This window comes from Columba livia, chromosome 7, assembly GCF_036013475.1.
Source record: "Columba livia isolate bColLiv1 breed racing homer chromosome 7, bColLiv1.pat.W.v2, whole genome shotgun sequence".
NCBI classification, from domain to species: Eukaryota; Metazoa; Chordata; class Aves; order Columbiformes; family Columbidae; genus Columba; species Columba livia.
The window spans coordinates 556,118-696,239 of record NC_088608.1 but is presented as its reverse complement, the minus strand read 5'-3'; the positions used below and the strand labels follow the sequence as shown (position 1 = coordinate 696,239).

Below are 140,122 nucleotides of genomic sequence, written 5' to 3'. Positions count from 1 at the left end.
CTACCACCGCCTTTCTCAGCTTTTCCTTTCTAAGTTGTGGTTTACCGGAGAGGAATCGGTGCCGAAATAGGCAGGAGAGGACGGGGTGGAGCGCTGCCCTCGCACAAGGCAGCTTTCTGCCCCGGTGCTGGGCACGTGTGGAGCTGGTTACCGCACATTGTCACCGCGGGTCCCCGGGTAGCCCGAGCGGCCCAGCCCGGGCAGGAGGCAGAGGACGAGCCCCCCCGGCACCCCGCGAACAGCCGGGACCCCGGCCTGCCGGGCTCCCCGCTCCTCAGCAGAAGGCACAAAAAAAGGAATTGAGATTTGCAGATCTGATAATGAGCCAGTTAATGACATAAATGATACCTCAAGAACCTCACTAAACCATCCAGGTCCTACAATTTAATCTGTAATAAATACTCCTGCATCATTGCGAGATGGCTGCTCATAATGGCAAATGAAATATGCTGGTATGATAGGTACAATAAATCTGGATTTTCCTATGGTTCCCTCAGGCTAGAACAATATGTAACCAGAGTGCGCACTGTCAGGATGAGCAGATCTCAAAGCCATCATAAAATCTAAATGGGGACTAATTAGGAGGCCCTTCCCTTCTAGAGTTACTATTTCTATTGACATTTTCCATGCATGAGCCCCTCCATAACATCATAAGTCACCAAGATAAGAACTCCCTAGATTATAGGGAAAAAGCTTTAATGGAGAAGTTGAACTCAAAGGCGATGCATAAATTTTCCTTCTGATACCCCGGCAAGTCTGTGTTCAGTACTTTCTTTACAAACTTTCCATGCAGCCCCGTCCCTGCTCCCGCCCTCGCTGGGGACACGGTGGGGGGGACCTCCCACCTGCGGGGACCCCGAATGCCTGAGCCCGGCTCCCGGGGGGACCCCGATCCCTGCACCCTTGACGCCTGTTGCAGGGCGCTGGGGAGGCCAAAGGTACCTATGGAGTCCAGGGGTGTTCTCCGTGTCCCCTTCGGTCACACCACGAATGCTTCGGGGACAAGCCGGGTTTCCGCAGAGCTGTCCGGGCATGGCTGGTGTCCGCAGGGACCTGCGGGCTGGTGCAGGGGGCATCTCCTGAGGTTTTTCCCTCTGCCCAAGCACACAGGGATGCAACAGTGACGGGTGCTCCAAGGTCATCAACCCCACGGTGGGGTGACGGATGTGCTTGGGGCACAGACAGCTCCAGTCCCCTCTGTCCCCTGTCACCATGAGCAGAGCCGTGCTCCTATCACCTACACGGGGACCTAAGAACACCTGGGCTCCTCCTCGCCTGAGCACAGAAAGCAAGATTTATTGGCTGTTTACAGCAGACTTTACATTCCATTTTCCCTTGTCACATCCACACAAAGTAATTGCCCTTGTGTGTACGTGCATGTCCCTGTTTGCCGAGGGTGCGGAGCCACTGCTGCCTCGCCTGAGGCATCGCCCGGGCCCAGCCGCGCCGTGTGGGAATCGTCCCAGCACCGCCATGCCGCGGGACAGCCCTGAGCCCCTATTAGTGACACGTACGGGGTCCCAGCAGGGTCTGCAGCCGCGGTGCCAGGCCAGGGGTGGGCTGTGGGGCAGCCCCACGGGCTGGAGTGCTGCAGAAAGATGGAGCAGGCTGCCCAGGCTGTGCGGTCACGGTCCTGTAGGGGTTGAACAGACACTGAGAGGAGGTTCTTAGGGACATGGGTTAGCGATGGACTCGGCAGTGTTGGGTTAGTGGTTGGACTTGATTATCTTAAAGGTCTTTTCCAACCAGAACAATTCTATGATACTATGAAGAGCCCAGGCAACCTGAACCGCCCATGACACCCAGGCGAGGACACCCCCATGCACGGGCATCCCCAACCCTGCCCTTGGAAACATTAACACCAACCCTCATTTTGCCTTCTGTTTATTAATTTAAAGTAACATAACGTGGCCTCCTGGCCGTTTTGCTCTCCTGGTTTAGAGGTGGTGCCAAGAGAAGCGCAGGGGCTCGCAGGGCTCCATGCAGGCAACCGGCCCCCACACCCATGAATTGTCTGGGACTCCCAACAGCCCTGGTGTCCGTGACACCTCCACAGCTTCTGCGGTGTTGTGTCATGGATTAAAGTGGCCTCACTGAGCCCAGCTCAGGGCTGTCTGATTACGTCCCTATGAATCAGCCATGCACGATGCTAGAATTTCACAAGATTTTTCAAAGGGTTGGATTTAGAACTCTTCTTGGGCTTTGCAGATTTTTGACTCTATATCAGTCAGGCTTTTGATCTCTTTGTTTTACTTATTTTTTCTTTTTTAAGGGGTTTTGTTGCTGCTGCTACTTTTTTAAACGGGAAGCCCAGTTCTCAGCCGGTGAGGCACCTACAGCCACCAGAGCTGTGTACAATTATGGGTGTAGTTCGGCAGTGGCGCTATTGGCCGTACAATTGGGACAAAACTGCAGATGTGGGTTGGGGCAGCTCTGAACACCATGAGGGGGCCTGGGGCAGTGGGACCCTGGCACAGTCCTAGGACCACTGGGGGGTCCCGGGCTCCTGCCCTGCCACCTGCTCGGCATCTGTAAGACAACACGTTTTTGCCATTCGTGAACCAGAGCTGTGATTCTCTTTTCAAGATTGTCCATTTCTGCAAGTGGGGGAAAAAGATCAGAGGACGTGATATATGCCAAACACGTAATCAATGGCTTACTCTTCTGTATTCTTCAAAAATACATTAAAACCAATTTTTATGAGCTTTTACAAACATTTTCCCCCTTGCATACAAAAAACAAGAGAAAAGTACACTGAGAAAAAATTGTAGCGAGGTAACTTGCATGGTATAGAATACATAATGGCTCCTACCTTTGATGACATTTATCTTTACTCATGAGGGAAGACCTAATAACATGAATTATCAGGTCCCTCCTCACTCATGAAGAATAATGTCATGGAGGACCCACGCCATCAGCCGTCGGAGGTGTTGGGGATTAATCCTGCTGCTGTTGGAGCTGGTGGATCATTTGCCTTTCCGTGGGTTTTGCGATATAAGGCGAGTTTGCGGGGGGGAAACGCAATTCTGCAGGAGCTGCGACCTGATCGAAATCCCGGAGTTTCCACACGTGATTATCTTTGATCTTCAAATGCACATTATATTTTTGAAAATTACTGACATAGGTAAACAAGCATTTTCTCGAAAACAGCACTCCTGCAGGATGAGCCTAAATACCCTTTCCTCAACTTCGTGTTTACACAGAGTTATACAGGGGAAATGAGCCTTCAGAGAATTATTAGAGGGCAAACGAGAAGCAGCCAAGTTTATGAAAAACTAGCACAAAAATGACTGAGAGGATAGAGATCTATATCCTAAGTCAACTCCAGTTCCATTTCATTTTTTCCAAAGGAAAGGCACTGGCAGGTGCCATTTCCTCTGTGTTTTCTGGCAGGATCCGGGTGAGGGGAGCGCTGCCCCGTTCCCCACCGGTAACCCCTCTCCCATGGCACCGGGCAGCCTGAGCACCCCCTGCCAGACACGGCGAGCGATGCTGCAGGTTTATCTTGCACTCCTCACCCGAGCGCTTTGAGGATGCTGCAAGAGCTGCATGGGTAATTGCAGAAGAGATTTCTGCGGCAGAGCTATTTTTCCAAAGATGTACTCAGATACTTTGTAATGTCAGTGTATCGACAGTGTATAAATGTATAAATATCAAAGACAAACACCCACTAGCTTTCCACAGAAAGGATGGGAATTCAGGGAGACGGAAAATAAATATATTTAGGATTTAATGCAACACAAATTCTTGGTCAAATAGCCGTTGGGTTTAAATGGATCTGGAAACCATTCACTTGCAGATACACGGACGAGGAGCAGAACTTTGCTCCCACACGCTCAACAGAACCCCTGGTACTGCAGCGGGGCTGCTCAGGCCTTTTATTTGAAATATGTCAGCCATTGGTTCCTACTACACAAATGAGATGGGTGGGTTTGTCCAGTGCAGGGAACTAATTCGACACACAGCAAAAAACCCCCAGAGAAATTCATGAGCAATTCCTCCCTCCATCAATGTCCCTCTGCTTTGTGTGTGGTTGCTCCGAGGCAGGTGAAGGGACCTTGTCCCCATGGGATGCTCCATGGGTGTCATGTCCCAGCTCCAGGCTGCCCCGAGCTTTGCACCCAAGAGCCCCGCCTGCAAGGTGAAAACCCCAAACCTCTGAGAACAGCAGCAGCGCAAACACGCTGGTGCAGCTTTGTTGCAGCTGCTGAACGCACACGGTGTTTGCAGAGAAGCCCCGTGATTCCCGAGGGCACGTGCCCAATTTCCCAGAGCATCCCCTGGCTTGCCCTGCGCTCCTCCCGCCTGCATCCCGTCGGACATTGCTAAGGAAGAATGATTTATCAGCAGATATAAATCAAAATGACCGTTTAGCAGCGCTGATTAGCTGGAGATGAGTACTTCTGGAAACACAGCCGCATCTAAACATGACACATCTGTCTCTGCTATCATGGCATACCATGTCTCGTTTAGCCACTGCACCCGCTTGTATATGCCCTTTAGTCCCTCCAAAGATCTAGAAATTGGGAGGAAAAGAATTTTATCTCATATTAAGGATAATTCTATTTCATACGCAGCACATCTATAGTCCAGCCGGCGTCACTGGGGATCGCATTGTTCTTTCCCGCAGCCACAGACGATCCATCATCGTGGTGCCCAGGGCGTGTGCCGCGGGGCTGCGGGGGCATCGCCGGCCTCTGTGGTTTTACCGTGGCAGCCACGGCATCCTCTCCATCCTTCCTGAAAGTAGATAAATCAAGGAACCCATGGCACAATGACACTGAAAAGGGGGAAAGCGCGAATTGTTAAGCCATGGAGCAAAACCAGAGAGATCATTGCTTTGAAAGCATCGCTGCTTTTGCGTGCCCACCATGGAGCTGCCACCCAGCTCTGGGGTTCTGAGGTGTTCGCCCCCCCCTTGCCTGGGGTTCTGCAGCACTGGAGCTGCAGCCGCTGGACCCCGGAGCACCAGGACCTGTGTGTGCATGGGGAGACAAGCCCACCCAGGTGCGGGGGGCGAGCAGCAGGCAGCCCCCGGGAGCCCCGGTAACACACCGCACAATTGCAAACAAGTGGGGAAATCGGTGTTGCTTAGCAATTTGCTGCAGCGCCGAGGACTGGAGAACGGGCAAGAGCTTTGTCAGGAGCTACAACATTATTATTATTACTATTTAAAGAGCATCCCAGATGTGCGTGGCACTTTACAGACAAAAATAATTGATGGTCCTTGCCCACTGAAGCTGAAATAGCACAAACCCAGCCCCAGACAACAATGAGTAGGGCTGCGGAAAGCCAGAGAGCGGCGGCAGCAAAAGAGCAGGGGCTGCACCCATCGCCATATCTGCTCTGGCACTTGACGTGCACCGGTTGCAGTTGCAGCAAGTTTTATTCTCTGGTTGTCACTGAACGCCCGATGGCAAGGACAGAATACCGGTGTAAATTATTTCACGTCTGTCTCTCCAGAGCTGAAGATGGTGCCCAGGGAGGAGTCATGGCCATGCCAGACGCCTCAACAGCGTTCTCGGAAAAGCGTGCACTCAGAAGCATGCATGGAAAAGCATGCATGGAAGAGCATGCACAGAAACGTGTGCATAGAAAAAGAGTGCATGGAAAAGCATATACATAAAGCATGCACAGAAAAGCATGCATGGAAAAGCATGCTTAGAAAAGGGTGTATGGAGAAGTGTGCACAGAAAGTCATGCAAGGAAAAGCGTGCACATAAAAGCGTGCATAGAAAAAGCATGCACAAAGAAGCATGCATGGAAAAGCATGCATAGGAAAGGGTGCACAGAGAAGCGTGCACAGAGAAGTATGCACATAAAAGTGTGCATGGAAAAGCATGCACAGAATAGCATGCATGGAAAAGCATGCATAGAAAAGGGTGCGTGGAGAAGTGTGCACAGAAAGTCAGGCACAGAAAAGCGTGCACATAAAATGTGCATCGAAAAGCATGCACAGATAGTGTGCACAGAAAAGCGTGCATGGAAAAGTGTGTACAGAAAACCTTTGCTGACTGTGCGTGTGCCTCTTTGCAACAGATGGATTGTTTGCATTCTCACATAGACTAGAAGTATTTTGACAGTGGTTCAGTACTTACAGTACAAAAATGGCCTTGAATATTAACGACGTGCTGCATTTTTAAATCCAGCCCATTGAAGGCAAACCAGGCACCGCTGCCTCGTCGCTGCCAGGGTGGGATCTGCAGTCCCAAGTCAGTGGCAAGGTGCCCACAGCCTTCACCAAGGGCTTGCGTGGCCTTTGCCAAGTGTCCTGGAGCCCCGAGGACCGTGACAAGTGGTGTTAACGATGTCAAGGGCTGCAGGTGGCTCAGCAAACCCAACCCCGTCACCCCCTCACAGCCAGAGCTACGTGAGCCCCCAACACGGCTGGACACACAGAGCCAACGTCCTTGAGTATTCCAAGTTTGTGTCCTGGCTTCACAACTGGTTAAGGTGACACAATTTGCACACTGGTTCTTCTCTACAAAAGGCGTAAACACACTCACTGTGGCATTAGAGCGTACTTGGTCATAACGCACTATACTGCTCTGCATAGCTCTGGGATTGGGACCCAAAAATCAAACGCAAGCCTAAGCCAGAGCACATGTAAGGCAGGAGAAAGCTTCCTCTGGCTGTTAATGGCTTCTGGATCGGGTCCCAGGTCATTCTGGTGCTGTTTGGTGAAATTACTTAGATTTATGTCTGGCTATTTAATATCAGCCTGGGAAAAAAAAAAGAAGACCTGCTCCAGCTCAGCTCTGTTTGACTGCGGCTGCTCCCGCCCAGAGATTCTAATGTTTTATCTTGTTCATTTTTTTCCCCTTTGCACTGATATTTTTTTCTAATTTGGTGATCTCAGCAAGATGTTTGGGATGCACTTGACAGAGCATAATATATCACCTGTCGAGAGATCCCGGCTGTTAAAAAGCGGGGAAGCGAGGGGTGTAAGTGCAGAGCAAACAGCTGTGCGGGGCAGGGGAGCGCTGCGTGCCGCGGGGCGGGCCGGCGGCGCCCCTGGCAGGGGCCGGTAGCCGGGGCTGCCCGCTGCTCCGGTGCTCTATGGCGGATTGTTTTAATACCAAAGTGACACCAAAGGGGGGTCAAGTAAATAAATATGCATGCCTCACCAGTTCAAAATAATAAAATTCCAATGTGTGCAAGCCTGCTTGTTGAACATATGTTTGCGGCACGGCTAAGCCATCTGGCTCAATGTCAAGCATTTACACCAACTGCAGTCTTACACTACCTGACAGCAGAAAAGCTTTATTCCCTTGGTGTTTGGGCACAAATGGAGAAATATTATTGAAATGATTATCTGCATCAAGACTCAGATTTGGTTTGACATTTAGCTGGCTCTGTTTAATCCAAAGGGTTGTCTGAATGAATAAAGAGAAGGGTTCCTCCAGAAGATGCTGCGAGCAGCCAGGGAAAGCCAAATGATTAATGAGACTGAAAGGCTGGGTGGACCCTGCCCACCTCCACCCAGACCTCGGTGCCAGGAACCGCATAGGAAATTAGGCTGAGGCTTTTGCAGCTCGGCAGGAGGATGCTGCCTCCAGTTTTGGACCTTAAGGAAACAAAGGAAATCACTAGGTTGCTTCCAGATGAGAAGGAAGCTCTGTGTCCTGATTAAAACCCATCTCTGAAAAGCCGCAGGTCATCACCGCACCTGGGCTGGAGCAAGATGCGGTTTGGATCCGCATCCTGTCCTGGCACCAGAGACGAGGTGGCTGGGGGGCTGGGGCTGCACCCCCGGCACAGCACCCCGGACACGGGGCAGCAGCAGCTCCATCCCAAGGAAAATGCCCGTTCTTCTCTCAGCAAAGTCTTGTGTAGTGCAACGTGGAACCGCGGTGACGGCTGGAGACAGTTAATAAGAAAAGAGTGGGACCAGGGTTGGTTTGAACTCGCAGGGCTGTTGAAGGCTCAGTCTGACAAAGACAAATTTATTTGCGAAATCAGACATGCTATATTTTAAAATACAATAGGATGGAACTGCTGGGCACAAAGCTGTGATCAGCGTTATGGTCTAGCAAATCGTTCTCTTTGGGAATGCTAAAGCGCAACCTCCTTCCCTCTTCGCACAGGAGACCGGGCTGTGCTGGGTTTTCTCCTTTTTCTTTATATCTCCACTTCTGATTGTTGATTTGGATTTAAAATTAATTTAGTGATTTGAGTTTAATAAGAATGTTAGACATGATTTCCTTCTCACTCTTACTTTTAATTAACTTTTTAATTGAGATTTAAATGAATTCTAATGAACAGAATTGGTAGCCTAATTGATTTGTTGCAGCAGCATAGTAAGGGATGAGGATGCTGGCAGCATTTTGATGTATTACTCCATGATGTCAAACAGTTTACAGGTTAATTTTTTGGCAGAGGTTACTTAATGTCAGCAGAAAACAATAATTTACTTTTGATTTATTAATAAACAGTTCCTCTAAGTATACGGGCCACGATGTTTAAACAAACACGTGTTTATGTGCAGCCGCCTTTGCCACCTATTAAAGTCTCGTTAGGAACTTGTCCTGGTTTGTACAGGAATGAGCAGGTTTTGCCCAGATATCCCAGAGACCCCCAGGCCAGGGACACCCATGTCCCCAACACCTTGTGTCCCACACACGGTTTGGCAAGCGCCTGGTTTCTGAGCAGAGAACTCTTTCATGGTTTTCCCAAAAAATCCATAATAAATGTATTTCTGTAAATACATGAGAAATATGCTCTTTTTTCACGTCGGGAATGCCCAGTGGAGCCACGTCCTGCGGAGCTGGATGTGAGCGGTAACTCCCGGCTGCATGAATTGCAGTTTGTCCCCGCGATGCTCCGGACACCCCAACCACACAGCTCTGAGAGCACGGCCAGCACGGGATTTATCGCCAGGTCACAGATTCTGCAGCTTCGAGAGTAAACTGGCTGCTAAGAAGTGCTAACTTGCTAAAATATAAACTAATTTTAGTCTCTGGATATTAAAATATAATCCATCTTCCTCCTCCGTAGGAAAGCTGTGGCTGGCGCGAGGGGACGCAGGGGATAACGCGGGCATGGGCCCCCAGCGGGGACACACTGCGTGGTTGGTCCTGCCCGTGGCACACCAGCAGCACAAAGCACCTGCCCCTGCCCCAAGGCCCTGGGCTTCTGCCGTGCTCTGTAAATCAGCGCAAAGCTGTGGAGACGTGACTGCGGCTGGAGGGGAACAGGATGGGTGGGAAAGGAGAACAGGGACAGTGCGGGGAAATAGGATGGAAGAGAGAAATATTACTGCACCCTGCCTGCTCCCTGCCTGCATCCTGCCTGTATCCTACCTGCTCCCTGCCTGCATCCTACCGGCTTCCTGCCTGCATCCTGCCTGCATCCTACCTGCTCCCTGCCTGCATCCTGCCTGCTCCCTGTCTGCATCCTACTGGCTTCCTACCTGCATCCTGCCTGCTCCCTGTCTGCATCCTGCCTGCATCCTACCTGCTCCCTGCCTGCATCCTACCGGCTTCCTGCCTGCATCCTGCCTGCATCCTGCCTGCTCCCTGCCTGCATCCTGCCTGCATCCTACCAGCTTCCTGCCTGCATCCTACCAGCTTCCTGTCTGCTCCCTGCCTGCATCCTGCCCACATCCTGCCTGCACCCTACCGGCTCCCTGCCTGCTCCCTGCCTGCACCCTGTCTGCATTCTGCCTGCATCCTGCCTGCTCCCTGCCTGCAGCACCGCTCCTGCCTGCACCCTGCAGACATGCGGGTCAGGGGTGCAGCAGGCCGGGGATTCAGGGGCTGCAGCACCAAGTGGTTCAGATACAGCGGCTTTTCAAACATCAAACAATGAAATTAATCGTTTGCTTCCATATGCTCCATTTAGAGTATTTTGTACATCACAAACTTGAGATTAAAGAGAAAGCCTTTCTCAAATGCAACTTAATTTTGGTTTTCAACTTCTTAAGCTTCTGTTAACACCTTTTCTGCAATCAGTACAGTATCTTTCAAGTTAATTAGTTCTGGAAAAGAATTACTGGTGTAATTCGTGATGAGACCTCCCTCCCTTTCATTCACCAGGCAGAGCAGCATCTGATGTAGATAACAAGGACCACTGGAGGCTCCTCTAGTGAAGAGGGGTGGTTAGAGATGAGCTCAGATAGCATCTTCAAACCATTTATCCCCCTTCAGCTCTCTAAGTGGGGAGAGCTGAGGTTTGAGCTGGCATGAAGCGCGTATTTCCATAACCTTGGGAGAGCTTCCTCCTGAATCATTTGGATTCCTACACACCGCCCATCCCACACAGGGCCGCACCTCGTGCAGCGGGTGGTGCCCATTTCCCCCGCGCTCGTGGGTCCCCAGGGCTGGTTGGCCTCGGCCAGCCGTCTCTTCTCATGGTCGGCTCAGCCGCCACGGCAATCTCATGGTGTCTGCCTGCTCGGCTCCAGCAGCAATGCCTGGAGCCGTGCCCAGCGGTGTGCGTGGCGCTGCCCACCCGGTCCGAGGCGCCTCTGCCCCGCGAGGGAGGCGGCGCTGCCCCAGCTCCGCACCGCCTGCTCCTGTCCCGCTCCTAATGCACTCAGAAAACCACAATAAGTTCCCACTACCTCATGAGCCATCAGGAGCTCCTAACTGCAGAGTTTCCAGCTGGAACCGCAGGTCAGCACAGTTCTGCCTCACCACTGTCCAGGGGCACCAGGCAAAGCAAGCGGCGTGTGTGTGATGAACGGTGCTGCACGAGGCTCTGTGGAGCCTTCTCCAGAGCTGAGCTGAACTTGGGGCTCTACACAGACCTGAACGGGGCTTAAATGTTCAAAGTGAATGATGCATCTCATTGCTTTGCTGGAGCAGGCTGGATGTTAGCGGAGCTCCCACACCACCGCCTCGAGCCGTGTCCCAGTGGCCGAGGAGCTGCCCTTGGGTGAGTGACAGCCACAAACGGTCTGATCAAATCCTCCTGTGTTTATGTACGTCGGTGTATTTTAACAAACAGGAACCATCCACGCTGAACTTTCACAACATCTCTGTGACTCACTGTCAAGTTCAATAACATCAGAGATCAATTGGTAGCGCATACATTTACCTTCCAAGAAGCCCAAAAGCTGACACGTTCAGATGACTGGGATCCTCCTCTGGAACATCTACCAGAGCACAGGACCGACAGGGGAAATGTCCTGCGCTTCCTGACCCAACAAAAGCCCCGAGACAAAAGGGGTTGTTGGCAGGAGCTGCTAAAGCCGCTGCGGCCGGGCAGGGCAGCAGTAACTTGACGCTGTTGGCTTCCAACACTAATACTTTGCATTAAAATTGAGTAATTCAATCAAAATGGAAAATATTTATGTAAAATATTTCCACTGAAGCCTGTTCCCCCCCACCCCATAAACCCCAAGTATATTCCCCTTCTGCAGAGTTTGTATTTATAAGTGTGAATACTATCAGCTTCGCTGCTTGGAATGGGAGGAGGTTTATTCATAATTTGCAATGGCCATAGTTGACAATGGGAAAAGCCTGGGATATTTGGCAAGATACATTATTTAGCTGGTTCTGACTTAGTTAAACTGTTATGCTCAATCAGCAAATAAGCTGGGAGAAACTTTGCAACAACTGAAAAAATAAGATTGAGTGCAAACTGGCTACAAGCTGTTTTAATGGAAATAAAAGTTCTGTTAACTCATAATTAAAAGTAACAATCTAATATTGCCTTACACTACTATCCAACTTCCTAATCATTCCTTAAATGCTGCTGACAATGAAAAATGGACCGTATTGATCAGAGTGTGACTCAGTTTTCAGGCAGTTGAGAATTCAACCCCAATTCTTGGTACTTTCTTAACCTGCAAGGGTCAGGGCTCTATTGAGGTTCATGGTACAGGATCAAAGCCAAGCAAGTGATGAGGAAAAGGGGGAAAATCCTCCACAATCCCGCTGCCGCTGAGGCCGCGGTGTTTGCTGGCCCTGTGCTCGCAGCAGCCTCGTGGCCCCGCACTCACAGCAGCCTCGTGGCCCCGTGTCCACAGCAGCCTCGTGGCCCTGTGTCCACAGCAGCCTAATGGCCCCGTGTCCACAGCAGCCTCGTGGCCCCGTGTCCACAGCAGCCCCGTGGCCCCGTGTCCACAGCAGCCCCGTGGCCCCGCACTCACAGCAGCCCCGTGGCCCCTCACTCACAGCAGCCCCGTGGCCCCGCACTCACAGCAGCCTCGTGGCCCCATGCTCCGGACGGCATCTCTCCATCCTGCTCACCCCAGCCCACAGCAGCTCTGCCTCTGTACACCCCACACATGTTTTTTTAATGGAAGCTACCTGATCTGTTTTTGTTGTCTATTCCTCTACTTTTACCAAGCTGCCAGCTCGGCATGGCATTTGATCATTAGAGAGGCGTTATTTAATTTATTTTTTACGTACTGCAGTTAATTACACCGTCTCTGATTATGCTGATAATTTTTGCTCCTCCTCAGCCCACTAATCAACAACTACTCGCAGGTCTTGTGGCAACACCGACGCGCAGGACACGACGACTTGATTTGTTCTTGGTGTGAACCGATTCAGACTGCTCAGCGTCCTGTTCGGGATGTTTCGAGGGTTTTTTCTTACCTGACTTTGCCGAGGCGAAAGAGCTGCTATAGGAACTTGAAAAGTCCTGGGAAAAGTGAGGCTGGGACACGAGCAGCGTCAAAAACACTATACCTAGGGGCCTATTTTTTCATTTAGCAACACAGAAATGAGTATTTGACTGCAAAATGACACCAGCTCGCCATAGTGATACCAGTTTACTCACCAGGAGGGTTTCCCCATGTACTCATGGCTCTTTATTTTTCCTTCTTTTCAAGGATGCTCTGGGTAACTATTTCTGTGATATCATGTGCCGAGGTCTTTCAAATTTCTGCTTTGCATTAAAGACAAAGAATTCTTCACAATTAATGTGCTTTGAGGGTTTCCTGTCACAGGAACGTAATTAACTCTTTGCTGGCCTAACTAATTTCTGCATTTTAAAAAGTAGTCTGATAATGACAAAAGTGGAGCACTCAATCCACAGGATAGCCATTAACTGCACTCAGTTATTGTGCAGTCTCTATTCAGACCACAATTACTGTCAGAGAATTGCACTGGAAGCTACCTCTTGTACGCAAACAAGAATACCATTCATTAAAGGCCACTTTCAATAAAATACAATCTATATTTTTAATGAATATTTGAGAAAGAAAATACAGTCCTGGATTCAGAAACATGCAATACAGTTATTATTCTTTTAATAACAGACTTTCTCAGGTACAGCCACTGACAGATGTTGGAGAGGCAGCAGAAATGAGATGGCCGGTGTAAGAGCTTTGACTCAAGAAATGAAAAGCAGAGCTCATGGTAAACTAAGTCCATGTTAAATAAGGCTTTCCTGGAACCACCTACAGCAGACACAGCTTCCCCAGCGGCTTTTATTGATGTCCATGGGCTAGTACACTCGCCTTAAACCTTTCATGCCCGGTTAAATATGGGAACACGGGACCCCCGGTGCCCCCCCGCGGGGTGAACCCTCGCACCCGCACAGCGCTGCCCGTGTCCAGCCCCACCGCCCCGCTCCGTCTCTGGGGCACAGTGTGGCAAAGGAACCTTCCATCTCCGCTCTTAGAGAAGTAAAAACTTGGTTTATAAAAATCCGTATTTTCCCTGTGAACCATGGACATTGCCTCAAGGCGGAACGGCCAGAGTTTCAGCAGCAGAGCGTGTGCGACGCTTCGCACAGAGCTGTGTCCGTGGGTTCCGCAGGACACGGGCTCCCGGCCGTGCGGCACAGCCGGTGGCTCCTCGGCCCGTTGCCGCCCCCGCTGCCCAGCTGAGGGGCCGGGAACGCTCCCGGGCCGGGGACTCCTGCTGCGGGCAGCCGAGACGGTGCTGAGAACGGCCCGGCGGGGGCCCGGCAGCGAAACCTACGGGCAGCGGGGCCGCTGCGCCCGGCGGAACCCGCTCCGGGGCGACGGGACCCGGGAGCGGCGGGACGGAGCGGAAACGGGGCGGGTACACGGGGCGGCCGCCGCCCGCCCGGCTTTGCGGGGGCTGCGGGGGGTGCGGGGGAGCCGGCGCGGCCGCCCGCCACTTCTGCACGGCAACATTGCCCTCTTTCGGCGGAGCGGCGGGGAGCGGGCGGCGGGGAGCGGGCGGCGGGGAGCGGGCGGCGGGGAGCGGGCGGCGGGGAGCGGGCGGCGGGGAGCGGGCGGCGGGGAGCGGGCGGCGGGGAGCGGGCAATGCCCCCCGGCAGCGCGGCCCCTCTCCCCCAGGTGCGCGGTGCTGCCCTGAGCCGCCCCGCCTGCCCGGGCCTGGGCACCCGCGGGGCCGGGGGAGCCGCCGGCAGCACCCGAAGCAGCGGCTGCTGTGCCACCGGCTCCTCGGCTGCTTCCCGGGCTGCGGGCGCGCTCCATGGCCCGGGGGGCTTCTCTCCGGTGACCCTGCCCACGGGAAGAGACGCGGCCCTGACACCAAGATGTGGCCCCAGGCTTCGGGTCCCGGCCGTGGGGCGCAGCTGAAGGGGGTCACCGCAGCGGGTCTCCCCAGGGTGCTGGGCAGCTTTCCGGCAGGGTGAGCCAACACCATTCCCGTAACATCCCACGGCCCCGGGAGGCGCAGCACGTCCAGGCGCCATTTGTGTCCGTAACCCTATAGAAATTCATGTGGTTACAGGTTTCTTCAAAGACTGAGTTTGAGAAAAGGCTTCAGGAAAACGCCTAATTCATCATGACATTTACTGCACAGTCAGGCTCAGCTCTCTCAGTGCTGAGGTTTTCTGTTCACGCACAAGACAATTCAAAGGAGATCCAAATTTTAAGGAAAACATTGATTTTATAGGGAAGGAGAAGAGAACCTTTAGCTGAGAAGTCAAAGTATTTTGCACAAGTATTCAGCAACAATGTTGCCTTTCTACACCTTTGTGGTTTAGAGGTAGCTGGAAATTAGCAGTCCCTCAATATTATTTGCTATATCTTCTTAAATGTGTAGAAACAGGTAAGCAATGCGAAATTGCCACATAATAAAATACTGACTTTAATATCAGAGGTTAAATATGTTGCAATAGGATACCTGCTCTTCCTTAACCCCATCTATTATTTTTAAACATCAGAAGTATTTTGTGCAATGTCTCCTGTGCTCTTTCAGTGCCCAACTGCCATTCTGAATTCAGTGACAATTACCATCGACTCTTTCAGGTTTGTCAAAATACCATCTCCTCCCATATCAGCGATCCAGGAGTGCCACAGGGCTCTCTCCAGCCGGGGCTGAGGGGAGATCCAGGCACAGGCTTCAAAAGGAGCAGTGAGGGGTCCCCAGCATCGCTCTGCACATCTACTGACACAGAGCAGACTCCTTTCTTCTCTTTGTGCACGTCAGGCTTCTGGCCAGAAGACTTTGGAAAAAAAGGTGAGGCAAGCAAGGTAAAATATACAGAGTGTGTATGTGGATGAGGGATGGAGCCTGTCAGCGCAAAATGAAGCTCGACAGCTGTACACTGATTTTTTAAGGCCCCTGGCTTGTGTGGGGTGAAGCACTGGGCAAAACGGGGACCTGTGGCAGGGCGCACAACTCAGGCGCTAGTCTGGAGGGGTATGAAGAGCTGTGATAGGATCTCTTTTAGAAAATGACGCTGCTGTAAGTGCACTCAGGTGTTAGCAGGACCAAAGGGTTGCTCCTCTTCTCATCCTGGGGTCCTCCTCTTCTATGTGCAGCTTCCACAGCCAGGTTCCAGTGTGTGCCAGGCGCCACTGGCTGGTTTCACGCGCAGAAACCCACTTTGGGTATTTCAGCGGGCTGCCACAGCAGTTGTACCAGCATGAACTCGGTGTTTATGTGACCTTCCTGACAACTGTCTTCTCTTCAACATCATTTTCACTGGATTCTCCTTGGATCCAAAGGAATTTCTCACCATTACCTGGGATTTTTATCCTTTCGGATAAAACTATGAATTGATTTAGTCCTTTTTTCACCAAGCGTTTCCTCCCAGGATAACCAGCACTTGAAGGTGGCCCTGCCCGAGCGGCTGGTTTCGGGGGGCTCTGGGTGTTCCCCGTGGGGTCCGGCCCCCGCAGAGCCCCCAGGCTTCCCCAGGCAGCAGTGGCAGAGGGAACTCCAGCTCTGTCCTGCCCGGCCCTCTGCCCGGTGGGGCTTGGTTGAGCCCGGAGCCTGCTGGCCTTGTCCAAGCTGAAAAGTAATTAAAGCCGAATATGTGAAAAAACCTCCTTAACGATGAGGTGAGATTGCATGGCGGTGTTTCTACTGCACAGCTAAGGTTGGCTAAATTACGAAAGAAGTTGGTAACAGGTCCTGTGTGGCAGTTTATAGACCTGAATATGCAGAATGGCCAAAGAGGGAAATTTCCAAGACCGCAGAGAAATGACTCCCCGGGGAGGTAAAGAGTAACGTGGTGGGAGGGGGCCCTGAGGGATGGAGTAGCTTTCTCTACTACAGCACTCATTCCCAAAATGACTTTTGTTTCTCCAAACCAAAACTATATTTAGTTAAGATTTTACAAATGAAAATCTTAATAATCATGAAAAAGAGAAATAAAAATATCATTGGTGGTGTTAAATACTAACATGGCTATTTAACTTAATGGCATCGCTCATGCCGATAAATCCAAAGGTATCCCTCCCCCTTTCTCCCTAGTGGGATAAACACAGTTTGTCACATTGAGAGAATATTCCATAGTGCAAGAACAATCAGAACATATTGTTGGATCCAATTTTCTATCATTTACTTTTTGATGTCAAACAAAAGTAAAGCTCAGTACACAATTTAGTCATGGGTGGAAGGAGAATTAGCCATATAATGCAAACTACTTTTGGAGGTAAAAGTTGAGGGAAATGTGGCTTGCATTAATTCACATTGTTCGCTGCCCTTACTGATGCAATGAAAGGATTTTGATTTTCATTATTATGTACTTTGCATGTTGCTTGTATTAAATCAATGGGCTACTTACCTCCTTGTTTTTCCTGCAGCTGATCTAAAAGGCTTTTTGAAAGAAAACTGAACTGGCGCAGACGAAGACTGATTCTTCATCCATCTGACATGTCACGCCAACAAATGGGGTTTTGTGCACTCTGTCAGTGTCTTAATCAGAGCGTCACGCCAGCCCGCAGCACCTCCCCAGCTCCAGACCTCTCCCAGCACTTAATCCTTCAACTTGTGTACCTTGTACAGACATTCCGATGAGGGCCGATAATACCAGAGATTTACATGTTTCTGTCATCGCCTGGATTTGTCACACATCGCAGCCGGTGGCCTCGCGCCCCGGGCCAGGGGAGGGGAGGGAGCGCTTGGGTTTGCTCTGGCGGGGTGTCCCGTGGGCTGCTGTGCGGGGACAAATGGGCTCAGCTGGTGAACAGGGCAGGGAGGGACGCGTGGCTCGGGGACATATGTGCCACTGCCGAAACCCTGTAGCCCAGGGGGCCCCCGGCCATTGGGTTCTCAGGTTCACTCCACCTGGGCAGCAGCACCCCGATGTGCCTCCCAACCCAGGGAGGTTGGGGAAACACGTGAAACTAACCCAGAGCTGGAGAAAATGCACCTTAGGGACAACCCTCGGACATCCCTGGGGTGTCTCCAGGGTGACACTCGGTGACCCCGCTCCTCAGCCCAGCTCTGCACCGGGGTGAGCACCACGTCCCCCTCTGCCACAGCAGGTGGGTGACCAGGATCACCCAGGTCCACCAGGAGGCCAGACCCACCCTCAGCCTTGGTGCAGACCAGCCCTCAGCCACGCTCCTGACACCTTTTCTTCCTTCAGGAACAAACCCTTCCAGCCACAAACTGACAGCCCTGCACCCCACCCTGTCCCCAGGAGAAGGGCTGAGCTTTGCTCCTACACAGGAACTTAAAACCAGGTGCTAATTCACATCAGCCATTGAATTGCCCACAGCTGCAGGAACTGCACCACCAGGTGTTCTTTATTACAGCCTGATTTCACTTCTGCCAAGTGAGGGCGTTGGTCTCTCCTCCCCAGTAACGAGATAAAACAGCCCCAAGTTGCACCAGGGGAGGTCAAATCTTGGGAACAATTTCTTCCCCAAAGGGCTGTGGGGCATTGGAACAAGCTGCCCAGGGCAGTGCTGGAGTCACCATCCCTGGAGGGCTGGACAGATGGACAGGAGGTTCTCAGGACACGGGGCAGGGCTGTGGAACGGTTGGACTTGGTGATTCTGAGGGGCTTTTCCAACCAAAGCGATTCTATGATTCTAAGCCCACAGCTAAGGGCACACAGTGATGTTTCCATCCCAGAGCTGCCCTGATGGCTGCTGGGTTGGTGACATCTGCAGCAGAGGGTGTCACAGTGGTGCTGCGGCCTCTGTTGTCCTCAGCTGCCATGCGGCAGAGTTCTGCCAAGTGCCTGTCGGTGTCATTCAACAGCACCAGCAAAAGGGCTAACAGAACGGATCGTGAACGTGCTGTAGTTCTGGCATTCTTCAAAGCAGTAAAGCATCAACCCCTCGCAGCAGAGATTTTTTTAAACCGGAATCTGGTCTTTGCACACCCCTGCAATAGCTGCCTGCTCCTGCTTGCCGTCCCTGTGCTCCCTGGCACCAGGGCCATCGGGGAACGTGATTGTCCTGGCTGCAGGCTCACAGGTTGCAAGCCCATTCAGGCATTGTAGGGCTGCACATTAGCTGATACCCTCTCTGTATGCAAACACTGTTGAGAAAATGGAATTGTAACTCTTGTTGATATTAATTTCTACTGTAAAAATGAAACGGCCACTGCACATCCTACCAACGCGGGCTGGACGCCACCGCGAGCCCGCAGCCCGGTGACAGCTGCCGCTGCTGAACACACGTCCAGCTGATGCTCCCGACTGTCTGAGCGGGTCCTGCTGCCCCTCGCGCCGTGCTGTGCTCCCTCTGGAACGGCCAGGTTGGTAAGACCCGCTTCCTCCTGCTGGGAAGTTAAACCATGGAAATAATTAGTAGTCACCTATGGTAGCAACCTGCAAATACTTTAAAGGCTTTGGGGTTTGGTATTAAGGGGAAAGGAAGGGAAATGGAAAATAATGGGATAAGGAAAAGCAGAACATGGGCTGGGACAAGTGATCTCAGCCGCTGGTGCTGGGACGGGACCCAAAGCCGCACACGGCGCTGTGCTGGCTCCTCGTGCTGGGGGTCCCCGCTGGCCAAGGGGCTGCAGCTCGCTGGGTTGTGCTGGCGCTGCTGGGGAAACTGTACAATGAAAACAGAAATTGTGACCAGAGAGTGCTGCTTTTTTTTTGGCCAAAAGGCAGTGAAGCTTGTTCTCTCCCTTTCCTGAACGTGGTTTGGCTCAACCTGAACCATTCAGTTCAGCCAAAAAGAAAAGGCAGCACTTGGTGCCAGGGTGGGCATTTTTCCTGCCTGGCCACCTCAGAGGAATCCTGGCTCTGTTCTTACACTTCAGAAGCTCGACTGTGAAATGTACCATGTCCTGTTTCAAAGCACTTCTCAGATTCAGGCTGAGCTGCTGAACAGTTTCAGTCCCTTCCCTGACGCTCCCACCCAGCACAGCCCCGGCCGTCCCGTGGGACCGTGGGGGACACGGCCACCGAGCACAGGGGCTTTGCTCAGGGGTACGAGGCCTCTGACCCCCGCTGGTGTGTGCCCGTGTGCTTCTGGCAACAATCCCAGCCCTTCTGGGGAAAAGATCACAATAGATCCTGAAACTGTAGCTGAGCTCCGAAAGTTCAAGGAGCAGCAGAGACAATGTCACCCCGAGGTGGCCCGGTGCTGGCGTGTGGTGTCTGTGTAGGGCCTGCACCCCTAACGGTGGATTGAGAGGTTGGATGGACACAAACATCCCTGGGGAACGGGAAAATACAAAGGAAAAAATCCTCGTGGCTGAGCACAACAGGTATGTTCTGCAGCACTTTAAATGAGGCTCCGGACGCTTGGTAGAGAAAACAGCTGTCCAGAGGTGGCACATTTAACTCAGCGTTTATTTTCTCTGCCAGAATTCTACCAAACTGTCCGTCAGGGTCCCATCCCGGTTCCCACCAGCCTTTCAGCTTCTCCTGCATCATTGTCTCCCGAACCGTGGATGTGCAGCCAGCTCTGTGCCGCTCACAATGCCGAAACCGCTGCTCTTTGTCCGGCATCCAGCCTGTCTGGCATCTGACATTCGCGGTGCTCAGCGCTCGGCATTGTCCCGGCACGTCCCTCATCCCCGCCAGCCGCCAAAAAACCCACAGCCAATGGGATGCTGCCCAGAGAAATCAAACATGCTCATTCAAACGCTCCAGAAACCAGAATGCTAAGGAAAAAATATATTCTGTAGAGGGCAAGAAATAAAGTAGAAGATTTCAGCCTGATCCCAGCCCAGCTCCCAAATGCCAGAGTGTCAGCAGCGCGGACTTGGCACCGGCTGCAATAAAAAGTTGTAATTCATGGCCGAATAAAGTGTAGCCTCTATTCTGTGCAACCGTAATGCTTACATATAATCACTCCAACACATATTTTAAAGTGCATTATGCAATACATAAAAAATAATGATTTTGAGACAAATTAAGCTGTAACAGCCTCAAATCAGTTTGCCTACACAGTTAATATGTTGATTAATGTCCTGTTAGGACTGAGACACTCATTTTTATCTCATTATTCAACTCAGTGTTTTCCCATAGCTATTGAATAAAATTGTAATTATTGCTCTAAATTATGTTATTATTAACTTTCACATGGTGTTTCTTGATAAACAGCAGCACAAACAGAGGGCTGCTGGTGCTGAGGAGACCAGAATAAAAAATACTTAAATAAATAGAACTGTTCATCAGCACGACTTCTCATGTTAGTGTCACAGAACCCTCAGCTGCGTGAATAAGAAGCGAAGAGTAGTTTGTAAAACACCCCACCCAAGCTGGGAGGCGGCTGCTCCGGGGACGGGTGCCCAGGACGTTTTTCCATGAAGAGCCCTGATGAGCAGGATGGGGCCCCGGCCGGCTCAGCCCCATCCCTCGGGGATCGCGCGGGTCCCTCACGGGGACTTCACGGGGTCTTGGGGACACCGACCCCCCGTGACGCCCACCCCCAGGGCCAAACACCCGGGGCACAGGACAGGGACGGACTTTGCTGCCACTCGTGTCCCTTGGGCCAGAGTGACCGAGCAGGTCGGCACCTTCTCCCTGGCTCAGTTCTTCTGTACGTGTAGGTCCTACACATGCGGCCCTGGCTTTATCCTCTTCATTCACTGCAGTTGTCATTGGGCTCTGAACAGACAGGTGTTTTCCAGAAAACTATTGATAACTAAAAATAACACGGCATTCTGTTTCAAGATTCATTCTCTTAGAGTTGTCAAAGCGCAATTTGATAAGTTGAGAGGTAGAAAGCCTTGAAAACAAAATGAAATAAAAGCTTTTTAACCATTTACATTTTGTATGGAAGGAAAGCTAAGGTGTTCTTAGTCATTTGGTTGATTCTAAAATATTTCTTCAGGGTTTTTTGTGTTATCAAACAAGGTAAAATGGAAAAAAAAAAATCCGCCTTGGTTCCTTTTGATGTCTCACTCTAGGCAGATTTTGTTGAGATTGAATTGCATGGAGAGTGTAGGTTCAAACCCCTGCAGGACCATCTCTGTCCGGACGCTCATCTGGAGTACCGTGAAACAGAAAAAGCAAAGTATATTCCCCAAAGAGAAGGATGTGTGCTGGGAACCTGAACTCTTGGAGAACTGATCACGGGTCCCGACTTTCCCAGCACAGAATCCCAGAATCCCAGAGTGTCAGGGACTGGAAGGGCCCTGGAAAGCTCATCCAGTGCAATCCCCCCATGGAGCAGGAACACCCAGATGAGGTTACACAGGAAGGTGTCCAGGCGGGTTGGAATGTCTGCACAGAAGGAGACTCCACAACCCCCCTGGGCAGCCTGGGCCAGGCTCTGCCACCCTCACCAGGAACAAGTTTCTTCTCAAATTTAAGTGGAACCTCCTGTGTTCCAGTTTGCACCCATTGCCCCTTGTCCTGTCACTGGCTGTCACCGAGAAGAGCCTGGCTCCATCCTCCTGACACTCCCCCTTTAGATATTTGTAAACATTAATGGCATGTCCCTGCCTCTGCCTGGCCCTGCTGCCAGAGAGAGGCTGCCAGGACATGGGCATCCCCAGCGGCACCGACCACCGACACCAACACCGGCACCGACCACCGACACCAACACCAACCCTGACACCAACACCAGCATGGGGAACAGCAGCCCTGCAAAGCGCCGCCCGCCTCCCCTCCCCATGCAGGAGGAGCTGCGGGTGCGCAGCAGTTGTGGAGGAGGTAGAAGGGATGCTGAGCTTGATTGAGAAAGGTTAATTACATGTGAAATGAGACTGGGATTCAGAGTATGTTTGCTCTAGATTTTGTGCAATGTTATATCAACATTGGGATTCTCTGTTATTCTATTAACAAAATAAACTCATTTTGTTTGGTTTCATTTTACTGTTGTTTTAATCCCACTGAACATTTATACTGTTATTTAATTTTACTAAACATATGTGGATAGTAAAATACCTACAGAATTAAACTACCCAAGGATATTAAAGTGATCCAGTTCTCATAGAGATTTGATCTGCTAATTAGCCACACCAATTTTATGGATCATTGCAGCACACTTAAAATGTATTGTTATATGTTCATAATCTTTTCTTAATGAGCTTTTATTGAGAGCACAGGCCAGCCTCGGCGCGATGTTCAACAGAGGGGTTTTCCAAGCCCTGTGTGCCTGTGCCTGCTTAATCACAGTGCAGCCCTGCAAGAGAAACTGCCAGTGGTGTTAGTAAAATGCAACCTTGCGTGAGGCTGGTGGGCGTTTGGGGTCAGGGAGCAGGATGGGGTCCCCAGCCCTCAGGGTGAAGGGGTGCTCAGCCAGGGCAGAGGGCAGCATCCCCAGAGCTGCACAGGGCTTTGTTGCCACCAGGTGTTGTGCTTGGCCTAAATCTGGGAGGATGCTAAATGTTTGTTCTCCCTCACTAAGGAGGGAGCTGAAAGAACGGGGTGTCCCAGCACCGATGGGTTAATTTTGACCAAGCTCAGAGCTGTTGCAGACAGCACATCTGGCAGCTCCCCCATCCCAGAGCCAGCCGAGCGTTGGGCCGTGGGGTGTCCGACCCCACTTTGGGCATTTGACACCTTCCTGCAGCCCCAGGCAGCTGCGAGGGCTCCAGAACACAATGTCACCTCCCGTCACCTCCAGCCCGGTGTGACCATGGCCAGTCCTTCCTGCCTGCGCGTGGAGATGGTCTCCTAAAAAACAGATGTAACTGGGCCGCTTTTTGACACGTGGGGTTCTGAGCCAATGTAGGGATACCGGAGAAAGTCGAGGAAATGTCCTCAGTCCAACGGACAGTTGATGTGTCCTGTGAATATGCTTCCATGGGCCTGCCCCTTTTGGGGGTCTCCAACTCTCCCCCAGGACCAGAGAGCGGTGCCCTGTGAGGACACATGGTGGCACACACAGCCCTGGGTCCACAGCGACACCCAGGGATGAGATTTGTGCTGGGATGGACCCGACTCCGGCTGCACCATCAGGACAAGGGCAGCCCCAGCTCATCTGGGGGGTCCCAGCCACCCCCGCCCAGCCCCAGAGGCTTCCATGGTCCTTGTCCCCCTTGCTGTGGAGGGGTTGCTACTTAATTAATTAGAGGCGGCAGAAGCGAGAGCTGAGGAGTGAATCGCAGATCACGGTGTGCGCTGTTCGGCGCTGGCATGGGCTCGTTTAACAATTCAAGGGTCACTACCTGCAGAAGTGAGGACACAGCTTACAAGCACGCAGATCCCGCCACTTACAATGTGCGCGTCGGGATAATGAACTTAAAACAATCGTAATTAGCAGGCCGCGACAAAGGATTAAAATTAAAAATGAATGGTGCGGTGCGTGCAGCTTGCTTGTAGAGCAGCGCTAAGCCAACTTAATCCATTTTAATTGGGCGCGGGGCCGGCGGAGCGAGCGCGGCGGCGCGGGTCGGGTTCGGCGGCTGGGGAGGTGCGATACGTCCTCCTGCCACCGGTCTCCGCGATAAGGCCGGCCGGCGCTGGGGACACCCGGCGTCCCCGGGGAGCGGGTGTCAGCGTGTCCGTCAGAGGCCGGGGTGGCGGGGCCGGGGGGAGCGGGGCTCCCGGCTATTGTGCCACACTTGTCATTGACTGATCAGGCCTTTGAAGCGCTTTCAGAGTCAATGAAACCACCTGAATAGATGAAAGGCAGACAGCTCCTGACAAACAAGGGGCTGCGGAATATTCATTGTGCATCTGCGAGGGAAAGATTAATGTATTAGAAATTAAAATGGGCCCGGGACGTATGATCTTGCTCTAACACTTGGCCAGACCTGTGTCACCCACCGCGAGCGCCTCAAGTCGGCAGACAATCCTGCCAAGGTAGTGGGGAATCATTAAGCATCCGGCTATTGTGCGCGGTGAATAATAAAACTTTCCCCTATTCTTTGCTGGGAGCCGACAATGAATAATTCCGGAGCTATTTGCAATGTTAACAGCACCTATCTTGCCCATCCATTCCTTTACGATAAGGATGGAAATATGCATTTCAACAGTCTGCACAGATAGTGATTCACAGGCGCTTCAAAGGACACCTGCCACTCAAGTGAAGGGCTGTCAGTCTCCCACCGCCGACGCTGCCAGCAAAATGGCGAAAAAGATTATCTGCACTTTATTTCTTTTTTCCTCCGATTATAACACTGTTACATTTGCCATCAACTGACAAGTGATTTACACTCGCAACTGTAATGTGTTTAAGCTAGAAAAAGCTATTCTCTTAGGCAGCCCTTATTCTTTCAAGGTTTACAACTGTATCAAATATACTATCGCCAATGTGATCTCGACCATACAGAATGCCATTATGGGAGATATTAGGAGCGTTTAATCTGTTTGCTAACATAAAGGTGACATTGATAAAGCCGTATCTTTGACGTCAGGACCCAGCCAGCTCAGCCTGTTGTCACAAACCAGGAGGGCAGCCGCGGTTCTTCGGGCAGTGCGGAGGGTCCCTCCTCACCACACAGGGGCTGGGGACAGATGCTGCTTGCTGGGACTCTTCTCTGGCAGAGGGCTGAGTCTGGAGTGTGTCACTGTGCCCCCTGCAGCCAAGCAGGTGGCAGATAATTAAGGGTGTATGCTGGCTCTGGGTGTCCATGTTAAACTGGAAGTTGTGTCGTAGAATCACAGAATGTCCTGGATTAGAAGGGACCCACAAGGATCATCGAGTCCAACTCCTGTCCTTGCACAGGACAAGCCCACAGTTCACACCGTGTGTCTGAGGGTGTTGTCCCATCACTTCTTTTTCCTGGTGCAGCCTTCCCAGGACAGGCTGTAATGCCTCCGGTGGGCGAGATCCCAGCGGTGGGCACATCTTGTGGACAGACATCTGGACACCCAATGGCCCCTGGTTCCCCTGGGAGTGAGGTGTCCCATGGCTCTGCCATGTTAGCAGAGGTGTCGGAGTTGTCCCCACGTCCCACTTGTGCCCCGGGAGCCCCGGGCAGCGGGAAGGTTTGGGACACGTCCCTTGGGCAGGGCCAAAGGCAGAGACACCTCCCCGGCAGTCCCTGCGCCCAGGGACACAGCGGGACAGCAAAGACACCCTGGTCACCCCAAGGATGGACGTGGGGACAGCCACAGGGTCACTGCCCAGCACGTGCTCTCGTGACAGCTAAATGAGTTAAATACCACACTTACAGGGGTGCGTCTGTAGAACAGGTACAGCCCCTTAAATGCACACATATGCATGCATATTTGTATATGTATACATTTATATATTTGTATGCTTGTATATTTGCACATTTATATATTTGTGTGCTTGTATATTTGTATATTTATTTATTTATAAAATAATCATTTTTGCAGAAGACTGGTAGCCAGCCGGTGGGTCCCTTGTCCCTCGGCCCCAGCACCCACAGGCAGAGCCCCTGCACCCTGGGGACACGGGGCTCCCCGGCAGCTCAGCAGCTGCTCTCACTCTGCTCTGGCTTCTCCCAGGGAAAGAAACAAACAAGCAAAGAAACCTCACCACTCTGTTCACATTTATCTTAAATATTTTCCAGTTTATTTGCTTCAAATCCTTCCTCCACAATCTTCCCATTGTGGCGCTGCAGCGGGCTCCACGAGCAGCGCGGCTCCGCTCCCTCAATGGTCACTTTCTTTTACCGGGGAGTGACTCAGAGCGGCTGCGCTCGAGTTCTTTCCATTGCAGAAATAACTTTAGATGGAGAGGAACAATGCTGATGTGTTGTGCACCCTGTGCCCCCTGTCCAGCACAATTCCCCACCGTGCCCGTGGTGACCAGCTGCGCTGACCACTGGCAAGGGCTTGGGGACAGGCAGCGTCTGGCCACAAACCACCCCAAAACCTGCCCCAGGCCCTGTGCTGGCAGCGGGTCCGTGTCGGCAGCAGCAGGGTGGGCAGGAGCAGGTGGTGCCGGCACCGAAGCATCGCCAGAGCATCATCAGAGCAGGGCTGAGCACCAGGGCTGGGCAGGGGCACAGGTCCCACTAGTGCCACACGGATGTGTTGGTGAAACTCAGCTGGGGCTGACTGGGACCCCGTGAAACCCGGGGATAATGAAACATGGATTAATTAACCATCTAGTCTGATCCCAGCAAATGGGACAATTTGGAAACAGGACCCTGTGAGGCCTCTGCAGCTTGCAAGCACTACAGAAGCTGTGCAGGAGCCATGCCGGTGTCCCCGCAGGCCACTCCTCACTGCCAGAGCCACCATCCTCGTGCCAGACCCAAACGCCCCCAGTGCCAGACAAAGTGGGTATTTTCTGCCTTGCCCTGCAGCACGGCCCTGATGACGGTGCCCGTGCTGGGAACACTGAGTCACAGGGTTTCATTTGCAGGCGACACTCGTGCCTCGCTGTCCCCGCCAGGCACTGGTGTCCCCCAGCAGCACCCCCGGGCACAGCCCCGCACCCCGTCCTCTCCACACGCACCCAGCCACAGCCAAGCCCCCAGGAACGTCCTGCCTTGTCCCAGCAGCTCCGCAGATGGGTTTTCCCCAGTTCCCTCAGTGTCAAATCCAACCCTCCCATCCCTCTGGCACCTCGCCGCTGCAATTCAGTCTGTTCTGTTTTGCCACAATAACTGGGAAACTTCTTATTTTGTAGAGCCAGCTGAAGTGGAAAGATCAGATTTAGCCACAAGTGACTCCCTCATGAGCATACGGCCACTTCTTGGTTTACACAGTAAACTTTTGAAGTCAAATAAGGGGAGGGGAAATACAGGGAAATGAAGAACAGGTACACCCTTTACAAACAGACAACAAAATCCCCGCTGCAGTCAGCAGGTCGCTTTCTGGCTGATGATAAGGCAAAACTGTGAGTGACAGCGGTGATAGCGTCGGTGGCAGTGGCACGAGCAGCCGAAGGACACGGCTTTCCCATGGCAGAGCCCTGTGTCCAGCTGGGATTTCCACCCGCACACTATTCCCACGAGTGCCCAAGGTCACTGACGTGGGCACGGGCAGAGTTGTCCTGGGAGCAGAACAAAGATGCGTTGGAAATGCCATCGCCCTGGGGGAAAACACTAATGTGGGAGAGAGGGAGCAGGAGAGGATCTGCAGAGCTGGAGGGCACGGCAAGATGGGCTGGAAACCTCTCCCGAGATAAAGGTGCAATTGATAATACCAACCTGCCTCCCCTCCCTCGGCTTTGGGCTGGGAACATGTTTGCTCTGACACGGTCTCACGCTATTTGCAGCAGGCTGTTCTCCTTGCTGACAGTAGTTATTTCTAAAGAAGCCAAGTGGACCTGGGGGAACTATTTAGATACTAAATACCCAGTGAAAACTGGGTGTCTGCCACACATTTTTTAAGAGCACAAATCAATCCTCAAACTTGCAGTCTGTCTGCAAGCAACCTCTGCACTGGAACCGGAGCATGCTTGTGCGTGTCGCAGCGGTGCGGGAGCAGGGTCATGCTTGCAGGGACGGTATAATAAATGACATCTTAGAATCCCATATTTATTCTCTCTCAATGGCTGCCATATAAAATCTGCTCAGATTAAAAGTCAGAGCCAAAGCTTTATGAGTATGAATGCTGCAAACCTGACCTCATACCTGAAGAATCACGTGGTGATCCTTCTGCTTTGCGCATAGACAGCGGTAAAGCTTTGAGAATCAGGATCAGGCAACTTCATCGCTAATTCATGAGTGGGAAGGCAATGCAATTTACTCTCCTCCATCACAGCCGGATTTTGGTTTTGTCGTTGCGGTCCGTGTGGGATGATTGAATCCTCAGCTGAAGTCAGCGTGTGGGGAATGTCACGGCAAGTTCGGTGTCCCCGTGCCAGAGGGACAGTGCGGATCCGGGCGAGCGTCCCCACTCCCGGTCAGGGGATGGGGAGCAGGAGGGACCCAGACCCAGCGCAGCTGAACACGAGAAACATCCAGGGATCCAATCCCAGACTGACATGGAGTGCCAGGAATTTCTTCTTCATGCCTCTTTGCTGAACATGGCTCACCTCACCCTGGAAGCTCAGCGCTCTGTGTTAGGTGTCTCGCACTTGTTTCTAGTGCAAGGTTCTAGGTTTTGATGTAGATTTCCAGGTTTTCCCAGAGAAGTTTGTGAAACATTTTCATATTTTTCAGCACTGAAGCTGAACTCAGAGGGCAGGGTAGGACCAAAGGCCTCAGGACAACTGAGGACATTGTTGTGAATGTCCCAAAACAGCTCCTCATGGTCCTCCGAGAAACCAGTGTCTGATGTGTGAGTGTTCCCAGAACCAGGTCACACTCCTGCTCCACAAGAAGCAACATTTCTACTTACCGGTGTGAGTGACCGGTCGTTAAGAAAACACTTTGTGGTTTCATTTCTGTCATCACATTTGTTGGCAGAGCAGGCAATGCCTGGCTGCACCCCAGCACCCCAGGCTGCGCGTTCCCCTCCCTCCTGTTTCTGTGTGTTCTCTTGCAAATGCTGCATGAAGTTTTTGTGATGCCAACGTTTCATTTTTCCTAAAGTTGAATTGTCCAGTGTTCTCACGTGGAAGCAAGTTGTGCAGGTTTTACGTTCAGTTTTTGGCAGAGGTTCCCACCTCCAGCCCTGCAGCTCACCCGCTCCCTCCCTTGGGACGTGGGTTTGTTCTGACCCCTCTTTTTGGGGAAGGGTGCGCTCTGACTGTCACTGCAGGGTTTAACTGGCTCCATGAGGCCCCGTCAATAAAAGACACGTTGTTGGTCGCCTGGATCTTGGTTTTGTGTCCCTTCCACAAAGCAGTGAATAATCAGTCCCCTTGTGCAGCAGAACAAAAAAGGAAGCAACTCTGACTCGGGGCCGAGCTGCGCCGAGGGCCGTGAATAAAGCCGATTTTGTTCTGAGGAAGTGATGTTTTTAAGACCATCTCTCTGGCCTGTGAACAGAGGTTGTGGCTCTTGCAGAGCTGGGTGCCTGCGGGACGTGGTCGGGGTCTTGTCACCAGCTGCTGTCCCCGCCGATGCTGTGCCCAACCCTCGGCAACATCTGGTTGTACATAAACGTGCCGAGCAACATGTTGTAGGTTACACAAACACACCAGGATCCCCTTTCCAGCCGGTTTATTCTCCTGGATGAGGGCAGAAAGCGATCTGTTCTGTGTCAGCAGGACTTAAGCTTAATAGGAGAGTGAATTCAGCCTCTGTCCCACTAAATTATCTGGTGAGGGCTGAACCCTATTTTTCTTTTGAAGAAGAACAAGGGCGCTGGAATAATTTGTGGATCTGGGTTCCTAATATTAAATAATTCTTACCATTTAAAACAGTTTTTGTAGGAAATATTTTATAGTTAGAGAAATAGTTTTTGACATTTTGGGGGGGAAAAGAACAATGGACCGTTTACAGGTCTACACAGTAGATTAATGAATCTAATTGAGTCTGTAGGGAAATGCTTCAGTTTAACTACTGGAACTAATTTATACATTCACCACATTGTAATAAGTCAATTTAAGTTTCTGGAAATAAAACTGGATATCCTGGGTATAGATTTGAACTATAAATTTCTGCAAGAAAGGAGTCTGTGTGTTCATTATACATTGTAAAATTACCATATGGACCTGTCAACACTTCTTAGCACAGCTTTGTAATAATGTCATTTAGTTTAACATTGTAATGTGCCAGCTGAATTAATGCGTATGACACAATGAACGCCTCCCCACCACCGGTGCTGGGGAGGTTTGCAACTTTTAAAAGATGTTTCTTATACAAAAGAGTTTTGCCTGTATTTGCACAGCTAATATCTGGCCTTTGATCGGGTATCATCAGCATTAATGAGTGCCAAAGGATGGCTCAACTCCCAGCAACTACTTCTGAACTTCAGGAACAGGGATCAGCATCCTGCAAACTCCACCCAACCCAGTGACCGTCAGTGGGACACGGTGCTGGGACCTCTCTTGCCGAGATGTGTCTGAAATCATGTGTTTTCCTCTTGCTGTTACTGCCCAATTCCTCCTCCCTTCTGGTTTCTAAGGGAAATTCCTCGTGCAAACCTGAGGCCCAGTCCTGCAATGCTGGCCCTGCTGCCCAGGGCAGCTTCTCCTGAGGACGCTCTGCATAAATCAAGCAGCATTCTGCCCTTTGTCCTTTATTTGTCTACTTCTTTTATTCCATCCCCTCCTCCCTACGTCTATCAGCAGCCTTTCTCAGGTGACACTGGAGATTCCACAAAACATTATGGCATTTGGCTGGGTGAGGGGAGGGGAGGTGGGCTGCTGCTTCAAGGTGGAAAAAAATAAACTGCTAATCTCCCTGTAACTGGGCGAAAGGCACCAAAGTGTGAAAGCTTTCCACTCTCCTCCTGTGACAGGCACACTGCGTGTGCCGCAGCCCGGCTGCCGCGGCGCTGACAGCATCCCTGATCCGCCGGTGGCTGCAGAGATGCCGCCTGATTTCCCCCAGGATGCAGCCTGACAGACTAGTCGAACAACCCAGAATCCCGCCTCAGTGAATTAGCTGAACAGGCTAATCCCCACAGATAGATAGGATTTAGGATTTGGTTCTCGGGTTCTTATCCAATTGCACAAATGTGCGCAGCCCCAGCAGCGCCGTGAGCCGCGCGAGGAGGGCGCACGATGCCGGGAGCGCTCGGGGCCAGCGGCTCCACTCGCACCAGATGCACCAGAGTGCTCTGGTTTGGAACCAGTGTGGTGAAACATACCCACTTTTTGTAATTAAACATTGTAACTAAGGCTTCACATCACTAATTACATATTAAAATCCAGTAGTTATTTACATTTCTGCACTCTGATTTCTACTTAAAGCTATAATGGTTAATGTCACTACTTATGCAAACCTGATGGCATCTGCCTATAAAAGGATGATTATAAAAGATTAGCACCTTACCTATAAATTCATCTCACTAATAAGCAACACGCACATGATTGAAAGTCAAAGAGACTTTTGAAAGTAGTTAAATGTTTTATTTCCTTTAAAAAAAACTATCTGATGACAATGAACCAAGTGCTTGAGAACAGCGTGTGTCTAAAGTATCAGTGCCGTGCATTCAATAACTCTGGAAAGAGTGATAAAGAGCGGATTCTCAATTACATCTCTGCTTTATTCCCCAGGTGACTTGTATTTTGGTTGATATACAGCCAATGTGATTGCGGTTGTTTCCCAATGCAAGGAAAATGCCCTTCATGAAAACATTATTAATTACTGGGAGCTGTAATAGTGGGGAAGGCAGGAGAGGCGTGGAGCGATGCTGTGCCGCTGCCCCGGCCGCAGAGCCCAGGGCACCACCGCAGAGCCCAGGGCACCACCGCAGAGCCCACAGCACCATCGCAGAGCCCAGGGCACCACCGCAGCCTCGGCAGTGGGGACCGAGGGGTGACGGGGAGTGTGGTGCCCTGTGTAAATGTTCTTGGGTGTTCTTGGGGAGCCCCCAGCACCCCGGCCGCAGTGTCTGCCCCAGGGCGATGACCTGCTGGAGAAGCCCCAGTCCCCTGGCGTTGTGCTGCTCCACGTGCGCCAGTTCTCCCCAGGCAGCCCCTTGCCCAGCAGATTCGAACGTGTTCCTCAGCACCACCTCGTCCTCGCGGTGCCGGGTGGAACACGGCCCGTGCTGCAGGGACACGGCAGCAGAGCTGTCCCACACCTCGGCCCCGCTGGGACAGCTCGGCTGCAGCTCCACAGCCCCCGCAGGAGCCAGGCTGGCTCTTTTTGAACACACCCACTTACTGTGTCCATGAAACACCCCTTTACATTTATCATATGGTCCTTGTTTCCCTTTAATAAACCTGTAATTGTACATGCTCACGGATATTTGCTATGCTTCACGCTTTGACATCTCCTGCATGAACCTTATCCAGGTTAAGAGAGGTCACTAGTCAGTAATGATTTCCCAAGAGCTCAAAACCAGAATCTATTTTTTTATTTGGAATATTTTCTATCTAATTAACCACCGAATCCGGCAGACAGTGTTCCCTGCATAACCTACCAGTATAGGAAACGTTTCAGTGAATTTCCAAGAGGAGAATTTCTCCTTCCCGCAGCGAAGCCCCCGCTGTGCGTGTCGGGCAGCACCCACAGCACCAGGCTCGGGCTCCTGCTTCCTTCTCCCCGCTTTTCCTCTCTCTCTTTTTAATTATGAAAATCGAGGAACCCATAATTCCCATGACAGCTGTGACTACATTAAGACTTAACCATAAACTATGCAGCAAATGCTTGGTTTGTAGAAAATCGTGTTCTATAACATATGTTTCTCATTATGGGGTGAATTTGCGAAAGAGTGATGCTGGTTCCTTCTGCAGGTGCAGAGCAAAGCCATGCAGCTCCTGCTACCTGCTCTGCACCTGCAGCCCAGTGCTGGAGGTGCAAGGACTGCAACCCGCTTTTGCAAGGCAACTGGACGAGCAATTCCTGCCTGTGCCGGCCGTGTACTTTGCTCACCCCCCGAGAGGCCACCAGGTCCCAGTGGCACAGCCAGAGCCCTCTGGCCCCAGCACCATCACCTCTGGACTTGTGACATCCATATGTGCCTGAAGAAGAGCTCTGGCTGTCCTGCCCCATTGGCACCGCTGCTGTCCGTGCCTGCCGGCACTGCTTGCTGTGTGATCTGGGCATCACCTACAGCCAGAATCCCCCAGCACCCTGTACAAACCAACAGAGGTGCAGCTGGTCCCACTGGGTGCCTGGAGCCACTGTGTCCCCTCACCTGTCCTTCTGCACCACACTGTGTGTTCACCAGTTTTCACTGCCTGCATCTGAAATGGGCATGGGAAAACGGGGTGACTGTCCTCACACGAAACTGCTGAGGTCTCTCAGGGTCTCCCCAAAGTGCCAGGACTGCACAGCAGGATTTGGGGTGTTGCAGTGGGAACTGTCTCTTGATATGGCCCCAAACCTTTCAGCAGTCTCCTGTCTCAGAACCAGACCTGCAGCAGTGCCAGACCTGCAGCAGTGACAAACCTGCAGCAGTGCCAGACCTGCAGCAGTGACAGACCTGCAGCAGTGACAGACCTGCAGCAGTGACAAACCTGCAGCAGTGCCAGACCTGCAGCAGTGCCAGACCTGCAGAAGTGACAAACCTGCAGCACGACAAACCTGCAGCAGTGACAGACCTGCAGCAGCGACAAACCTGCAGCAGCAACAAACCTGCAGCAGTGACTAAGCCTGAAATAGTGCCAGACCTGCAGTAGTGCCAAACGTGCAGCAGTGCCAGCAGTGCCAGACATGATGCAGCTGCAGTGGGACTCTGAGAGGTGAGCGTGGGGCCGAGGGAGGTTCATCGCCAGGTGTGCAGCCAGCGCTGGGGATGTCCCGTGGGGCTGCCGGGGATGTCCCGTGGGGCTGCCGGGGATGTCCTGTGGGGTTGCCGGGGTCCCTGCCCTCCCGGCCCCCCGCAGCCCCCCAGGCTCAGGGCCCGCGCAGGGCTCGGCTCCAGCGTCCCCGCCTGTCCCCAAGCACAGAACTCTTCCTCCCCCTCCTGGCTGCTCTGCTTCCATCCCTCCGCGCTCCCACCGCCGGCTCCTGCTCTCCCCGGATCAATTCTCCTCATTTCCATTCCCTCCCCGCACCCGCTGGCTCCATCCAAAACGCCTCGCTTCATAAAAAGTTTGAAAAATCTAGCAGAAGCACATTGCAAACGGGAAAGAGAATTTCATGTTAATCATAACGGGTGCTGGCAAATTTACCAGCGAGAAAAAGAAAGTGAAAGTTTCTGCTTCATCTGGCCCCATCCATCCCGGCTGAAGGGCAGTGCTGCACGGCCGGTTACTCCAGCGCTCAGCCCGGCGGGGGCTCTGCGGAGGTGCAGCTGTGCTGTCCCCTGCTGCCTGGGCACTGGCCATCATCCTCCTCACACCGTCCCCAGGGCAGGCAGGGTCAGCTCTGCAGCAGCTGCTCCTGGGCATCACCTTCCTCCTTCCCAAAAGCCCCCGTACACCCCAGCATCAGCAGACATCCCTCTTTACGAAGGATGCTTTCACTTGTGGGGTGCTTTCACTCAATGGCTTTTGGCTACGTGAAAATCTTGGCTTCCCCTGCAGTTTTAGAGGAAGAGTTTTGCTGCAGATAATTCTGTGAAGAAATGTGTTGCAAAAACTTTAGCCGTGGTGGCCCGATCTAAGCTATTGCAAAATGAGACAGGCTTCTGTCACTTGCAGCACCCGCAGAATAAGTCCGACATCCATCTACCTTGCACGAGTCTCTTGGGATACCATATTTGATCCTCATCACTCCATATTTGCAGTTGAAATCTATGCAAATCGGGATTAGAAATAAAGAAAACAGAGTATCAGATGTATGGAAGTATGTTTTCCTACATACATTATAAAATTGCTTCATTGTCTGGAAGAGCAGAGTTGCCATTAAGTATTAACTAGACAAGTATTAGCAATAGCCCATGTCACTGTTTTAAAGGAAATCAATATACAACATAAATGCAAAATCAAAAGGTTCTTCCCTTGATAGTATAATCTGACAAAAAATAAACTCCGCATGGTCTTTTCCTGCTCCCCAGCCCTGTAACCTCTCCTGCATCGCCCAGACGTTCCAAGACACACTGGGGACCAGGGCAGTGTCTGTCGCTGTGCGGAGGGACTGCTGGCTGTACCGGGGGGCTCGGCAGATGCGCCCCCACCTTAGGCAGGGACCCCGCAGAGCCGGCCCTGTTCGTGGCCACCAGGCACACCGGGGATCAGGGACAGCTCAATGTCCCCAGGACAAGCCCCTGGTGCAGCGGGGCCGGGACGAACCCTGACCGCCAACAGTGTCCAACACTGAGCCGAGTTCAAGCCGCTCTGTTGGACAGATATATAATCGGGTTTTAATGACTAAGCCACGGGGGTGTGCTACCTCCCCTGGTAACTGCTCCATATGTTTAATTATACTTGCTGCTAGGAAATTACATTTTCATTTGAGGCTGAATTTGTCTAACCTCAACTTCCAAGCATAACTTTAAATGAAGGATGAAGATTATATTTTTAGGATGTGTGATCATTTGCTGGGAAAAAGCATACAGAACACATAACATACCAAGAGAAGTTGCCTCATTAGATTAATTAACTTGTGCAGGCGAAGCCTTACATGCCAGCTCTGGGAGGAGCGAGAGCTCTCAGCTGCCATCGCTTCCCGGGGAGGGGGGCACCCGATCCTGCAGGAATATTCAGCCTCTCGTGCGCTTGCAAGGGAAAAGCCAAAAATGTGTGGCCCACGTTTGCCGTATAAATCAATATTATATAGCTTTTCCCTCAGTCCACCTGGAACATATGTAGAAAATATGTGCTTTTAATGAATAAAGGACCGATCCATGGGCAATCAGCCCTGGGCAGCGCGGCTGGTGCTCCCACAGTGTGCTGTGCCGCCCGCAGCAAACCCTGCAGGGCTGGTGGTCTGCAGGGCCTGGCCCATGGCCCCCGGGGGGGAACACGGCCTCGGGGGCACCACTGCCCCACACCGAGGGGCCAGCACCTCCCGTGCATCAGCTACCGCAGCCGTGACCCCTGCCCAGCCCCAGCCCACCCTCCTGCGCTGCACAGCCCTTCCCATCCCCAACACTTATAATTCAATGTCAAGGGGCCTTATGTAATATTTAGGCATGTATTACACTAAATTAATCTTAACATGAAAAATCTTTTGATTTCATCGTATGTTTTTGTCATTGATTGATTAATTCATTTATTCACATAGTAATGCTTCGTCCAGCTTCTATTTATATTCAGTTGTAAGAGAAAGTTCCTATTCATGTCAGACGAGATGAATTAAAATAGTTATCACTGGTATTTGCTAGCCTACTATTTTACAAGGTCCCTTTACAATATGTACTTTCTTTCCCGTACCAGCTGCCTGCCATGAGTCCATACAACCCTCATCCTCCCCATGGCAGCTGAAGAGTCTAGACCGGGATGGAGACACCAATTCCTTCCTGCAGGAGGACCGGGGAGCACAGGGGGCCAGGGGAGCCGCTGTGGGCAGCAGAGGTGATGGCTGAAGGCAGCGTGACAGCGAGTGGCCCACGGGACCGTGCCACCAGCGCCCCAGCATCCCCACACTGCGCTGTCAGCACCGCGATGCTCGTTCCCGGGAAGCCACACTGCAGGGCTGAGCGATGCAAAAGGCTTGGTTGCCATGGCGTGAGGCTGCCCTGATGCGGGAGAGGTTCTTCTTAATTTAAAAATGCTGCTTAATTAATTGTAACTCACTTATGGGCTCAGTCACGCCAATAAGGCAGAGCCCCCGAGGGCCCCGCAGGGCAGTGATGTCTGTGCGTCCCCAGCCCCGTGTCCCCAGACCCATGTCCCCTCGCTGTCCTTCTCAGCACAGAGGGAGCAGCCAGCTCTGGGGAAGCATCTCCCGCCCTCCATCCACAGTGATGCTGCGGGAGCCCAGCCCCAGCCGCTGTCCCTTGTCCCTGTGTCAGCACAGGGCTGAGGATAAGCAGATCTGGCAGCGCTCGCCTTGTTCACTAACAATAAAGCAGGCTAAAATTATCATCAATATGTTGTTTTAATTTCACACACAATAATGAAGCCATTAGAAAAGTGTTTGTGTACACAAGAAATATACCTTCTGCTATTTATATGTATTTTTCTAAATTGAAGGGAACATAAAACCGGTGAGAAATCAACTTGGAAACATTCCGCTTTGGGTAGAACAAAATCCCAAGCCAAGCAATATTAGCAAGGAAAGGAGAAGCCACCAAGCAGCAGCTTCAGACGGGTGGTCACTGCTCGTGCTGGCAGCGGGACAGCCGGGGTTTGGCAGCCGGAGCCCCCGGTGCCCAGCAGGCAGGGTGGCAGCAGCACACACCTTATGGGGTCCCAGCACGCAGGGGTTCCGGCAGCCCACGGGCACAGGGGTGTCCCCGAAAGCTGCACTGGCCCTGCCTGTGCGAGGCAGGGATGCTGGGGAGAGAGCGGAGGTGACGCAGGGCTGGGCTGGAGGGTTTATGAGACTCAGAGTGTCTTGGTATGTATCTGAGAATTCAGAGGTGACTTCAGCACCTCCAGAAGCAGCTCCTCGCTGCTGGAACCTGGGCTCGGCAGGGACACAGGCCACTGCCATGCAAAGCACAGTGCCTGCTGCTGCCGTGTGTGCTGGGGGCACCAGCTGACACAAGGGGCTCTGATTGGCACCTGCTGATTAGCACCTGCAATTAGCACCTCCCAGATAAAGAGCCCCTGGGCGGGTGTCCTGCTTTCTGGCAGGTCTCAGTGCTCTCCAGGCTGCTCTGGTCCAGCTCTGGGGTTTGCAGGACCAGCCCCAGAGGCACTGGTGAGTACAGGGAGAGTGCAGTCTGATTTCAACAACACTGCCCTGTCCCCTCCTCTCTCCCTGCATTTGCACCTCTTGCACAGACACCCAAATGAAATACGTGTGCAAGAGCTTCTAGACCCAGCTTGAAAGGGCTCCCAATGCTGTGAGCTGCAGTGGCCACCTGGCCCCAGAGCCTGGTGCTGAGGAGCCACAGCCGAGGCGGTGGCCACATCCCCAGGACCAGCATTGCTCCGAGATCCCCCTCCTGCGGCAGCATCTGCTCGGGTGTCCTGCTCTGAGTGCTCCAGGACCAAAACCTCTTGGATATGGAAGGTAAGCAGCAATTAGTGCACTTACTAACCCAGTGCTGAACCAACTGACAGATGAGGCTGTTGCAACTTCCCAGCTGATTTCTGTGCCAGGAAATCGAATCAGCTAACGAGGACCTGGCTGCCAGCTCCTCCTCTTGCTCTTCTCCCGCAGAGGAGATGCTTGAGTTTGGAACAGCTCTGCACTGCTTCATCTGAAAGTGTTGTGGGTTTTACATACATACACTTGGTTCTGTTCATCAATATTTTACATACGCAGGTGTACATAATCTTCATTTTTATGCACCAGACAGGTGTATTTTCTGTTCTCTATTCATCATCAGGAAATCCAATAACTTGTCTGTGTACTTACATCTGGTTAGGGGTTGACCCAATGTGCACTTAAGCATGGATTTCAAATATGGGCAGCAGAAAAATAGCTTATTTCCCCCTGGCCTTTATAAAATTAAATGCAAAAACCCCCAGTGGTAATGCAATGTTAATGTTGCAAGATTAAGCATTTAAAAGTCAGGGAATTCCATAACTTGAGGTTGCTCTAGTGATGCCAACTTGATACATCGCCCATCCTATATGTTTAATTGTATACTTTAAAGATAAATATGAATAATTAAGCAATTATATAAGCAATATTAAAATAGTGCTAGTGCTTCAGCAGTACTGAAATAAGGGGAAGTGTAGTAGAAAATACTCTGCGTCAGCTAGGAGATCCTTCAAGAGATCCTTATTAGTACAGATAACAGTCTGGCAGAAAGGTTTTGAAAAGTTAAACCAGAATGGACCAAAAATGAATTCATTGGACTGAAAGGGGAGCATTTCCTGCAACCAGGCTGCTGGTACCCTGGCCGGCTCAGCCCCGCGCAGCCGCGGTCCCTGCCGTTTGGCTGGGTACCGAGGCCTGGAGCCATTCAAACAATACCAAAGGTGTGAAGTCCTTTTTAAAGATTTGGGTGGGCTCCCAAACCACTCGAATGCTCTGGAGAGCCATATGGAGCCCATTTCTAGGCACGTGCTGGAGCAGAGCAGCTCCCTGTGCCCTGCTGAGCTGCTGAGGTCTGCGAATGCCCCGGGTGCCTTGTGCAAGGATGGTGTCATCGCATTAAAATCACGTCATGTTTTGACCCCGTCTTTATTTGCACGTTTGCATTTATCTTGGATGCACTCGGATTGCAGTAGGCGGTACCCTGTCCTGTGCTGCCATGGGCAGTGTCCCCAGCTGGTGCTGTCCCTGTCCTGCGCTGCCCTGAGCAGTGTCCCCAGCCGGTGCTGTCCCTGTCCTGCGCTGCCCTGGGCAGTGTCCCCGGCTGGTGCTGTCCCTGTCCTGCGCTGCCCTGGGCAGTGTCCCTGGCCAGTGCTGTCCCTGTCCTGGGCAGTGTCCCCGGCCGGTGCTGTCCCTGTCCTGCACTGTCTTGGGCAGTGTCCCCAGCTGGTGCTGTCCCTGTCCTGCGCTGCCCTGGTGCTTTCCGCAGTGAGAGCGGAGCGGCTCTGCCTGCAGCGCGTGGCCAAGGGCAGGTTCTCAGGTTCTCTTGAATTGCACTCGCTCGCCAGTCGCAGTCCCTACCAGCGAGAACACACAGGGCACATTTTGAGGCTCCTTGGTATCTCATTGACTTCTTGCAGACTCCTTTGACTAAGCAAAGGCAGAACTGTGTTTGTTCCTCGCCATTCACTGACTCCTCACAAGGAAAGAAGGGGCGAACCTCCTTTAGAAGCTAAATGGCTCTCCTGCTCGGAGTAATTCACATGCCCAAGCCAGGGACCGCTGCCCCCCGTGGCACAGAAGCGGCTGCCTTGGTGTGGATCCGCCTGCCCACGCTGGGGCTGCAGCCCCGCGATTAAATCCTGCGGCAGAGGCACGAGTGTGTCCCGCGGTGTTCCCACCTGGATGCTGCGGCTGCTGCACCTTCATTCCAAAATAATATTTTTCAAATGAAGTAGCAGAAAACAGCTTTACATTTTTGTTATCCCTTCCAGCACAAAATAAAAAATGCCTGTGCTGCCACTACCTGATTCAATCAAGTGGAGTACATTGGATACCCACAGGCTACAAGTACTGGAAAAAGCTGACTCGTATTTTAATTAATAATGTGATACAGTGTCTCAACAACCAGGCCTCCAGCAATATGCTTTGCTTTGTTCATTATTTGCTGTAAACAATTTTCAAGCAATGTGTGGACAACCCTATTTTTTTAATTTCTGCTAATTCATAGCATTAGCAAAACGCAAGATTTTTCTTGTGCAATAAAGCAAGTGATTAAACCTCCTTTCTAGCTCATGAAACATATCAGTCTGGTTCTGATTTCAGACCAAACAGAATCAACAGCTGTTCCCTGAGGTTGGTGGCGCTGCTGGCAGAGGGCAGGTTTGGGGACAGGGAGCGGCCCCACTGGGGATGTGGGAGCTGCTCCTCTCTCCAAGTGGTGGGTTCAGGCTCTGAGGTGAGAAGGGGATGTGAACGGCCCTGCTGTGTTTGCCAGGTTGTCCGAAGGTCTGATATGTCGGCTGCAGCATGGATTGCTTGTTGCTTAGAGCCGCAGGGGCGTGGATGGCAGCACGTGCTGGCAGTGATGCTTCACCCCCCCGTGCCCTGGGGAGGGCAGAGCTCCTGCAGCTGGGGCCGCTTTCCTGGGACCTGGTGACCTCCCCTCGGTGTGTTTGCTGGGTGCTGGGGCCTCACGTGCTGGGTTTCAGGATGTGACCGCACCAGCTCCCAGCCTGGTCCCAGTGGGTGTGGGAGCCCCAAACCTCAGGCAGTGCCTCCTCCATGGGCATCCCTGTTCTCGCTCCTCAGGGACCGCATGCAGACATGGCAAGCAGCGGGCTCGGGGACAGAGCTGCTCAGGCCCAGTGACATTTTTCTCATGGAGAATAACGTGCGTTTAGAAGGAGCCGAGCTGCAGGCTGCACGCCTCCCGGGCTGCTCTCGCTGCTATTTGGCAGGCAGGGGAGCCCCTCCAGCTCCTGCCGCTCTGCAGATCCTCCTGGTGAGCACCAGCAGCAGGCTCTGCGCACAGCCCAGCCCTGCTCTTAATTAACAGCTCTTCCCTGGGCCATCTGCTCAGCCCAGACCAGGCTCAGCCCAGACCAGGCTCAGCCCCCAGGCAGGGCCAGCGCTGCTCCCTGGGGACGTGGGTGAACACTGCTCCTTGGGGACACGGGCAGGCATGGGGTTGTGCTCTCCAAGGCATTATGAGTGATGCACAAACCTACACCCCCTGTCCCCACCTGGCACGGTCCCCTCGGGAACAGGCACCCCCCTCCGCACCTGCACCCCCGGCGGGAGCCGCCTGGTCCCCAGGCTCCCTCCTAACCACTTGGCAGCAGAGCTGCTGTTTGATGCTACCAGGGAAGAGGCGATTGGTCAGAGCACAAAGTAAAATGTCACCCAAATGTCACAGCAATTTCCGAAGTGTCCACAAAATGGCAGATGCTCCTTTCCCTTGGCATATTGGTTTCCTCTCGGAACGGCAACACCTCGCTCCTGCCCGCCGTCCCCCTCATCATCGCTCTGCGCTGGCACGGGGTGCGGAGGGACGCGGCTGCCATGGCGCTGGAGAAGAGATGTTATCGCAGTGGAAGAGGGGCCTTTCCTGGTCGTGAAAGTGGGCACGTTCCTCACAGCTTCGCCTTTAGCTGGGCCGGGAGGAGCTGGTGCCCACCGAGGCAGGGCAGACCCCTCCTGCCAGCCCTGCTCCTCCTCCCCTCGACGTCGTGCCCCATGGCCAGAAGAAGGGCAAGCACTTTCCCAGGCTGAACAAAGAAACTAATCTAATCCGTGTTTCTTCTGATTTTAGAAGGGCAGGACGCTGAAACCAGCAGTAGCACAGACGACTGGCCCACACGTCTCCTCGGGGCTGGGGACCCTTCACACTCCCGTGTGCACTCCTGGCTGTGAACCTCATCTCTTGAACCATTAACCCTGGGATTAAACAGTGTGGTCACCACGCTATCCGGGGACATGCTCTGCACTTTGCAGGCTTTCTCTAGGATGGTTGCTCCCCACCTGCCTTGCCTGTGGAGCATTAAACATCAGAGCCATTAGACCTCAGAGCCACCTGAAGTCCTTCATGGAGGCTTCCAGACCCTGTGCACATTTAAGGACCAAGTTGCTATGTGTGGGACATGCAAAGCCACTGCACGACACTTTCTGTGGACACGTGGGGCTGCCTGGACCGCAGCAACTGGAGAAGTTTTCTCCAGCCCAGCCTGCCTCCAAACCCTCCCAAGGTCCGTGAGAAAGCCCCTGCCCCCCGCTTGGACACAGATGATGCTTTTGCACTTCTGGTTCCTGCAGGACCAGCTTCCAACAAAGGCACTGGGCAAACCCTGTTATCACCAGACTTGACTCCTGATGGTGGGTTAGCTATGGTGCTGCTGCTCCCAGCTGGCAGGTGTCCCACAGCAGCGGCAGATGGTGACTGAGAGCAGGGCTCCAGTTCGGTGTCACCTTCTCCTGTGCCTGCTCATCTCCACACAACACGCGCTGCGGGCACTGCACTTGCTTCCAAGGACTGGAAGATGCCCTCTAACAATCACGGACATGGCGGCACGGTGGGTTCATCTCAGAACTCTGCTGTGCACGGTGCTGGGCCTCGCGCTCCGGTACCACCCGCACGCCGAAGCCTGCGCTGGCACAGCCGGAGGAGGCTGGTGCAGCCTGTCCCTGCCAGCAGCACGTGGCCATGGACATGACCTCGCGCGGTGTGACGCTGTGCGCTGGAACACCTCCCTGTCCCTCCCACTCGTCATCAGCACGCGTGCGGTACAACACAACAGCGACACACTGTAAGACAAGTGTCAGAAATATCCAGCTCTGACTGCTCTGATGAATACGTAAAAATATCACCAGGAGCCACGGAGGAAAATGGACCAGAAACAAGAAAACATGTTCTGAAACAGCACACCATCTGCTGCCTTAAAACATCTTACACAAGCACAGCCAGCCCACGGCCAGCGGTGGATGGAGACAGGTCTCCCCTTCCTAAACCTCTCCAGCCGCGTCCTCTGCAGGAGCAGAACACCCGCGAGGGTCCTGCCACTCGTGTCACTGTCCCCCAGCGGAGCTGCTCCCCAACCGCCACCGCACACCACCCCGCACGGCACAAACCACGACAGAGCCGAGCGGAAACCTGGTCCTGCCCAAATCACCGCAGAAACCCCATTTCTGGGGCTCTGAGGATGGCGAGGGCGGTGTGTAAAGCTGCACGCTGACGGTTACACACAGCGCTGCGCTGACGGGTTGGATTGCCTGTGATCACCCCCTTATTTTGTGACATTATTTCATCTGATCCCTTCATGCTTGCGTGTGTGTTTAGTTCTCGCAACTTCAGGACTGGTTTTCCAAATATCTATATAAATACATGCATAAATAGCTATACTTTCTATTTTGCCTGCTCAATGTCTTAAGGACTCCAGACATTGCTTTAAATGGCTTGTCAGACACCTACAAATCGTGCATTAACATCCCAGCTCGTCTGATGAGCTGCGGTTTGATAGCTCGCTGCTGATGAAGCCCTGCCACTAAAATACAGGAAATTACAGTATTACAGAATGCGCAGCCCCTGCGTGGCACTGCTGTAATTATACAACTTCTAACAATTAAGCGCTGACTGATTATGTGTTGAAAGGAAGCTGAACACCATCAGATCATATCTCTGCTGATTTATTGAGTTATTATTGGCCACATCCTGAAGCTCTGACTGTCCTTCCTTGATCAAAACTCCTCATTTACCTGAATAAAGATGAAGAATTTTGCCCTGTAGTATTTCAGGCAATAGTGTATAATCTCAAAACCTTTTCAAATGCTATTTATAATCCTGAAGCGTATTTTTTTATGCTTGTTGAGTTTTATAAACAACTATTCTTCCTGCAAGGATAAAAATGAAGTCAACCACCGCCTTCTGCATTTAAGTCAGGTCACCACAAAGTGCAATAGGCAGGATTTTAAAAGGTCTGGTTTTACAATTTATTGAAGACGAAAGAGAGAAGACTCTTGAAAGCTTCCCGGTTTTGTGTGCCGTACAGTATGCCATGTATAAAATAAGGTCATACATGCTTCGTCTTTGCACTAGACATTAGGCATGAAAGGAAACAAGGCTGACAAGCAGTTTACTGCGTATTTTTGCTAATATCACAAACTTCGTTCAGTTGTGAGAAAACTCTTGGCATAGAGCACGTCATTGACTAAAACGTACTAGATAATTGTAAAGAGAACAAGGTAAGCGATCTTTGTCATTATTATTATTATTATTTATTCCATCCCTTCCCTTTTCCCCCATTAAGCATTTCATTTGGAAATTCACTGGGGAAAAGGAATGGGAAGAAACACATTCTGCTTTCCCATCTGAATATCCTTAAGTCACATATGTTATAATATATTTGCATTTTTAAATGAATGCCCCTCACAAAAACAAATTAGCAATTGTTATTTCTGTCTGACGAAGCCCCGTTACCCTGCAGTGCTGCCAAAAGGTCAACCGCCGCCTCCAACTTCGCTGCGCACACAGCGACCTGGAAGTACCATCGATAACGACCCTGTGGCCGCAAGTCTTGAAGACTTAATCATCTGACATCCGAGGAGCCCTACGGCACTCGTACTTGGCATTTGCCTTATTGAAATGTACACAGACAATATGCATTTTAAACAATTCCAAGCTGCGTGCCTAAAATAGTCATCGGGCCGCAGATCCCTTTCTGAAGCAGGTTTCTCGCTATTTCAGCTCTCTCGCCTTGATGAGCAAGTCAGCTAACGAAACAATCTGATGCATCTGGAGCTAGGAACTAGCTGCATTTATTATTGGCGTTTGCTCCATATTGCAAGGGAAAGTTATCATCTGTGTCATCTGGAACTTAATTACTATCTGCCACCAGCCAAATTTGATTTTAAGCCTCTCTTAGAGAGACTTCATAAAACACAACAACAAAAAGAGGGGAGAAATTCTGCATTAAAGAAGAAACTTGATGAAAAACTGAGCTCCTCTGCCCAAGCAGCTGCACCTGAAGGCTCCCTGGGAGGTGTCCTGTGCCCCAGCCCCGGCGAGCGGGGACAAGGCGGTGGACAAGGGCGCATGTGTCCCCAGTCTGGCCAGCAGCTCTGCTCCAGGGGGAGCTCCTGGGGCTCTGAAGGTTCTGGATCACTCGCTGCTGAGCGGGCAGAACAGATGGTTCTGAGGTGGCATCCAGCTGGTGATGGGTAGGTGGGACAAGGTGGGCTGTCACCATGTCACCCACAGTGGTACCTGTGGACCCCAGAGCTGCTCCCACGGTGCAGCAGGGCTTTGCTGCGTTCCCAGCACACTGCCGGGTTCCCATGGAGCGCAGCCTGTCCTGGGGCAGCAGCTGGACCCTGGTCCCACAGCGGTGCTGGGACGTCACGGTGCCGGTGACCGAGCCTGTCCTGGGCAGCCCCACGCCTCGGTGTCCCCGCTGCTGCAGGAGAGCGTGGGGACATGGAGGCTGCCGGGAGAAGGGGAGACATATGTTAGTGGAGATGTAGCTGCTTTCTCTTGCGTGTTTACCCTCCTACGTATCCCGGAGGCTCGAAGGAATTATGCTTGATAGAAGAAAAAAAATCTTCCCTTTTCTACCCACCCTTGAAAAATACGCCCGAGTGATGTCTCTTTCTGGTATTTCATGTTGCTGGGAGCCAGGAAAACCAGCCCGTGCACTTTCCGTGTCTTCTGTTTTAATAAACTGCACATTAGTTTCATTCAGCAGCTCCAGCCTCTGGCTATCCGTTGCGCTGTATATTAGTTTTAAATACACATTGCTGGCAATAACGCTGGAGCAGGAAGCTGTGCCTCAAGTTAAGAAATGGTTAGGATTGCTTTACATTTACAGTCTCATTGAAAACATTTATTCAATCAAAGGGAAAAATAAATGTGGTCCCTCTGCTCTGTCAAGTATAAACTGTTATTGATCCCCTAAATGAAATTTGTCCATGCTGATCGATCAAACACATTATCTTTTTTCCCCAGTCTATTACCAGCAATTGGAAACTCTCAAGCATCAATAGCAGCTTGGCAACACACAACTGTAAATTTAGTCTATCGGGGCCCAAAATCCGAGTCATTCTGGTCCCCCTCCTTTCCCTACAAACTGTGGAACCTCTACATTATGACCATATTTTTCCTGAGCTGAAGGTTAGAAAAAGCTAAATTTCATAAAATGCTGGGAGTCACTTGTGTCACGTTAAAATCCACCTGCATGGTAATGGCTGTGTGACAGCGTGGGGACGTCACCGGCACCTGCCCAGCCCTGCTGGGGTCCTGGGACACAGCGCCACGCCAGCCCGCGGCTGCCCGGCTGGGCACGTCCGCCCCAGAAACCAGTGCATTTTAGCATTTCCTCGTATTTTGTTTTTGACAAAACCAGTATTTATCATAAACACTCCTGGTGTACAAGCTGCCTTGCACATTCCCCACTGTGGAGCTGGCCCAATGATGCCAAACCAAGAGCCCAAGCGGGGTGTCCCTCTGCCCTGCTCATCCCTGGCGTGGGGTTACCACGCCTTCCTGTGGGTTATTGTGCCTTCCCGTGGGTTACCTTGCCTTCCCGTGGGTTATTGTGCCTTCCCGTGGGTTATCGTGCCTTCCCGTGGGTTATTGTGCCTTCCCGTGGGTTATCGTGCCTTCCCATGGGTTATCGTGCCTTCCCATGGGTTATTGTTCCTTCCTGGGGGGTTATTGTTCCTTCCTGGGGGGTTGTTGGCCATTCCTGGGGGCTGCCCATCGCTCCCCGTCCCTGTCCCTGCACCGCTCTCCTACAGACGTGTCTGCAGCAGCTGCCACAGCAAACCCCGCATGTCCTGGTGGGAACGGGGCAGCACAGAGCACACCCGGGGCTCCCGTGGGCTGGGTGTTACTGCTCCTGTTGTGGTCTTTCCTCATCTGCACTGGCGCTGGTTGCTGGGGACGAGGCTCAGGGTTACACACCCTTTGCTGACTATCGGGCTGTGTCTCTGAGGATGTGGAAATGATGCATCACGTGCACTTGGCCAGCGAGAAAGCCCAGCCGATCTCTAGTCGCAAAGTCTTCCCCAGCCCAGGGCCAGGCTGTGCCTGCAGTGCTCTTGGCACAGAAGGGTGGCCCAGGAGGGGATGGTGTGGCCAGGTGCTGCAGGGATCCAGTGTTGTCCCCTGGGAGCTGCAGGAATCCAGCATGTCCCCTGGGTGCTGCAGGGATCCAGTGTGTACCATGGGTGCTGCGGGAACCCAGCGTGTCCCCTGCGAGCTGCAGGGACCCAGCGTGTCCCCTGAGTGCTGCAGTGGCCCAGCACGTCCCTTGGGTGGGGACAGGAGCGGGACAGGGGGGTTCACATGTCGGCTGCTGCTGTGATTGAGCTCCCGGGGTTCAGCACAGCTCCAGTCTTCAAAAATAACTTAATTGCAGGGCACTGCGGGAAAAAAGGTACTGCTTGTCTCCAAACAGCCTGCACAGGGGCTCACTGCGCTCCTGTCAATAGCTCCTGTGTTTGTCTTCTGTTTTGCTGATAGGTAATAATTTTCCAAGCAAGCTTAGGGAGCAGTGACTCTTTATTAAAACTAATAAGGGATTGAGTCACGGGTTTTTAAAAAACACTCAGGAAATTACTACTGACAGCTCTTTTTGCCCCACTCCATAGAAGGGAAGCAATGGGAAGTTAAGACGCTTTGCGTGGTGTCAGCTGGTGGCTTTGCTGCCACGTACGCTCAGGACACACAGGCTTTGCAATGCAATGACTTGCAACAGTGGCTCATGCTGCAAGTAAAACAGTCCTGAAAATTCACCTGGAGCGACAGGAGCTTCAAGTGGAAGTTGTTACACTTGTCTGATGGGGGCTAAATATGGCAGAAATTCCATTCTAAGGAAAGCCTTCTGGTCTGTCCGCTGCCCTGCAGCTGCACCGCTTGCTGCTGCTGGTGCAGCCGAGGCACAGCCCGAAGCTGCGGCTGCTCTGCAGCCTCGCGGGTCTGACAGCGGCCGTGACCCTGCCTGGCTGCAGCCAGAACACCGGCTCCGGGGAGTTACTTCTATCCATCACGCTTTTAACCTAATAAAGATGATGGGGGAAATGACATAAAGACCCGTTTCTTGCCAATATTGTTGCATTTCATACTATTATAACAATCTCCTGTGAAAAAAAGAACATGAGCGTGTGTGGCCACATCCATTTCCATCTCGAGAAACATCAGCAGAAATGCTGCTGTGTTACCCACCAGGATTCATCCCTCCCCTGTATCGGGGGTGCCTGGGGTGTCTGCAGAGCTGCTCCGGATTGTCCCCAGCCTGGGACTTTCCTCCCGTGCTGTCTCACAGCTGGAGTATTGTAAAGATAGCTGTGTGCTTTCTGCCTCAGCACGCACAAAAAGGGAAAGATGGAGCCATGTTTTTCCAGAAAATTTTGGAATATTGATGCTGTTGTTGGAGCAGCCTTGGTGGGATCCCTTGGGGAAGGCAGGAGGGTGTCCCTGTGTCCCTGCGGTCACCAGACCACAGCAGGCCTGCACAGAACCACCCAGTCATTTAGCTTGGAAAAGACCTTTGAGATCATCAAAAGCCAAACTGGCATCAACTGGCATGGGATGGAATGGAATGGAATGGAATGGAATGGAATGGAATGGAATGGAATGGAATGGAACAGAACTAAGGACCTTTAGTCCTGAACTTAGACTTAAAACCAAAAAGGTAACTTTTAATATGTCTCTTTTTTTTTTACAGTTTGTCCATCTAACTAAAACCAATCAATGTAATTATTTTCTGGTGCCTGTTCTCCCATGACCCCGTTGGCTCTTTAAGGAATTGTATTAAAATGTGGATCTTCTTCCCCAAACCATCCCTTTTCTCGTTCACTTACATTTTTTGGGCCATGTGCCTATCCCATTTTCCATGTGAGTGATAAATTCTCTCACTCGAAAGGACCAGACAGAAGAAGAAACCGACTTTACTCGAGGTTTCCTGGCGGGGCCGTGCAGCTCCAGCCGCCGATGCTTCTGCATCTCCCTGCGCCGGGCCCAGCCGGGCGGGCCCGTCTGAGTTTGCAGAGGAAATAAGTTTAAACATGTTTTTCTCTTAATTCTAAGCATGGAGAAATACGCATTACAGCGGGAGCTCCCATGACGCTGCCCGTTGTATCCTCCGGGCGCTCCCGCCTGCCCTTCCTCTGGTACCTCCGAGCCAGCGAAGCCTCAGAGCATTGAAAATAAGACTCCCCCAAAGAGACGTGGCTTTATTAGCTTCCCAGAACCTCCTAATTCAATAAGTTGTAATCATTCGAGCTGATTTTTCTCTTTAATCACGGGGTGAGCTTTCAAAAGGAAAACAGCCAAGTCACTCAGGTTCTATACGTGATATTTGCTGGTAGATAATTCAATTATTGTAGAAAATTATTTTAAACATTAAGATGCACAAAGTTCAGTTTTTCCCTGTTTCTGCTACTATCACACAAGCTATTGATAAGATGTCTAAATTTATTGCAGAATAATTCTGCAGGAAAAGAGATAAAAGGTTCCTGAATAAAATATGAGGCGAGAGCTGTAAATTGTAGCAATGCATATCATTTCATTCAAATGTAGGAAGCAATTACCATCTGCTATACTCATCAGTTCCCTCCTTTATGACTTAATTATATGTTTAATGCTATCAGATCAAGGAAAGGGCACAATAGATGAATGAGTGAAAGAAATAGAAAAGATTCAGCAACAAGACAAAAGGCAGATGAAAAGTAACCCAAGAACAGAATTGATTTCATTTGTTGGGAGAGAAGTTAATTTAAATAGTATATTCTATCATCTCCTGTGCTGTGCTGAGATAATATAAATCATGTGTTTGTGAATTTGCTTCATACAATTTTAACAAAAGCATTCAAGTTTCTGAAAACCCAGGGTCTGCAGGTTTTGATTTATTTATGAAATGAGTAACATTTACAAAGAAAGAGCAGTGACTGACAACCAGAGCATTTAAATGATTACTAACAGCACTTTGCTGTACAAGTGCGAGATGACAGCAGCAAAGCCCACGAGCTCTTCTCCTTCCCCTCCTCTCTGGGCTCCAGATCCGCCGGGGTCACCTCCCGCAGCCACTGCCTCCCTGGGGCCAGGATGGTGAGGGGCCCTGGCCACTGTGTCACCTCCACCACAGCCACAGCCACCATGTCACCTCCACTGGGCCACGTCCTCACTGGCTGGGCTGGAGTGACGGGGACACACGGGGACACACAGCTCGGTGTCCCTGCGGGATGCCAGCAGCCACCCTCCCGCAGCCTTCCCTGGGTTTGCCAGCTCCTGCTATGGCCTGGAGGGGCTGCCCATACCCTGCACCCTATAGCCTGTACCCTGCACCCTACACCTCTGCACACCGCATCCTGCACCCTTGCGTCCTGTGCTCCTGCATCCTACACCCTGCGCCCCGGTCCCTACACCCTGCTCTCTGTGCTCTGGGCTCCCGCAGCCCAGTTCTCCATTGTCTGTCCCCGGCCAGGACCCTGGGGCTCCCGCAGTCCAGTTCTCCATCATCTGTCCTCGTTCGGGACCTTGGGGCTCCCGCAGCCCAGCTCTCCATCATCTGTCCCCGGCTTGGACCCTGGGGCTCCCGCAGCCCAGCTCTCCATCATCTGTTCTCGTTCAGGACCCTGGGGCTCCCGCAGTCCAGCTCTCCAACATCTGTCCTCGTTCAGGACCCTGGGGCTCCTGCAGCCCAGCTCTCCATCATCTGTCCTCGTTTGGGACCCTGGGGCTCCCGCAGCCCAGCTCTCCATCATCTGTCCTCGTTCGGGACCCTGGGGCTCCCGCAGTCCAGCTCTCCAACATCTGTCCCCGGCCAGGACCCTGGGGCTCCCACAGCCCAGCTTGTGCAGCCCTGTGACCCTCCTGACCACACGAGTCCATAGAGGAAAATAACAACGGAATAATGCAATTTGCTTAAATATCACACGGTGGGGTTAGAACACAAGAAAGTATGTCATCTTTTAACATACCTTCTCAGGCTTTTCATTTTCCCTGCTGGTTTCAGCAATGTGCACAAGGCAATTAGATTGCAGTGAGGAATTACAGGGTTGTAGGAAGCAGAACAGAACGCTTTTCCAGCAGACCCAAGCAGAACTGGGGTTACAGACAAGCTGGGCACTTACAGATGCAGTGACGTCCCCACAGGTGGTGTCCAGAAGTTAAACCCCACGGGCACCAAGTGTTCCTCTCAATGAGTAAAACAAATGAAATTTTAATACTTCTTACCTGAAGTCTGAATCCAGGTTACATTCCCATGGCAGCATCGCTGTTTCTTGCAAGCTCAAACAGCAGAGCTGGTTTGGCTGCACATTATTTTCTTGCTTGCATGCATGAAGCCCAAACTTCTTCTAGTGGCTGATGGCACCAAGAAGGCTCCAGTCAGCACTAGACCCTTTCCTAAATTAAAATCAACGTCTGGTTTGATCTCCCAAGCAGCACTGAATGCGCTGTCATAGAATCATAGAGCTCAGCGTGCCAGCACTGCCGAGCCCCGCTGCAGCGTCCTGGGGACACGGCAGCTCTGATCCCAAGTGAGGACCGTCAGTAGGGCCCAGGGCACAGGGACAGGGAGGAGGAGGAGGGTACAGGGGTTTGGGACCATCAGTAGGGCCCAGGGCACAGGGACAGGCGGGAGGAGGATGTGGGGTTTACCGCACAGCCCCAGCCAGAAGCCACCCTGCTGTCCCTAAGGACCCCGTGGACACTCTCCACGTCGTTGTGGACACACAGACACGGCTGCCTTTACACAGGTTCCACTTCCCAAGTGCCCCTGCGTTCAAATATGTGCTGGGAAGTCTACAAAGAAAGAACACAGTTTTATACTAATTCCCTTAATTTATTCGTATCAAATGTCAGTGCGGTGTCATATAAAAATCTTTAATGATTTTAAAACAAATGGTCCCTGAGGCAGGAAAACTGTTATAGTGCCATTTCTAAAATTAATTTAATTCCTGTGGAATAGAAATTTTACAAAGTGCCTGCTCTGTTGCATATTCGTTACAAACAGCATTAGAAAATATCGGAAGAGTCCTTTCAGCTGAAAGGGCAGAGGGTTTCCCAGCCTTTCTGACAACTCTCTAGACACACCGGTGCTGGGACCCATCCTGCCTGCACACCCTTCTGCCTGCACACCCTTCTGCCTGCACACCCTTCTGCCTGCACACCCTCCTGCCTGCACACCCCCTGCCTGCACACCCTCCTGCCTGCACACCCCCTGCCTGCACACCCTCCTGCCTGTTCACCCCCTGCCTGCACACCCTCCTGCCTGCACACCCCCTGCCTGCACACCCTCCTGCCTGCACACCTTCCTGTCTGCACACCCTCCTGCCTGAACACCTTCCTGCCTGCACACCCTTCTGCCTGCACACCTTCCTGCCTGCACACCTTCCTGTCTGCACACCCTCCTGCCTGCACACCCCCTGCCTGCACACCCTCCTGCCTGCACACCCCCTGCCTGCACACCCTCCTGCCTGCACACCTTCCTGCCTGCACACCCCCCTGCCTGCTCACCCTCCTGCCTGTGCACCCTCCTGCCTGCACACCCCCTGCCTGCACACCTTCCTGCCTGCTCACCCTCCTGCCTGCACACCCCTCCTGCCGCTCCCCTGCGCCACGAAGCACCCACATTCATTAGTACCTGCTATTTTCTGTACACAGCACCAGAACCTATTTTTATTACGTTTCTCAATGACTCATGATGGTGCATCTTCTCTGCCATATGCTCACAAGCTCAGGACAGCATCGCACTGATATTCCAGGCCTGGAATCCTTCCTCTCCAAGCTCCCGGGATGATGTACGTAGTCCCCGCTGTCAGGGACCATGCACTTTGCAGAAGAAACGAAGCCAATGGAGCAAAGCTGAGCTGCAGCCGGTGTTGTGAAAATCAACCCCAGCACAGACATCAGCAGCAGGAGCCCGGCCCTCAGCGGGACTTCTGGGGACACGAGCAATAAACTCCGTGCAAGCACCAGACGTTCAGTCAGTCACCAACCCGACCCATGCGTTCAGCTCAGAAATCAAGCACTTTTATTTTGAAGATGATACTATGATATTGAATTTTCTTCTGCATTTTTACATGATTTGTGCACCCCATCAAGTCCGAATTTGTTGCCAGAGCTCCTAAGTGCCCTGAATGAGATGAATTTGGAGCTAATAATGCTCTCTGCTGCCTGCTTGTTCCAACTTCCTAGTCTGTCCCCAGACTTCCACATCCTAACTAGTCATTTTTCCCCCTCCCCTGGCCCTGAGATGAGTTACATATGCCTTGTTAGTCTCCCACTAAGACACAAAGTAACTCAGCTGTTTCCAAAATTTAAAGAGTTTGACTTTGCAAGCTAAAAGAACTAATCTTCTGGCTTTTTAATAATGCGTTTTTAAGAAGAGCATCATTCCCCCTCTGCAGCTCAGCCGTTCTGAAGCCAGGGGCCACCCTGCCGTGGCAGCTCTTGGTTTCCTCCACGACTCCCACCAGTTCCCCCTCCTCAGCGACAGAGTGACCAGCAAAGCCAGGAGAGGCTGGTCCGGCAGGGAAAGCAAAGGAAGAGCTGGCCGTAACAGCTCTGAGCAGCTTGGCTGAAGGAATGCGTGTGCCGTGGTGAGGAGCTCTCGCTGCCGGGGCTTCTCGACAGTTCTGTGGTACCTGCAAGCGAGGACACGGCTGGCACATGGCAGCCTGCCCCCGGGGGGACACACGTGCAGGACAGCACCCTCACCCCTGCTCTTGTCTCTCACACCGAAGTCTTCACCGCGTGTCCTGCATGCACAGTCGCAGCGTAAGACCACCTGCAGATGCAGACTAATATACAGCAGTCTTTTGATGTAAAGGTGCCTGCGATTAACAAATCGCCCATTTATTCTGTAATTTCACCTTCTTAGTAAACCTCTGGGCCGGCACGGGGCCAGATGACATGCGGGACGAGTCCCCAGCCCTCAGCTCGGGTGCGTGCGGTGACACCCGCGGGCAGGCTCACCGTGTCCCCAGGGCCGCGCTGGTCCCCGGGGGACAGCGCTGGCACCAGCACAAAGGTGGGACGTTTCCCGAACACCTCCGGTGTGGGTAATTAAAATAAAACCCAAACACATGAAATTATGTTCGCTGACTCAGTCCACACACTCCCACTCCCCTCCCACGCGCCTTCTGATGCTCAGGGAGAAATTAAGCACTTGTGGTTTTTTCGTGCTTTGTACTTACAGCTTCACATTTTTCTCCCCACCCGCCCCTCTGAGGCCGCTGCAGCGTGGCGGTGGGTCTGCGAACCTCCGGGAGGTGCCTCCAGCCATCCTGGCCAACCCAAAACCCTTCCGGAGAGAAAACCCATGGCAGCACAGCTGTGTTTTTAAGATAGTCATTTTACACTACATACGGTATTATTTAAAGTACCCAACCGTTACAGACTTCTTTAAAAAACTGAGAGATCGTTTAATTGCTGTGTTCTGGGTTCACAACAGGATGGAATTTATTGTGAATTATGCTCTTTATGATTTTGATGGACTTCTATGGAATAATAGTGCCTTAATTTTCCAGTCCCCCCATCTGCATGGTGGAAGTAGCCCACGAATCCCCCAGGTTTGTGCTGTTTGGTGCTGAACTGCTGGCTGGTGCTGAACTGCTGGCTGCTGGCGCCTCTTCTTGGGTCTCCTGGAAAAAGGAGAGAAGTGCTCTTAAATGCTTCAGTTCCATTTCAGTTCTACTAAATCAATTACCACATAGGCAGTCTCTATTAGGGAGCTAACACTATGTTTAAAGGAAAACATTTCCAGAGGCATAAAAGGTGCCTAAATCACATTCACTTTAATTAAGGAAGAGATAAACAAATCTGTTTAAATGGATACAAAAGATCTGCTGTCAACAACTCAGTGCCCTTTTTTCCAGCTCTGCTGTGAAATAAGCTGAACACAACGACATTGAATTAGCAGCTGCACTTAAGCGGAGGTGCCAGCTTCTAATTATTAACAGATTTGATAGCATCCACATGACAGTAGATTACATTTCAAACGAAGATTTGACATGTTAAATTAATTTCAGCTGTGCCTTCAAATTTATTGAGGTGCAAAACAGAGCAAATGACCATCTCCACATACATCGTTAAGCCATGTGTTCCTAGCCTGACTCTCGTTTTCCTTTAAAAACGGAGCTAAAACACACATGTATTCTGAAAAAGCCCCAGTTCCAGCCGGCTGAAACCCCTGATTCCACCCAAGCCGGCTTCTCTGCCCAGCTCCTGACACAGGGTGTGAATTTCTGGAAGCCTGGGGAGAAGGCAGAGGTGTGGGAGGGCGGCAGCAGCCTTTGAGCTGCGGGCATGTAACAAATCTGTCCTCAGGGTCAGCAGCTTCCTCCGCACCGGCAGCCGCTGTGGGACGGGGATCGCTCCTTGGACGCGGCCATCGGGAAGACTTGAACGCAGAGCAGAACTCCTCAGCAGCCCGGACAGGAGACTGAACGTCATTTCCACATCGGCAGGATGTGCAATTTGGGAACGCAACGCGGGGTAAGGACGCGGGGCATTAAGAGCTGGTGGTGTTAGCTGGTGAACGTTGTGCACAGAAATCAGCTATTGCGGCTCCTGGCTTCAGAACGGCTGAGCTGCAGAGGGGGAATGATGCTCTTCTTAAAAACGCATAATTAAAAAGCCAGAAGATTAGTTCTTTTAGCTTGCAAAGTCAAACTCGTTGAACTTTGGAAACAGCTGAGTTACTTTGTCTCTTAGTGGGGGACCAGCAAGGCATATGTAACTCATCTCAGGGCTAGGGGAGGGGGAAAAAATCACTAGTTAGGCAGCAGGCAGGCAGGCAGCAGGCAGGCAGCAGGCAGGACGGTGCCCGGAACAGAGCCCGTCCAGCTCCGCGCCGCGCAGCAGCCCCGGCCGGCGGGTCCCGCCCCGCGGGAGGCGATAACACCGGAGTCCCGGAGGGACACGGGACATCCCGCTCGCACCCGGCACCCCCGCCAGGTACCGCGGGAACCCTCGGGGCCTCAGGCCCGGCTCGGCCCATCCGGCGGGCGAAGGCTCCACCCTGCGGCGAACGGAAGGGCCGCGCCGAGCGCTCCCTGTCCAAAAGCGGGTGCGCTGCGCCGGGGCTGCGCGCGGTCCCCCGGCATCCCCCCAGCCCCCGCCAGGAAAGCCCGGTCAGTGACCCCGTTCCTGCAGGAGAAGCGGCGTTTCCCGGCCGAGCGCTGCTCGGGGCTGCGTCCCCCAGGGGTGCCCGCATTGCGGCCCCGCACGGCTGCCTGCGCTGGCTGGGATGGAAAACTTGTGGCAGTGGTTTTGCTTCAGTTTCTCCAAACCTGCAGTTGTTTTTTTCTCCCCAGCCTGCTCTGGCACGCCACTGCCTCCACGTACCACCCAAAAACATCCTTGTATCCACAGCCCTGACCGACCTTGGCGGGAGGGATCAGTTTCCCATTTTATTATCACTGCTATGATGAAGAACAACTTTAAAATATGAAATCCCAGTTATTTCCTCTCCCTTCCCAGGCAGCAGGGCCAGCGGCACAGGCCTGATGTGCCTGTTCCCTCCTATAGGCACCAGTGGGTGATGGGGACATGTGGGACCTGAGTTTGGACGTCCCAAGGAACAAGACCAGGAATTCATTTCCAAATAACCTGTGGGCTTGTGAAATTCCTTAGGAAATCATTTCGATTGGCGAGTCTAAGGAAAGTATGTTACGTGTTACTGATTATCTTCCCGCCTCGCTATAGATTACTGATTATTTTTACTTCCTTATGCATCATGCATGTGAATCGCTCAGCGAGACAATGACAGACTGCCTTATGGCGATCCTGCTGACTAGCTTTACATGACATATCATTTCATGGTTATCAAACTAACAAAACATCGTCACTCATTCTTGGGATGGGACTGTCAAGCACAATGCCCGCCTGGTTACCCTGAATTTCATAGGAGATTTTTTTAGATTAATCCATTTCCATGATCACTCATATTAAAATATTGTATAAGGAATATACACTTGCTGCTATCAGTTGCTTTACCAATTTAAGTCTTTTAAAATATTAACGTATCACATGAGCAATTGCAGATACAGAGCACACACTGCCTCGTGTCTTCCAGGAGAGATGGAACAGATAAAGGGAAGAGTTAAGTCAATGTCAGAGGAGCTGGGGTCACGTTCAGACAGGGCAGCATTCTCTGCACCTGTGCAGAGGCATCCTGCTCTGCCCGCCCTGCCCACCTTACCTGCTCTTCCTGCCCTGCCCACCCTGCAGTGACCCAAAACCAAATAAATAAATAGATAGATAAATAAAGACATTTCAAGAGCATTTCTCAGAAATATTTATGGAAAAAAAAATACAAATTCCTAAATATTCACTTTGCACTAGAAAAGCGCTGCTGTGCAGAAAGCAGGGGAAACCAGCTTTGTGCAGCCACCTGCTTGCCGCCCAAACGGGGAGCTGTTCGTGCCGTGCTGTGACATGGGAGCTGGGACCAAACACGCAGCCTTAAAAACCTGTGTACAGAAACTAGGACAAGAAGTGATTCATTTTAAAATATTTACCCAGCAGCTTTAGTCCCCAAACAGGAAAACATTGTCCCTCAAAGAGAGCTGAAGGAGTGAGCTGAGACTCAGGAGGGAGGCTCTTATCTTGGATTTTACATTGATAAAGATAAGCAGCGCTACAAGCCGATGTTACCAGACTCCCAGCAACGGGCTGCGTGTACTCGGGGAACAACCAGCCCTTCCCTCCGCCTGCCCCCAGACTTTATTTCCAGTGTTTCCCACAGCTTTGGCAAGTTTCATCCAGCGTCGCTGGGATGTCAGGGAGAAGCCGAAGGGCAGGAGCAGGGTCTCTGCACACCAAGGTCCAGGTCCCCACTCACTGGAGCAGGAGACCCCCACGAGGCTCTGCCCATCACATCACGAGTGCCCGGACATGTCGGGTGTCCCTGCAGCCACCCCCAAAACAGAGAGATTTGTTTCAATTCTTGCTGCCAATACAGGTCAGCCACGTCCCGGTACCCTCCTGTTTGCTGTTCACTAACACGTGTGTGCCCAGTCCCGCTCATGCAAATATTAGAGGGAAGTTGCCTTTGGTGCTAATGTCCACAGTGACGGCAAACACAGGTGAACATGGCTGCACACCTGCACTCGTTCTGCACAACCAGCACTTGCCATGTATTTATTAAAGGCTTTAGCCTTTCAGGCAGGAGACAGAGAAAATAACGTATAGCTGAGGTGAGTTGTCAAGTACATCAAATATTATATAATTATTTTGAACTGGCTTCGAGCCCTGTGAGCTGAGCACATACAGAAGTACATATTTACAAAAATCTGGGTCCGCACATGCATTAATCAGGCTGAGAATGAAAGGCTGAGCTCTCCTGCTAATGCATTTGTGGCAGGACCACCATCCATGGCACACGGCAGCACACGGCTGGGGTCTGCCCCGCCGGCAGGGCAGGGGGACCCGCTCCACAGACCCCCCAGGCAGGGCTGGGCTCCCCACTCTGCAGCCACCCCCCAGGCAGGGCTGGGCTCCCCACTCCACAGCCACCCCCCAGGCAGGGCTGGGCGTCCCCCTATTCCATAGAGAAAAAAGGAAAACAAGTCCTATCAGAATTCACATGCTGGTGTCCTTCTCATTGCAATGTTGTTTCTCTTCTAAATTTCCTCCTGTAATAGTTCTGGAAGTAATTTATTTTATATCCTGTTGTATGAGATACCCTGTTTTGAAGCTATTCTAAGTGGCTGTATTATTCCGGAATTTTCTTGCAAATTTGGATGCTTCTGATAATAATTTGAGCTCAAAGCTGCTGAAGTCTCAGAACCCTCTGCAGAAGGTGACTTTCCCTTCTGGGCAGCTCTGCCGGTCAGGACGAGGGAAGGCTGGGCCTTACCCGGCAGAAGCCCCTGGACCAGGCTTTTCTTTCAAAGCCAAGGTTTCCATTCTCAGTGCAACCTCCTCAGGGCGTTACCCTGGGAAAGGCAGCTGGACTGCGCGGACACAGGAACCATATATGCTTCATATTTCTTTTGATTTAGTCATGTATGAAAGGAAAGCTTGAACAAAAGGCTGCTGTAAATCTGTTTGCACCAGCAGAAATGTGCAGTGCGAGCGCATCTGGTGTCTGGGACCTACAGAACAAAGTCTGTTGGGTGCACCGATGCCACGGGGCTCCTCACTCCCCCGCGCTCTCACAGCAACACATACAACCTCTTTATACAGATTCCAGCGACACGCCATGGCTCCCAGCAGACAGCAGTGCAGGCTCTGTCTGAGCTCAGGGCTCCAGGCGTCCCTTCGAGCCCCGGCAGCCCCGGCACCAGGTTTGGTTTATCCCCCCGTGCCGGGCACTGGGGCCCGCGCAGCACCAGAGGGTCCCTGCGCCCGCGGGGAGGTGGGGCCCGGGGCCCCCAAACATCCCAGCGCTTTGCCGACAACTTGACAGTTTAGTTTAACTATTTTGACGTAATAATGTAATTAGGTAAAAAGGTTCAGCAACCAATTGCGTTTCACTAATTTCAACCATCTGCTTCAACATTTGTTCTTATGTGTACCAGATTTCAGAGTGTCTTTCCTCTAATAGTAATTAATGAAACTGTTAATAAGCTACATATATCATATTATGCTGCAATAATTTATCAAAGGATAATGTTATGAGACAAATTATATATAACAATTATAGAAGATGGCTTACATTACTAAATGTTGCACACTGCTAACTAGTTTCTTTACTCTTCTCTTCTTAATGAATTCCCTAATTAATTTAATGCATACTTTATGCATAATTTGAAATTTAAAAACATTGCTGGGTCAGGTTTTAACCATCCTCTTTTACATGCTGTCTGCTTCTACAAGACACATATTAGCAAAACATGACCTCTATGCAAATCACCCGGCCCTGTGCTGTTTCCATTCCCAGCCCCGCTCCCCCTGTGGGTACCGCCAGCATCCTCCACCCCTCCCGCACCGGGTACCGCCAGCATCCTCCCACCCCTCCTGCACCGGGTACCGCCAGCATCCTCCCACCCCTCCCACACTGGGTACCACCAGCATCCTCCCACCCCTCCCACACTGGGTACCGCCAGCATCCTCCCACCCCTCCCGCACCAGGTACCGCCAGCATCCTCCCACCCCTCCTGCACCGGGTACCGCCAGCATCCTCCACCCCTCCCGCACCAGGTACCGCCAGCATCCTCCACCCCTCCTGCACCGGGTACCGCCAGCATCCTCCCACCCCTCCCGCACCAGGTACCGCCAGCATCCTCCACCCCTCCCGCACCGGGTACCGCCAGCATCCTCCCACCCCTCCTGCACCGGGTACCGCCAGCATCCTCCCACCCCTCCCACACTGGGTACCGCCAGCATCCTCCCACCCCTCCCGCACCAGGTACCGCCAGCATCCTCCACCCCTCCTGCACCGGGTACCGCCAGCATCCTCCCACCCCTCCCGCACCGGGTACTGCCAGCATCCTCCCACCCCTCCCACACCGGGTACCGCCAGCATCCTCCCACCCCTCCCGCACCAGGTACCGCCAGCATCCTCCACCCCTCCTGCACCGGGTACCGCCAGCATCCTCCCACCCCTCCCGCACCGGGTACTGCCAGCATCCTCCCACCCCTCCCGCACCAGGTACCGCCAGCATCCTCCACCCCTCCCACACCGGGTACCGCCAGCATCCTCCCACCCCTCCCGCACCGGGTACCGCCAGCATCCTCCCACCCCTCCCGCACCAGGTACCGCCAGCATCCTCCCACCCCTTCCACACCGGGTACCGCCAGCATCCTCCACCCCTCCCGCATCGCAGCGCACAAAGCAGCATGTGTCATCTCGGGAGCTGCTCAAATCTGGGGCACTATTTATAACAAAAAATAAACAGAACTGGCTATTCTAATCTTTTATTACGTAACCAGCCCCGTTTGGGGGAAAGCTGCTCTCAATCGTACTTTGTGCAAATAGCCAGCTAAAAGTAGAGCTTTGCCACCGTCGCACACCCAAAATCACCTGCTCCCTGAATAATGGGGTCAGCCTAAAAATCTGGAAACCTTTCAAAATAGAACCATAAATTTTAGTTTCTTATTCTTCTGATTTTTAAGCATCCAATTGCCTGATATTTACACGTTTGCTACATCTCCAGCTCTGGGGTTTTCCTGCGGAACGTGACCATAAACTTTTATTTTAAAGCCAAGGTTTCCATTCTCGTCTGACTGTGTAATTGCTGTGTGTGGAGACTCCAAGAAAATCACCAAATACCTCAGCAGTACAGATCAGCTACCAGGGGATTCCACATCCAGTGTTTCCTAAGTTCTCCACGATGCAGACAGCAGATATTTGTTTCTTCAGCACAAATGTTTGCCAACACAAATAACAGACTCTGCCCATTACTGCAAGGCAAGAGTTTGACATCCACCTCTGCCAAATCCCATCAGTTAATCAGCAGATTGAAAAGCCAGCAGGACATCAGAAAGGACACACAGACACAGCAGCAGCATGTGAACCACCTTGATGTGCCAGACACCTTGATGTGCTGGACACCTTGATGTGAAGGACACCTCAATGTGATGGACACTTTGATGCGATGGACACCTCGATGTGATGGACACCTTGATGTGATGAACACCTGGACACGATGGACACCTGGACATTACGGACACCTCAATGTGATGGACACCTCAATGTGATGGACACCTTGATGTGATGGACACCTGGACACAATGGACACCTTGATGTGATGGACACCTTGATGTGATGTACACCTGGATGTGATGGACACCTTGATGCCTGTGATGCACAGAGCACCCGACACCGCTCGCCTGCACCAGCCCATGCCAGGTTCTCTGCACGAGGCCCTTCTCCCCCTCGCTTGTGTTCCCAGCAGCATTTCCCGTCTGTATCTTTTGCTTTCATCGGGGACCATTTGCCAGATTTTGCCCCAGCACCACGGCAGGCTGCAGGAAGCTCGGCTCTCCTGGGCTCAGGAGGCAAGCACGGCACTCAGTGAAAACTCATGTAAGATGTATAAACTTCGTGTACATTCACAGTTGAGTAGAAACTCAGCAGTATCCATGTTGGTTGCCCATGAAGCGTACACTGTGGTGGTCTATGATGGAAATGTAATTAAGTAATCAAGTAATTAAGATACAGCAGATCCTGCCTTGTGGCAAGAGGAAGAGCTCCATGGGGTTTTGCACTACACGTTTGCACAATTTTCAGCCAAAAGGGCCTTTCTATTCTGCATAGTAGGATTAACCACGTGTCTAATCTCACCCTTTGTGGGCCACTGTGTTGTCTTCCACTCTGCATGGTCTCTCATGCTCCAGAAAAGAAATACAATTTATCAAGCCAGCCAGGTTCTAGCAAGAAATCATTCCTTCCTGACATCTTTTTGCACAATATATTTTTACATTAATAACATATCATACAGAGACCCAGAGTGACTTGTTATAATGTTACCTCATATTCTGGGACACTTCTGGCTGGAAAAAACATTGAATTTTCATCTTCAAGTTAGCTTGCTTCTGTGCTTTTCCATCTGACACTTCAGATTATTTTAACGATGGAGTAGCCTTGATTAAATTAATTCCTCCCTACAAAAGCAGCTGTCTTGTGTCAAGGAATCTGTTCAACTATCTGGAACACTTACACTTGCCAAGGAGGAGAGCCAAAGCACGGAGTTAGCTGAGGGAATGCCTGACCATACCAAAACAGTGACGACTGTGTCGTGACGTGGAGGCATGAAGCTGAAGCTTGGAGGAAAATCTCGGGTCTCTCCCAGAGTGTAGGGACCCTGGCCATGGGACATCTCGGGTCTCTCCATGGGGACCCTGGCCATGGGACCTCTCAGGTTTCTCTATGGGGACCCTGGCCATGGGACATCTCGGGTCTCTCCCAGGCCACACGGATCCTGGCCATGGGTCATCTCAGGTCTCTCCCAGGCTGTGGGGACCCTGGCCATGGGACACCTCGGGTCTCTCCATGGGGACCCTGGCCATGGGACACCTCGAGTCTCTCCCAGGACACATGGACCCTGGCCATGGGACCTCTCAGGTTTCTCTATGGGGACCCTGGCCATGGGACATCTCGGGTCTCTCCCAGGCCACACGGATCCTGGCCATGGGTCATCTCAGGTCTCTCCCAGGCTGTGGGGACCCTGGCCATGGGACACCTCGGGTCTCTCCATGGGGACCCTGGCCATGGGACACCTCGAGTCTCTCCCAGGACACATGGACCCTGGCCATGGGACATCTCGGGTCTCTCCATGGGGACCCTGGCCATGGGACACCTCGGGTCTCTCCCAGGACACATGGACCCTGGCCATGGGACATCTCGGGTCTCTCCATGGGGACCCTGGCCATGGGACACCTCGGGTCTCTCCCAGGACACATGGACCCTGGCCATGGGATATCTCGGGTCTCTCCATGGGGACCCTGGCCATGGGACACCTCGGGTCTCTCCCAGGACACATGGACCCTGGCCATGGAATATCTTGGGTCTCTCCATGGGGACCCTGGCCATGGGACACCTCGGGTCTCTCCCAGGCCATGCAGACCCTGGCCATGGGACATCTCGGGTCTCTCCATGGGGACCCTGACCATGGGACACCTTGGGTCTCTCCCAGGCCACACGGACCCTGGCCATGCCAGCTGTGCTGGAGCAGGATCCCAGCAGTGCTGGGTGAGGCGGGCAGGAACGGCAAGCGGAGAAACCAAAATAGAAATGAAAACACAGTGCCAGTGTGGTGAACGAACCCACAGTCCGTGGTTTATCTTAAACTTTCATCTCTAAACCACAGGTATTATTTCATTTAAGTTCAATCTTTACTCCAAGCTTCCTTACTCTCAAACAGCCACTAATTTCTTTTCGTCTTTTAACAGTCCTCTTGTAACCTAATCCTTCACTCCCTTACTGAAAGCCCTTGAGCATGCACCATCCGCACACGCAAGCCCTGCTGAAACCAGAGCTGCCTGCCACGTCTGAGGGGAGTTCGCTTCACAAAGAAAAGCCTTGGAAAACAATGCAATTGCCATTTCTTTTAAAAAGACATGTTTTCAATCTAACAATATAACCATAGGCTGGACTTTGAAATTACTATTTTTTTAAATCATGAATAGGAATGTAATTTTTTCCACTCATTTCTTTTCCTTTCAATATTCATACACACTAGAGTGGGTTGGAGCCTTTTATTTAAAAAAATCTCTTTCTTTGTGATTTGGGATACCATGAATTGCTTTTAAATTTATTAATACCAGAGTTTAAGAGAGCTGCAAAATACTGGCCAGCTCAGGCTTTTTCCTTTCACTTCAGTGCCCATATCCTGAGTTTTCACAACCAATGCCCACACATGACAACTGATCTCGCATCTCCTTAACCCGATTGTGCTTACGGGTGCCAGGATGCCACACGAACTGTGCCAAGTTGTTCTCACTCACCAGCTGTGCAGCAGTCACTAATGGAGAGAAGCTGCTTGGTGGGACACTGCACAGGGATTCAAGTGTCCCGGTCAGGGCAGTGGGCCGGTGTCTCCTGGTGACGGGTCCCTGCTGCCAGGCTGGCAGTGGGATGGCACAGACCCCTGAGCCATGGTTTTGCTCAGTCGGTGCAACCCAGTGATGGGGGTCCTGTGTGACCCCCCCAGCACACAGAGCTCACTGTGACTGACACCTTCACCCTGTGCAGAACAACCCAAGTATCCTGACCCTGCACAGGCTGCCCTGAGCCATCACGTCTGTAGAACAGCTTCTGCAGGCGATTCACCAGGTTTTATCTCTGCACAGCCTGGCACCCCGACACCGGGGGACACCAGGGGACACGGGGGTCACTGCACGCCGGTGTTACCCACAACCGTGACCATACAGCCCCGGCCAGGCTCAGTGGGGCTGCCGTGGGGGTGTTTCTTGGACTCCCTGCAAAGCCGCTCCCGTGGCACCGAGTACCCCCGGGCCGCAGCGGGGCCGTCGCCCGGTCCCTGTGCCTGCCCGCACAAACCGCACGGCTGCGGCTGCGCCCCGGGCAGGGCGGGCAGCGGTGCTTCCCCCGCTCTCGTTTTCACCCCGCCGCGGCTCCCCTCTCCCAACAGCCCCGCTTCGCCTCCGCCGCTCAGCGGCTCGGGTGTCCTGTAATTGCAGCGGGCACGTGAAAAGCATCCACGTACTCAGCAGAGAGGCTTAACCTACAGGGTTCCGTCAGAGCTGCCACGTAAAGCCCTGCCACGCTCCCTGCTCCAGCCCTGTGCAATGCCCCACCGCACCAGAGCCCCGCTTGCAGCCGCATTATCCCCCGGGCTGGCCTGGCTGCCCGGCCACCCACCCGGAGACCTGCTGCGTACCGAAAACAGACCCTTTGCACCCCACTCGTGCTGGGATAACCCATTGCAGCTCTGTTGCGCCTGCCCGCTCTCTGGCCCAGCGCGGAGCGGCGCACCCTCCGCCCGGGGCTGCGGGGGTGGCCGGGGCTGCAGGACGTGGGGGGGGCGCAGCGGGAGGGTTAAGGCGCGGGCGGGCGCGGAGGTGCGAGCGGCCGGAGCGGAGCGGGCCGGGCGGGTCCCGCCGGTGTTGGGTTACAGCTCGGGCTCCCGGCGCGGGGGTGGCGGGAGGAGCTCCAGCCCGGCCTCTCTGTCCCTCCGGGCTCGGCGTGCGGCCGCTCTCTCTGCCAGCCCGGGGCGGCCTCCGGGGATGAGCGGGCTGCGGCGGCTGTTCCGCGGCAGCGGCCGGGCGCTCGCCTTCGTCTTCGCCGCCTCCGTGGTCTGGCTGCTCCTCGACATGGCCGCGCTCCGCCTCTCCCTGGGCGAGGCAGGCGGGCGGCTGCTGAAGGAGGCGGCGGGGCGCGGGCGGGAGCGGCTGTTGCGCGGCCCCGAGCCTCCGGGGGACAGTCCCCGGCCCCATCTCGCCGCGCTCCGGCGCAGGGGCGGAGGGACACGGGTCCCCCGGGAGCCCCCCCGCCCGCCGACCCCCCCGCCCGCCGATCCCGGGGAAGGGGATCAGCGGGGCAGGGGCGCTGAGCAGCTGCCCGCGGCTCCCCCGGGGGCTCGGCTGGCCCCGCCGGGCTCGGCTGTGAGCGTGCGGGGCGGGGCGGGGGCTGCAGCGGCGCCGGCGGTCAGCAGAGCCCCGCGGAAGGCAGCGGAGGAGTTTGTCCCGGGCCCCGCCGGGAGCAGAGCCGGGCTGCAGGAGGCACCGCCAGCCCGGGGGGAAGCCCCGCGGTCCCCCCCCGAGCCCCCCTCCCCGGCTCCCGGGCGCCCCGAGCCGGCACAGGGCGCTGGGGTGGGGGCAAAGGGGGCGCAGGGACCCGGACACGCCGCCCCCGGGAGCCCGCAGCGAGCTGCCAGCACGGCCGGGCCGCTTCCCCGGGCTGCGGGGCCGGGCGCACTGCGCGGGCAGGAGCAAACGGAGGTGCGAAAGAAAGAAACTTCCTCCGAAAATCACTTCGTCCTTATTAGCAAAGAGGCGATAACACCAGCAATCCCACACCCTGGATCCGACTCCGCGGGCAACTTCACAAACAGGCAAGAAAAGCACAAAGAGCAGCAGCTCACCAACAAAAATGACGATGCCCGTACTGCGAACACCATCCCCGGGCTGGTGCGGGATGGTGGGAGCCAGACGCGGGGTGCGACACCAGGAGCAGCTCCTGAGCTGCCTGCTGCAGGCAGGGATGGACAGGGACAGGCAGGTGGCAGCCCAGGGACACACAGGGTCTTGTTCCTGGATGTGACGCTTGCCCCGAGAGACCCGCAAGCTCCTGGCCAATTTGGGCACCCTGTTGCAGTCCCTGATGACAAACAAGAAGAAGCAAAAAGTAGATGGAAAGAAGGAAACTTTAATGTCTACCTCAGCGACTTGATCCCCGTGGACCGAGCCATCGCAGACACCAGGCCTGCCGGGTAAGATCCGCTTTCCCTGCACAGATGCCTGTGCCGTGCCCCGGGGAACCTGCTTGGTGGCTCTGGGGAGGGCTGCTGGGCACACCGAGGCCTTCATTCCACGCATGCTAGCCGTGAGAGGGATTTTGCCTTTCCATGTAAGAGCAGGTTGTTTTTAAATGCAAAACGAGGTCAGATTCGCAGCTCATCCTAAGCTGCTAAGCCTTGCTCTCCAAAGAGGCTGGGGCACACAAGGCAGGCAATGGGGCTCAGGCCTGTTTGTGTTTAAACACTTTATGTGGTTTATCAGGTGTGGCACTGAGCACTGTTTGGTTTCAGTATTTGTGGATTAGGTTCCTGGAGGCTCCTGCACCCTGTCGATTACCTCGGCACCCTGAGGTGCCGTCACACCTGCGAGCTGCTGCTGCCCTCCTCTCGATGCAAGGGCACCCAAAGCATCCGCTGCCCGGAGGGGCTGCTGGGGCTCCAGAAGCCTCTCCAGGACACAAAGCCATGCGCTGAGCACTGGCATGATTAGACAGGCACATGGGCCTGCAGCCGAGGCGGTGTGGGATGCTCATGGCAGCGATCCTTCACACGGACCAGCAGCACCTGGTGCTGCAGAGCCCTGAGGTTGGTGCCCGCTCTACAGGGGCGGCTTGGGAGACTCGGATCTGTGGTCACACACAGGGAGGGATGCAGAGGTTTGATTTGGAAAACTATCATTTGGTTACAGCTGTCCCCACAAAATGCATCGCTGATTCTGCATATCTCAGCGTTTATCTCATGCTGAGCTTTTCCCACTGCAAATGTCTCAGCCCCTGGGCAGGTGAGAGACCTGCCTCATGCAGAGACCCTCGAGTGTCCCTCTTCCCACATTAGCAGGTGATGGGCGTGATGGGATGGGAGTTGTGCCACGAGTTGTCCCCCATCACACAGGCCAGTGCACAGACATTGCCGCAGCACAGTCGGTGCTCACCTGTGAGCCGAGGTGAGGCCCTGCATGGGAAGAAATGGGGCAGGGCAGGGGGGTGGAGGATGCAGCTGCAGCAGACACCTGTGTGCTGCTCAAAACTAGCGCTGTGTTTGGGCTTTGATAGCAAAGTCCTAGGGCTGCGGAGCATGAACCAGCTCCTGGGAACGCTGGTGAATGCAGCCACCCGGCTCTGGTGCATCCATTGCGCACACTCGACTCTGGTGCATCCATCACACACCTGCCTGTGGAGCATGACACACCTGCCCGGGAGGAACCGCATTGCTGCCTGGGTGTCATGGGGACGCCTTGGCCAAACGGGTGTGCCCCTGACGGCACTGCCTGGGGACACGTGCTGCCACGCTGGGCAGGGGACACAGCGAGCTCCCTGTGCTGGCTCTGCCCTCAGCCTGCTGGCACGGCAGAAATCGGGACATCAGGGCCAGCTCACAGCAGCGGTGTTGGCAGCTCTCGGTGATCAAACAGCACATTACTTTTTCACTGGAGTGTTCCAGTCTCTGCCAGTTTAGACTCCAGTTCCTCTTGTGATCCATGCTGGAGCGCTGGGCTAGACCACTGAAATCTGGCCAACAGGAAACTTGCCGTCAGTCTGTCCGTGTGCAGTGTGGCCGCTTGCTGGGCTTTGCTTGCCTTGTGGGTGTTCTGCAGAAGTGCAGGAGGATCTCTCCGAGGGGAGCGAGCTGCACCACCCCACGGCTGCAGCCGGTTTAAACGGCTCAGGAGCCCTGGCCTGTGTTTCGGCGCTGCTGGTCCCCGCGTGCGTCTGCCCGCTCCCCAGGCTGCCGCTGTACCTTCTCCAGGACAATCAGGTTATCCGGGTTTAGACAAGGACCCAGATTTCCTGGCCTGGCAAATGAACTGTTGCAGGTGGGGTGTGGGTGAGGTGGCAGCCGCGGGGAGGGACCCCGGCCACCCCTGCGAGTGGAGGGGACAGGGCTGGCACCCCGTGTCGTGCTCAGCTCTGCTGTGCCAGGCTGCTTTCCAGCTCGGGGCCAGCACAGCTAAGGGGACGTTTCCCAGAGCAACTTCACAGCTTACTTTTTTCAGACTCTCAGGGTGATGTCAACAGAACACGAGTGTGGGAGATTTTTGTTTAAAAGCCTGTTTGGGGCTGAAATTTCAAAAGGATATGACTTTTACTTAACATTAGTTATATATAGTAGGTATTATGCATATATAAATATATATATATGTCCATATATGTATCTAGTTAGCAAAGTATGGAACCCAAACTCAGGGCATTGTGAAGTATCTTTTGCTGGGGCTCAACAGTAACAAATGCATTGCTGTCTGCCTAGAAATCTGGCTTTTTTAGGTAAGAAGGGAGCGGAAGGTGTTCCCCAGTGTGAGGTTTCCCGTGGCTGCCCAGGGTGCGCACAGGCCTTGGCCAGCACCCCATTTGGAGGGGCTAAAGAGAGAAGTCCCGTGCGCGGTGCTGTGGGGTCACACAGGCATCCCGGCAGAGAGGTCCAGTCACCACGAGCCAGACCGTTCTGGTCCCAACCACACCATATCAGACAGCCCGTCACCTCCTGGCTAAGCCAGCGCTGGCACTGCCCCAGGTTAACCGGGCTGTGGAAGGAGAAGACGTGTCCCAAGGACTGAGACACAGAGGAACTCCGAGGTTGTTTTTGCTCACCCTGTGCACTTCTGATGAGCTGCGAAGCCCTGCAGTACCTCTGGGTTTTCTTCTCTGAGCTGCATCGTGCCATGACGTCCATCTGAGCTGGCACCAGCCAGACCCAAGGGACCATTCATTCACAAGAAGTCAATTTTGTGCATGCTCTCTGTGTTCTGTCTGTTGCTGAGAGCAGAGTGAACGCTGTTTTCATTGCCGAGAAGTTCCTTTTGTGCACCCGCAGATGGGCTGGTGCCTGTTCCACTGCAAGGGCTGCCCTGGAAGGACAAGAGACACAAACTGCTCTCAGACTTCAGCTTATTGACAGGAGAGAGAAAGAGCATCCCAGCAACGCGTGGGTGTTCCAGGGTAAGGCCTGGGGAGAGGAGGGAGGGCTCGGCAGGTTCCGCAGCCTGGAGATCCATCAGAAATGGGAGAGCAGGGAGCGCTGCTCCCCACAGCACAGCGGAGCTTGAATTGCAAATGGGACATGAGACAAGCTGCTGCTCGACCTTTTATTCAAATGCTGAAGGCACAGGCCTGACCCAACTGCCGCATTTTTGGCTGTCACAGAATAAGATGACAAACTCACAGATGGGAAAAGTTTTATCGCTCCCTGGGATCCGCCCGTGCGTATCGCCGGCTGTTGGCGAGCGAAGCAGCTGCTTGGAGCCCTGCGCGTGGGATTGGGGCATGGACAGTTTGCGGTGTCCCTGGGGATGTGGGTGCTTAGGGAGTGGGATACATGATGCTCGGGGAGTGGACCCGTCAGTGTCATTGTACGTGAAATTCGGATGCTTGAACATTTTCCCAAGCTCCCCGTTCCCCTGCGTTAGGTGCAGAAGCTGGACTGGGCGACTCTTTCTTGCTCTTTGCATGTTTGTCAAGTTGCCGTTTTCCTGCATTTTTAACATCATACCAATTCTTTGTTTCCAGTGAGGTTGTCTCGTGCATCCTGGGATCCCAAACACTGTGGGTGCTCAGAGCATCACTGGATCCTTCCCACAGGAGCCCCTGAGGCCGGTGGTGCTGACCTGGGGCTGGCTGCACTGTTTGCTCCTGGAAAGGGGATATTGTCACCTGAGTTGCAGTGTTAAAAAGGGGTCCCTGTTAGAAAAGAGCCAGCATACCCCATCCCACAGAGCTCTGTGGAGTTCCCCCCTCACCCCTCTGCTCCCTCTCCTGACAAAATCCCATTGCAGGGGTTCACCTCTGTATTTCACATCTGGCAGTTCCTCTTCCCTGTGTGTTTCCCCAACAAACCCTAAGCTGGCAGGGTTTTGGGAGCGTGACCGGCTGGTGCCTGTGAGCCCGTGTTGCTGTTGCAGGTGCTCGGAGCAGCGGGTTCACGACGACCTGCCGACCACCAGCATCATCATGTGCTTCGTGGATGAAGTGTGGTCCACGCTGCTCCGCTCCGTTCACAGCGTCCTCAGCAGATCTCCCCCGCACCTCATCGAAGAACTCATTTTGGTGGATGACTTCAGCACTAAAGGTAAGTGAAGCTTCTTCTGCCTTTATGAAACTAATATAACATCAGGCCAAAATACAATTTGTTCTCTGTAACTCGATTCTGGACTGTAGAGAGAAATCACATTTTCTTTTTGCTGTATTGAGGTGTATCCCCAGCCGGCGCCATTATCTCTGCAGAGGGGGGATCAGAGGGCAGCGGGGTGGCTGTGGGGGGTCGAGCAGCGGCGCTGGCCCCACACCCTGCCGGACTTTGTCATTCACATCTCCCCCATCCCGCTCGCTCGCTCCGAGAGCTGCCAAGTTCACAGCTGGGCATCGCGTGCCCTGCCCCGGTTGCTCAGAGGACGGGGCAGCTGCAGGAGCAGCAGTGGGGAGCCGGGCAGCTGCGCACACACCGTGGCTTTGCACGGTGCTCGCAGGCGTTGCAGATGGCGTCCAGCCTCTGCTGTGTAGTGCTTTGCCTCTCTGCTGACCTCAGCCCTTAAGAATTTGGGAATGATGTAGTTTTCCAACTGCTGGTCCTTCAGGGAAAGTGCTGTCTCAGACCAACTTCAGAGCTCCTGCCACGCATGCAAAGAGCCCGCAGTGCACTGAGACAATAGATGCAAAAAGGAGGAGAAAGACTCAGTCTGCTCACTTTTGAAATAGTCATGAAAACATGTTCAGACCATTTCCTCTCAAAAGCAGCTTTTCAAATTTCTTCTTTACTTTCTCCCTGTGGCTTCTCTTTGTATCTGGGCAGCAGCAATAACTGACAGCAAACATCTCTGCAAATGTTTCACCTTTGGAGCCTTTCAAAGCTCTTACCTGGCTTTTAAATGCAAACAGTTACATTTTCCTGGAGAAAAGCAGAGAGACCCGTGGGTGAGGAAAAGCAGAGAGACCCGTGGGTGAGGGAGCTGCAGGCCCGAGGGGACGGTGGGTGACCCGAGGGGACGGTGGGTGACCCGAGCGCTCGGAGCAGCAGCAGCCGCAGCGCAGGGGCAGAGGGTCCTGGGCTCCTCTGCCGGAGGGAAACCATCCATGGCATCCGAGTCCTCCGGACCACCCTTCTCATCCCTCTTTGTCTTGAGAATTTACCACCAGCTGCCTCCACAGCCGCGGGAAACCATGACAAAAGCAATCTGGAAAGCAGGGGTGTGCCACAGCAAACCCTCGTGCACTTCAAACCCAGGCTAAGTCTTTAAATGTGGTGCTTAATATCAAGGAATTTGTAGAGCACAAAGGAAATATTGTTTTTTAGGCAAAGGAAAATACTTCATAACCAGATCTTAATTGCAATTATAGTGCAATGAAGAAAACCAAGTCACTGTGGAGTCTTTGAACAGCTATTCAATACCTGGTTTGGATCATGAACTGGTCACTCATCCTCACGCTGTCCTTCTCTGCAGAGTACCTCAAGGAGAAGCTGGCCCAGTACATGCTGCGGTTCCCAAAGGTGAAGATCCTCCGTCTCAAGAAGAGGCACGGGCTGATCCGGGCCAGGCTGGCGGGAGCGGAGATCGCCAAAGGTGGGACGAAAGCCATTTCACAGCCCGCTCAGGACCCCCCGTCTCCAGCACTGAGTTTAGTCCCCCATCATGAACCAAGGGCATCCTGGAGAAGAGAAGCTCCAGGGAGACCTTCTTGTGGCCTTTCCAGACTTAAGAGGGGCCAATAAGAAGGATGAGGACAGACTTTTTAGAAGGGTGTGTTGTGACAAGACAAGGGGTGATGGTTTGAAACTAAAGGAGGGAGATTCAGGCCAGACATGAGGAAGGAATTGTTGCCCTGAGGGTGGTGAGAGCCTGGCCCAGGTTGGCCAGAGAGGTGGTGGATGAACCATCCCTGGAGACATCCCAGGCCAGGCTGGACAGGGCTCTGAGCAACCTGAGCTGGTGAAGGTGTCCCTGCTCATGGCAGGGGGGGCACTGGGGGAGCTGGGGAGGTCCCTTCAACCCAAACCCTTCTGTGATTCTACGATTCTGTGATCTTTTTGGTGTGTGAAGCACGAGGGCTGAGGGGTGGATGAGCTGGGGCTTGTCCGGCCCCTCAGCGCAGCCCTGGCCAGCGGCAGTCGGCACCTCCAGCTGCGGCCCCGCTGTTTGCACTGGCACCCAAACAGCCATTTCTGCGGTGAAAACGTGCTCTGGGCTCTGGGTGGGAGGCTTTGGGGTGCCATGGGAGGCTGTGGCCCCGCCAGCAGCACCCCGAGCCCGCAGGAGGGGACGGGGCGCCCGAGGGTGACACTGGCTCGGCCGCTGCCGCAGGCGCCGTCCTGACGTTCCTGGACTCGCACGTGGAGTGCAACGTGGGCTGGCTGGAGCCGCTGCTGGAGAGGGTCCGACAGAGCCGCGCCAAGGTCGCCTGCCCCGTCATCGAGGTCATCAGCGACAAGGACATGAGGTGAGGCAGCGCCCGCCCCGGGAAACCCCAGATCCCCGAATCCTCCTGGGCCACCAGCGTCTCAGTGACAGGAGCACGCGGGTCCAGACCTCCCAGCTGGCCCAGCCGCCTTTCACAAGGGACACGGAATGTCGCTGTACGCCAGAAATGAACCTTAGCACTGGACGTGGCCACTTACTGCACACAGCTTTTCCTTTTTGATGACTTTTAGTGCATGAAGAGGATTCCTGATGAAATTTGTTAAAATCCTGTTTTAATTGCATACAGATATTCATCTTCACTCATTAAGGGTGACATTTCAATCAGGAATGTGACTCAGAATTACTCATCCCAATCTTTTCTCTGTTTAGTTACATGACCGTGGACAACTTTCAGCGTGGGATTTTTACTTGGCCAATGAATTTTGGATGGAAGCAGATTCCACAAGAGGTCATTGAGAAAAACAAAATCAAGGAAACTGATATAATAAGGTAAAAAAAGGCAAACGCGAGAGCTTTGTGAACAGCTTGTTCTCTTTGTGAATAATGTGTCAAGAAAGGCTCCTTCGAGGCCAAGTGTTGTTTGCTGGCGCGGACGCGGAGGCGATGGCACGTTGTGGGCAGTCACCTCGGCAGAGCCGGCAGAGCCAGCAAGCCGTTCTCCGCTCCCGCAGCACTGCTGGTGTTCGGCCAGTGCTGCCGGGGCCAGGGGAACGTTCCGTTGTCATTTTCCCTTCCGTGCCCTGCTGTGGCTCTCAGACTGGGTGAAGACACCCAAATGTAACCTATTTTATCTCTGCATCTGTCAGCCTGCAGTGAAGTGACAAGCCGGGGGTTCCTTTTCCTGTAAGCGCGGGCTCAGGCGCATCCCCAAGCGTTTAGCAGCCGTGGCGTCTTGGTGGTTCTCTCATCAACGCCAGGGGAAGGGACGGGCACGTCCCCGCGCGCTGACACGCTGTGTGGCTTCTCTGTTCCAGGTGCCCGGTCATGGCGGGAGGCCTCTTTTCCATCGATAAGAAGTATTTTTTTGAGCTGGGGATGTACGACCCAGGACTGGATGTCTGGGGGGGTGAAAATATGGAGATATCATTCAAGGTATGTCACTGTCTCACACCTGCGTCCCGCCAGCCTGGCTGGGGGCTTGAGGCTCAGGAGGGTCCCCCCATGGCAGCCCGTGCTGGACACCCCGTCCCTCCCGCAGTTCAGTTGCTTTTCTGCTTCTCTTGTGGCTGGCGCAAACCAGCGCTCCACATTTCCCTATGTTTCTATCCAAACCACCTCTGTTCCTCAGGTCTGGATGTGTGGGGGAGAGATTGAGATCGTTCCGTGCTCCCGAGTCGGGCACATTTTCAGGAACGACAACCCTTATTCCTTCCCAAAAGACCGGGTGAGCACGGTGGAGAGGAACTTGGCCCGCGTGGCCGAGGTCTGGCTGGACGAGTACAAGGAGTTGTTCTACGGCCACGCGTACCACTTAGTCCTGAAAAACCTGGACGTCGGTGACCTGACTCAACAAATCCAACTGCGAAAGAAGCTGCAGTGCAAAAGTTTCCAGTGGTACCTGGAGAACGTCTACCCAGACCTTGACGCTCCCCTGGTTAAAGCCAGCGGGCTGGTAAGTACCCGAACCCCTTGCTGTCCTTCCATTACATGTGTTTGCAGGGACTGTCCAGGGACTTGGTTGCATCCCAACGTGTCTCTGACTTGCTTCCTGGGCACTGGGTAACAGTTTTGAATATTTAATGTGCCACAGTGGTCTGGGTTCCCCAGTGTTTTTGTAAGGTCACAATTCCAAGAGACGGTTTCCCACTGAAGAGCCAGTTCAGTGTTGGAACACCAGCCAGGGCCAGGGGATGTGTCCTGGCATGGCAGGTCCAGCATCCTTCCCCTGCACGGCTCTTTGGCCACAGCAGGAGAGTGGAATCGCTTTTTGGGGCAGAGGGCGGGGCTGTTGTGTGTGCAGCGAGCGGGGCTGTTGTGTGTGCAGCGAGCGGGGCTGTTGTGTGTGCAGCGAGCGGGGCTGTTGTGTGTGCAGCGAGCGGGGCTGTGTGTGTGCAGGGCTGTGTGTGTGTGTGCAGGGAGCGGGGCTGTGTGTGTGCAGCAGGGCTGTGAGTGCAGCAGGGCTGTGTGTGCAGCGGGGCTGTGTGTGTGCAGCGGGGCTGTGTGTGTGCAGCAGGGCTGTGTGTGCAGCAGGGCTGTGTGTGCAGCGGGGCTGTGTGTGCAGCGGGGCTGTGTGTGCAGCAGGGCTGTGAGTGCAGCAGGGCTGTGTGTGTGCAGCGGGGCTGTGTGTGTGCAGCGGGGCTGTGTGTGTGCAGCGGGGCTGTGTGTGTGCAGCAGGGCTGTGTGTGCAGCAGGGCTGTGAGTGCAGCAGGGCTGTGTGTGCAGCGGGGCTGTGTGTGTGCAGCGGGGCTGTGTGTGTGCAGCGGGGCTGTGTGTGCAGCGGGGCTGTGTGTGCAGCAGGGCTGTGTGTGCAGCAGGGCTGTGTGTGCAGCGGGGCTGTGCCGCCAGCAGAGCGCAGCACAAATCCGCGTTTGCTTGCGCTGCTCAGCTGGGCACAGCCTGGCAGCGCTCGTCCTTGCCGTGAGGACAAGGTGGCAGGAAAACCCCTCAAAGTCCATTGGGATTCCACGCTCTGTCCTGCCCCTGTCACCTTCTCATTGGGGGTCCCGGGGGGCCCAGTGGGTCGTGCTCCGTGTCACCTGTGCTGTCTCTGGCCAGGTTGCTCCTGCTGCTCTCTGCACCTGCTTGTGCAGCCATTTCCGGGTGTTGCTTCACCAGCATCACAAGGTGAATCAAACAAGAGTAAAAGGCAGGTTCTGAATTTGGCCCAGCCCTGAGCCTCAGCAGAACGTTGGCTGCTGCTTTGAACGTTCCAAAACCTCAAATACTCAACTCGAAAAGATACAACACTGATTGCAAACTGGTTATAACTGAAATAGCAAAAGTGAAATGTCTGGTTTGTTGGCAAAGTTACAGCGATGGCAGGAATGAAAAGCAGAGGGTTTGCTGCCTTCCCCGCCAGCCCCGGCTCCCGGTGCCGTGGCAGGAGCAGTGCTGGCCAGGCCCGCAGGGCTGGCGTGGCCGCGCAGCGGGGACAGGGCTGCCTGTCCCCTCCGTCCCTGCCAAGGCACACGGCCTCCCGGTGCCGCGACTGCTGGGGCCAGCAAAAAGCCCAGCAGCCGTTTGGCTGCATGTGGGGCTTGTCTGAGGGCCAAGGGTGTCATGGGAAAGGTCCCTGGAGACCCGCTGGGCTCTGCCAGGTGTTGGGGATGGCGCAGGGACAGCAGGACACCGCGTCCTCGGGGCACTCGGCACACCTGGGGCAGCTGCAGGGAACCGCTGGTTTGGTGCTTCAGCAGGTTAGGACCTGTGCAGCCGTTCAACGTGGCTGTCAGTCCCGCTGTGACGGTAGGGCCGGTCACCGCTCAGAGCAGCTGCGAGGGGACGCCCAAGGGACAAAACTGGCCTGTGGCCAAAGCCCTGGCCCTGCGCTGCCGTCCGGATGGGTTACACTGAGGTTGCCACATTGGCTCTGGTGACGTTTCTTAAACACAATCAGCAGTAATAGTCTCGAGAACAGGAAATTTCTTGAAAAATATTCACTTTTTCAGCTCTTCTGTTTTCAACCAGAGCAATAAAACTGCATGTCAAATTCCGTGCAAAGCAGTTGGACTTTTGGTTCAGCTGAACCGAACCTCAGCTTTTTGGAGATATTTGTGAAAATACCTTGCTTTGCCTTACTTTGTCCTGATTCAGGCCACCTGAATCACTCTTTCATCTTCATTCTCAACATTTAATAGGACAGAAAATCTGTTTTTCAGCTAGCTCTGCAAATTCCAGCTGTGCTGAACGCTATCCAGAGGTACTTGAGTAACCGTTTGCTGAATAGCCTATTTATTCACCAGGATTAATTCGTAAGTTCTTCAGAGATTATGAAAAAAGGAGAAGGAATGACATTAGTAAGGGATCGGAGAGGTTGATGCACGGCCAGGGCTGTCGGAGGAGCTGTCGCGGATGAGCGGGGTGCACCTCGCTCGAAAGAGCGGCAGCAACATGTTTTAGTGAGGTAGAAGAATAATTTGGCAAGGTTCAGTGGATTTGATGGAGTTTAACAAAGTTTAACAGGGTTTTGCCAAGGTTCAGTAGGTTTGATGGCAAGGCTCACCTTATTAATTACTGCGTGGAAGAAATATACAGAGGAAAATGGAGTTGGGCTGAGGTTAGGATGTTTTACAGGGACCAGAGATGCAAAGGGTAAGGAAAAGCTCCTGTTGGGTCAGGATGTTCAGAGTGCTCCCCTTGCATTCTGAACTCCTGATGGAGCCTTGGTGTGGCCAGGTCCAGCCTGAGATCAGACTTAGTCAATGGTTTAAGGGTAAGGAAGAAGTACATAGAGTAAGGAAGACCCTCCCATTGAGTCGGGAGGGTCAGAACAGACCCCTTGCTTTCTGAACTGCTCAGAGAGGAGTCTGCCTGTGGCTGGATCCAGACTTAAGTCTCAGACTTGATCAATGGTTTATGTCTAAGGATAAGGAATACAGAGGTTATGATAATAAGTATTGAATAGTTATATGGATTGGTAATGAACTGGATGGGTCCGTCCGGAGCGGGGATGGGACCCCGGAGTCAGGATGGGACCGCCACACGATGGCCGCAGCAGCTGTGCGGGTGGCTGGTCACCTCCGTGCTGTAGCAGCAGGAAGGGATTCTGCAGTTGGTACTGTTGGGAGCTGTTGTTTTGGGGATTTGCAAAACAGGAACATGAGCTATGTCAAAAAAAATCCCAAAAAAAGAATGTGTCTCATCTAGCCTTGACCATTTCTGGAAAGGGCTAGTTTCAAGCCCTTTTCATGTAGAAAAACATGTGTCATGGACCAGATGAGCATTTACAAACCCCTCCAAGGACTCTTACACATCATTCCTGCTTTGCTCAGTTAACTGGACAGTATTAATCAGTGTCCCATGAATGCAGCAGGTTAACAGCAGTGTAACAGCCCCTCCTCTTTCTTGGGAATGTACATCTGAATTTGTGTGTTTTTGCTGCTTTCTAGCTTGTTAACATAGCCATGGCAAGGTGTGTCACTGTGGAAAACACCACTCTGGCTTTGGAGACGTGTGATGTTAACAACAAGGTAAGTACTGAATATGTAATACCGGGTTTAGTGCATGGCATAGAGCTCCTGTACCTCGCCATGGTGACTGTCCCCTCCCCGGGAGCTAATGCCATCCTTCCCACCGGGGACACGGCCAGACGGCGCCTGGGAGCAGCGGGGGCAGGAGCTGCCTGTTTGCAAAGCCTGTAGCCAAGCAGCAGCCCCAGAAGCAGCCAGTCCAGCTGGGATGGGAAAGCTGGATAAAGCCATGAGCCTGCACATGAAAATGGGCAGAAAAATTGAAATGCAAGCCTGTGTTCCGTGTGCTGCTGCAACACCTCCAGCCGCACTGTCGCCAGGTGGGAAGCAGCTGCCGTGGCCAACCTCTCCCTTTCCGGGCCGTGTTTTTAGGCAGTTCCTGATATTTTCTTGCTGCTCTTGCCCAGGCCAGCCCGTGGGTCGGGGTCTGTCATGTATGGGGGTTTAACCACGTGCACCCCGATGCTGGGTGCAGGGCAGGAGGGACAGGGCACAGGTTTGGGGTCTGGGCTGGGGCTGTCCTGAGATGGTCAGCTCTGCAGACCCATAGCAAGGGAAGGTCTGTCCGTGGATCTCGGCTTTCCACACCCCCGGTGCCAGGTGGGAACAGGAGGGGGTGGGGAGAGCCTCTGCCAGCCCCTCCGGGGGAGCAAGCAAGGTCACAGCTCTGCCACTCTGTCCCCGCAGCACCAGCAGTTCAACTACACGTGGCTGCGGCTGATCCAGCACCGAGAGCTCTGCGTCTGCCCGGCCAGCTCCGCAGGAACCCCCGGCCTGCGCCGCTGCCACGGCCGGAGCCGCAGCCTGACCTGGCTGCACCGCTCCCTGGTCACCTCGCAGCCCCACATGGTGAGTGAGCGCGGGCCAGCGCGCCCCAATGCGGGCCCTGTTTGGGGACAGCAAGAGTGGCCCTGACGCGGTCCCCGGTCCCTGTTTGGGGACAGCGAGGGCAGCCCCAACATGGTCCCTGCTCAGGACAGTGTACCCCGTCCCTCTGGTCTGGCTTTGCCAAACCATCTTCTTACCCAAGTTAAGCACTGGTTCCCCAGCACCCCTGCCCGTCCCCGTGGGGACAGGGACGCGTGCCTGCCGTTGGGTTGCATCCGTCTGAGCGATGCACATCCCGACAGGGCTGGGGACATGCGGGTCGTGCCGAGCCTTTCTCTCGGGGGGGCTCTGCTGCCTGCATGGCGGTAACAAAACGCCCCGGTTTTACATAGAAACCATCAATAGCACTTACAAGGGGATTACTCTGTATTGATTGGCATTCAACTCAGTGGTGTTTTAAAAGAAAGCATTTATGGAGAGGAAAAGAATGGTTACTTATGTTTATTACTTGCACTGCAAAAAGCAAGAGAGTTGCAACTGTATCTCTGTCAGCCTGGTTTAATTAATTAGTTGTCCAAAAGGCTATGAAATGGCCTGCTTCATATTTAAGAAAAATACTCTTGATTTAAGAAAGCAAAAATGAAGCCAAGTATTTGCAAGTCCCCATTCCTTTCAAAGCCAGATCACTGCAGCACCGAGGCTCACCGTGGGCGTTTTGTGAAAAACACATGACAATTGTCAGTCATGCACTTAGGAGTCCAGGCAGCAGGGCAGCGTTTGTGTCCTGCTCCAGCCCGGGCTCGCCTCGAGCCGTGGGTGAGGTGTAGCTGGTGTTCTCTGGCCGCAGCGGGGACGGGTCTGGCTGCCCTGAGGCAGGGGCACTGTCACCTGCCTGGGGACAAGTGGCCTCGGTCCGTACAGTTGCATCAGCCTTTACTGGTGGCAGCAGTAGGAGTGTGAAGGCTCCACGGCTGGTGAACGCTGACCAAAGGGGTTATGGTGCTTTGCCTTCTGCTGTCACAGTCACTGTGTTGGGTTAATGACGTGAAGTGCATTTACTATATGCACAAAGACCCCACTTGTGCCCAGGCAACCCTCCGGATGTCATTTCAGGAGTATTTCATCTAGATAACCAGCTGATGGTAAGAGATGCGGTAGCGCTCGTTGCTGACACGGAAAAGTCCCTGACCTTTGGCAGCACGTGCAGCTTCGCCGTGCTGGCCACGTGGGCTAAGGAGATAAGGCAGGTGTGAGAAGCGAAAGGACGGGGATCACTCAGACTCTGCATTCTTTCATAACCCGGTTTGCTGCCCCAGCATTCAGACCTCATTGCTGAGTTCCCTAACATCCTTTTCAGCGCAGTAAATATGCTTTGAGTTCATCAGCCAAGAAACTCCACAATATGAAAATCAGTCTCCAGCTGTTTGTTGCCCTGTATGGCAAATACCATTTGCAGTGAGATCCTTTGCATGGGAATTGCCATTTGGGCAGGGAGAGAACTAGTCTGTCCATTTCCAGGGCAGGAAGAGCCAGGGAGCACAGAGTGGGGGGATCCTGGCTTGGGCGCAGGCGTTGGGTCCCACCCAGACGTCCCTGTTAGTCAGCAAAGAGATCTTACGTGTTAGCAAAACTCAAAGATGGCACACCAAAGAGAATCGAGCTTTCTTGATGGAAAAACAGAGTTACTGTTGCGTGAGTCCTAAAGCCTAAGCCTGCCTAAAGCCCAAGCCTAACTAAAGCCCTCTCTTTCTTCCCTGCAGACCGACCACATCATCTCCGGGCACCTCCAGCCACCGACGTGCTTGGAAGCGGATCCATCTCACAAAGCCCTGAGGGTAAATGCCTGTGACTCTGCAAATCCTTACCAAAAGTGGCGGTTTGGCAATTACTATGCGGACTGAAGGGAGCACAGCTGAACCAGGAACACTGTGTTTTCATCTTGTGAACTCAGCCAGGGCATCTGTGCGACTTGTGACAGCAGTTGCAAAACTGGAAGTTCATTTCCAAATGATAACTGAAATCCATAACTTAAACCACCGTATTGAGGGATCAGAATACCAAGAGCAGCACATCTGGGTTAATGATGGCTGAAACAGGCGTGTTTTTCTCTGAGCATGGGACACCTTGGCAAAAACGTAAATAATTTTCTGTATTATTAAATGGAAATATTTTCTGAAGTCGCAAACCTCCATCAGTTGCCCTTGGACAACAACATAAGCCACAGAAATGTTTCCAGGGCTCTGTAGTCTGCAACAGCAAACCGGGCTGCTTATTCTTCCAGGGCCTGAGAAAATGGAGGTTTATTGACCAGTGCATTAAAAAATCCATCCGCTGGGCCTGGCCGCAGGATCCTGCCCCGTGGGACCGTTGTCTCTGACAGATGAGGATCAGGGTTCCCTTAGGAATCGACTGCATATTGAAAAAGCCGCCTTTTAATGATGCGCGTCGCACGCGGGTCTCAGCGGAGCCTCCGCCGTCCTGCCGTCACCAAACCTCGTACCTCTTCTGGTTCTTCAGAAGGCCCGACACACCGTTACCTCTCAGGTGGCAGATCAGCGCTGATGGCAAAGTGCAGATCAGTCTGCAAAATATTGACCAGCCCAACAGAGTTTTCCCTGTCAGCTCCTGTTCCTGATTTTCTCTCCCTCCTGGGGCGCAGCCAGCCTGCAGTCGCCATCACAAAAATGACACGGATGTTGTTTGTGCTGTCATCTTTCATCAGGAGCGTGGAGTTCATCACACTCTGCTGACATCCACTCACTTGGCACTGAGCAGGCACCGCGTGGCCGTATGTCATGGTCACATCCCACTGCCAGGCTGTCACTCGTACCCGGCTCACCGTTGGTGTGAATGCTCACTTCCACCTTGGCGTCTTTTGCCTCCAGACCGCAGCGTGCCTTTGGGGTGCCGGCAGTGAGCTGCGCCCCGGCTCTTGCACACCGTTCAGAGGCGTTTGGGTTGTACCCGTCACCCCGCCTGCCAGAAACGGGAGCGTGTTTTCCGGCAGACGTGGCAATAGGCGTCTCGCTCCTCCCCGGCGAGCTGCCCGTGCCTTTTGCCATCTCCACGGACACACCTGGGTCTCCGTCACGCCTCGGGTTTGGGTTCTGGGAGCGTGAGGGAGGGGGCACGGCCGGCGGGGGGACAGTGCGGGGCGGGGAAGGAGCCGCTGGGGGGCGGTGTCGGCAGCGGGAGACGGGCGCAGCGTTCCCGAAGAGAACAGGTGCGGCCGCGGGAGGGACGCGGCCCGTCACGCCGTGCTGCCGTCACCACGGACCCGCGCTCCAAGCGGCCACGGGTGGAGGCCCCATTTGGGTTGTTTTGTTTGGTGTTAAAAAACTTTTTGAAAAGGGAATAAATGGTAATAGATGAAGTTTCTTCCTCCGAGCACTGTGTGTTAACTGTTTCTGATCCACGCGCGCCCTTTCCAGGGGCTCTCCTGCCTGGGTTCCTGTCGAGTGACCCACAGACCGTGGCTGCAGAACAGCCTTAGTGGTGGCAGGTCCCGGCTCTGGGTGTTTACAGGCGGCAGGTCCGGCTGTGGCTGTGCTCTGGGTGTTCAGAGTTACAGGTCCTGGCTCTGGCTGTGCTCTGGGTGCTTACAGGCGGCAGGTCCCGGCTCTGGCTGTGCACTGGGTGCCCAGTGCAGGCGATGGCAATAACGGCTCTGACGCTGTGCCCCGCAGCACTGCACGTGTTGTGGCAACTGGCACGTTTCTGCCGAAGGGTTTAATTCCTGTCCCAGAGCAGCTCCAGGGCCGTCCAGCCCCTGCGGCACTGCCAGAACGGGAAGGTGTCACACACAGCTCCCGAAGGGTCCAGCCCCACCTGCCCCCAGCCCTCTCCGGCACTGCAGCAACCCAGAGAAATTATCTTTAGGCTAAGGCTGGGTCTAGTTACCACATCCCAGAGCTGCAGCTCCTGATGGGCATCCCACCCCGCTGTTCTGCCCAAAGCAGCCCTGTCCCAGGGGGATGCTCAGGCTTTGGGGGCTCACCCAGCGGCTCCACCACGTGCTAGGACCCCCGGCCATGCACCCAGCATCTCATGCCCGCACACGCCCAGTCTGCACCCTGTGTTCCAGCTGTCACCTGCGATATAAACCCAACGTTAATGACTGTTATAGATGTACGATAAAATGAGAACAACCCCTGCCTTTGCTGACGTGAGCAGAGGGCAGACACCTCCCGCCTGCTCCACAGACACCCTAAAACCTCCGGCTTCTCCGTGACACCCACAGTACTCACTTCAGTTCTGGTTTTTATGTCACTTTGGTATTTTAATGTTTTCTTCTCTGTCACACCTTTTAAACTGCAGTAAAGCAAATTCGTTACCCACATTCTGAAGCGCAACTGGGGCCGGACGGTGCGGTGAGGAGATAGTGGGCGCTGAGGCGGGTCAGCTGGAGCAGCGCTCTGCACCCCCAGCTCGGCCAGCCCAGGCGATGGGCACGTCTTCAAGAGCAATGTGTCACCCTTACGGGAACCGCTGCGGGGGGGCAGCTGTCAGCGAGAAACAAACCCGCAGTATAACTTCGTACAAGCAGAGCTCTGAACTTACACAAACCAAAGTGCGAATAAACAAGTCTGAATGGCACAATGAGGGCTGTGTCTGGGCTGTACAATACAGAATTGCCATTTATTATGTTCACGTTGCCAATAAATAATTGCCTTTATGTAGAACAAGAAAAGTCAAAATGATACTCGGCGCTGCTGGAGATGTAAAACTAATCCTTAAAAAAAGCACTTAGGGCTGGAGGAGACACTGCGGCCGAAGTCGCGGTCTAACTGTTGTCACCTCCCCTCCCTCAGCTTTCCCAGGCGCCCTCTGGGGTGACATGTGCAGAGTCAGTCCCGACTCAAGACAAATCTGTCTGTAAAATAGTTTAAAAAAAGACTGCATCGACAATAATGTCTTCACACAAAAAGGTTTTTAGAAATGGAGAAAGGTTGTGTTCAGGTGACATGAAAAACAATTATGCCTAAAACTTGCCTGGCTTTGACAAAAAAAAATCTTTAACATTTTGCATCTAAACTTAGCGCAAAAAAATGAGAAGACATGTAAGAGAGTCCAGACCGGTGGGATTTGGAAAATACAGGTTTCCAGTAGCGGCAGTTTCAGCGGGTGAACACAGAGGCACACGCGGGCAGGACACACGGTGTCTAAGCTGCTGTTCCCCCGCTGGCCCAGTCACCAGTACCAGTCACCAGTGCCACCAGTGTCACCAGTGCCACCTCCCCAGCAGGGCCGTGTCACCACCTCGCTGCCCTCTTACCTTGTTTAATTCCTGCACACCAGCATCTCCCCATGAACACAAACCATCTCTGTCCCAGCAGCACAATTTGGAGATGGAGGCCACTGTCACCGCGAGCCACCAGCACAGAGGGACAGCACAGCAGCGGCTGCAAACAGCGCCTCTATCGCTGCGACGGCCCTGGCGGCCCGGCTGAGCTGCGGCGCTGCCGGCTCGGCACCGGCACGGCTGGCGGCACTTACCACGTGTCGGCAGCCAGAGGAGCCCCAGCCAGCTCAAGACATCCTATGGTGTGAACATAGTTACACAAGTCAGATAGAAAACAAGAGGATAAAGTTTAAATCAAATGGTATGATAATTAGCAAACTGATTATTTATTTTCCTGCGCTATGGATGCCTCTGCCCACTGTCGAAACAAAGATGTTAAATGTTCACAGTGTATTATGAAATCATATACAAAAAGGAAAAAAAGCAGTGACCTCATGTTGTGTGGACAGACATTGGGGGAACCAAAAAAGAAAACCACGAACCAGAGTGAACGCTCGGCTCATTAAGTAATTCCCCACCTCAGTTTATAAGTGCATCATGGATTCAAACTCATCGATACGCTGTTTGGTGTTTCCTTTTCTAATCCTGCGGTAGGAGATTGTGTTGTATCTGGAATAGCTGTGTCTGGAGATGTCGTTTTTCTTCCCCGGGCTGGGCTGCTCGCCGGGTGTCTCGGCCGGGGCGGCGCAGCCGGGGCTGCTGGGGGTTGATGGCTCCTTGCTGCCGTCGTGCTGCTCTAGGCAGGACGCTTCGCCGTTCTCCTTCTTGATTTCGATCACCTGAACTTCATCCTCTTCCATGTCCTCCTCATCCACCTCCTCCTCGTCCTCCTCCTCCTCAGCTGCATTCCCTCTCCCATCGGCACTGGCTCCGAGGGTCCCCGTGGTGTCCCCGCTGGGGCTGGCCACTGTCCCCAGCTCCGGCTCCTCGCTGTCCGCAGGTGTCCCTGCACTGCCCGGCCCTGCAGCAACACAGAGGGAGTGGGGTGAGGACGTTCAGCGTCACTTCAGTGCTCCTGTTGCCCCTGCTCTTGGGGTAGCATCGCTCTGGTGACTGAGCAGCTCCTGCCACCCGAGCACCCGTCCCGCAGAGCCTGCCTGGTGCGGAGCATCCCAGCTTGAACCCTGGCACCGGGGTGCCTGCACGTGCTTCAGAAGGGCTTCGCACAGGCTCAAACTCACTGCTTACAGCTACCTGCCCCTGCATGTTTTGCTGCCCATCTCTTTCATACCGCCTTTCCCAGGGACCCTTCCCTGCTCCCCGGTGTTAAAGAGACCAGTGATGAAGATACCAGCAGCCAAGCCCTGAGGAGGGAGGAGCAGCACAGCACCCCGTGTGCTCCAGGACTAAGGCACTGCAGCATCTCCACATCCCAGGACTGGGGATGCTGCAGCATCCCCTGTGCTCCAGAACCAAGGCACTGCAGCATCCCCTGTGCTCCAGGAACAGGGACACTGCAGCACCTCCACATCCCAGGACCAGGGACGCTGCAGCATCCCCTGTGCCCCAGGACCAAGGCACTGTCCCTCCCTGCATGCAGCCCATCCACCCCTGCCCTCTCGGGTCCCCCGCTGGCCAGTGTCCCTCTGCAGTGTCCCTGCTGTGCCACCTTCCCAAACAGCTTCCCCAGCTCCCCAGTTACCGCCCTGGGCAGGCACTGGACTCCACGACCCCCCTGCCCACAGGGCAGCCCCGCTGTGGGACCGGGGTCCCGTGTCCCCGCAGGTGCTCGGTACCGACTGCCCGGACGCGTCCCCCTTGCGCGGTGGCCCAGCAGGCTGACATGGCTGACTCCCATTCATCCTGTTTGGCACGGCTCTGCCCTAAACCATGCTTTCCTGCCGCAACAAATGGTCTATTCAACATTTCGCCTGTGGGGTCCCAAGTATTAATTAGACTAAATTGGTTAGGTACTAAAAAGCTGCCTGCAATTTAGAGATAAAGTGCTTGTGGCTGGGGGGCAGGGGAGTGCAGGGCAACTGCGAGAGTGTTTAATAGGTTTTATTGTGCTCTCATAAAGCAACACCACTGGAATATGGATGTCAGCTCCGAGTAGGAAAGCCTCCATCACGATCTGCCTCCTCACAACCTCTGCAGCTCTAGGGAATATTATTTTGCCCATGACAAATGTTCATAGAGTTTTTCCTTTTCATAATAAAAGTGAAGTTTCTGTGTACAAGGCATGGTCCGTACATCTTTTAGAGCTAAATACAATGACACTGGCTTTGCCAGCACCGCAACAGCTACTCCGTGTTGTTAATCTACTCTTCTCTGAGGACAGGTTGCATATTTATGTGGCAGCTGACATACAGAAAACACTGACAATGCAGCCTGGTGGGTGACACGAGGGACCCAGCATGGCCGGTGCCAGGATGGGCAGAACCTGGTCTTTACTATTTTCACCCAGACACAAGTGGAGAGCCCCCGGTACAGAGGTTCAGGTCAGTAGGCAATTTTCTGGGTACCGGGGCATCCGGTACTTGGTGAATCAGGCAGAAAATGAGTTTGGGTTTGGAGGCAACACATTTTTGAGTTACAGAAGTCATCCTCCTGCATGGAGCGGAAGATAAAGCATCTCCCAGCCTCAGGGGCTGCTGGGGACCCGAGACCCTGCTGGGCTCCCACCCCCCAATCCTGGTGACGTGCACAAACCCCGGGCAGACACTCCGGCTGTGTTGGCTAAGGTGCAGCAGCTCTGCTGATGAGACATGAGTCACCGCTCCCCAGAACATAAGGGCCTGACCAAATCCGACAAAACACAATAACCACCTGTGTGTCGCTGCCTCTGAAGGCTGCTTGTTGCTGTGCTTCAGGAGAACCCCACGTTTCTCATTACCTTCCTGTGACTCCTGGCCACTGGTCCCCGAGTCCTGGACAGCAGCTGGTCCCTGCTGCAGCGGCCCATCGGCTGCCTCTTGCTTCTCTTTAGCAAATACAAAGCACAAGAAGTGGACAATGAGTGGTTAGTGACGATAATTAGGTTTTAACAGTTGCGGATAGGCAGCAGAGTTCCAGAGCAGATTTGAAAACTGCTTGTTTCTTGTCACACACTTCTCATCGCATCCTGTGTACTGCTAGATCTGATTTGTCCCTGAACTCTGAACTGCTCTAAGTCATTGTTACAACTACCATAGCTCAGGACTTCTGACTGATGCACATAGTACATCCGTTATTCATAAGGCTATACATAAAATAGAGCCTTCCTTTCCAAACACTTAAAAGCAGCCTTGTACTTTACCTTCGCTTTGCTTCTCTCCATCAAAATCCCTGGGAATTATGTCCTGTGCCAATGAATTTCTATTTTCCTCCCAATTTTCTTTCGCAGGTGAAGCATCAGGGCTGGTTTCTGCATTGGCGTAAGGAACCGTCCGGACAGATTTTGCTATTTCGTCGGTGGCACTGATGACCTGGAGCGGGCCCTTCTCCGGTGACACGCTGCCGTTGCACTCGGGCACCGGGGATGCTGCTGGCACTTCTGTCATGCCGAGGGCTGGGCCGTGTCCCCACCGGGGACACTCCTGCACCCGGAGCGGGAGCTGCTCCTCACCCGCCTCTCTTCCCGGGCTTTGGTTCCCCTCTCCAAGGGCCAACGCGCGCGTCCCCGTCTGCGGGCACCGCGGCACAGCAGGGACCGCGGTGGCACCACCGATGTCCCCGGCGCTTGCCAGGGGCTCTGGCCACGGGGTGACCCAATCAGCACCTCGCTTGTTGCTGAGGCTCGTCCCGTTGCATAATTAAATGCAGCATTTTAATTTACATAAACAAACAATCTGAAGCAAGGAAGCTTTTGTGCTGGCCTGGAGAGCGGGTCTGTCAGCATGTCAGCCCCGCGGTAATAAGCAGAGATTTTGTGCTCCTGGCACAATGGCTCTTTGTGTCCCTGCCTGGTCACAGGGATGGCGATTGTTTCCACTTCTAATCCCTGGGGGGTGACCACCTTCCCGCACTGCTGCCACCTGACGCGATTAACATTCCCCATCGGGCTGGTATGCCATAAACCTCGCCAACAAACCTCGCTGTGCCGCGGCGGACAGCGCACGCCTCTTGTCCTGGTGAGGGGACACAGGAGCCGGCTGGCAGGGACGTCCCCGCACATGGCACAGCACCGCTTCACAGCCCGACCACGCACGTCCCACGGGCAGCGATGTCCCACCAGATGTGCAGCATCTGCAGTGACCTGCTAACGAACCGCATCTGGACGCCTCAGCCCCCAGGGAGCAGAACTAGAAGATGAAAACCAAAAGCACAAGCCAAAGCGACGTTTTGTGACGAGATGTGGACCAAGGTGGCAGGTCCCTGAGGCCAAGCCGACCAGGTGACAGGTCACCTGCTGACCCCCAGCCGGACCCCCAGCGCTTCCCATGCCCACAGCACAACCCCCTTGGCAGAAGCAGCTTCTGGCCAGGGCGGTGGGAGTTCTCGGTAAAGGAACATCCCGGGGGCGAGGGGTGAGATTCACACTTGGACCAGCAACGACCAGTCGCTCCTAAAGCTGGCGGGAGCAGCGGGGACAGGTTTGCAGAGGGAGCAGCAGCCTGGCCCCCGCAGCACGCGGCATTCCTCCTCTGACCGCAGCTGAACTCGGCTCAGCCCTGGCGCCAAAGCCAGGTTTATGTAAGAGTGAAATCTCCTGCTGTGAATGACTTTTTGTGTTCGTACAATACGACATTTTCGACATCTTTGGGCTTTAGGATTTGGAAATACTCTTGTTGAGTTCAGTCCTTGATTAGAAATGGAGCCAGCACCTTTGCACTGACTTTGTTCATCTGTGAATTTGCATCTTTAAATCAACAATTTTTCATTGTTATGAAAATTAGTTTAGTATAATTGATATATAAAATCAACCCTTTGATGGAAAAATTCACCCCCCCAAAATAATGGTTGATGAGGTTTGAAAGTGAGCTGACAAGTCACAGCGGTGAGAGGGTGGGTGTCCGCAGACACAGGGACACGGCGGGATGTCCCACACGGGCCAGCGCGCTCATCACTGACCCGGCGGTGGCTGCAAGGGCATGGCAGGGACGTGGCCATCACATGGGGACGAGGGGCCACGGCCCCCGGTACGGACACTGCACCCCTGGCACAAATCCTGCCGGGGCTGGAGTGCGGGGCAAACTCCTGGCCAGGCTTCAATCTGAAATAACCCCAAGCTGAAAACACGGCTCTGCGCTTGACAAGCGGGAGACCTGGTGAGCGGGGAGCCATGTCGGCTCCCACGGGGACAGGGACAGGGACGGGGACAGGGATGGGGACAGGTCCTGTCCCCATCTCCCCAGGAGCCTGCCTGCCTGACTTCTTGGTTGCAAAAAGGTATTGAAACACTTTCAGGTATTTCCTGGTGCCATTTATTGACTACACAACTAATTCTCAACAATTCACACTTCCCCAAATGAGCACCTTGTGGTCAAAGCACGATTTGCATTAATCTATTATAAATCATTTCCCGTTTGACCTTTAATGCAAGAAGTTTCCATTCAAGCTTTTTCCTTTGCTAAAATTTCAGAAACAGCACCTGGGATTTCAGAGGCATTGGGACACAACAGGGATTTGAAAGTCGATGAAGTACATCATGAGAGCCACAGCAATTTAAATTCAGTACAGAAAGAGGAAGATGCCGCCGTGGCAGGGAGCTTGCAGTGAGTCTGCAGGGAGTTTGCAGTGAGTCTGCAGGGAGTTTGCAGTGAGTCTGCAGGCTCCTCTGTCATCACCTCTCTGCTCCCCAGTTTCTGCCCCAGTCGCAGGTTCCCAGGAGCAGGTCCTGCACACCCCTGGCTGCCCCAGGGGACACGCACAGTCGCTGGTCACTGCACCACACACAGTCACCGCACCACGCACAGTCACTGGTCACCGCACCACGCAGTCGCTGGTCACTGCACCACACACAGTCACCGCACCACGCACAGTCACTGGTCACAGCACCACACACAGTCACCATACCACGCACAGTCACTGGTCACTGCACCACGCACAGTCACCGCACCATGCGTGGTCACCGCAGCTGCTCTGGAGCAGCACGCACGTCACCACGGCAGACACCGTGGCACTCAAAAGCCAGGGCAGGGTGACAGGCACAGTGACCCTGGAGACAAACACTGCCACAGCTGCACACAACCGGGGTGGGGGGAATTACACTTCACTGGAACACCCAGAGAAAACTTCTGTGGACCATACCAACAACCTACAAGCAAGCACTTCCATTTTGTCAGCAAGATAAGTAGCTTACGTTCATGAAAAACCACACCTTGGGATTCTTCTTCTACAGAATATTTCAGAATTTCAGCTTTTCACCCAGCAGAGGAATGAAAGGAAAGGTGGGAACGCCTGAGTCCCCGGCAGAGCTGTCCCCAGGGCCGGGACGCTGCTGTCCCCGTGGTGCTGCTGTCCCCGTGGTGCTGCTGCCCGGGGAGCCTGGGTCCGGGGGCAGCTGCAGGAGAGCAGTTGCTTTCCTCTGAAAAACAGGGATACGGGCGGGAGCGGGGCAGCCAGGGCACGCCAGTTACACACCACGGGCACACGCCTGTCACCGTCCCCATGGTGACTGTAGCCTGGCCGCTGCTGGGATGCTGCAGCCCCAGCTCGACCTCGGAGCAGGCAGAGCTCACAGCGGACTTGGAAAGAGGCAGAAGTGGCTGCGGGTTCCTCCCACCACAGGCAGCTATTTATAAACAGAGCTGGGCAAAACCACTGCGCAGGACTAGGAAAACATGGCATTTGCACAGCCCGGAGGTGGTCTGCTTTCTGCCTCTACGCTTTTAAAAACAGAACAGCAGCAGCCTGTACTGAAAGAGCCAGAGCGCAGGAGCAATTTGGGCAGCACAGCTTCCCAGAGCAGAGCAGCACCAGGACAGACACCTGCTCTGCCCGACACCACCCACGCGAAGATCCTGTCCCCACCGTCCGCGGGTGCAGGGGACATTGCCAATGGCAGCAACGCGGCATCGCCATCCACTGCAGGTGCCATCGTCTCCACTGCCAGCAGCACCGCCACCCACTACCACCAGCATTGCCACCCACTGCCACCGGCATCACCACCCACTGCCAGCAGCATCGCCACCCACTGCCACCGGCACCGCCTCCACTGCCAGTGCCATCGCCTTCACTGCCAGCAGCATCACCACCCGCTACCAGCAGTGAGTTCGTGAGGCCTCAGTGTGGGGGCCACTTGGATGGGCTTTTTCTGGGTTTCGCTGACTTGGTCTCACTGCGACAGTGATTTCTGTGAGTGACCGGGTGCCTATGGAGAGTTTTCTTTACGTTTGCTGACCTGTGTGTGGCACAACCACAGTTCCAGGCAGACAGCAGGAGGTGCTGGGAGCACCGAAACGAACCCTTGGCTTTATCTGCCATGACTCGTGCTCCCCTCTCGCCTCGTGGTGCCAGAGCACACTCAGCCACCTACCATGTCTAAGTTTCACAACCTTCTTTTCAGTGCTACGAAAGTCAGATGCAACCAGCTGCTACACCTGAAAACTTGTAAAACAGCCACACGAGAAACGAAATGTCAGGTCCAAAAGCAGAAACCAGCAGGGCAGAACCGCATGCACGAAGGCAGAAACGCCGCCATCCCTGAAAAGCGGTGGCTGAAGGGATCGCCACCTGCTCCAAGCACAACCGAAACGGAGCAAACCCCAGGACGTGCAGAAACGGGTCAGCCAGGGAAGCACAGAGACCCTCACGTCTCCCAGCACCTCTGGGGCTGCACCTTTAACCTGCTCAGGAGGGTTTGTGCAGGGCACTACAGCCTTGAGGCCAGAATGACCTTCCACTGGATTCGAAATGTTTCCAGCAGAAGCCACGACCTGTTTCATAGTTTTATGGGTAAAAAAAATAGGCCTAGAAAGCCCAGCAAAAAAACCCCTGAGAGATTGCAAAAGTCATGGAAAAAAGGGCAAGGCTGGGTAGAGGCCTGAGAGCCAGCACCAACGGGGTGAATAGCTCTGGGGGAGCAGAGGGGCACGTAAAAGAGCTTTCTGGCTGGTTTTGCTGTGTGAGATGTTCAGTTTGCCTGGGAGCTCCTTCCACCCGATCTCGACGCTTCGCTGCAGCGCCTGTCACCCACATCCTGTTTTTGATCGGGGCCGCGAACACATCATGTTGTGTTGTAGCAACCAAAGCATTCTCTATCCGCTGCGGGAAGAGCACCATTTGTTCGGTCTTTCTTAAAGCCTTTCTCAGGCTTACTGGATGTCCAGACTCCTTCAGCCTGTCCACACTAAAAGCAAGCACCTTTCCCCCAAGGTATGTCAAATTAACCTTCCATACCAAAAGAAATCACTTCTTCGGACCATAAAGCTGCACTGATTTCCACGAGAAACACAGTGTTAGTGGAACTCTTTATACAGTGTTCTAAATCTTGTTCTTTCCTCTCAAAACAAGGCGGAGGATGTAGGTTGTGACCAGCCCTGCCCTGGCGCTCTCTAAAGCAGCCACAGCACAGGCAGAAGGCGACTTTGGTTCAGCTCTGTGCAGGTATCTGACCAAAGCTCGCCGCAGGGCCAGGGCTGAACCGCGGGCAGGACGAACCGCGGGTGTTCGCTTCAGCAGCACAGACACAACATCATCCCCACACGTGAAGCCTCGCGAGCTGCTCTCCCGGATCACCGTATGACCTTCAACTTCATCCTTTTAAGGAAAATTACAGATGCCAGTACAGATTCTGCTGCCTTAGCAATGTTCATTAATTAGAGAAGTTTTGGGAAGGGGTTGTTTTAATTTGGGGCTCATCTCAGAGTGAAGCTGTCTGGTTTAGCCTGAGGTTTCCGAAAGGACCAGGAAATGCTGCCGCAGCAAGACCTGAACGGTAAACAGCCGCACGGCCTGCCTGGTCAAAACACGAATGACTCACACCAGGTATTTAAATCACATTTAAAATTCTTCCAATTGCATTTGAACAACACAATTAGGTTGCTTGGGCTGGAGGAACAGCCCATTTCCATGTTGTCTGAGAGGGAAGTGAAACATCTCTTTTTCTTCATCTATGCCCATATTTACTGAATCACACCAGATAAGCTATGGGGTTAACCACACTGCCAAGGGCTCTGCTCCCGGAGATGCTCCAGCTGAACCCCCCAGGTCCCTCAGCCGCTCCGTCACACTTGTGCTCCAGCCCCTCACCAGCTCCGTTCCCTTCTCTCCACTCATTCCAGCACACCAATGTTCCTGCCCGGGGTCTCCTCTGTCATACGTTCTGGGCTCTGTCCTCTTCCTAATGGGACTCTGTCACTGGTTTTAGTAGAAGCACTTGGTTTATTAAAGACCTTTGGAAGACCATGGCTTCGGTAACAGGAAATAAATAGCTATCAATTTTGCATTCAATTAAAAACTGTTATTAACATCTAAGTATGCTGAGGAAGTTCTGCACAGGTTCCTCACGTTTCAGGGTTAGTCATTTCTCACGTTAATGAAGAGGTCCACAGTGTGCTCAGATTGAAAACTAGAATGATTAACAGCCCCAGAGGTTTGTCGGTGCGGCGGTGCTGCTGGCGGGAGGGCTGCCCCACAGCGCCCAGTGTCACCCTCCGTGGGGCCAGGGAGCTGCTGCCCCGTCCCGGCCCACGCAGCCGCCCACGTGTCGCCAGGGGTGACACGAGCCACGTCACACCCGACTCTCTTCCTCTTCCACCGCCCGGTGAAGGCCTGGAATGAATCTCAAAAGATGCTTTCGGACACTGGATCTCCTGCTTTTCCGTGGGAGGGTCCCGAAACTGCTGGTGCAGCTGCTTCCCTCCCAGAGCGGGGACATGGAGCCGCTGCTGGCCAGGCTGATGCTGCGGTTCCTGCGCAGGGGGGACCTGCCGCCCGCGCTGTCCCCGTCCCTGGGCAGGAAGCAGTCGTCGTCCACGCTGGACTGGCGGCTCAGGCTCTCCGCGGCCGAGTCCTCGAAGGCTCCACTCTGGGAGAAGCTGTCCTCGCTGCCCAGCGTCATGGAGCTCAGCCGGCTGCGGGAGCTGCTCTCGCTGGAGAAACGAGGCTTCCTCGGACAGAGGGGTCCCGCCGTGCCACAGCCACCCGGCCACAGCTCCTCCAGCTCTGGTGTGCCCAGCAGAGCCGTGTCAGTCACCTCCCCTGCGAGCAGAAGCCATAGAGGACAGTTATTTACCAGCATCTTCTCAGGACCAGCAAGCAGGACAGCTGAGCCATGGTGGCAGAGGGAAATACCATGTCATGGTGGCACAGGGACACGCCATGCCACGGTGGCACAGGGAAACATCATGTTGTGCTGGCACAGGGACACGCCATGCCGTGCTGGCACAGGGACACGTCATGTTGTGCTGGCACAGGGACATGCCACGCTGTGGCGGCACAGGGACACATCATGCAGTGGTGGCACAGGGACATGCCATGCCGTGGTGGCACAGGGACACACCGTGCCCAGCATCTCAGTACAGGGAGCAGCCCCGCATCCTGCTGGGCAGCTGGTCGCGGCTCTGGGTGCTCTCTAATGCCCTGCCTCCCCACACATGCAGAGTCAAAGCTGCTTCCTGGCCACCCATAGGAAAACAAACATGCAAACAAAACTCTGCCCTGTTAAAATAAGAATGGAAAGAACTTTGCAACCCACATCAACTCCTTTCCTAGAACTCATGCAAAACCCATCTCAGGGCCAGCCCCGTGCCTTCCTTAATGGGGGAAAATGAAAGCAAACGAGAATCAGATTAAAGAATTGCTTTTTCCTGATCAGAGCGCGTTTGGGCAGAAGGACTCGGCAGCGCTGCGGTTCCCCCCGGAAAGGCGGACGTACCGTGCAGCAAGCGCTGCTCCTGCACCAGCAGCGAGCGCAGCTCCACCCACTTCTGCTGCAGCGTTTGCTGTGGGGAGAAACACACTGTCACCGACACGTTCCCAGAAGCACTGAACACTTGTGAAGGAAACAGCGTATTCAGAAAGTACAGTTCACCGCAGGAAGCACCCGTCTGTCTCTCCTTTTGCTGAGACCATTTTCCCAGAGTTAGCAAAGTCCGCCAGCAAGCACATCCCTACTCGCGTCCCGGATGCTGTGGCTGAGGTACTGCGCACATCGGCTTTGAAAAGCAGAAGCCTGGAATCTGGGGAGCGTGCTGCTTGCCATCAGACTTATAACCACCCCCGGCCCCCAGTAGGGAGCCTTAAACCACCCGCGGCCCCCAGTAAAACCTCACAGCCTCCGAGTGCTGCCTGCCAGCCAACTGCTAGCAGCGTTTTCCTTTCCCTCTGTTTCCCGTCAGCTTTTGGTGTAAAAATAAACTATTGCATAGTTGATTAAAAATAAACCAAACCAAACCAAACCAGAACAACAAAGCCCAACGACAGCCCAAGCGGTGAGCGCTGCCTGGAGACAGTGACAGCGGGCGCTTCCCCAGTGACCTGCCTGGGCCCCGCACACCTCAGGCACGTGGCACAGCACACATTGCTAAACCCAGACTGACCAGGCCAAGCTTGCGTGGGCAATCCTGCTGTTGCATTCACAGTTTTTCCCTTTTCCACATTTTGGAAAAACCACTCACAAAATGAAGCCCACGGCCGCTTTTAAGGACAGTTACTCCAGAGGCGTTTGCTCCTGTAGTCTCTACACAGTACCCAATAAAGCAGTTTCTAGAAGATCATGATTCAACCAAAGCTAGGAAATTGTACTCAAGAGATGCTGAGGAGTTGCCCAGAGATTTTCTTTTATCTTATCTTCATCTGGACCCAACCAAACCAGCAACAACTTCCTAGTCCTGGTTTCTCCCATCTCATTAAGCCCGACAGCGGCAAGGCTGCCGGGGGCCGGCTCCCCGCGCGGCCCGTCTCGCCGTGGCCGCAGAGGTTTGCGGTGGTGGAGCCCGCCCTGCCTGGGCACCGGCGCTACGAGCAGAATGAGGCTCTTTCCGCCGCAGCCGCCCTGGCATGAGAGCGCAGGGCCGGGCGCACACCCGCGCTTTACCCGGTAACGGCACTTGTCACAGGGGTTCAGCACTTCTGGGAAACAGCTCTTAGCTAAAAACTCCCCTTGTGAAACACATTTCACAGCAGATTTTGAGATTTTTGCTTTATAATTACCCTGGGAAGGAGGGGGAGAAGCTGTGGGTGGCCCATTTCTGACAACTTTACCAGTTATTTCACAGAGATTTGTAAGGGACCAGACTGAAGGAGCTGCCATGGAGCACTGAGGGTGGCCGGGGTGGCAGCACCTGCTGCTGCCTTCCCATCGACACGGCGATGAACCTCTGGCTCTGGCTCCTCTCTCGCTGTCTGGAAGAGCCGGGAGGTCTCAGCGAAGTGCAGGTGACCAGGACATCGCCGTACAGCCCAGCACTGACCCCGCACCCCAGCGCGGTGGACGTGGGACACTCCATCCTTTCCTCACCCTCCAGCCCCCACGACTGATGTTTAAATCACCCACATCATGGATGTCATGCAGCAAATTACAATGCGCTGTGCAAACCACAGCAAATCAACATTGTTTTAAGCATGCAATGTACTAAACATGAAACTGCCCCCGTGGCAGGACTTCTGTTTTATAGGCAATGGCACATATGGCAAACCCCGTTCTGCTGCTCAGCTCTGGCAAGCCAAACCCGCTCAGCATGAGGTTTACTTTAGCCAGGTTAATTTTAATGCACTTTTTAAAGTGCCATGCTCCTGTGCGGAGGGTTTTGGCACACGGTCAGTGGAGTCCCAGCTTCGGAAAGCCCTGGCGCTTGCAGTGCCGGCGGTTCTGCGGCTGCAGCAGGGCGAGCAGGGGCACATGGGGCACCAGCTCCCCAAAACCTGCTCCCAGACGCTGCCATGGGAGGGCTGGGCACCTGCAGCTCTGTAAGCGGGAGGTGCTGCCAGCTCACCAGCCCTCAGCAGCCTGAGCTCCGCTCGGGAAAGCCCGCCTGCTCCCCCTGCTAAATACAGAGTGCATTAAACGCGCTGCTGCGTGGTGCGGGGGAGATGGCCCACCGGCTGGGCACAGCTGAGACACAAAGATGCAAATACTTTGAGAGATACAGAAATTATTGGGGGGAAAATTACGAAAATCATACAGAAAATATTACAGGGAGCACAGCTGGGGGTGCTGGTGGCAGGGGACACCTGTGTGCCTGTCCCCAGCCAGGACAGCCAGCCCCGGGGACACCCACCTGCCCCTTCAGCAATGAATCCACAGCAGACCTCTGCGTTCGGAAAAGGATTAACCAATTAATTACCTTCAGTAACTGCAGCTTGGTCTCCAGTTCCATTTTCCGCAGGAACATGGCCCCGTTGACAGTCTCTAACCTGCACAGAACAGGCACTGTTGGCACCAAAGCAAAGAGCAGCACCAAGCGCTGCCAGTGGTGCTGCCGCGGTGGGCTGTGGTCCTGACAGACCCCCACCGCACTGCACCACATTGCACAGCACCACACTGCACTGCACCGCATCATTGCACCGCACCACATGGTGCCCAGGGAGCAGCCACTGGCACTTCCTTGGCTTCCCACAGGAGAGACTATCAAGCTAAAATCCATTCGAGGGAGGGATGCCTACCTTAAATAGTTCCCTGAAGACTTTATCAAGTTGACTATTTGCCTGTGACTAAAACCACCAGTGTTCACGCCGTTGATGCTGGCGAGGATGTCGCCTGTTGGAGATACACAGAGGCGAAAATGAGCATCCCCAGCACACACACACCTTCCACATGCTCTGCAATAAAACTAACCCAGAGAAAAACAAAATAAGGCCACCCACAGCAGGAAAATACTTGAATAGTTACCAATTTGAAGGCCAGAAAGATGGGCAGGACTTTCTTCTTGAATTCTGCAGACACAAGTGCATACCTCCAGGGAGTAATCATTCTGGTGTGGAAACCGGATAGTCTGTAAATACCAAAGTGACAGTGTCACTGACACTGAACTCAAGAAAACAATTTGAAAATTCATAGTCTTTTTACATAGTTTTTGAATAAGAAGGCTGTGATGAGCACAGTATGTTATCATGCAAGTGAGAAAACCAAAATGTTCTAACCTAACAATTAGAAATTGCATTCTTATAATAGAGAATAGACACCTGACAGGTGCCTGTCTGTTGTTTCCACACACACACACAACGTTCTGAGCCACTTCAGTGAAGAACGCCCGTCAGCGTGGCTGTGGACTGCTCGCTGCAGGACATGCCGTGTCCCCAGCCACGGGTGGGACTCGGCCTCTCCGAGGGACCAGCTCTGCTCAGGGCGAACGCTGCATGGAGTCAGAGCCGTTCCCAATGAGAACCGAAAAGCAAGAAGAGTTGCACCTACTTCTGCTCTTTCACTCTCTTAAAGTCATTCTCCACACAGGACCTGCACCCCCTAAGAAGTGCTTTGTAATCTTGTTTTATACGCTCAAACATACATTAAGTAATTCTGAGTATAAATCTATCATGTGATTATCAGTGCTGACGTGTTTAGAAAACTGCAAAAGTAGGTGATCTGACCCGAGCAGAACTTGCAATGACAGGAAACGTCTTCTCAGTTACATGCAAATATCAATATCTGGCCACATTTTCCTACCCAAACTTAAAACTGAAGCTGCAGTTCCTGAAAACCTCTGACAGGCAGATCTGGCCCAGATATCAGGAGCCGTGTTAGATTCACCCATTTCTCAGTCAGCATGGAGCAAGTAGGGGTAAGTCTGGGGTGAATTCAGAGCTTATCTGACCAAATCACTTCAGTGCCGTGATTTCAACCCTAGACCAACAGTAAAACTCTGGGGTAAATGAGGAGCACCAGGTGAAACAGGAGGGTCTTGGAGGACCGGCCACTGCGGTCACACTGGCCTTTTTTGATGTGTTTTGGAGCGGCCAGTCTCACCTGCCAACCCAAAAGACTGGGCCAGCTTGAATGGCACGAGCTGGACAAGCAGGATGGGGTCTGTCAGGCCTAACAGAAGCCTCCTGGCCAGAGGGGTGTCCACGTCCCCCCCAGAGCCGTGGGGAGAGGTGGCCACGTCCAGGCACTTCTGACCAGGAGGGTGGACTGGCCTCTGCTGCACCCCCTGCTCCTCACAGGCTGCGGAGGGGGCTGCGGTTCTGGAGGGGACACCTGGATTTGAGGAGGGGACAGACACTACCGAAGCGGCCTGCTGGGAGCCATACGGTGTCCATCCCGCCCCAGGCCCCGGTCCGTGCGTGGGAAGCCGGAGAAGCTCTGGCGTTCGGCCATCGCTGCAGTTCTCATGAGCTCCCTGCAGATGGTAGACCTGCCGCTTCACATCAGCTCGCTCTGCTTTGCCTCAATTTAACTCGTAGTAACGAAATTACAGCTTCTAAATAACAGTTTATCCTAACTATTGGGCAGATGCTGCCTTTTCATAGCCCAGACCTTCTAGTGAAGTGCTCACACTCAATGCACGTGCAGGAAGAAAATATGCCAAGAACAATTATTTTTAATCAGAACGTCACATATAACAAAAATCTGCCCTGACAATTTATACAAAAGCCCAATAATTGACTCCATTATCCTCCCTCCTGAAAGCTCTGCACTGTTCGCAGCGGAACGCTTACCCGCTCATTAGTCACACAACAACATTTGAAAACGTTAAGCTCTTCCTACTACCCGAATTCCACTGAACACACTGTTTTCCCTTGGTGCGCAGGTACCAGCAAGCGCTCTGGCGATGCCCTGCGCCGCAGCCAAGGACACGGGCCGGGGGGTCGCGGAACAGGCAGAGCCTGCGCTGCGGCCACCGCCGCTGTCCCCAAAACGACAGCCCTTTGGCCCCACCATTACTTCTCATTTGTAACCAGGACTTCAGCAGCCCTACTGATCTAAGAGTTGCCTTTCCCACAAAAATCCAGAGCAAAAACCTCCCAGTAGTAGTAATAATCCAGATAAGATTCTGGTTCTCCTGTTTCATGATTTACTGACTTCTACACCAAGAGAATTTCTTCCCATATAATCTAGCCACCAAAAGGTCATGCTTAGCAGTTATTTATTAAAAAACATACCAACACTGCACATCTGCTTCAAAAATACATGTCTTTAGATATGTTAAACGACGTAGTAAAATGCCAGTATAAGGTATTTTTTGAGAGAGGGTTTTTTAATCTTTCTTTTTATACGAAAATATTCTTATATACCATTCTCCCAAAAATACTCACTTACGGCATTGCCTCTGCCTCCTGTTTGGATTTGGTGGAGATTTGTCCTACCTTCAATGCCCTGACTTGTGAGAAGGCCAGAAATTCTCATCTGTGACCTTTGCCACAAAAAAACCCCTTGGAAACGCATCTTATTTCTGTGTGATTCCTGTAAGCCCTTCAGATCCCACGAGGAACTGACAGATACCTTTCTCTGCTCTGGGTTGCATTAAACTAATTTTGAGGCTGTGGCACTTAAGAGTTTGCACCATATTTTATTAATATTTCTAAATGAATCTACTCATCATTAAAGTCTTACCTGGATTTCAAAACCGAACGCCTCTTTATCCTCTTTCAGTATGGCAACGAGGTGTCTGCGAGAAGAACGGGGTTTGTGTGAACAGCGGGTTCCGCGCTGCCCGCGCTCCGTGTTTCTAACCCAACGATGGAGCCCCGTCACTGTCCCCTCCGTGCCCGCGGGTGCCAGCACATTGCAGTGTGCTGCTTTCTCTCTTCCCACCCCAGCTAAATGTCACGACTCCTCCTGCACGCCCCAGGTGTTGGCACCACTCTCTGCATCCACCCTCATCCCACCAGGGCTGCTAAACGGGAACATTCCCGGGGCACGCTTTTTGTGCAGAATAAGTAAATAGCAGTGATTATAGAAGAGTATCTTCATACCTTTGTGGCCTGGAGGAGTCACCTGAGGAGCTGGATCTGGCTAACGGGAGCTGCAACCAGAAATGGGGGTGACAGGGGTCAGTAGGTCCATGGCTCTTCAAGGCACACGGCTAAAAGCAGCAGTGCAGAGAAAAACATCTCCCTCGCTCAGCTGAGAGCTTAAACCTCCAAAGAAGACAACGTGCAGGCACTCGTGCTCGTGTGCCGGGACACACGGTGACGGGACACAGCACCGGGGCCTCTCTCCAACACTGGGGACTCTTCTAAATGCTAAACCGGTGAGGGCATGAGGTTCTGAAGGCCGGGGGTTGCCGTAATTCCCCTTAGTGCTGTAACTGGTACCTAGACAGTGTCCGCATCACATCTCCGCTATGCCAAGACTGCATCTTTCTTTTGCACTCTTCCCCCCAAATCTGCGGGCATTTATAAACTTGACAGCTCTGAGAAGGGCAGAAGGCACGCAGGAGGCCAGGGCACTGCAGACAGCTTTCCCTGCAGCTGCTCGTGGCGGCTGCCTGGCCGCGTCCCTGCGCCAGCCTAGCGAGACCTGAGCCCAGGGAGTTCTATGGAAAAGCCAGGACCCATGTTAAACACTGACTGTCCCCATAATAGCGACCCACACATAAGGAATTACATTATCACTAAAACCTTTGTGGAGTTTAGTCAATATAGCCAAACATCTCAGGCTTCAGCAGTGTAAAATCATGCCTTGGTGTGACACCTATAGGAACACCTGACTTTGTGAACATGGTGTACTTAGGGAGAGAACAGGGGAAGCGGGAGAGAACACACGGACAACAACGCGCAGAGCAGGTGAGATGCTATGGCAGGGACCCTGGGTACGGTCTGTGCCCACTGCCCGTGCTGTAATTCATCTCTAACAGCCACCCCACCCCAAGCCTTAAGTGCACAGATATTATGTACCAGTTTTCTGATAATACTTTCAGATTCGAATGTGTCTCGCACATTTCCTATTTAGGCTTCTTCACGCTAGACAAATGGACCAAAGCTGGAGTTGCCCAGCTGGCAATTTACAGCAAGAGCGAGGGAGAGCTTTGTGGCAATGCAGTTGCAAACAGCAGAAATGGGCACAAATGTGCTGCTCAGTTGTGGGGGAAAATCCCAGAGAAGAGCGACAGCCCAGCCAGCTCCAGCAGTTGTACAAAATACCCCAACATTTGAATGGCAAAAGCTCATGGTAGGTGCTTTCTGTCAGCATTGCAGAAGAAAGGGAGCCCAGCCAGGCCACTAGACTGAAGTAAGCACAAGTTTAAAGGAACACCCAGACAGCAAGAGCCTCTTTTGACTCGCAGCACCACTGTGAATGGAGAAGCAGCGCACCGGGCAGGACCGCGCTGTAAAAGCCCTTTGCACACCCCAGCCCCGCAGGCAGGACCCCTCTGAGCTTCCCCACTCCGTGCCGCAGGATCGCAGCGCAAGCCCAAAGCCGGGTGGCCATCCTTCCAGCACCTGAAACCAGGACCCGCAGGGAACCTGGCTCTCATCTTTCTAGCACCCGAAATCAGGACCCACGGGGAACCCGGGCTCTCATCCTTCTAGCATCCGAAATCTGGACCCGCAGGGAATCTGGGAGGTCATCTTTCTAGCATATGAGTTCAGGATCTGCAGGGAACCCGGGTGGTCATCCTTCTAGCACCAAATCAGGACCCGCAGGGAAGCCGGGCGGTCCCTGGGGAGCCTCGTCCGATGCCGCTGGCCCTGTGGCCGCAGGCAGCAAGCAGCTGTGCAGGCAGAGCGGAGCCGCCAGCCCCTGAGCGAGCCCGTACCTGCCTGCGCCCACGGGGCAGCGTCCCCACGGCGGCGGCCAGGTGCTGCATCCTGCGGCTGTCCATATGCAGAGCTGGCTCGTCCCTGGCGCCGCAGCCCGCCAGGTTGGCGTTGTGGTCCTGCTGAGCGAGCCTCTGCAGAGCCATGTCGGCGGAAGGGCTTCTACGGCGGCGTTGCCAAACGCCGTGGCATGGCTGAGGAAACTCAAACACGCCGGTCCCTGCGAGCGGTCGCAAGTCGCCGAGCGGAAAGCCAGCCACGTGACTGTGGTTTAGGTGCACGTTACGTAAATCTCTCCTAGCAGATCACCAGGGCGCTCGGTATGTGTTGTGCTCATGTGAGAGTTAAGAATTAGGCTTGGTAATTAAAGAAAAGAAATCTGCTTAATTTTTCCATTCCTGCACACAATTCTCACTGAACAGCTTCTTCTCTCCGCAATGTTGTCCTCAAAGCACTACTTGCTTCAGCCTGAATTCAACTTGTTGACTCTCCCACTTGCTCGGCATCCCTTGCATTGCTCAAAGATGGGAAGATAAAGTTTCCTTTGCATGACGGCGTTGGTGTGACTGAGCGGGCACAGAGAGGGCAGCAGGCAGGGCTGGCAGCTGGAGCAGGAGCCAGGGCAGAGCGACGTCCCCGCAGAGCGCTGTGTTTTGGCAGGGAGCAGTGACCCACCCAGCAAAGCCGGCTGGGGACAAACAGCAAGGCAAACGCAGGGCCCCTGCGCGCTGGCTCTGCCCCTGTGAGGGGCGGTGGAGGAGGCGCGGGGGGAGCCCGGCTGCAGCTCAGAGCCCCCATCTGCAGAAAACGTAACAGCTTTCCAGTAAGGGATGGCAAAACAAGCAGAATGAGGTTTTGAAATGAGTGTCATTCAAAAAAAAAAACCCGTGTCTCCTCTTAGGCTGGAAACAAGCCCAGGTTTGGCCTGCAGAGCGCTCCAGATCGCATCACCATCTTCAGCAGAAACTCAGGGCAAGTGAAACAATGAGCGTGGTGGGATGGGCCGTTCAGCTGAAAAATATATCAAATTTAACTCCTAGCACAGGAATTTTTTGTTTGCCTTTTTTTTGCATGGCTGATTTTCATCATATTTGTGACACAGTAAGTTTCTTTTCCTCTTCGTACGTGCCCAGCCCCTGGCTGCACCAGCTCAGCGGGGAGGAGCTGCTCCCTCTCCTCCCTGTGCTGGTGACAGTGACAGCACCGGCGCAGCAGACAGGACAGCCACTGGCTGCTCCCCCGCAGCACGGGAGCCATGTCTGTGCGTCCACCCCGTCCCTCCAGGGGCTCTGCCATGACCAAGGTACAACCAGGAGAATGTATTTCACACACATGCCAATGTACCTGGATTGGTCATTCGGTGAAGATATTCCTCACTTTTTTTTTTTGATCTGGTGATGCCTCATCTTGCTATCAAGCAAAATTCCCACAGTAAAATATTCTGTAAGAATGGTAGCAAACAGGATACTACAAGCTGAGGGCACTGACCTTGCTCACAGTGTGTCTCACCTCTTCTGGGGTGCTGGTTCAGAAAAAAAAGAAAAGAAATATTTTAAAAAGCAATGTATGACGGGGAAAAGCTCTCTCCTCCTTCCTGGGAAAAGAGAGATGTACCTCAGGGTGGCATCTGCGCGCTTGCTAAAGCAGCTGAGTAATGCGGGGACTCAAAGCCGCTTCCCCTTTCACAACAGCCGCCAAGAGCCCTTGCAAAGAAACACGGTGCGTTCGGTTCCTCGGGAACCCCCTGCGGGTCCGAAACCAGCAACCCAGCTCCCTACAAGCCTGCCAAGTCCAGGCAGACACACAGGAGCCCAGCAGTGCTGCCGGACCACGTTTCTCTTGCACTCGAAACCTCTAACAGGCTGTTACTGTCAGCAGCCGAGCAGCGCGGTGCGATGAATGCACTGTCCCTCCATCCCTCCGGTGCCCAACGTGCCCACCGTGCTGACACACGCTGGGCAGGCACCTGGCCCTGGTGCCACTGATGGACACCAGCCCAGCGAGGGCGGAGGGGAAGAGAAAGGACAGGAGAAGGAGAAGGAGAAGGAGAAGGAGAAGGAGAAGGAGAAGGAGAAGGAGAAGGAGAAGGAGAAGGAGAAGGAGAAGGAGAAGGAGAAGGAGAAGGAGAAGGAGAAGGAGAAGGAGAAGGAGAAGGAGAAGGAGAAGGAGAAGGAGAAGGAGAAGGAGAAGACCCCAGGGAGCTGCTCCTTTGCTCCTCCACGGGGATCCTGGTCAACCCACCCCTCTGCCCTCCATCCCAGAGCTCCCCAACTGTACAGACACCCCAGTTCCCACCATCCCCTCCAGTTCTGCAGTTTGCAGAGGGACCCCCCGCACATCCAGACCCTGTGCCCCCTTGCAGACACCCCAGCTCCGCTCCATCCGTTTCTCCTTGCTTTATACAGCTTCTCTGACCTACACATTTCGAGTTGTTTTGAAAGGAAACCACAACTGTTGTGACATTAAGGGACTGGTTTTGCATTAAAATAACTGGATGGAGAACCACAGGCTTAGGAAGGATTTGTATGCATTTAGTGAAAAGAGAACTGGGTTCTTACATGATCTGGCTAAAAGGGCAACATGAGGATGTTCCTGTGAGTTGGTTTAATCTGAACAAACGCTCCTCGAGACTGCAACGAAATCTGCTGCGTGATTTCAAACAGTCTCCGTGTTTTTCAAACAAGGTTTTGTATTGTCATTTTCAACAAACAGACAAACCACACGAGCTGTTTGGCGCAGCGAGTCCTTTGTACTGCCCAGTTTTCCACTTGACAAGAGCTGGTAAACCATGCAGTGACTAACGGCCTGAGGCCCCAGATGAGTGCCACCCCCACACCTCTGCAGAGCTGCTCATCTGTCCCCTGGGCTCTTCTCTGCTTTCCTCATCAAAATAGCACTTCTTCAGAACACAGAAGATACAAAGCACAGGGCTGATTCTGAGGAGTCATGAACAACAAGCCTATTGCTGAGGGTTGGAAATGTCCTGAACGGCTGGATTCCTGATCTCTGCACAGCCTTCGTTTTTGTGACTTTTATATCAGATTTTCAAACCCTTGCAGAAGTATAAGATAACAATCCCGAGCGATCATTTGGTGGCTTTTACAGCCAGTAAATCCCCGCACATCTCATTTACCTTACCAAGGAAATCAGGAAGGTGTTTTACAATGAACCAAATGTGAGCAACAATCCAGAAATACACCCAATATCTGTACGGTTTGTCTTTATACAAATACACACTAAGGTCTTAGTACTACATATAAGGAAAATAAACCCCCCAACAAACAAAACAAACAAAGCCCCCAACCAACCAAGACAAACCCACAGCTCAGTTTCACCAGCGCAGCACAGAGACGTGTTCCCCCCCGCAGCACACAGCGGAGCGCACGCGTCTGATGTGAACACACAGCCAGATAACTGCCTGGTCAGAACAGACGCTTTGGGAAGTAACCTGCGCAGAAAAGCCTTCATAAACGTAATGCAAAATCCCTGCTTCTTTCAGTCTCCATTACATTTTCTTTGAGGCCAGATTGTAGTCATATGCCAGATCCTGTACTCATGCTGGTAGTAAGGGCAGCAGTGTCTGAATGTCTTAAACGCAGCCCTTAGCTGCAGTGTCCAGAGGAGGGCCCGTCCTCCAGCTGTGCGGCGGGCTCCCGAAACGATGTCCTGCCACCCCGGCTTGCAGCCACAGCAATGGCACAGTGCAATCAAACCGATACCAGAGAATCAAGAGGCAATCAAACACTTGGTGAAAGAGGAAGAAACTCTGCCTCTGTAGCACAGTAATGCTGCAGCCTATTGACTGAAGAGTGCTTATTTTTGCTATTTTCTCCTCTTTTTCTTTAGGGACTACCTACACATTTCCTGGGCTCTCATGAACTCACAATCTTCCTACGTTCCCACAGTCCATCAGGCTCAGGGAAGAATCAATCAAATATTTGAATGAAAACAAGATGCTCGGCAGGTCCCGAGCAGACCCACACTTCTCTGTGCACACACAGCCAAGCTCTTTGCACTAATTAGCGCACATGTATATCCCCTCCTTCAGTCACTTTGAAAAAACACAGAAATCTTTAAACTTAATAAAGAACTTCTGTTAGAAAACAAGGCCTTTCTGCACTGCAGGCTAAGTTACAGCCATTTCTATGAATTCAGCTCACGGCACGATAAACAGAGACAGGAAACACCAGCGACAGAGCTCGAGGGGAGTTGCATCCTTACGAATGAAAGAGCAGCGGTTCGTGTCTTGGCAAGGCGTTACATTTGCATTCGCTGTCACCCAGCAGCTCTAAATGCACAGAAAACACTGGAGACTCCCCAGAGCAGAGCCCGTGCAGACCCACCTGCCCCCGGCGCCCGTCCTGCGGGGCTGCGGTGCCGCAGGTTCTCTCACGCACGCGTCCGCGGGCAGGAGCACGGAGCCAGCTCTGGGGACACGGGCACGGCCCTGCGCCTCCGGGGACGAGAGCCGCCTCTCCTCCTCCGCTGCCAGGCTCGCACCGACGACTCCTGCGGGCTCCCAGGGAGCTGGTTTACCTAATTACAAGAAAATTAATAATTAGTCCTTTCTCTTTTAGACACAAATCCTCCACTGAGTAGTTTCTCACCTCTCCCAGCGTGAAAGCCCGTGGCCAAGCCTGCTGCCCGGATGGGATGTGGCGGAGGGGGCACAGCACCCACATGGGAAAGCACCCGTCTGCTCCCGGGAGCTGCTCCTCCTTCCCCGAGTGCTGGGAACAGGATCTCCAGGGCAGCAGGGATCTCTGGCACTGCTGGAGTGCAGCGCTTTGCTCTCCCGGGCGATGGGACCCGCTCGGCGTGGGGCTGGCGGGGACGGCAGCCGGAGATGCTGCTGCCAGCCTGGGGACCGTTCCAGAGCCACCACTCCAGGGCCACCGCTCACCTTACGGCACCAGAACCCGCACTTCACAGCCAGAACCAGCCCTGGCAACTAAACCTTCCTGAACTATCTGGCTACCAAAAAGTGAGAGCGTGCTTAAGAACCCACTGTCAGAAGGACCCAACTCGCAAGTAATTGCTGGTAACACAGTGGTCTTTTTAAGAAAAAAAAAAAAAAATCCCACAGTACCCTTCAAAAGCCATGAAAGGCTTGATACTGTTTGGTAGTATTATAGTGTGGGGGATGTCATTTTGACATGCCTTAAATTTGAATAAAGCCTGCCTTAAATCGCTAGGTTATGGCTGTGCCAGGGGGATGTTCAAGCAAGCAAAGACTTCAGAATTGCAGTCCTCTGCATGCGTGAGCCTCACGGGCATTTACGGCCCCGCGCAGCTGAGCAGCCGCAGGAGCGGGGTGCAGGATGCCGGGTGTGCGAGGGAGGCCGGTGCGGCGCCCAGCCCGCAGCCCTCGGCTGGAACAGACGGCGTGCGCAGCAGCTGCCGCCTCCCGCGGGACCGCCCGCGCCGGCACCGCGCTCCCTACCTGCTGGGCTCCCGAACCGCAGCAGGGGCTCGTCGCGGCCACCGGCAGCAGCCCGATGTTCATGTGTCACCATGTCCGCCGCGGGGCACCCGAAACAGCCCTCAACCCCTTTCCCCTCCCAAAACAAACATCAGAAAAACAAACAGCTTTACACTTCACAGGAACACAATGGCAGAGTGTGCTTCATTTATTAAAATGGCCACATCTTTCCAAAAGTATACCTGTATGTAAAATACACATACAAAATACAACATCTAAACAAATTATTTACATCCAGGGCAGCTGCAATATCAAGCAATAACCTCAGCAATAGTTTTAAAAATAACTTGCTGCAGTGTACACTACATTAGGTGTTTCACAATGTGAAGGATGAATTTTAGCATTGTACTGCTACACTAACCTCTAAAATATTACAGTACTCCAGAAAAAAACATTAATGCTTCTTTTAAAAACAGAAAACTCAGAGACTGGTTTGTAGACTAACAAAACACTACACATTCCTCTTTGGGGACTGAAAACTACAGCAGATTTAGACAGAAATGTAATAGCTACATTCAAAATACATTCAGTCTATTTATGCCAAAAATACATTCAGAGCCTTTGGTTACAACTTATTGCACATTTCTTATATTCTGTAGAAATACATTGTACCTCTTAATGCTTCTTTTCCCGTACATTTATAGAAGGTGCTGCCTGTAACAGAGCACGGATGTCTCTCCCAAAAGCCTCCCGGCCTGGGACCCCGCGCGTCGGTGGAGCAGCAGGCACACGGGGCCCCAGCGGGATGCTCTCTGCTCAATGCCCAGACCCCTTGTGGGGACTAGACACACTTCTAAACTAATTTATTTATAATTCCTGAAAGTACTGCCAAGAATAGAAGTGACATAACAACGACAGCATTACGGGAGTCGTTATAGCGTTACAGGAGGGAACCATCTTGGGTAAGTGCAAATGACTATAAAAGTAGTAAAGTGCAAGAGAGATTACAGTTTGAATTTCTCAAGGGGTATTTCGGAGGAGTAGTTAAGGAAACAACAAAAAATAGGTGCTAGAGAAAATGTTAATTAACTTTCCCTTTCAGTTCATTTTCCATGCATTAAGTTCTAGGTTGTTATTAGAAGCTAATTAAAAAAATGAGTAACTCCCCCAGACTAGAAGCATCAGTTACGAGAGGCTAAATGTGGTGACTGGTCTGCAGCATCCTTGAGCTTGAAAATTTCTACGAGCTTAAGAACTTGTGCTTTAGATGAAGATCAGCAGGAACACCAGCAACCTCTCCAGAAACCTCAGCCTCCCTAAACCCACCCGCAACGGCCTTGGCATAACCTCTGTTCTTAAATCCAGGCAGGACAAACCCACGCTGAGTGGAAAGGCCACTAAAATAAGGGGGTTGGTTTCTTTCAAAGGAGCACACAGTTTACAAACAAAGCCCAGCACAACAGCATCAGCCCCTTGACCCAGCTATGGTTAACTCTGTTTTGCTAAAAGGTGCCTCTGCCTCTCAATTAACAAAAGACCCGGGGGACCTTCCGCACCAACGCCAAATTCCTCCACCGTGCGACCCAGTCCACAGGGAAAGAAGCCCCAGGAGCAATTATCCGATAGACATCAAGGGCATGGATACATTCAAAGGATAATACGGATAAAAAGTGCATAGAACTGAATTTAAGATGGAAGAAAAATTCCTAGAGAGCATTCCAATCACTCTCCCCATGAAGAATGCCTCCACTTTAGGCAAAAAAACTCTCACATTTTAAAAGTGGTGTAAGAGAAGCTAATGGTGTCCCTCGGTCATCCTGCATCTCGTACGGCAGCTGACCCAGCTTTCAGTAACGAGCGTTAGCGCATCAAGACTGCGGCAGACACCCCATGGCCGGAGCTCTGCAGGGACACACCGTTTCCCTTGGGGCACCTTCCGAGCGCTGAACTCCGAAAAGTTCATCTCACCTGCACGGTTAAATACTTTTGAAGAAGCAGGCCTGAATCAGCACACTGTTTAAAATCACTTGTGCTCCACTACCGCTGATTTCAAACACCTTACTCTGCAAATTCACTGAGTTTATTTCAATTGATAAAGCATTTCCTTTTCCCACTTAAAAAAATAATTTTTGACTGTTCCTTTTTAACATAAGGATTTTTTTCAAGTTACGTTCTACAAGAACAAATGCTGGATCTTAGGTCTGCACATCTTTGGATACCCAAGTAAGCATCTCCCCTTGGATCACACAGCTGCAACCACCACCCTCCAACTGCTTAGAAATGCACATCTGCTGAGCTCCCCAGTGCAGCTGAAGCGCAGAACAACTAAACCTATAAGTTGACTTTGATTACATCTCAGAAAGCCTGCTGGAGGAAAATCCAGTAGCAACGCTCTCCGCCACGCAGCCAACAGACGCGCAGGCGTGCGCTAGTAACACAAGCAGGAGTGACCAGGTTTACACAACAGGTAAACGGCATTAGGGCCCATTTTTGGGACAATTAACAGCCATGAAGAGTCCGCGGTGTCCCGAGTGCGTGTGTCGGGATGGAACAGGCAGCACTGACGCTGCTGACCGTCCCACCCGGTCACAGTTTAACCCATTCCTCCACACCAGAGCCCCAGCTCAAGAGGTTTCATGCCAAAGATCGATCTTAATACCGTAATTAGCAAACAGCTTATTTCCACAGAGCTGCATGTGCTACTTCGAATTTTACAAAGCTTTGCTACTCTGGAGACATCTTTGGGCTTAAATTCCACAGACACCTGGATTTAGAAACATTTAAAGAATCATATTATTATGAAGTGTATCATTTTGGCTATTAAAAATATTGGAACACCATATTCAAATGTGTGGAGTGGGGCAGAATTCACAAAATACCACATCAGTGAGTTTTGAGAAAAACACCCCACTTCCTATAGCTCGCAGTGTTATGGGAATACGATGAGACGTTAATACTTTTCAGCAAGCTGGCGCTATTACAGAAATCCATACAGAACCTCTGACAGGCTGTACTGGCTCCGCAGAAGGACATCAGCACTTTAAATTGCCATCTTAGCAGGTCCCCGGGCTGTGACAGACGACAGCAAAGGGGACCCTGGCACCCGCAGCACCGCAGCGGTGTCTCCGGTCACCCGTGTCCCCAAAGCCCCGACCCCACGAGCCGGGCTGTGCGAACAGCGGTGCGCCCAGGAACGAACCCCGCTGCAGGGCGGCAGCCGCCTGCCAAGAGCTGACTTGCTAAAGCTCCCCCAGAACATCAAAAGGCACTAAAAATGTTACCAGTGACAGATTGGCAAGACACCATTGTTTAAAAATGTATACTTTCTCAGTTTAGGTAGAATTTATCCCATTCCATCCCTACATATCTAATGGAAAAGTATTGCCTCTATTATTTTTCCTACCAACTGTTAAAAATAAAAATTTTCCCTTGATCGATATGTTCAATGAAAAAATGAACAGAGTAAGATAACTACAAGTCATAACTATAACATTGTATATTAAATCAAGACAACAAAAAATAAAAGTTTATGAAAAATTGACTAGATGCTTTTGTTCACAATATACATGTGTAGTGAAATTTTCATTTTTTAAAAATTTGCTTAGTAAATATAGCATTTAAAAGTGCATTTTACTGACAGCCTGTTTTCAGATTCTTGCATGAAAATATGTAAAAATCTGGATTAAATTGGGTCTTTGACTTGGTTTGAGGGTAAAACGTGGTTTCTCTTGCAAACAGGCTTTAACCAATAGCAGCTACTTCAAATACGCCTGGGGCCGGACTAAGACAAAAAGCACAATAGCAAAAGGTATCATTACACTGTCGTGGTGTCTTAAGCTCCTTTCTGCAATTAACCTAGAGTCTAAGTCACTGACAGAACCCCAGCAAGTCACAGACCTGCTGTATAGAACACGAACTACGGCCAGAAGCTGCCCCGTCCAGTGGCCAAATACGAAGCTGGATGTCAGCGCTCTGCTTCGGGCGCTTAAACACTGAACCACGGTGCGTGAGGTAGACAAAACCAAAAATGATATCACACGTTAGAAGCTGAGCGGCAGGATCCGTCCCTCGGCGGGGAGCTGCCTCAGGCCTTGCCGTCCTCCTGGGCGCAGAGCTGGGAGAGCGTCTTCTTGACGCGCAGGGCGGTGAGCCGCGCCGCGCCGCTGCCATGCCAGCACTCCCGCATCACCCGGCCCAGTACCCGCAGCGCCTGCGGGAAACAGCATGTCACCATGGACCGCACCGTGACCCGCACCGCGACCCACACTGTGACCCGGAAGAGCCTGCGGGAAGCAGCATGTCACCATGGACTGCACCACAGTCTGCACCGCAACCTGCAGCACCTGTGGGAAACAGCACATCACCATGGACCACACTGCAACCTGAACCGCAACCTGCAGCACCTGCAGGAAACAGCACGTCACCGTGGACTGCACCGTGATCCACACCATGACCCAGAAGAGCCTGCGGGAAACAGCACATCACCACAGGCCGCACCGTGACCCACACCGCAACCCGCGAGAGCCTGCGGGAAACAGCACGTCGCCATGGACTGCACCACGACCCGCACCGCAACCCGCGAGAGCCTGCGGGAAACAGCACGTCGCCATGGACTGCACCACGACCCGCACCGCAACCCGCGAGAGCCTGCGGGAAACAGCACGTCGCCATGGACCGCACTGTGACCCGCACCGCAACCCGCGAGAGCCTGCGGGAAACAGCACGTCACCATGGACCGCACCATGACCCGCACCGCAACCCGCGAGAGCCTGCGGGAAACAGCACGTCACCACGGACCGCACTGCAACCCGCACCGCAACCTGCGAGAGCCTGCGGGAAACAGCACGTCACTGCGGAGCGCACTGTGACCCGCACTGCAACCCGCAAGAGCCTGCGGGAAACAGCACGTCACCATGGACTGCACCGTGACCCGCACCGCAACCCGCGAGAGCCTGCGGGAAACAGCACGTCACCATGGACTGCACCGTGACCCGCACCGCAACCCGCGAGAGCCTGCGGGAAACAGCACGTCACTGCGGAGCGCACTGTGACCCGCACCGCAACCCAGGAACAGAGAACAGTGTGTCACCACAGACTGCACCGTGACCCGGGAGCGCAACAGGCGGCCCTCTGGAATGGCAGCACGACAGCGACACCATAAATTAATATATTCCAGAGAGCTCAGCATTTGGTTCAAAGAGTTTTTCTCTGTATTGATCTGGAAGCTGAAAAAGGGGCCAACACCTGAAACACATTTAAACACGGGAGAGGCCAGACGTGGAACTCCCTGTGTCCCACGGCAAAACCCTGTTTTGGTTTAAATACACTCTGTATAATACTAAACTGAAGAACTGCTCTTACCTCACAGCTTTGCCACTGGTTTGGAATATTTGGTCTGAGCTTCTGCTCACAAACTACCCTTCTCATGTCTTCTATCGAAGGATCAGAAGGCACGACATCGTAGTAAGGCAGCTGGTATTCCTCGGTGATTCCTAGGAAAGATTTATTGTGTAGGTAACACAAAACCCAAAGTAGCTGCTCCAGAATCAACTCCGACTGTTTTTACAAGCAGTGAGAGAACAGAGGAACATGTGGGGCTGCCTCGAACAGCTGCTCCACAACAGACTTCTGCTGCCACATACTGTCAACATAATGAAGCGTGCAGGGGCAGGACACAGATCCTTTAATTGATTTTGTTTTATTTAAGATAAAGGTGGTCTGCATTGCAAAGTGCAGATGCCAGAAACCTCACCTCCAACGGAGCACCTCCGGGCGATCTCCCAGTACACCAGCCCAAGGGAGTACATGTCCGCACGCTTGAAGGACTCAAAGATGTTCATGTTCATCACATCATCAAGTATTTCAGGAGCCATGTACCTTTGAAGGACACACAGGTCAGCTCGCTAGAAGGAGTCTGTACAGCAGACCCCGGCTGTGCTGCTCAGGCCAGGCCAGGTACCCACCGGTCCCACCGGGCAGTGAAGAGAGCTCCTGACAGCGATTCTGAGCAAAGGGAGAGCTGGTGCAGGGGACAAACCCAACACCGCAGCTGCCCACATCCACACACGCCACCGTGACCACTCAGAGTGACGCCCTGACCGTGGCAGGAGCAGACGGGGTGACCAACACGTGGTGCCGCGCCACAGAGCTCTGTCCCATGGCTGCGCCTGCCGTCCCACCACCCAGGGGACACGGGGGCTGACAGACCACGAGCGGAGCCACGGGTGGAGGACAGGGCCAGGGGCTGAGAGACGCTATCCCCGCGGGCCAGCAGCCCCCAAACCCACCTCCTGGTCCCCACGCGGGGGTTCTGGGGGATGTCGATGGTGTTCAGCACCGAGTCGTGCTTCACCGCCAGGCCCAGGTCCGCGATGGCGCAGCTCTCGTTCTTCTTCACCAGGATGTTTTTAGATTTCAGATCCCGGTGCGCAATCGCTGGCTTGCCTGTTCACGCAAAGAGAAAGCGCTGTCCGTTTTGATAACAGCCGTAGGAATTTTAACATAATGAGCCAGGAAGCAAAACCAGTTTCATTCAACTTCGTTACTATAGCCCATAAACAAACAAACAAACAAGCCAACACCCAAACACTGGAGCCTGTTTTGTACTAAGGAAAGCTCTGCTAAACGCCATCACATTAAAAAACAAAACCAAACCAAAACAACCTTGAGGGCACTTTTGTTCCAATATTTGCATTTCAGGAATAAAACACAAAAAGAGAAACTGCAATTTCACCCTCCTCCAAGTTAATTTAGCAAACCATTAGCACTCCCGGTTAGCACAGCAGCTCCCATATCCACTTGCAGGCGTGGAAGCAGGCACAGACAGTGGAAGTGGGAAGGTGACGTTCCCGTTCTCTGTCTATGCTGTGCCTCGTACGCTTATGTTGAGACTGTTTCTTGTAGTACAGCAGTTTGCAAAATGCTTTACTATACCACATCACCCACAAATGACTTTGCAAATGCCTCTGAAGCTCCTTAGAGCACCGGGAGGAGAGGTGGAAGCACCTGCCTTGCGTGCCGACAATCTCCATGTGCAGGTGGGCCAGGCCGCTGGCCACCGACAGCGCCAGCCGCACCATGCCCGCCACCGTCACCGTCCCCCGGTTCAGGTAGTCAAACAGAGACCCTTGCTCGTGGTACTCGGAGACAAGCCAGAGCTGAGTCCACGTCCCATTATCTACCCAGAAAAAACAAGATTATTCAGCTTTATGAAACAAAGGACAAGCATTGCCCACTTTGTGGCCAGCTCAGCCACGCACACGAACAGTCCTTCTGGCCACCCCCCCGGGACAGAGCTCCGGACCGCTGCAAGGGTCCAAGTGACGGGAGCGGGGACAGCGAAAGCGATTCTGGGACAAACACCCAGGATTTCACAGGACTCGCACCGTACCCTTGTTGTCGGCAGCAATAAAGCCCAGGATGTTTTCGTGTCTCAGCATAACCGTCTGATAGATTTCTGCCTCCCGAAACCAGGATCGTTCGTCTCTGGAGGAGAAGATTTTCACAGCCACATCCTCCCCGCACCATTTTCCATGCCAGACTTCGCCAAATCGGCCTTTTCCTACGATTTCCTGAAGGACAATTGTCCTTGCAATTGTTCTCTGTACAAGCAGGGGTAAACCTAGTTTAAAAAGAAGAGACAGGTATCTGTGAATTAGTCCACCAGTCTTTTTTTTAAATAATAAAGTTAATGTTCCACTGAATTGCACTCGCAAATAAAAATTCTAGTTGCAGAAAGCTGAGCCGTACACACCAGATGTGCCACCACCCTGATGAGCTGGAATTCCTGAACTCCCACCTGATTTTGGATTTCTTTGATTTAACAAGCTCTCAATAGCAATAGAGGCGTCGTAGTAGATGGGATGTCAGAAGCTGAGAAAAAGTATTGAAAAGGTTGGCATTCTGCTCCAAACAAGAACTCGGAGTAACATTATTTCGGCAGGACTATAAAAACGCCAGGAGCGGCACCTGACCGCTGGGTTCGGTGCAGGGTGTGTTCTCACCTGCTGTGCCACACCGGCCAGCAACGCTTTGTCTCACAACTGAAACCTTCTGAATAACTGTTAGAATGGGAGAGTTTCACCAAAGAGTTGAACTTTTGTCATTTGACAGAAACAGAGCAAACAAAGCCCTATTGCCACTATGATGTGTGGCCAGCTGTATCGGCCCCGAACCTCCTTTGGCAAAAAACTTGTCACCGGTGTAAGAGCCTCTGAGACAAGACCCCCACTGCACCCCCTGCCCAGCAGGAACGTTCTGCAGCGCCCTACAAGCCAGGTGGCACGTCTGCCTTTGGTATAAGCACCAAGAAGATTCGCCGCAGGGCAGCCCCCACCTACCCGAGCCCGAGCCGGAGGTCGTCATGTCGTGGATGAGCTCCCTCAGCGTCTTCCCCGAGCTGACCAGGTTGCACTCGGAGAGCGGCTCCTCCACGCTGAGCTGCTTGGCCCTGCGGCCGCCACCACGCCGGCGCCGCCAGCCGCGCAGCGCCAGCACCGCCACCAGCGCCAGCACGCACAGCGGCACCGCCACCGTCACCGCCAGCACCGCCGGGCCCGCGCCGGCCCTGCCCGGAGACTCCGATGCTTGTGGGAGACAGAAAGGAGGAAAAAGACGATGAGTGAAGGGCTGTGGAGCAGCGACACGTTCAGATTTACTGATCCCCAGGGCTGGCAGCAGCGGCACAGACACAGTTCCGGAAGTTACGGAGACTTTCCCCCCCACCACCTATTCTGCAGGTCACCTGGGCTCTGGTCAGCCCTGAGCACCACGGAAAACACCAGCAGACTGACGGTGCCAGCAGCGGCTCTGGGGAAGGAGACGCTGGGACGTGTGGCTGCTGGCAGCAGGGCCGGGCGAGGCGGCAGACACACCATGGCCAGCCTGGCCCAGAACAGCCCCAAAACAGCCCAAAACCAGCCCAGAACGGCTCCTCAGACCTGCTGACGCCTCGCCATCCCTGCCGGGCACTGGTTGTGTATCCACTGATCTGCTACCAAACCCCCAGGCTTTCCCTGCACAGTGTCCCAGGCAGTCCCACCCCACCGCTCGGTACCATTGACAGCAGCACACACCTGAAGAACATTTCCTAGCAGTTCCAAAACCACAGCAAGACCCTGCAGAGTATGCAGTGTCCATCTGTTTGTGCTTGCCTGCACTGAGCTGATGCCCCGCTCCCCGCTGCAGGAGACACAGGAACGGGACCAGCAGCGCCCTGCAAGACCCCAGCACGGGCAATTAATTTAAACAGTATTCCTTAAAAACAGCACAAACCGGTTCAGAACAAATAGGAGGCCTTGGTACTTATTTTTAAAATGTTCTTTAAGCTTCAATGGTTGTTTGATGCTACCCTTATCTACAGTCATGCTGCATAAAGCTATAGCTAAATGGAAAGTTAAATGTATTCACGAGGTATTAATGTCGACATCTCATTATTTGCAGTCTCTCAGAGAAAGCAAAAGTAACTACAAACAGCGCTATGCCAGAAACTGGTCTCTTGACCAACTATGTCACTTCAGCACGCAATGAACGGGCTCATTCCAAAGTGGCCACAGTTGTTGACAACAAGAGGCTTCGTATTTGAATATGGCATGCCTTTTGGTTCCCGTGAAAATGAGTTTGAATGTTAAATATTTTCTGACACTTTGGAGTTACTGTTGCTCTTCCCATTTTCTTTAGGTCAACACACGGTTTCTGGCAATCCTGAACGCATACGGGAGTACGAAGTTATGGTAAATGAGGCATTAAGAGGATTTCTGAGACAGAACACTTCAGGAACTTGTAATCATGCAGCTACCACAAGGGTCAAGAAAGGGGACCATCCCAGATCATGTTCCAGTTCAAAAGTATAGGGGTAAAAAGCTTACCAAGAAGCTACAGAAATACATTCTTAAGGTATTTACTTGTACATGCGCACACACACAAAAATCCCTTACTGCCCCCAACATTGAAAATAAGCTTAACGAACAAACAAATAACGACGACAACAACCACCAAATGAACAACACAATCCCCCTCCGATAAAACAAAACAGAAACATGAACCAAAAAACCCCTCGACACTCAGATCCACAAGTACCAAACAGTGGATCTAACGGCTTCAGACGATTGAATAATCATGGACTCCACACCATGCAAAGTCATCCCTTAGCTGTTGTGGAAAACAAATGCCCCTCTCTCCCCTTAGGTGAATGCTAAGCCATGTGTACAGTGTCATCTGAACTTTGAGAGTGAGCAGCCTGATGGCCCAGCACCGGCTGTGACCCCCCTGCAGTGGACACTGCAGAAGTACGGCTTCCGCAAAGGACCCTGCCCAGCCGTGCACCCCGCCGCTCGGAAGCGCCGGTTAGCTCTGCAAAGGAAACTTTGGCTTTTTCTTCTCTTTACATCTTAACACTACATGCTTTAACTGAGAAAATAAAACATGCTCCATGTCTGCTCACAGCGCACAATTCAAACCATTCTGAAAACAAAGTTGTTCTGCCTTGCCCGTGGGCTTTTCCTCTAACAGACTCCAATGGGACACTCACAGGTCCTCCAGCAGATTTGTAAGAGGATTTGCAAGCAGGACTCCTCCTTGCAACTCCAGCTTGTTCATCGATATACTGTGATTTCCTAAGCTGTTTTCAATCACTATACAGCAGAGAATTCCCCTGCAGCAGGTACAACAAGCAACAGGTTGGTACCTTCTGCCACGGGGACTCTGGTGCAGTCAGTGGCCGCAGGACGGTGCGGCCGAGCGGGGCTGTGGGGACACGGGGCTGGTGGCTGCCAAGGAACCTCACCACGCAGCGTGGCATGGCGCTGGGACCGTGTCCCACACCGAGGGGTCCTTGTCTGGGTGTCCTAAACCCGGCATTGCCACTGCACCCCCCAAATCAACGTCCTCACCCGCAGACCTAAGCAGAGTCACCATCTATCAGCAGCGGCTGATAAAGACAAACGCACACAAGATACCTGCTATAAATTGGTGGTTCTTTCCACCAATTGCCGAAAAACAACATAATGTGAAATGAACAAAACACAAAACTTTATTGTTCTTTGGCCAGTGCAAACAGTACAGAAAGGACAAGGATCAGGAAGCTTTGAACAGCAGAGGTGGGAAGAGGGACTCGGACGGGCCCCTGCGCAGGCAGCAGCGACGAGCGACCCTGCTGGGAACAGTCACTGCGAGCAGCGAGGCACCCGGGCACCGCCGAGCCCGCGGTGGGGACGTTGGACTGACCCTGTCCCTGTCCCTGCTGCTCCTGGCCCAGCCCAGCCTGTGCCTGCACCGTTGTCTTCTTCCCCCCGCGTCCCACCGCCAGGTCGCAGCCGTCCCTCCTCGCCGTCCTGCAGCCCCCTCAGTCCCTCCAGCTCTTCCTTCTCTTCCCTCTTTTTTCACAGCTCCCTCCGTTCCAGAGCATCACTTTCCAGAAGCAACATCTGAAACATCTCCAGGGTTGTTCCCTTTTTCTTCACATCCAAGTTGGTTTCCTTGCAGTCTGGGTGTTACAGGTGGCAAAGCTGTACGGGCAAAAAAGAGTAACAGTTACTCTTGGCTTACGTTTTATCTTAAAATGATAGACATACCGATGTATATACATAAAACTTTCCAGGATCCTGAAACTAGGAAGCAGCGCTAGAGATACTTTGAACAGGAAGCAAAGCCAAGTTCACTAAGGGCACAATAAATTACTTCGCTTGGTTTTTCTTAGCTGTTCCTGATGCCGTTGCACGTCACACGGCTGCAGTGACATCTCACCCTGCACAGGCTGTGACATCAGACTGGCAGCCCAGGGCTGAAAACACCACCGTGATAACCGGGTGATGACAACAGGCACAAAGCGCCGAGGCGAGGAGCGAGTGCAGAAAGGTGCATTTCCACACGCACGCTTTGCATTGCAGGACATGCTCCCGACTCATGATGAGCCTCAAAGTACCCGTTTTTGAAGAGTTTTTACTATTAAAGCCACATGGCTGTGTCTACACTGCCTTGTCATACGGTCTGCAAACCTAGCGTCAGGTGCCAGATTTGCCAACAGAATTACGGGAGACAACAATGCGGTTTGGGCCTCAGGAGGAGGGACAAGGCAATTTGTAACTTAGTGCACTGATTGTACATTGTAAACTGCTGAAACAGGTTTTATAGCAGGATTTTAAGAGGTTCATAAAAAATGCTCAGCGAACCTTTAACAAAAGCAACAAAACCATTGTTATCAGAAAAAAATGTACTGAATTTTAACAGAAAAGTGATCTCACACATTTTTACTGAAAACGTATATGAGCACAGTTTGTATGAGTAAAGATGTCCAGTGCAGGCTTTGTGAGAGAACGGCATCGGAACTGAATTTTCAGAGCTATGCCCCCGGGGGGGCGGGCACGCAGCGGGTGACAGCAGCAGCTCCGGCACAGCAACACCCAGACACTGTCACACCCGCTCGAGAGGGACATCGGGAGCACTAACAGACACCAGCTTTGTGACCCACGCAGTGACAGCTGTTAGAACAAACCCAGGCCAGCGATGCTTACAGGTCTCCCCCGAGGTGCTGCCAAGTGGAGGAGCTGGGTGCAGAAGGCGATTCAGCAGTGAGACTGGGAGCAGAGGCGTCCGGGCCGGTTTGCAGGGGTCAGCACCACGTTCCTGGGAAACGAACAGATCCTGACTGTCTAGAGAAGTTTCGTGGAAAGAGTCAATTGGAAACTCCTTGTCATGCTTCAGTCTGTACCAAAGTGCGGACCAAGGCTGGCGGCAGCTGCTCCAGCCCTTTCCAGTTCTTCACGGAGCACAGGTGGGGGACCCGAGAAGCACCAGCGCTGTGATTTCCGCCCCACAGCTGGCCGTTGGCCATCTCTAGCCCTCCACATCTGGGCTGGCACATCGCGACCCCCTGGGCGTCCTGGGGCTGCCGCAGCACAAGCCGTACGCAGGAGGAGTGACACAACACGCAAGGTACAGCAGTAATTAAAGGCAACAACACCAAACAAGTGTGGCAATGTTCACTGCAGTTGTGCAACGTTAAACTTTCCGGGAAATAAGAAAATCCCTCATGACTACCCAAAACCATTGCAGCGACACCATTAATCATCACATGTTGCAATGTGATTTTGAATGTACCATTCAATAACCTGCTAATCAAGACTGGAAGCTGAAGATGTGTTGCCATGTATGAAACAAAAATAGCACATCTGGCCATATTCAGTGGTTTCACAATATGCTATAGTTATATTCAAGTTGTGTAAACAAGAGTACTTCTAGGCAGGAAAAAAACAAAGGTTTTTTTTCCTCTCCAGTGGAACAGAAGTTCTCATACACAACCTGTGTCTTGTCTTTGACATATAATGGGCACCTTAAGACTTCTGGAAGCCCTGAACTATGCATGTTTAAATTCCTAAGCTACTCAGGGAAAAAAACATTATGTATTCTTTCCAATATAGTAAGAAAATAGATTGCAGCTAATGCGGGGCTCTAGTCAGACGTACAGAATACTTTTAAACCATTTCAAAAATACATGGTTTAGACTGGAGTCTAAAATGCTCCCCAGCCTCCACCACCACACAGACTCCATCACTCCTTTCAGGACATTCCGAAATCAGCTGGAAAAGGTCCGCCTAAGGATCCAGAAACTCCAGCTGCGAGATAAACGTATGTGATGTGAGTTGCAGTTACGCTCTGCTCCCACGGCCGTGCTCTTACCAGTCCCTCCGGAGACGCAAACCTGGCCCAGCCGAGGACAAAGGCATGTGAACCGTGCAGGGCGAGAGGGCCGCGGAGCAGCTCTGCCGCGCGGGACACGGCCACCGGCGCTGCGGGGGGAGCCTCAGGAGACCGGCCCCCGTGGGCCATCACCAGGGACGTCAGCTACGTGACCTTTCTGGCACCGCTCTGCCGCAGGGTAGTAACACCAAGTGTTAATGCTGGCCGCTGAACTGCAGCAGTGCCTTGCAGACACCAGCAGCCACAGAAGATAGAGCGGACACACAGAAGAGAGAAAAAAAATACATCAAAATATTTCCCCTTCTCTTCTTGTTTTGCTCCATTCCCCGTCCTCCCTGTTTTTATCCATCACCAACACTTCAGCAGCGCTAATGAGAAGAACTGTGTTTGGTCTCTCCACCCACTGTCTGGACCTCCCCGCTAACTCCATTCTCGGCCTCAGCCTGTGCTGGGCAAACCCAGCCGGAGCTTTTCACCCCGTTCCACAGCAGGAACAGAAAGGGAAGGGCCGAGCCGCGCCGGCAGCGCGTCCCTCCGCCCGGGAGCCGGGCAGGTCGGGGGCCGGGAGCAATTACCAGAGACCTCCCTACTGTTTGTATTCAAACACTGGGTTTTCTTCAGAAAGTTACTGTTTGACGGATGATTTTTCTCATTTTCTGGATTAATATGTACAGTAGTGTCTGACTCCTTTAATACTAACATATCCATGTATACCATTCTCCTAAAAGGGCATTAATGTCTTTAGGCATTTTCAAACCGGAAAATGAACAGTCATTATTTGTTCATGCAAAACCTAGAGATGATATTAAAAAAAAAAAAATCCAACAAAAGATGAGAATCTTTGCCCAACAATTAGTCTAATTGGTACCATTCACTTCTCTCGGCAATACAAATTTACTCGAGGGATTTTTGTCTTAATAAGTCTATTGTATTTCCCTTTCTTTCAACCCAGTGTGTGCCACTGTAGGTGATACGAGGACCATTTGTGCCTTTGTATAGTTTGGGCAACAGGAATAAAGAAGAGAGCTGGAAATTTCTTATTATACAGTTTGTTAATCCCACTATTAGCTTAATCTTGTTCCATAAAGCCTCCTTTCTCCTCTGACTCACTTCCCATTATGCAAATACAGAAGAGAAATCATACGCTTTTTATCTCAAGTTGCAGAGATGCCGCAGTGCCAGGTCACCCCGAAGGCAGCAGGGGGGACGGTTCTGGCTGCGCGCTGCCTTTTGCTGGCAGCGCAGACTGAAGGAGAAACCCGAACACCTTTAGAATTAAACTTCTACAGAGAATTCTTTGCTGTGCTGAAGCTTCCCACTGAATCACAAGCGCGTGGCTGCACACTGAGCACGTCCCCATGTTTTTGCGCGGAGAGGCTGACGTTTTCTTTAGCCAGTCCCTGCAAGCAGCCTGGTCAGAAAGCCCCAAATCCTGTAAGAAATTCCCAAACCCACCTGCACCCATCCGGCCTCAATTCCCAGCGTCTGTAGAGCTGGAGAGTTAATACCCAGCGTCACTGAGTGTTTTGAGACAAGAGGTCGGAATGAGTAGAGGCACAAACTTTTCCCCACACATCACAGACACGCAGGCAAAGCCACCAGAGCTCTAGAAGTCCTGGTCACTGCATCTGGACCAAACGTAAAGCGTCTGAGCGTTCAGCTGCGGTTCAACAGACTCCACCCGAGGAGGGGCCTGCAGCCAACATCAGCTTTGCTGCGTTGGAGCAGGGATGGGAAACAAGTTCCCCAGCTTGGATTTACTGTTCCTGGGGCCAACCAGCACCCTCCAGCACAACCACCGTCAGCTGTCAGGAGCTCCAGCGCCTGCTCCAGGGCTGGAACCTGCAACCAGGCGCGGGGGTCAAATCCTGCCCACGAGTGGGCTTGGGGCACAGATCGCAAACACCACCTCCCAGATCACAGTATCACAGTATGTTTGGGATTGGAAGGGACCTCAAAAGATCATCCAGTCCAATCCCCCTGCTGGAGCAGGAACGCCCAGGTGAGGTCGTACAGGAACATGTCCAGGTGGGTTGGAATGTCTGCAGAGAAGAAGACCCCACAACCCCCTGGGCAGCCTGGGCCAGGCTCTGCCACCCTCACCATGAAGAAGTTTCTTCTCAAATTTAAGCGGAACCTCTTGTGTTCCAACTTGATCCCATTACCCCTTGTCCTATCACTGTTTGCCACCGAGAAGAGCCTGGCTCCATCCTCATGGCACTCATCCTTTATATATTTATAAGCCTTAATAAGGTCACCCCTCAGTCTCCTCTTCTCCAAACTAAAGAGACCCAGCTCCCTCAGCCTTTCTTCATAAGGGAGGTGCTCCACTCCCTTAATCATCTTTGTTGCCCTACATTGGACCCTCTCCAGCAGTTCCCTGTCCTGCTGGAACTGAGGGGCCACAACTGGACACAATATTCCAGATGTGGTCTCACCAGGGCGGAGCAGAGGGGAAGGAGGACCTCTCTGACCTACTGACCACCCCCTTCTAACCCACCCCAGGTACCACTGGCCTTCCTGGCCACAAGGGCCCAGTGCTGGCTCATGGTCACCCTGCCGTCCCCAGGACCCCCAGGTCCCTTTCCCCTACACTGCTCTCTAATATGTAATTTCCCAACCTATACTGGAACCTGGGGTTGTTCCTGCCCAGATGCAGGACTCTACACTTGCCCTTGTTAAATTTCATCAGGTTATTCCCCGCCCAACTCTCCAGCCTGATCAGAAATACGGCCTGGCGCTCCTGTGAGACACAAGTGTGCGGCTGCAAGTCTCCAAGATCTTATTAGCAACTCCTCCAAACAGCCTGCAGCACGCCGAGGTGCACAGCGGCAGTTTCTGCTACAGACAGAGATTCACAGAAAGGTCCCCCGAGGAGCTGGCATCCCGCTGACAGGGAAGGTCACCTCGAGTCACCTGCTGGGCAGAAAGTATCCCATGGAAAACAGCAGAAACCTGCAAATAAAGTCAGGGTAGCACAGAAAATCCCCAATTACTGCAAACTTGTCCTGCACTTTGAAACTTAGCTCCTGTTGATGCAAAATACTGTCATGAAATCCTTGCCAACAACAAGTATAGAAAAAACAGATGTCCAAGTTTAATCTGTCCACAAATATTTATATTTTCACACATTGTAAAAAGCAAACAAACCAACCAACAAAAGCAGAAAACAAACCTAATTCGAAACAAGAGCAGCCTCCCCAATGCACCCAGCAGCTGTGCTGCCGACACAGGCGTGCAGTCGTGCAATGCCATCTACAGCTTTACTATGGAAATTCATGCACGGGCATCGAAAACAAGCAAACCGCTGCCTGCTCAGAGGTCCCTGTGCCGCCAGTCACTCCACTGCTGCCCAGTCACCCCTGCCCCGTTTACAACACGAGCCCTTGGTCAGTAGCACACGGTGGAGCTGAAGCAGGCGGGACGGGCTCGTGTCCCCCGGCCGCAGCCGCAGGGACCGGCCGGGACCGGCACTCGCTGCGCCTGCCCAAGGCCTCTGCTCCGCTGCAGGAGTCACTCCCGCCTGAAGCCAAGCTTTTCATCTCACGTGCCCCCCTCTCAAACTAGAATCTGCGTAATGGAGATACACTCAACTTCCACATCAAGATGTCTGAACCAAGTGTCAAACCACATGTATTATTACTCTTTAAACAGAGAGGGTGCTTGGAGGTGGGCTGGCTTAAATAAGTACCTTGACAAAGCCGGTGTATTTTGAAGACCAGAGAGCCAGTGCGCTACACTAGGCACTAACAGACATGGTGGTTTAGTTCCCTGTCTTGGGAGACCAGGGACAAGAGCCAGGCCATACAACAGGACACAGTGACATGCCAGGGAAGAAGTGGCATTAACGGTGACACGCTGGTGGAAGAGGTGACATTAACAGTGACACACCAGGCAAGAGGTGACAGTACACACAGACCTTTACACCAGCACCGTCCAAGCACAGCGAGTCCCAGCAAACCAATAACATCGGCACTGTTAAATATCCAACTAACATGAATTCCTCCAAATGTTTAGAGCAAAGGGCTGAAGCTAAAAATTAAATAATTTTCTTTGGTACTGAAATATGAAAGCAGAGGTTTTGCAACCGCCAGTTCAAGAGCCAGGATGGCAGACATACCCCAGCGCCCCTCTGCAAACACCCGTTTGCTCCCAGCATTCCAGATCCCAACTTCAAATAAAAAAAGCATGGTATTTTATTTCTACATTTCTAGACCATGGTAACTACTAGTATCTCGCTTCTGTTGTCAGCCGAAAGAAGGCTGGTGCCTCGGCCGGCTGCCCCGGACAGGCCAGTGGGATAGGCAGGAGGTGACAGTCCCCACGGCCACCACAGCAGCCCCACCGCCGCCTGCCCTCCTGTGCCTTGGGTGAGAGAGCAAGTGCTCCCAGTAACTGCCTTCTGAATTCTCTTAAATACGATACAATAGCGGCTTAAGTGCAATTAGTAATTGTAAATTATGTATTAATTTGCATCTTTTTCACCTGTAACATCTCTCACCAGTATAAGTGTATGTTATAAAAAGGTATCATCTGGTAGAGTAGTATATTTTACACCTTTTCCAAAAAAGCCCAGCTTAAGCACAAACCTTGGAAAGAAGAGTCAAATAATTAAACTTCAAAATAGTATAAATATTTATTTTTAAGAAGCACTGAATCAACTTCATTACCCGATTTTGAGTCTGGCAGAGTCACGCACTGCACCAGCTGTGCAGCACACAGAGCTCCTGGAAGTGCAAATCTTCTCCCTCCCTCTAATTGGGAGCAGGAATCCTACACCTGCCCGTCCCCGCTGGGCAGGAATCAATGGCACAATCTAACACCCAGGAAAAGCTGCCTCAGAAGCTGCTAAAATGACCCGCAGAACCCCAGAGTTCAACACAGGCCAACAGGATTGCTGAAACGGCGTCGGCCAGAGACCCCCCCAGCAATGCCCTGCTGTCCTCATCCCTGCCCCCGGCAGAAGACCCTGCGGGCCGTGTGACCATAGCAGAGGGGACAGCTCTGCAGTCCTGCCCGCCACGGAGCCACCGCAACCCCCGGCTCTCACGCACCCTCACACCAATGTCACCTGCGGGAACTGCTCAGTGACCTGGACCAGACACGTGGCACTCGGTGACACAGACTGGCCAAGGACAAGGACTGCCCCATCACAGGCCACCCTCACCGCCAACCCCCACACCTGTCTGTCCTGAAGCATGGGGGCATTTCCCAGATACAGCTCACAGTCAGCACCTACAGCCAGCCTTCCTTCCACACCTCTCTCGTCCCAATCTAAAGCAGGTTTGTGAATTCTGTACAGACCTTTGCAACTGCAAAGCTTCAGCCAGAGCAAGGTCTTCGTTATTTCCTTGTGACACACCAGCTAACAGCTCTCAGCCCCTCACAACTGCTCATTCTATACATTGCTGATGCTCATGATATACACTGCTGATCCATGCCCCATGGAAAGTCCCCAGTACATCAAACCTCATCACCCTTGCATCTGGACTAACGCCCATTTAAATAATAAACTCCCTTACGATATTCCAGCCCACAAAATCTCTGAGGTTACAAGTCTGTTTTCTTCACTATTCTATGATTCAGACATTTCCTTTCATCTTCACGGTTAATGCCTGGCGGGGTAGCACAAACAGCATTTGGAACGTCTTTAGGAGATGCAAGAAATTCACTTTTCCCCACACAGAGTTGTGGTTTAGATCTTCCTGTCTGAAACAAGTTGGGAAAAAAATAGCTACTGCTTTACCGCCAGCCTTTAACACCCCGTGAACCAGCTCTCTGGGCCGTGTCCTTGGCACGGTGATTCGGCACTCCAAGCGGTCACGCAAGCGTTCGAACAGCTCCGCGCTCGGGCGGCTCTTACCAATAGGCAGGCGGAGGGTAATGTTGTTGCAGAAGTCGGTGTAGCAGCACTCGGTCTTGGTGATGTTCTTGGAGCTGTGGCAGAAGACCTGGGCGTTCAGCTCGGGCAGGGAGACGCAGGACTTGACCACCTCCTCGCGCCCGTTGGTCAGCATGACGGAGGCCCAGCAGGCGCCCTCGGTCTGGCAGGTGAAGTTGGTGTGCTCGCACAGCTGGCACACGCACTTCAGCCCTGAAAGAGAGGTTTCCGGCTTTCGTGAGAAGACCCAGGCAGACAGACCCCACAGCACCGTGTCAGTTGGCCGCGGCTGGTTCACCGACGGCACCCACGGCAGCTCCGGCCCGTGCCGGTCAGCAGGCCCTGGGCTGCCGCAGGAACCCAGTCACAGGAGGCCCTGGCAGCACAGGTCCCCAACACCCACAGGTGACGAGTGTTGAAACCAGGTGGCCCTTGGTCACAGGGAAGTGTACAGCAGCTGTCTTGTGTGGTGGGAAGAGCGACTGCCCCAAGAAGAGGTTTCTGTGGACGGAAGGTTCAAGTCTCCAGCTCGCACGCCTCAAGACACCACCTCAGACGAGGCTCAGGACAAACGCATGCTCGTGCCCAATTCCAAGATGCATACTTGGAATGCATACAGCCACTTGGATGCATACAGCCACTCTCCGGGCAGCTGTGCTGACTGCCCAAACCGCAGCCCCCCTCACCGGTGCCAGCACCCAACGTCCTCGCCGGGCCACAGCCCATGGCCATGAGCCTGAGGAACCATCAGGGTGCCAAGTCCCGGCACACACCAGCCTACAGACAGACAGACACGGGCAGGAACTACGGACTTTTCCTCCCCTGCTCTCCTGAGACGATGCGCCTTTTGCTTGCACACAAACAGCCACCCGAGTTCTCTTGGTGCAAAAGCCTGATAGCTTCTCAACTTTGCATGTTTTTAACCATATCTTCATGTTTCACCAAATCAATTAGAAACATTTAATAACTACTACATTTTTCAGGCTTTATTGATTCTTGGAAGATGAGGGGGAAACCAATGCCACACAATCTCAGTGAAACGCCAGCTGGTGACAATAACTGTTTTTGTCTTCCTTGTTGTCGTCACCTGCTTCATAACATTTTTTACTTGCTTCATGCCAAGTTTAGGAGCCCACATTAGCAGTGATATGATAACCAAGACACCTTGGGCTGAAAGCAATTTCTGCAGACAACCCTTCTTTAAGTGCACTTTATATGATTATCTTGTTTCTGTGAAAACAACCAACCAAAACCACACAAAACCCCCCAAGCAAACAATCAAAACAATCCACCACCTCCTTTTAGAGCAGAGAGACTTATCTCTTCAACTTTCAGCTTAAACAGTTCTTATCCTATCATGGGGTCCCCAAAATACATTCTGAACACCCTCCCAGGTCAGTTCTACATCTGCAAGATTGAACCCTGCTCTACTTACGGGACCCAGGGTACTAAAAAAATTAAAAGAAGTAATTTGATGTATAAATTCATTCTGTTTCTATGGGAACTGGGCAAGAGAAGGCTCGCTCTTAAAGAGAAGGGACGTCCAAAAAGCCAAGCCATGAGGACTGGGATGGCCCCAGAACAGCAGAGCTCTGTTCTGACCACCAGCCAGCCCCTATGAGCCAGCGCTGCCCAGCTGTCACCTGTGCCCCTGCCATGCCCTTCCTGGCCACTCCACACTGGGGACCAGCAGAGCACCCTGCGCACTGTCCCCATGCCCATGTCACCCCACGCTGGGGACCAGCAGAGCACCCTGCGCACTGTCCCCATGCCCGTGTCACCCCACGCTGGGGACCAGCAGAGCACCCTGCGCACTGTCCCCATGCCCATGTCACCCCACGCTGGGGACCAGCAGAGCACCCTGCGCACTGTCCCCATGCCCGTGTCACCCCACGCTGAGGACCAGCAGAGCACCCTGCGCACTGTCCCCATGCCCATGTCACCCCACGCTGGGGACCAGCAGAGCACCCTGCGCACTGTCCCCATGCCCATGTCACCCCACGCTGGGGACCAGCAGAGCACCCTGTGCACTGTCCCCATGCCCATGTCACCCCACGCTGGGGACCAGCAGAGCACCCTGCGCACTGTCCCCATGCCCATGTCACCCCACACTGGGGACCAGCAGAGCACCCTGCGCACTATCCCCATGCCCGTATCAGCCCACGCTGGGGACCAGCAGAGCACCCTGCGCACTGTCCCCATGCCCGTATCACCCCACGCTGGGGACCAGCAGAGCACCCTGTGCACTGTCCCCATGCCCATGTCACCCCACGCTGGGGACCAGCAGAGGTTTGTCTACAGGAAAGCACCTGGCTCTGTGTGCCAGGCACTGTCCCTGTGCCCGTGATGAGGAGGAGGAGGGTGGCCGAGGGCTGCGGCAGTGGCGACTCATCTCTAACAGCACCCAGAGGAGGGAGCAGTCCTGCCAGATGTCAGCACCAACATGATTTCTGTTTCTGTGACACTATTTGTTCTCTTTATGGCAATCTTCATCCTGTGCTACCCACCTGCAATAACAGCTTGTTGTGTTTATCTGCAGCCCCGGCCCACAACAAACTTCCTTGGCACCGTATGTGCGTGTTTGTCCTGGACGCAGGGTACGCCAGGACTCCATCACTGTCTGCCGCTGCCGCTTCTCTGTACCGGCAGTGAGCACAATCAATCACCCAGCAAGAGAACAGGTAAATCTCTCCCTTAAACACATTACCACGGTCCTAGAAGAGACGCCAGGAGCAAGACTCATCAGGCCCAAATAAATAAGAGATCTAGTAGGAGAAAAACAGCCACATCGTCACCAACACTGCAAAATAAAAGCATTACTTGAGGAAATGAATATAAGACTGCCTCAAGTGTCTTCAGGGTTTCAGACACGTCATTGCGCTGTTTTTCTCCCCCTTCTCACAGCCTGAGCATAAAATGGAAAACGGCCTTTGCAACGTCATCCGCAGTACATAACTGACAGTTCCATCCATACTCTGGTATTTGGTCGATTGCTTGAGAGAGGGGCTGATCAAACCCATCACTGCAAGTCCTGGCGGCTCCCGGCTATCCCCCGAGCACAGGGTGAGAAGGGGACAGCTGGTCTGTCACCTCGCTCGGCCGGTCACGCGTGGCCAGAACGCGCGATGCCCACGCCACGTGCCCGGCTGTGCCGGGGCTGGCACGCGTGTGACGGGCAGCCCCGTGGGCACGGCAAGGGCTGCCGCTCCCAGAGCCGTGTTTCCTGCCGCAGGACTCAGACAGCACTTCACTCTGCTGGGTGTCCTTTGTTCGTTCTACATCACGGACAGAAAGACTCTAATCTCATTTTTCCTTTTAGTTCTGAGTGTTTTCCTCGAAACCGCCTTGTACAACCTACTGCCTGCAACTGGACGTTCTCAGGGCTGTGGAAATCAACCCTGTTGCCCACAGAGCTGCTTCTGCGAGAAGCCATTATGCAAAGAACAAAAAGAAATGAAGTTTTGGTCAAAATTCTCAATACAACCCACCCACATTATTATTGCTTCTGAGAACAAAAGCATTTGGCCACCAGTCCACGGAAAGGAGCATGCTGAACTCTGTACTTCCAGAGAATTTTCATGCCCACTGCAGACTAGAAAGTCCTGGACATCGAGATGGCCCAACAGGCATTCCCTGTTCTGCTGCCCAAGGAAGGGCTTGAGGCTGCCTGGGGCAGTGGTGGAGTCACCATCCCTGGAGGGGTCTGAAAGGCACATAGACAAGGTTCTTAGGGACATGGTTTAGTGCTGGAGTTGTGTTATGGTTGGACTCAATGATCCTGAGGGTCTTTTCCAACGGGAATGATTCTATGATTCCGCTCCCCTTCGGAAACACTGAGCTCACAGAAGTCAAGAGACACAGGCACGCGAGCTTCTGATGGGAACAGTGCGTTCCATTTGGAAGAGGCAAGAGAGCACACGAAGGCAAAACTCGTGCACACCCAAAACATTACATCCTGAGAAACTTCTAGTGTATGTCTGTCCTACCGCACTGGAATTGTCGCCTTTTTTAATCATTCCTTCTAAAAAAGTTGCAAAGCACCGCCCCAGTGGGTGCGAAGCCTTCGGCCCAGCCCGTTCAGCTGTCCGTTCCGGTTCAGCGCTGAGCCAGCCCACCGCTCACACAAGGTTTAATGCTGCCAAATGTCAAGTACTTACATCGGAAAACAAACAAACAAAAGCAGAAAAGCAATGTGGCTAAGTCTGTTCACAGACAAGATCAGAGTCTGGGTTGATGGCAAGATGAGACTCTTCCCAGAAGATTTACACAGATCATTTTAAAATGTAATTCTAGAAAACAGAAGCCCAAGGTTCCCCCTGTACCTGCCTGTGCTACTGGCTAATTTCTCATCTAGAAAAAAGGGTAGAACGTTCAAAACAGATACAAATACCCGATCCTGTTTCCAAGGGCATTTGTGTACATCAAGAATCTTTTGTTAAAAGAGCAGAAAGATGATCTTAAAATGTAACTGTGAAAGTATTATACAATTTCCCTGCACGTGCGCTGTTTCAGCCGCCTCACCTCAGTGCAATCACGAGAGGGATCCTGGAAAACATTGTCCCGTTACAGTTCTACAACCTGGCAATGTATTTCAAGCTTTCACATTACACATCTGCGCAGCTTCTGCTCTAATGTGACTCCTCTGCTGCCCCAGACGCCACTGAGACCCTCCCCCGGTTTCCAGGGCAGAGGGAGGACAGCGCGGCGCCCACGTCTCACCGCGCGCACCCGGGACACGCTCCCTCCGGGAGCCCTTCCGCGGCACCAGGAGGAATTTGCAAACATCGACTGAAATCCTGCAGTTCCTGCACGGAGAGGAAATGCTCATTCCCCGCCCGGCACACACCGCACTCCAGCTCTGCCAGCCCTACCAGCCATGTGCTGCGGGAATGCGGTGATGGGGAAGGAGTCAAAGGGAAAAGGATCAAAGAGGCAGGAGGAAAACATGCTCCCAAAGTTTCAAAATGAGGTACTCTTTCAATCCAGTAACAAACATGACTCCTTTTTTTACTCAAGGACAACATTTCCTTTAAAACATTGCATTCTCTGGTTGGGAAACTAGGAGAAAGTGAACAACCGCAATATGCGGTCTGGGAGCACTGTGGGAGGCGTCCAGACGTGGTTACCCCTGGTTACGGCTCTCCCAGCACGCAGTCCTCCAGCTAACACGTCCCGGAGCTCCCCCAAGCCGCGCACCCCCAGAGGGTGACACCCTGTCCTGCAGGGACAGCTGCACGGCCTGGGGCAGGGCATGAGGGGACACGTGGTGGGCTGACCTTGGTGGGACAGCAGGAGGGGACACACCGTGGCTCCTGTGGCTGGGGACAGCAGGAGGGGACACGCTGTGGCTCCCCTCAGTGGGGACAGCAGGAGGGGACGCGCTGTGGCTCCCCTCAGTGGGGACAGCAGGAGGGGACGCGCTGTGGCTCCCCTCAGTGGGGACAGCAGGAGGGGACGCGCTGTGGCTCCCCTCAGTGGGGACACACCATGGGCTCCCCTCAATGGGGACAGCAGGAGGGGACACACCGTGGCTCCCCTCAGTGGGGACAGCGGTGACAACGGCACGTGGCACAGCAGCGGTGAGCAGTCCTTGTCCCCCAGAGCAGCACGGTGCTCGGGCAGAGCCCGCGAGCGACAGGAGAACCCACCAGCCAACCCAGGTGACGGGGCAGCTGGTCCACAAACGGTCAGATGCACAAGGAAAGCAGCTTGGGGGTGCAGAGACCACAAGGAACAGGTGCTCCCTGATTTGAGCACTTTGAAGACATGAGTAGTTTTCACGGATTATTTTTCTGCTGTTATCACAATAGGAGCTGAGACTCCATAACCCTTTCCTGGACGAGACCCACTCAGACCTAAGGACAGGATGACTTGCTCTTTGGAGCAGAAGACAATCAACATGACTGACTTACATAAAAAACAACTTTTTTCTTTTCTTTTTAGTTTTCAATACAGCCATAAAACCCACGGTAAACAGGCTGTGCGGTTAACTTACATAGCAGGAAGAACTGAACCAGCATCCAGTTCACAACAGATCAATACAAAGGTGCACAACAGATTTTTTTTCATGCTTCCATCAGTTTCTCCTCATGTCAGGTTCAAATATATGAATCACAAGATAACTACGGAACAAGAATGATTCTACATGTGAACAACAGACGGAAGAATATGAATTTAAACACCAGCTTAATGAAAGCAGCTAACAATTAAAACAAATAGATAGACATAGCGCAACCTTAAAAGTTAAATGGAAAGAATTGAGCACATAATTGGCATAAGCTGACTAATGCTGTGGGACTAAGAGAACAGACTAAAAACTATGGGGTAAAAGGCTCAGACTTGCTATCTCTTGTGAGCCACGCAATGTTCTGCATTTCAACACAAACTTTTTACTGTACAAATTAACAAGGCATTAATCTTCCATTAAGTCATAGTCCAGTGCCACTCACAACAGTTAACAGTTTCTTCTTGTGACTACAGGGCAGTAGAGCATTTCAAAATTGAATTGGAAAGCAGATATCTAAGTGGTCTTACAGCAATTCCAGACCTATCTTTAATCTTGATGGGAAGGAGAGCAGAATATCCGTTAACGTTTCTATCCTCAGCCATTCTGTATAGTGCACTTCTACGCGTATTTTCATTTTATTCCCAAATCAAGAGACTCAGGGGTCCTGTGAGCGCAGGCGCTGCATGTTGCCCGGTCCCCGGCCACGGGCACAGAGCGAGGACACGCGTGGGAGGTGTCACAGCATGGTGAGACACGTACCTGGGCCTGACCCACCAGCTGCCCCATCTACCGCCCTCCCAGGGATGGGGGGCGGGTGGAAAAGGCTTCCCCGCTGTAAAAAGGGGCTCAGAGCAGACCCCAGAGCTGCAGACTGGCTGTGTCCTGCTGTCCAGCCCGTTGCCCGTGATGGAGCTGAACAAAGGCTGGAGCAGGCACTGGAGCAGGGTCTGGCACAGCCCCGGCAGCCGTTCTCTGCCCGGCCGCCCATGACGGAGCAGGGTATGGGGCAGAGGTGCTCCAGCCTTACCCCATGTTCAGCCCATGGTCTGGAGCAGCTCAGGTACCAGGCAGGGGAACCTGGCAGCTTTGGCCAGGAGAGGCTGATCCCTGCAGAGCCACATTGAATCGGGTGCTGCGTGCTCCAGGGATCTGGGAAGGGGAACTGAGAATGAAGCGGTAAGATCTGCTGGGGATGGAGAAAGCAGAACTGACTTCAGAGCATGGCAAAGGAACCTCACCAGGCTGAGGGACCGAGAGTCAGAGGAGAGTCAAATCAGGCAGGAGAACAACCAGCACCAGCTGTGTCTGAGCAGCAACCGGCCCAGCGCTGGCTGTCCCCGCTGGGGACACACCGCTGAGCCCCTGGGACACACCGCTGAGCCCCTGGGACAGAGTGCTGAGCCTCCTCTGGGCAGCTCTGGAGAACCCAAATCAGTTCATGGGGGGACACAACCAGGAGGAGACCAAACGCCCCACTCTGCTATCAGGGACTGGCTCCTGCCACCCATTTCCAAAGGGCACAGGAGAACCAGAGAGAGGTACAGAACAGGTGGCAGGGGGACTGGACACAGGCTAAGAAATGGCTCTTTCATGCAAAAGGCAATTCTGGGGGGATATGAAAGTTTTATAATCACAGATTGCATTGAAGACAAATGGGATCAGCTCATCACTGTTCCCCATTAAGCCGAAAGCCCCCGGGGCAGCACAGACGTTACTGACAGCAAGTTCAACTCCTCCTCCTGCTCCCTTGTCACCTTCCCAACAGCGATAGGTGGTGTCAATACTATTGCCACCACTCAGGATGAAGCACCAGCGCATTCCAAAAGCCATGGGACAAATCCACCCTTATGTTCTAGAGCCTGATAGAGAATGCCGTGCACAGCAACACACGCACATCTCCTGAGCGAGAGCCCGCACCGCAGTGCCGCGGGTCCAGAAAGCGCGGGCTGAGCCGCCGCACGTCGGGTTTTGTACAGGAAAAACGTGGGTAAGCACCCTCTCTGCAGATGGCTCTAGGAAAAAGAAATAGTAGGAGTGAGAGCAGATTAAAAGCTCCCTATGTGAACATGCCGCAGAAAGGACTGATACCAAACTAGAAAGCTGTGGAGGAGAAAGGAAAAGTAATTATTCCAGAGCTGAAGAAAATGTCTTAAAGTGAGAGGCACTAAATAGCCCCAATGTTTTCATTTCTTAAAAATCTGTATGGGAAGTGGTTTTATTAACATGTCCAAGTAACTTAATTTTGGAGGCAGAATACTGGGTGCTCAAAATCCCTATTCCAGAAAAGCTCAGCAACCGTGACCAAAAAAAACCAGTAGACAGAAATTGAGGCCAGACATTTAAATTAACATTAACTGAGCAGCAAAAGGGCAACAAAACCCAGTGAAATTATTGTTGTTGGAATAAACTGTCAAAGGACATTTGCTACATTCTCATGAGCTTCAAGCAGGCAAAGCATCCTTTGAAAAGTTAGGCTTGATGAAACATAAGCTATGCAGCGAAGCACCCCGGCTGCAGGACTGTGCTGAAACAGGAACAGCAGGCTGGGACACTGCTGCCCGAGGATCCAGCAGCGGGCTGGGTACAAACCCCGCGGACGCGGCTGCGGTATCGCGGTGCTGACAGCGTTCACTGGCTGGTGACACAGAACCCCCGGCACTGAGCGCCGAACGTGGAGAGAACGGAACCGCTCTCCTCCGGCAGCGCTCCTCCGAGCCACAAACATCCCGGCCAGGTTAAAGCCTGGAGTAAGCGTTGGCAAGCAACCGGTAACGCTCTACAGCCTGCTCCTAAAGAGCTTTTTTAGTAGCACAGCTTCTGACTACTACAGAGCTGCCGTGACCCACAGAAGTGAGAAGACAGCACCATACTGATAATTTGTCACATAGCAGTGAATTAAATTGTTTAGGGAAGTACAACGGCTTTGCTATTGCCATGCTTGTTTCCAAGGACATACTATTTCTGGTGCTTGACAGCATGTAGGCTTTCCAATAGGACCAGTTAATAAGGAGTAAGCAAACCGAACTGTGAAGCTGGAACGAAGATGCTTTTTGCAGCAGGTGGCTCTCTGGGCCCGTCAGTGACACACGGACATGAAGCGGCTGGTTCACAGCTCTGTCTGGGCTATGTACCTTGGACTTTCATTCCAAGTTTATGTTCTGTAGGAAACACTAGAATAAAAGGAACATGCTAAAAATTCAGACTTAAGATTCACAGGGTATTTTCAGTGATTGTTTATTATTCAATACAAGGCTATCATACCCTATGGGAAAGACAAGAAGACCAAGTTGTTTGAACACAGTACTGTCCATGTAGCAAGTGTCCAATGTTATGCTATTTTCATGCGTTTATCCTTATGTAGCAGTTTTCCATAGCAATATCTATTGTGCTTCTCCTTTCTAACAGCAAGTTTGTGTAACAGCTGGCAGGAGCAGCAATGCACAGACCGGGCACCGACCGCGGCGCTGGAGACCACCCGGCCATCCACACCTGCCTCTGTACACACCGGCACCTCTGCCGCGCACCAGACGGCTCTGTGCTTTGTGTTTAAGTGGGGGAGAAACCTTCACAAATGTAACACATCTTTCAGACACATTATAAGAAAGTCAGAACACAGTTCAGTGGTGAGTGCTACAAGAGGCTCAGGTAGAACCACCACCCATAGATACCTTTTCTTACCACAACCCTCACCCTCAGCTCTGGATCATTTAGAAACACTACGGCATGCTGAGTACTCTCGACTTCCCCAAGATAAGGCTGGGAGGAGTATGGAAGAGTGTGCAAAGCATTTGATATAGTGCAGGTGGAGGCGATGCAGAACAAAAATGGCAGGAGCGGGAGGGAAGCAATTTTGAGAAGCCCACACGAGACAAGCAGATAGGAAACAGTGGGGCTGTTCTCCACATCAGTAGCAAAATACTCTTCCTCTTAATCTCATAAATATTGCTGAATACTGTGGCACAATGTAAGTTCCTCAGGAGAGCTTCACTGCCCAGCACAGCATCTCCAAACATGCATTATAGAGAACAGAGGGTTAGAAACTTACCAGAACATGCTTAGTCGTGTATCTTGATCAGACAAGTCTGTGGTGGAGCACGAGCAGATGTAGAGTAGATGTGCAGTATGAGCAGATGCACAGCTGAGCACCTGACACTCAACAGCAACCGCTGCACGAGACCTGAAGACTTGTTCTAGGTCCGTGTAACTCCCCTGGGTGCCCCCTCTAACCGGGGCGTCTGCCTGTCCTGCACCGCGGGCACACGTACCACACCTCATCCCGGCGCTGCAAAGTAACCAGTGGGCTAAGAAAAACAGGACGACACTACTGCAACTTCGGAGAGCAAAGCAATGCAAGACTGTTCTATATAAATGACATCCAAAGCCAACGAGATTCATTAGTGTGCTGAACAGTCAGTCTCCAGAGGGAAGTGGAGATGAAATGGCCAAAGCATTGGTGATTCCATTCCAGCAGACCAGGGAAGAACAGGAGCAGCACAGGGTTGCCTGTCCCTATGGTCAGCTTCCAAACTTGAATAATAAAGGAACCAGACAAACAAAGATAAGATCTCAGACAGATCAAGTTTTACCATCCCTGAAGGTAATGAGGATTTAGCAGAGTACTTCAAATAACAATAGCTGAGCTTTGTTACCCCTCCTTTCCCAAAAGAAGGGATTATAGGAACACTTTGATGTGGGAGTGGGCACAGTCCTTCAGCTTGGGGCTGCCAGCACCCCTCTGCAAGAGTGTAATGAGCATCACCCAGAGATCCTGCACTGAAACCACTGAGAGAAAAGTAAATTGGAGTAAACCGAACAGAAAAACATTAAAATGTTGTATTCAACACTACCTTACTTCACCTTGAAGACAACTGCTGCTTTACAGAGCGTTATTTGACAGCAGCGGCTTTTAAAGGAAAAATTGAGTGAAATCAATGTTTCATACCACCCGCTGTGCGAGAGAAGAAGCTGGATGGGAAGAGCCCAGACATCGCACCTGGCTCCCCCGCCCAGAGCGCTCCGGCGGCTGTGACCCGTGTCCCACCGCGCTGGGACGGGACGGGACATGTCGCAGCCCCACGCCCCCCGGCAGACGGAGGGGCCTGGCTGCCACCCGCCACGCAGCCGGAGGAGCTGCCTCCGAGCACCGCGGAACAGCGGAGCAGAGAGTTGGGTGCACGACGAAGAACCCAGGGGCCAGATCCGCCAGCGACCGCTTCTTGAAACCCAGCGGACCGAGAACTTGGGAGCGCGCGGTACCGGAACGGCGTGGGCGGGAACCCGGTTATTCCCCGTAAATCCCCGCTGACCTATTTCTGGTGTATACATGTTGATCATAATTAAATGCATTAAGCTCCTTAACCTCCCGAGAAACAACCCTGACCCCGCCGGCCCCGCCGCAGCTGCCGGAGCGCCGGGGGTCCCGGGGAACGGGGGGGTCCCGAGGAAAGGGGGGTCCCGAGGAAAGGAAGGGGGGGGGGCGGTGCTCGGCGCGGCGCCCCCATCCCCGCATCCCGCTGGCGGCGCTCAGGACGGTGCCGGTGCCGCCGCCGCCGCTGCCCCCGGTGCCGCCCGCCCTACCTGTGCCCAGCGAGAGCCCGGCCAGCAGCGGCAGGGCCGCCCGCCACATGGCCGCCCCGGCCGGCTCCGGCTCCGGCTCCTGCTCCGCTGCCGCCGCGCTCGGGCACTGCCGCTCCGCTGCGCTCCGCCCGCCGCAGCTATAGCGGGGCGGGGAGGGGCGGGGGCGGCCCCGCCCGGGACCCCGCGGCGGGGAGGGCAGCGCCGGTTCTGCCCCCGCGGCCTCGGGGACGGGCGGGGGCGGCGAGGGGCGCGGGGGCTCCGGAGCTGCGGCGGCTCCTCCCGCTGTCCCCGCGGGTCCCGCGCCCCGAGCGGGCGGGAGCCGCGCGGGTGACACGGGGACGCAGCGGGACCCCAGGCAGAGCCCAGCTGACGGGGCTTCCCGGCCCACCTACGTCCTGCGGCAGCTTTAAACTGCAAACGCACGGAAAACGAGGCCAGAAAAAGTGACTTCTCCCCCTCCGTTTCTAATTATTAGTGGGTTCGGCATCTTTTCCGTTGGTTGCTTCATCAAGCTATGCCAAATTTTCCACAAACATCAAAATTCTGAACCGTTTTCAGTGTTTCTCCAATGACTTGTTATGATCTCATACCA

General features: G+C 53.0%; 4 protein-coding genes and 5 long non-coding RNA genes across 14 annotated transcripts in view; 3 read left to right on the top strand and 6 right to left on the bottom strand.

The window, feature by feature from the left end:
* LOC135579994 (uncharacterized) overlaps nucleotides 1-1,233 on the bottom strand; it is an 8,060-nt gene extending 6,827 nt beyond the window's left edge. The window contains exon 1 of the long non-coding RNA XR_010473932.1: nucleotides 943-1,233. This is a non-coding gene — a long non-coding RNA (uncharacterized LOC135579994). The remainder of the gene's footprint in view (nucleotides 1-942) is intronic.
* Nucleotides 1,234-13,975: 12,742 nt separating this feature from the next.
* On the top strand, nucleotides 13,976-17,173 carry LOC110364428 (uncharacterized). Of its 2 annotated transcripts, XR_002423192.2 has the most exons (3): nucleotides 14,073-14,522; nucleotides 15,146-15,356; nucleotides 16,931-17,173. It is a non-coding gene; the product is annotated as an uncharacterized LOC110364428 (long non-coding RNA). The 2 variants fall into 2 exon arrangements; XR_002423188.2 differs by having other exon boundaries at nucleotides 13,976-15,356.
* A 37,511-nt stretch (nucleotides 17,174-54,684) lies between these two features.
* On the bottom strand, nucleotides 54,685-59,931 carry LOC135579993 (uncharacterized). The gene is made up of 2 exons (XR_010473930.1): nucleotides 57,246-59,931; nucleotides 54,685-55,499 (listed from the first exon to the last, which is right to left on the bottom strand). It is a non-coding gene; the product is annotated as an uncharacterized LOC135579993 (long non-coding RNA).
* Nucleotides 55,028-61,582, top strand: LOC110364436 (uncharacterized). The gene is made up of 2 exons (XR_010473931.1): nucleotides 55,028-55,404; nucleotides 61,061-61,582. It is a non-coding gene; the product is annotated as an uncharacterized LOC110364436 (long non-coding RNA).
* A 3,800-nt stretch (nucleotides 61,583-65,382) lies between these two features.
* On the top strand, nucleotides 65,383-82,526 carry GALNT5 (polypeptide N-acetylgalactosaminyltransferase 5). The gene is made up of 10 exons (XM_021297666.2): nucleotides 65,383-66,752; nucleotides 70,672-70,838; nucleotides 72,208-72,327; nucleotides 73,066-73,201; nucleotides 73,552-73,671; nucleotides 74,157-74,274; nucleotides 74,471-74,794; nucleotides 78,231-78,311; nucleotides 78,999-79,160; nucleotides 80,900-82,526. The coding sequence occupies exons 1-10, from the start codon at nucleotides 65,548-65,550 to the stop codon at nucleotides 81,038-81,040; spliced, it is 2,574 nt and encodes an 857-aa protein (XP_021153341.2). The 5' UTR covers nucleotides 65,383-65,547; the 3' UTR covers nucleotides 81,041-82,526.
* Nucleotides 82,527-84,729: 2,203 nt separating this feature from the next.
* ERMN (ermin) lies at nucleotides 84,730-88,417 on the bottom strand. Its single transcript, XM_005499144.3, has 3 exons — nucleotides 87,680-88,417; nucleotides 87,278-87,364; nucleotides 84,730-85,402 (listed from the first exon to the last, which is right to left on the bottom strand). Exons 1-3 carry the CDS (start codon nucleotides 87,921-87,923, stop codon nucleotides 84,966-84,968), a joined length of 768 nt encoding a protein of 255 aa, XP_005499201.2. The 5' UTR covers nucleotides 87,924-88,417; the 3' UTR covers nucleotides 84,730-84,965.
* Nucleotides 88,418-93,667: 5,250 nt separating this feature from the next.
* On the bottom strand, nucleotides 93,668-107,280 carry CYTIP (cytohesin 1 interacting protein). The gene is made up of 8 exons (XM_013369296.3): nucleotides 102,948-107,280; nucleotides 101,161-101,210; nucleotides 100,799-100,853; nucleotides 98,138-98,240; nucleotides 97,912-98,005; nucleotides 97,593-97,662; nucleotides 95,183-95,249; nucleotides 93,668-94,506 (listed from the first exon to the last, which is right to left on the bottom strand). Exons 1-8 carry the CDS (start codon nucleotides 103,092-103,094, stop codon nucleotides 94,037-94,039), a joined length of 1,056 nt encoding a protein of 351 aa, XP_013224750.2. The 5' UTR covers nucleotides 103,095-107,280; the 3' UTR covers nucleotides 93,668-94,036.
* A 26-nt stretch (nucleotides 107,281-107,306) lies between these two features.
* ACVR1C (activin A receptor type 1C) lies at nucleotides 107,307-139,682 on the bottom strand. 5 transcript variants are annotated; one of them, XM_065070125.1, is made up of 9 exons: nucleotides 139,531-139,682; nucleotides 127,929-128,159; nucleotides 116,710-116,955; nucleotides 115,761-115,991; nucleotides 115,380-115,547; nucleotides 114,658-114,814; nucleotides 114,123-114,247; nucleotides 113,732-113,862; nucleotides 107,309-107,484 (listed from the first exon to the last, which is right to left on the bottom strand). In XM_065070125.1, exons 1-9 carry the CDS (start codon nucleotides 139,577-139,579, stop codon nucleotides 107,338-107,340), a joined length of 1,485 nt encoding a protein of 494 aa, XP_064926197.1. In that variant the 5' UTR covers nucleotides 139,580-139,682; the 3' UTR covers nucleotides 107,309-107,337. The 5 variants fall into 5 exon arrangements, with proteins under 5 accessions (XP_064926202.1, XP_064926197.1, XP_064926200.1 ...); XM_065070126.1 differs by lacking the exon at nucleotides 107,309-107,484 and adding an exon at nucleotides 108,558-112,580; XM_065070130.1 differs by lacking the exon at nucleotides 127,929-128,159 and having other exon boundaries at nucleotides 107,307-107,484; nucleotides 139,531-139,659.
* Nucleotides 119,848-127,922, bottom strand: LOC135579992 (uncharacterized). The gene is made up of 3 exons (XR_010473929.1): nucleotides 122,045-127,922; nucleotides 120,880-120,991; nucleotides 119,848-119,874 (listed from the first exon to the last, which is right to left on the bottom strand). It is a non-coding gene; the product is annotated as an uncharacterized LOC135579992 (long non-coding RNA).
* Nucleotides 139,683-140,122: the final 440 nt, after the last annotated feature.

What these genes read in the sequence shown, in the direction of transcription:
- GALNT5 (XM_021297666.2), top strand. Translation starts at nt 65,548, where the DNA reads ATGAGCGGGCTGCGGCGGCTGTTCCGCGGCAGCGGCCGGGCGCTCGCC. An exon ending in GGATGACTTCAGCACTAAAG is followed by an intron (nt 70,839 to 72,207) that starts GTAAGTGAAGCT and finishes CCTTCTCTGCAG; the next exon opens with AGTACCTCAAGGAGAAGCTG. An exon ending in ATATGGAGATATCATTCAAG is followed by an intron (nt 74,275 to 74,470) that starts GTATGTCACTGT and finishes TCTGTTCCTCAG; the next exon opens with GTCTGGATGTGTGGGGGAGA.
- ERMN (XM_005499144.3), bottom strand. Translation starts at nt 87,923, where the DNA reads ATGACAGAAGTGCCAGCAGCATCCCCGGTGCCCGAGTGCAACGGCAGC. An exon ending in TGGAGAGAAGCAAAGCGAAG is followed by an intron (nt 87,365 to 87,679) that starts GTAAAGTACAAG and finishes TATTTGCTAAAG; the next exon opens with AGAAGCAAGAGGCAGCCGAT. An exon ending in TGGCCAGGAGTCACAGGAAG is followed by an intron (nt 85,403 to 87,277) that starts GTAATGAGAAAC and finishes GTGTTGCTGCAG; the next exon opens with GGCCGGGCAGTGCAGGGACA.
- CYTIP (XM_013369296.3), bottom strand. Translation starts at nt 103,094, where the DNA reads ATGGCTCTGCAGAGGCTCGCTCAGCAGGACCACAACGCCAACCTGGCG. An exon ending in CGTTCGGTTTTGAAATCCAG is followed by an intron (nt 98,241 to 100,798) that starts GTAAGACTTTAA and finishes TGGTATTTACAG; the next exon opens with ACTATCCGGTTTCCACACCA. An exon ending in TCTTTCTGGCCTTCAAATTG is followed by an intron (nt 98,006 to 98,137) that starts GTAACTATTCAA and finishes TATCTCCAACAG; the next exon opens with GCGACATCCTCGCCAGCATC.
- ACVR1C (XM_065070125.1), bottom strand. Translation starts at nt 139,579, where the DNA reads ATGTGGCGGGCGGCCCTGCCGCTGCTGGCCGGGCTCTCGCTGGGCACA. An exon ending in GGAGATTGTCGGCACGCAAG is followed by an intron (nt 114,815 to 115,379) that starts GCAGGTGCTTCC and finishes TTGCGTGAACAG; the next exon opens with GCAAGCCAGCGATTGCGCAC. An exon ending in CCGGAGGTGCTCCGTTGGAG is followed by an intron (nt 113,863 to 114,122) that starts GTGAGGTTTCTG and finishes AATCTTTCCTAG; the next exon opens with GAATCACCGAGGAATACCAG.